Genomic DNA, 140,976 nt, shown 5'->3' with positions numbered 1-140,976 from the left:
AGTGGCAGGGATGCTGATGTCCTGCAAGCTTTGGTTACTAGCCTGTCGCTGGAATCGGACCCGATTGATCTGATTGACTCAAAAGGACCCGATCAATGCAGGGTTCCTGTCCACTACCTCCCAAGCATGTTGTGTTTACAATATCACCAGCTACCAGCTAACACCATGTCAAAATAGGCAGCAAGCAACAGCCAAACGATCCCCCTCAGATACCTCACCTTAGCAGGTAACAAAGCATCCACAGGTGCCTGAATGCATTTTTCAGTGTCCCATGAAGTTTATTTTTTATACCTCTGCTTGTCTGCCACTTTCCCATGAAAGGTCCTACACTTCCTGCGTACTGGCACTTCTTTTCCCAAGGACCGTTGTCACCTAAACACAATGCACACACATGAGACTGTGATTATTTTCTATAACAACAATCAAACTTGTAGTGTAAAAAGAAAGACATAATCCATCCAGCGGTCTCACCAGTGAACCAGATGAGAGTATTGTTTTTGTCTGTGTCATCAGAAGCGCTCTTTACTGCCCCCACCAGGCCGTCCATCTCTCGCAGACTGGCACTGTACACTCTGCCGTCGTTTGGGTGGTGAGCAGCGGCTGGGGCACCTGGAGGGAGCGGGGGCGCCAGGGGAACATGCATGTGAGCCAACGCTATGTAAAGCAGATAGGGCTTTCCTCGCTCCCTGAAAAGACAACGAATAAAGTGTCGGACAGTTTATACAGACAAATGCTTCTTTGAATCAATATTTGCTCATAAGCAGATCTGTGTTAAAGCAAAAGGGCAAGCTCTTGACTAACAAAGTATCTACTCTCACACTAGTCTCCAAACATAGACCACCATTATCCCACAGTGCAGATTTCTTTTAGACATTTTGACTTGTCACAGCAACATGAGGAATAACATTAATAATAACAATCCTTTATATTAATCCTGGAGATAAACACTGTAATGGAAAGCCGCCATTATCAGTGTTATTAGTTACAGCTGTGCTTTTCCTGCTACCATGACATCATCACGTCTGCTCTGACAAAAGGCCTGTTAAACTCATGTCAACTCGCAGTCAAGCTCAGAAAAATAACGCAGAAAGCGTGAAATTCAGCCAATGATTTGAACAACATTGCGTTCCCCAGATGAAAACTTCATATTTGCCAACATGCAACACTGGCATCTAACACATAAAAGTGAAGTATACTGAACTATATTTTGTGTAAACGTGTTGGAAACAATTATATGTGACGTCCGTAGGGTATGAATGTGCACATTGGAGCAGGTTTCCTACATTAAAGGACCAGTGTGTAGGATTTAGTGCCATCTAGCGGTGAGGTTGCAGGTTGCAACCAACTGAATGCTCCTCTCCTCACCCCGCGCTTTCCAAGCATGAACGAGAAGCTACGGTGGCCTTCAATGTAAAAAGACAGCAGGCCCTCTCTAGAGCCAGTGTTTGGTTTGTCTGCTCTGACAGTAGAAACATGGCAGTGCAACAGGACAGGTTTCGTGGAAGAGGACCCCCTCCCTACAGAGACTCTATGCTATCGAAAACACAACAATCTGTAGTTTCAGGTGATTGAACACTGATGAAAACATAATTGACTTCCTGCCAAAATATCCCCTTACATCCTGCACACTGGTCCTTTAAAGTGAACGTTGCCATTTTGTTTTTCTTTGCAGGAATGTAAACTTTCTAGCATATCTGGAAAACAGCATTAGTCACTTTAAATGACCTCACTGAATAAAAGCCTGCATGCTGTTTCGTCTTGACAAACACATGACCGATACCCGCGGCATGAAGGCATGTTGTCTTTCACACACAGCTGCAAACAGCGGGGATCATCCCCTCCCCACCCTCCAGCCGCTCCAACACAAACACAAACACACTCACACACACACACTATCACACACACACACACACACACACACACACACACACACACACACACACACACATATACTTTATGCACTGTACTACTACCAGCATTCTCACCTCCATATAGGCAAATTAAGAAAGCTCCTATCTTCTTTCTGGAATATCAACAAACGGTGCAATTACAGTGAATAAGCCTGGAAGTGTGTATTTAGTTTTTATAATAATTAAAATGTTCTTCATATTAGTTTAACACCACAAAATAAAGCAAGATCAACAACTCGTTGACACATTAAATCGAAACTAATCAACTAAGGCACAAAGGCAGTACTTAGTGTAAGGCTATTATATTGGACTGTATTATACTGTATTGGTAGGTTATCCTGTTATCAATACAACACTAGGAATATAGGGTTGTATTAGCACAGCCCATGAAAACACTGACACCAACATGTGTAGCTTCAGCCTGCTATTCATCAGCTTATCTATACGAGCCACAGAATTTCACTATTTTCATTAAAACGCATAAAAGAATGTGATCACTGGGAATGGGGTGACATATAAACATGGAGGACACACAGATTGGTGGTCATCATTTTCCCAGCCTCTGGTCATATACCAATGCATTTGAAAGGCAATGAACCACAGGTGGGTACAAATGTTATTGCCTGCTGCTGATTTTCCTCCTAATGTTCCCTCCAATGAACCACAGTGAAGTGTCTTTGCTCAGAGCAGCTGAACACTGGCAAAAACAACTAGACTCTAAACAGTGTCAAAATCAGGGAGTTCTGCATGGAAACAGTGACAGACCAGACTATCTTTACTGACCTTGACTTTTACTTGCACTATTATAGCCTCCAAAATAAAGTTCATTGGTCCTGCCGTGATCGGGTTGCAGTGGACATTTTGAAAGATTCCCCAGTGTGTTTGGGTGTCTGCTTCTCTCTCTACAGAGACTTGACAGACCAGGTTTCTCTGGCTGCTGAGTCACTGGACAACACAACTGACAGAGAGAAGCTCAAACAAAGGTTGTACAACTATGCTCTGTTGCTATGTTATGTCTCAATGCTCACAAACTTATTTATACTGCAGCAGCCTGTCAAATATGAAATCCTTTTTATACTTTATGAATCTCTGCAGCTGTATTGTACCTTGCCTTGTGTATAATCCTGGTTGCAGCAGATTTGTATTGTTCTGTTAGTGTCCACAGGTTGAGCGGCTGCTCCACAATACTGCTGTTTTCAATCAGAGGAAGGCCAACTTTGGAGTAACAGCCTTCATGTGCGCTCCTCTTCAACCTTGAACATGAGAATAGCAGAGCATAATAACATACACATAATGGCATGTAAATAAATGATATGAGTGTGGGTGTGTATTTGTGTAAGTAAGGCTGTCGAGTGGTGAAAGGGTTTGGGATTAGTTAGGGAGGTGTAGGGATGTAGAGTGTGGTCTAATCAGAAAGGTAGTAAATTAAACTTCCTAACCTACATGTGCACTCACACTCACTCATCCTCGGTTTTTCCACAGATATGAAACTTTTACATCCTACACTTACGTTTCAATATTTCATGGTCTTGGAAAGTGCAGGGGAAAAAAAACCCCCAACATGGACAGAGGTAAACAGAACTGGTGAATTTGAATGTCAAATTCTAATACTTCTCAGCTACATCCATTTACAGTATTTTCTACCATTACTTATATTCCTATCAAACACACAAACTTTTTTGTGTTTTGCAATTCCCCTGGTAAAAATGTCATGCACTCAGTCTTCATTGTTTGAGAAATGTACATACAGAAACAAGTATGCACTTGAATGTCGAACAGAACAACATTTGTCTATAGAGAAAATTCAAATATGGTGTGAGAGTTTCATATTTGTTTGAGTAGGAGCACAGAGCCACACCTGAATACCTGAGGTCCAGGTGTGTCACACGGAAGACACTGGGGCAGGTTATATCCCGGTATGTCAGTACAGCCCATGTCGTTACTGTATGGAATACCTAAGTAGTAGTCAAAACCTGTCCAGCAAACAAGGACAAATGCAAATTCTGTAAGTGCTGATGAGGTTCAATTAGAAAGGACTAAGATCGATGTCATGGGGCCATACGTTTAGAAAGCGCAGAGATATCACTTTGTGTCACTTAAACATCACGGCTTGGAGTTGTGTCTTTGCAAAAAAAAACAGGAGGAAATGAATTTCACTCGGAAGGCATAATGCGCACGCCGTGAGCTTCACGCTGTCCTTCTACGATCACAGCATTCTCACAAGACACAGCTGCAGGAAGTTGATTATCTGGGCTGTTTTGTCTGTTCCCTGCGGCGAGGCCGATGGGACTCAAAGTGGCTGGAAAAGTCTGGAAAGACTGAATGACACCATAGCTCTGAACCTGAAAGCTGCTGCGCAATAGAAACGTAAGTATAGGTGCATGTGTTTTAGCTCCTATCTCAGTTCAATGTGTCATGTGCATCCTTCAACTGATCAATGGAATTAAATGATTACATGTTGTATTTGAATCAGCAATTCCTCTGTTGCTGATTGAATTTGTTGGTAGTGTATGTACATATAATCCATACATAATCTAATCTTATTTACACCTCACTGGCTGTAGCAGTTTCCTCATCTGGGTTACTGAGGTATAGATAACTTTATTTGTCTCTTATGTTTACAAAGGGTTGTTTGTTTGCACTGTAGGTTTACTAAAGGACACCAGAAGAGGCAACAGAAGCCACAGATCAACAATAAATGGATTTTTTAATTTGTCCATTCTTATACAGGTAAAGAAACATTCATACCTGAAACCAATCTCTATATTTTTGCTTTCGCTTGAAAAGAAGAGAGATTTTTTTCTTTCCTTGTGCAATGTTTGAACGAATTTTAACCAAATTTCACACAAAATCTTTCAGAAATGAGGCTGTGACAGTTCAGTTGGGTCCCGACAGATTCAAGCTCCCGCTTACCTCTGTTAGCTGGACCATATGGTCCGTTGTGGCCCAGATGCCATTTCCCGATCATGGCGGTGTAGTATCCCGCCTTCTGTAGTAGCTGGGGCAATGTCACCTCAGAGACAGGCAGGCCGGCCACAGAGCCCACTGCAAAGTTATGTGTCACCCCGTTTCTTAGGCCGTAGCGGCCTGTCAGGATGGCAGCTCGGGACGGGGAGCAGGTTGAGGCTGGGGAATGGAAATCTGTTAATCTAGAAAAAAAGAACAATGTTTTTATGGAGAAATGACACTCTACCTCGTTGACAGGAGGATATAGCATCTAAAATATATTGTTATTCATATATAACCTTTTCTGTGCCGTCTCACTCGTCATAGACTGAAACACCAACATCTTTCCAAACATAACCAGCTTTCATCACCTTAATGCTTTCACTTAAAAAGCAAAGGTATCACAGATCAAGTCAGTTAATAGGATTTACATCAGACGCTGATGATATGACATGGAAACATGATATGGTATTTAATAAATTCTCTACTTTAGTCCTTGCTCGGCCATCAGGTTGAGGTAAGGTGTGTTGTTTGTCTTCTCTTCAGGCCGGTTGGCATCCAGGTCACCCCAGCCTATATCATCTGCCAGTATGATGATAAAATTGGGCCTCTTACTGCCATTATCACCCCTGGCTCCATGTTGAGACATCGTGTGGAGCAGCAGTCCACACAGCAGCATCCCAGTCAGAAGAAACAGGGTGAAAGCCTCGGCCATTTTGGGTCAAAACCTGCCAAGTATCACATAGGTTTGAAGGGAGACCCGGTCAACTTGTAATACAAACTGACATCTGTGAAACACTTCTGTTTGATTTCTCAGCTCACTTTCGGTATTTAAAGACATTAAAACTATATTCAACCTGCTAAAGGAAGGGGTAGAGGGTGAATGTTGTTTGCACCTGAAACCAAATTGGTTCACATAATGATAAACAGCAACAGCCATTTACATCACCAACTAGCTCTATGTGTAACGTTAACATAAAGAAATGATGAGGTAAAGGTTTGAGGTCAGATTAAACTCCTGAATGCTAAGCTGTACCAGAGCCAGAAGTGCAGCTTTACTGGACGTTTCTATTGGAGAAATGCACAACACAATGAAGAGTTTTTCACAAAGCAACTCCAAACAGAACGAAGTGACCACACAACTCAAAATACATGTTACGGAAATCATTTAGAAACCTTTCATTAGTAAATCAAATTTCTTAAATGCCCCTGTAAACAAGAAACATGGTTCTTGATCGAGTCTAAATATTGATCAAACTAAACAGCATTCATAGTTGGAAGATAAAACAAAAAAGTGAATAATTCATTGGGAGTTGACGGTCCCATTAGATGTGACAGAGGTGACTGTCATTCCACCAGACTGTGGTAGAATATTTAGGTGTGGGGAGGTTGTGGAGTTGGTGAATTGGACAGTAAACGATGGCCGAATAGAAGTATCGCTGCCACATCATGTCAAAGTACAATCACTTGAAAAGGGGAAAGAAAAAAAAAAATCATACTGTACGATCAAAAGTCACTGCACAATGAGGATTGTAATAACAATGGTGGAATAATGAGAAGTGCAATAACCTGTAGAACTGACGCCAAACAGAGCGCAGCCTTTAATTAACATTAAACACACAAATTATATGTAGAAATTGTGTTTTGTTAAATGTTAAGACAATTAATCATTGTTTTTTTTTTTGTTTGTTTGTTTGTTTGTTTTTGCTTCAATGCACAGCAATACTCATCCACAATCTTTCTTTCTCTTTCTCTTTCACACACACACACCAGTCTGTGTCCAAACCCCCCCACACACAGTAAAAGGGAGCAGTCAGGGGTCTGCAGACGGATATGGGGGGAGGACTGGCTGTAACCAGATTCCCTTTATCCTGCTTCTCCCTGTGGGTGTCTGTTGGGAGGAGGGAGGGTGTTCATGAGAGCCAGCTTGTGTCAGGCAGCGCTCGCTTTAACGCGTGTCTGTGGAGTCTCCATGTGAGCGAATGTTTGTGTTCGTATACACGTAAAAAAAAAAAAATTAAATAAAAATGTGTACGGAGAGCTCAACCGTTAATTAACTGAAGTAGCGCGCGACACAAACGGGATTACAGGAGCAACAGTGAGGAGCGAAGGAAAGGAACCGTCTGAAACTAGCTACACACAGGTGAGCGACACTCCTGGAGCATCAACTGTCTCATTATAATCCAGTATCTTTGCTCTAGTTAAAGTCATGTTTTAGCGGGACTTACGTTCAACACGTCTTGAACTAAATATGTAGCTCAAACAGGCGACTTAAGGTACTTACGAGGTATCTGAGCAGTTATTAAAGTGGCATACCGACCACGTGAGCAGCAGTTAGACTAATGGTTGCGTCAGCCGAGGGGACGGAACCATATGGTTCCGAGCTATATGGTTCCGGGCCAAAATATTACCACTCACTCCCTCCACTGTTAATGAAAAAAAAAAATAAAGGTAACACATTGTCAATTTTAAAACAAATTCGTTATTTTAAAATTAACATGAACAAATTAAAACATTTAACATTGACTGACAGTGACTTCCAACCCCAAACATGCGGTTACATCGCGTTTGCGTTTTCCTTATTACACTAAAGGGAATGGTATGATGGAATTTAAAAATACTGTGATAATAGTTGCTTTCAATGAAACCACTTTTTTTGCAAACCGAAACGTTTTAATTATCATTAAGACTTAAAAGTGCTGTGCAAATGTAACTAGTATTCAAATTGCATTAGTACACTAATTACAGTCATTTGTCCACGGCAACTATTTTGCTTGTGCATATAGAAATATAGGTGTGCATGATGACACACTTTTGCCTGGTCAGCACAGCGATTTGCAAAATACAGCTCTATTAGATGCTAAAGTGACACAATACCATACAGAGCAGTTGTATTTTTGTAAACTTTACAGCAGGTTTAAGGAGACAGTAGTGCTTTTGTTGCATTGTATGACATGCAATATGAGAAGTCAGTAGCTGAAATAAAGAGTTTACGCTATGCTTAACATACCAGCACAGCTGCTATGAAGCCACCATCTATTGCGAAATTCGACAAAACTAGGGGGGAATATTACACAACACGTTTCTATCTCTGTATAACTAGGGGGTCAAACAAAATACACTGTAGATAATAAAACCAAACCTAGGTAGGTTGAGCCACTTGGGAAACTCTATACAGAATCCATCATGTATTCAGGTGTAGAAATGATCATTTGTTGATTCAAGCAGTGTTGCACAAGGGAAAAAGGTCAAACTAGATTAAAAAAACCTGTGATTTTAAGTTAACTAGTTTAATGGTGTGAAAGGCACCATGATGAGCACCAGGATTTAAGTGGATGAGGATTTATTTTATACTAAAAGCTGTAAAAGCTATGCACTCTTAACTTCTGTACAACTTGAGTGGCTCAGACTGGAACACCCTGCTGTGATTCAGTAAGCATCAGTTATGCAGAAGAAGAAAAAGTGTAGCTGCAAACGGGATGTGTTACCCTGCTTACTGAAAAGACTCCAAAGCAAAAGAGCTGACGGAGAGAAACTCCGAATAAAACAATTGCTGTAATTATTGATTAGGATCTGCCTTGTCCTCGACTCTGTGTCTGCACATGTCTTAAGAATATATTTTCTGTTTATGTGAGACAGAAATATTGTTTTGATGTGCAGCCACTCACTGTGAGTCCTAGTGAGTCCTTACTTTGCCAATCACTAAAAATACAATTTCTTTTTACAGTCATGGCACTGTGTGGAGCCAAGGGACTGCGTTTCTTGGGGCCCAACGTGTACCCAGAGGCTCCTGATGGAGGCTGGGGATGGGTGGTGGCTGTGGCCTTCTTCTTGGTGGAGGTTTTCACTTATGGCACCATCAAGATCTTTGGCATCTTCCTCCAGGACCTGATGGAGGAATTTGGAGAGACCAACAGTCGAGTCTCGTGGATTGTTTCCATCTGCGTGTTTGTGATGACTTTCAATGGTGAGTACAACAAGGGTGAGCGATCCTGCAAAAACAAAGTAGAGACTATAGACTGAAATGACAATGAAATTGATGGACTTAATGTACCACTGCCTACTCTTAACACCAGTTTGTCCACCATTGTTGCTCAGGGCCTCTCTCCTCTGTGATGACAAACCGCTTTGGGTTCCAACTTGTCGTCATGATTGGAGGATTGCTTATTTCCACGGGTACCATCGCCACCAGCTTTACCAACTCCATCAATCAAATGTACATCACCTATGGATTAGTTGCAGGTATGTAATTGATTTGTTGTTCCTTTGTCTCCCCTTTTGAACACCACATACTGCTATTATGTGCTGTGCTTGTCTATCTGAATTAGATCTTAAAAACTTGCATCTTTTCCGCTGCACAGGTCTGGGCTACTGTCTGACCTTCCTTCCCACTGTGACCATCCTTTCCAAATACTTCAGTCGTCGACGGGCTCTGGTCACAGCCGTGGCTTCCATGGGAGAGTCCCTGTCCATGTTTGCCCTGGCGCCAGGTGTGTGCAAGAGCTATACATTTAGACAAGTGTGAGGTTAGGGTTCAGGAAAACCGTCTATTGCAATGTGCATTCTTCAGATGAAGGATGAGGAGTAAAGTTTGACCCATATTAAAGGATAAATCTGGTTATACTCTATATTAGTTAGTTTTATTGATGAACACTCACTGATTAACTCCTCTTGACTCTTAGCCTTTTCTGCACTGAGGGACCATATTGGCTGGCGAAATACCATGGCAGTGATAGGAGCTTTGCAGAGCTCCATCATCATCTGTGGCGTTCTGCTTCGGCCAATCATTTTAAAACCCAGAGCGTCCCACGAGACAGAGACTGACAGATTGTCCTCAAGGGAACTGGATGTCCTCAGTGCACAGGAGAATGTAGAGGACATAAATCCAGAGGACTCTATGATGAACAAGACCTCACATGCACCAAATACCTCATCCAGTCTGGACAATGAGCCAACCAGAGGCTCTTTGAGCACCGGAGACTCTGGTGTTCAGTCTCTAAAGGACACAGATGACAGCAGCCCAGAGGAGAAGACTTTACTGCACAAAGAAGCAAGTTCAGAGACGGAGCAGAAATTTGCGGAAAGCAGTAAGGCAGAGATTAGAGAACCTGAAACTGAGGAGGGGAAAAAGAAGAAAGACGCAGAGAAACAAGGGATGAAAGATGAGGACAATAAATCGCGGGATGAAAGTCTATCTGCAAAGAATTCAAAACTTCTAGATTTCTCCATCCTCAGAGAGTGCAGCTTCATTTTATATTCTCTGTTTGGGCTGTTTGCCACACTCGGCTTCTTCGCCCCTCAACTCTACATCATTGAGCTGAGTGTGAGTCGCGGCGTGGAGCGGGACAGTGCCACCTACATGCTCTCCACCATGGCTGTGGCTGAAATCTTAGGTCGATTCTCCATTGGATGGATCCTGACACGTAAGCAGTTCAGGAAGAAGAAACTGCTTGTTCTTCTGGCATGTGTAATCATAATGACTGCGGATCTGGTGGGATTTACTTTGGTTACGGAGTTCTATGGCCTGGCTGTGTGCTGCGCTTTGTATGGCTTCTTTATGGGGACACTAGCATGCACCCACATCCCCATGCTGGCTGAGGATGATGTGGTGGGCATAGATAGGATGTCTTCGGCTGCTGGGGTCTACGTGTTCATACATAGCTTTGCTGGGCTGGCTGGACCCCCACTTGGAGGTAAGAGTTTTGTTTTAATCACAAGTTTATCTTCAGATCACACACACAGATGCTTATTTCATGATGACCAAAATATAATTTTGATCATATTAACACCATGTTTCCTACTTGACTGTATCTTGGTACAATGAACATACTGTATAATCAGAGTTTCAGGAGGTTTGTAGGGCTTTGTAATGAAATAGCTGTTGTGCTGTGTACTCCATCATTTTAGTTTTGCACTTCTGTTAATTTGAAGGACTTTCAAGAGACAAGATTCAAACAGAAAAATTGGTGCAGCAGAGAACAAGATACCTTGATTTTTAGTCCTTACTATGGGCCAAGCTCTGATACCACTGGATCCTACATCTCCCATAATGCAACTTGAAAGTGTCTCTCTTTAGACCCTCTCTATGCATATCTTGCCTAGATGACTCTGATGACATCACCATGACATCGTCAGGGTTATTTTCTCATTCCTTTAAAAAGCTCTCTAAAGAGTCAAAGACATTATACAACTGTTGAGTTGAGCAAACTGAACTTGATTTGTAAAGTTGCTAGAGTGCTCCTCTAATGCTTCCTTTTAACCTCTGCTCTGTCCCCAGGTGTGCTGGTGGATGTCACTAAGAACTACGGATCAGCCTTCTACTCGTGCGCAATCGGCATGGCTCTGAGTGCCGTGTTCCTGGGTTTGGTAAAACCTGCTAAGAGAGGATTACTCTGTAGGAAGAGAAACTCAAAACAACCTGAAGACATAGCTGAAAGGAATGAGGACTCAGAGGAACAGAGTGGAGAGCATAAACTGGACAGAACTGACGGTCCTCATGATTGCGCTAAAGCAGAAGTCATCTTGGATCGCAACCATGCAGGTGCCACAAGAGATGTCCAGGAGGTTATACGATTTGCTTGAGTTGATAACGCAGGATAAGGGTAATAAAAGGGTCAAGCCACACAGTGGATAAAAAGCTATTGAAAGACTACTGCTACCAGAGAGCTGAAGTGACACGAATACAATGAAGAAGACCATTATTAAGTGTTTAACATATGCCTCTGTAGATCTGGTTTTCTGAGAGCAATCTTGGGAACCTTTGGATCACAATATGTATGTAGCACTCTTGCCTTACATACCCAATGTACCAAACAGTGTTTTTACCAGAATCAGTACTGTTAAAATTCAAAAGAGTGACTAGCTTTTGATGTCATCCTGTTTTAACAGACAGTGGTATGAAATATTGCTGAAAGGTATGGACCTGTTCAAAATGGACCACGAGTGATGCAGTGTCTTAATGGAGGTGCCTTTAGATGTTCCAGAGAGAAGATGCACCGATTTAACACTGATAAACTAATTACCGACTGGCGATCAATACTGTAATGAAAGCCAGAAAAACTGTGAACCAAATGTAGCTGCACGAACACTAAATTGCACAGATCCTGTAACACCTGTTATAGAGAATGCATAAAGCTCAGGAGTATGTGATTAAAACTTTATTTTTAATCAAACTGTCGCCAAGCTGACAATGCACTGTGATATGAGATGTCAGACTCAAACTATTTTTGTAATGAAAATGTGTTCAATCACAATAAAGAAACAGTGACTTGAGCCTGTGAATTATGACTAATGGTTTCTTTTTGTAAACATTTACCTGGAAGAAACTGTTCACTGCAAAATATAATGAAGAAGAACAGATGCACTACAATAAGTTTCCACATATTAAAATACATGAACTTCAGAACTAATAGAAACTCAAACAGAAAGCTAAAAGGTGAGTTACTTGATTGGAACAAATATTTAAAGAGGATGAAAAGTCCACCAACCCAGCTCACCCCATGTTGATAGAATATTATAAATATATAATATATTAATAAAAGATATGTCATGTACATATAGCATCCTTAATTTGCAATAATAAATATAATTTTATTCATTCATTTTGGAACCACTGGCGCACATAACATTGTTTAACCAGTACATCTCAATATATACTTGATAATGTCAATATGTGGAGTCTCTGCTTCCATATAGTGTACATTACTATGGGTAGCCAATACCTGAGGCAAAATATAAGGAGTGTGGCCTGTGGTCGGGTGTAACAGTCATAAACAACAAGATTCTGTTTTTTATCAAACAGCAGCATGAATCTTCAACACAGGACAATGTGTCATGGTACACATGAAAAGCTGAGCGCTACATGCATTTGGATGTCCCCGTCTTCTCTGTTATCTCCAGATCTTATCCACATATACAGGAAAATACTATAATTCACCTTTTTTCCAGTATGTCAAGGCACCTGCAGAGCCAAAGTTTGGATGCATGAAAGGCTCCGGTGGGTTTGGGAAGGTAGAGTTCAGACTGATGAGCAACCGCCTCCCCTGCTCTGGGTGTTTGTCTCTGATCCTCCTCCATCCAGTGCAATAAGGCCTAATAAACACAGATAAACATTCATTCAGTTCACTCAAAAAATCTGAAGTGCATCTGATTGTGTCTATGCATTTTGTAAAACGGATCTTTTGGTCAGCCGGGATCACAAGGTGCGGAGAAATGTCTTTAAATTTCTCCAGTTCTCAAAGACTTTCTTTGTTATATTCAAGAGCATCTGCGACTAACGAGGTTACATGCTTCCAATTTGAGTAGATTATTCTTAAATTATTGCATTAGTCTGGAATTTGACTTCTATCTCGTGATTCAGAAAAACAAGAAGCTTCTTTGTAAACAAGAGTGCGTGTTGCAACAAGCTACTTCTGGGTATTGATGTTGCCACAGTAACAGGTACCGCTAATGTGCAAAACAAAAAAAAATTCTACGAAAAACAGCTGTTATACTTACTGGAACTGAAATATATACAATAAAGGTTAAAAAGCAATTAGTCATTGTGAAAGGGTCACATTTAGTGTGAGACATCTACAAGCTGAGAACACTCAAGTTAAAACTCAGTCTGCGTTAAAGACTTCATGTGAACTCAGGCATGTCGGCTCCAAGAACACTCTCAGTGTAGAGCATAGATGTTGCTAGAAAGTGGGTTGAGAAAATCAGGATTACTTAGGCATGTGACACAGACTAAAGTCAGTGACCCAGCACCGAGTAAGTGAGCAACCAAATGAACTTGTACTGCTCTTCTAAAGAGTACATCACGAGTATATACTTTTCGATTCTGTACTACAGGATTTACTCTGTATTAGAGTCAGATTAAGCATAATCTCCTGTTGAACTTCTGCCAATTAATGTTATGAAGGTGTTATCTTCACGAGGACATAATTATGCTTTTTTCATCATGAGACCTGAGCAGAACTGTACTCAAAGTTAACATACTGTAAGAAGACTTAAATAGAAAACTCAAGAACAAGGGACTACCATATTATCTTTGTTATATTGTATTGTTTTCTATGAAATCTTTTTTTTACCTTGTATCTTTCACCTATTTTGAAGCCGACTGAAACCTGAAGCTTGCGAAGGCAGATGGGACAAAAATCCAGAGGCCTACGGTCAGACTCCTCTAGATGGTTGGAACCCTGCATGATACAGTTCAGCCACTGGCAATGCCTTATTCCAAACATATGGCCAATCTCATGCGTCATTGTCTGCAAAGAAATATTTCACATTAGGGTTTTCTGATAACAACACAATAAAAACAAGCACAGACATGAAATGGTTTAATCAGCAGTTTTTTGTCTTTTAATCAGCAGTACTGGTAAAAGTGGAGAGTTGGATGACCTTTGGCAAGACCACTCAAAAGTGAGTGCGTGGAAGAGCATGTTTGCTAGAAACCTTGCATGATCGAAGCAGCAGAGTGCTGGAGATGGGGGGAGTGTAATATCTGTCAAACACAGAGTAGTCCCCCTGCTTCAGCTGAAGCCGTTTCCTCAGCCTCCCTGCATAATTTCTGCTGTAGAAGCTGTCATCATACCTGGCGAAGCTGAAAACACCCATTCCTGTGCATAGTTCAAAAAGAATAATGAGGCTATTAGGAACTGAAGTTCTCCTATATGTATTTCACTTTGGCACCATCTAGTGGTGCTACAACCACATTACATCATCAGAGACAGTACTGATGATCATAAATATATGTATGATTCACATTGACAAAATATCCTTAAACTATGAGGCATTGTTTACTTATTCTACTATTTGTGTGCATCCTAGACACATCAGGGTATTTTAGGGTATCAGATTTTCAGTATGTTCAGATACAGTGGAGGATAATTACTAAGTGTTGTCTGGCAGCTTCTATCATTAATAATCACAGAGAAAGTTAGATTTTCTTACATAAAGCTTTGAGGTAAAATCTCACCCATGCTGAGAGAAGCCTGTCCAAAGACAAAGTTCCAGGAGTCCTTGGGGTACAGGTCAATCATTGTGATTCCAACAATACAAAAAGCATCTTTTGGTTTCTTGTTGCCCAGAAATCGTAGCAGGTCACCTAAATTTCAAGAGAAAAGCATAATGACAAAGCAATATCATGGACAGTCGAGTTTGGGATCACTGTATTTTGCCACCAACACTCACATATTTATAAAAAACAAAAGAAAGAAGTGAAACTGCCAAACATACCAGTGAGAATCTGAAGGTTGTGTGTGTTACTGTTAACTCTGAAAGAGCATCCCGTTTCAGCCACAGTAACTGCTGGGAGCAACTTCACAGAAAGTCCATAGAAGAAGGCCTGGCTATATTGTCTGAGCCACTCCACATACTGGTCTGTTTGGACCCCTGCCTCTCCAAAGGAACCTACAAGAAACATAGGGAAGAAATAAGGCCAAGCAACCATGTGACCTGCTGCACATAGAGTCTAAAAAAACCACTGTATACCATACTGTTCATGCCTCATCCATCCGTATAGCCCACAGTATCATTTGAATTTAATTTCTCCCATGTCTTGGTCATTGAGATCATCATCATCTATGCTCAATGGTGCATTATTACTGGCACTGATATATTACTATATATATTATTATTATGTATATTTACAACAGTAAATATACTCATGCTTACATTCCCTTTTATATGTTCAGTGCTAATGGCCATCTATTTTCATTATCTATTTTCCCAAACACACTCCACGTGAGTGAAGAAAACTACTCCAGGTACTAACTCCACTAGACACAAACATACTTACCTATGGTTTGAATATAAATAGTGTTGTGACTCGCATTGGGAGTCTTCCGGTAAGGGTCTCTGTAGAAGCTCTCAAAGTCTTGAGGCTCCTCAGGGTGAGCAGGGATCCAGTCTGAGTCAGAGTGCACTGTGATGGGTTGGAAAAGGGAACCTGGCTCCCCGGGGTGGAATCCTTCCTCTAGAAGACGCCTTTCTTCTTTTGTGTACTCTCTGTAAACTTTAGCCAAGCCCTGATGATCAGAGACCAAAGCTGTTTGCAGTGTCTGTTCAGAGTGCTGGATCACCTTCATCTGCAGCAGAGATATACCCCATTAACATTAGATGAAGTCAAGGTGAAAATTTACAACATGGCTTTGATATCCCGTATTTTTGTTCCATGCTGCAGTTCGAGTACCTTGCCCATATAGCCATCTATTGATGCTTATTATAAACTGTGTTTAAAAATGAAAACTGTTAGAAATAGTAGAATACCAGAGGTACTTGTAGACAAAACATATTTATTATATAGCATTATATTACTAAATCTACATCCAATTACAACCTATGAACCCAAATGATCATACATGTGTACACACGAAGTGCAGGTAGATATAAAGAGTAAAAACCTGCCTGGTCAGACACTGGAGATGTAGTTCACATATAGCTTAATGCTAATGCTACATGAAATTACTAATGAAATTTCTAACATCCGGTTAGCATACAACACGTTGCCTTCCGTTCGACAGTGGAGTAGACTGTCCTTGACATCAAAACCTATCTTTTGTGTCAAATGAATTCGCTTATTCGTAATGGGAAAAAGTAAAAAAAAAAAAAAAGAGAGATTACGGTTCAGTGAAGGTGTACAGTTCACCCCTGGATGTTCACTGTGTTGTTGACGGAAGCCGTTTCCGCTCTGACGTCATGTAAACAGAGAGGCGGAGCTCTTCACTTCAGGCAACACCGACACTGACGACCAGCGAAGAGAAGCCCGCTGCTATGGCACACCTAACCACACTGGGGTATTGGTAAACTTACTTCGGACAACTTTAAAATGTAATACATTCTTAGCCCTACTTATTTACTGTCTTGTATCTGACTGCTATAAAGTACAGGCAACAGTTAACCACAATTAACGGCGAGTGAACGGAATACGAAAGCGGAAGAACTTTCCGTTAGCATACTGCAGCAGTAGTTAGCTAAAGTAGTTAGCTTGACAAGTAGCTGACATAACGTCGCACGGTAGCAGCTAGCAGGCTAGTCTGCTGCCTTTGCTGTCATGCCTGGAGTTCCTCGAGATTTCACTGCGTAAACGAGAATGCCTAGCAGTTAGCTGGTTAGCTTTCAGACGTCCAGAAGCAGTTTGTACTACCGGCTAGGCGTAGGCAGGGCGGACTGGACTCGGAAACAGTGACAGGGCTGAACTAACCCACAGCTGAGATTTGTGCTTTAGCCGGCTGGAGATAGCTCACATACACATACGTCCTGGACTTCCTGATGAGATGAGAGGGGGCTTGCCATACTGAGTTTATCAGCGAAATGGCCGTGGAGCTGTAACCCAGCCAAAGCTTTGAAATAAGACATCTCGACCCGGCCTACAAGGAGTGTCAACCTTTCTCTTTGCCAAAAAAGACCCCATCCGTCAAGACTGCAGACATGCTGACTGACAACAGGTAACACGAAGAACCATTTTCACACATCTTGCTCAGTAATACAGACCCATCATCGTAATGCATCTCCGTAGCTAGATCATTTTACTACAATATCCTTGACAATTCAATGTGACAATGCAGTGTCAATACATACATATTCTGTACGTCAAAGCTCTACATAGACTCCAATCAAGTTGTTTTAATCAGTTTGTTCTCATAATGGGAGTGCCACATGTCTGATCATGTAACTGCCTGTGAGTGTGTGCGTGTTGCTATTTTTGGTTCCTCTTCATGTTCTCTCTTTTTGATAGTCTCCCTCGCCCCCCCCCCCCCCCTCCCTGTATCGCTTATTCCACACTACATCTTTAATTTTTATGTTCCTTTACCGTCGTCTGTGCCTAACAATACCCCCTTCCATTTCTGTTTTGCACAGGAAGCGACATCGTAGTTGTGACAGTGAGGAAGACCAACAGCTGAGTCCTCAGGCCAAGAGGTCAGGAGGGGGTCCCAGCCTGCTTGTGTCAGATTTGGACTCAGAGGTGAGACTGAATTGATCTTTAGACCATCACACATGCAAAAGTTTACCCATAGTTCACCTGACTATGTAATGAAAGTCATCTTTTGGAAGAGGATAAATATTTCTGCTAAGGTTATGTATTCTCTTTCTCCAAGTGTAATGCAGAGTCCATTGACATTTGTGGATAGCGCAAGCAATGTGTAGTTATGCATATGCATATAAATAAATATGCAATGCACCACTGTCAGGAAAAGCTCTGAACGTTTTATTTAAAGCTTCTGCATCCATCCATGAAGCTGCTATTCAGAGCCCATCTCTGTTCCATGTTTACAGTCTTCCAGCAGTGACAGCAGTAATGGGATCAGTAGTCCAGAGAGAGCAATAGTGGTCACTACCAGGCCATGCATACACAGCCAGAACAACTGCATCAGCCAGTACTCCCTCAGTCCAAAGCTTGAAGACTCTGCCAGCTCCTTGCAGCATGGTTTCCATGGCAACGGCAGCAGTGTCTCCTACGACTACATCAACAGAGTCCTGAGGGAGGCGCACTTCAGCAGTCTGCAGACCAGAGGGCGTCCAGGCTCGACATGACTGTGACCTCTGACCCCCTCTCCTGACCTTTTGTCCTTCACCCATCAGTGCAGACACTACTGGCACGGTGGCTCCTCCTTGAAAGGCTCAAGCGACACACTCGGGTCAGGGGGAAAGGGATGATGTGTGGGGAGGTTTACAGATTTTGGGCACAAAGGCTCATCCCCACCTCGCCATGTACCATTTGTCAAGACCATAAGCACATCCGCCTTTCCATGGCCCAGCCACTGTGGTTTTCTGTGCAGTATTGATGTGTATGTGTGTTAGTGTGTGTGTGTGCACGCACCCTGTGCACTTTATAAAGAGGTATCATTCTCTTTACATGCGTGCATTGATGTGTGGACATTTTCATTGGTGCTAATCACAAGAAAAGTGTGATGATGATCCAAAGTGCTTGCAAGACTAAATAAAGCTAAGCACTTTACTCAGTAACTCCTCATTCTGTTTACTCTTGACTGGGGAAGTCAGTCGTGCATTTTTATCAGTGAAGTGGGAGTTGTCGTGATCCCATTCACAAAGTAAGTTGAAGGAAGCCAACAGATTGACTCCCAGGGAGCATTATTAAAACAATCGAGTTAAAAACATTTTTAGACCTTATGTGTTTTCTCTAACCAAAGTAATAAAGTTAGAGTAACTTGTATTTTGCAGTTACTTTCACTATTTAAATGACTGTAGAACATTTAGGTGTGGCAGGTCAGTAGGTTCAAGGTAATGGAACAGAGATTCTTCATGAGCCTCACCACCAAAATGCAACCTCAGATTGGACCCTGGCTAATTATAGAGCTGAGGGCAGGCACTGGAGTCTGCGGCTCTGGCAGCAGTATGCTCAGCACAGTGCGTCTAACAAAAACAAGCTCTTAAGAAAAGGCTCTCGAAAATAATTTAGAACCAGGTGTTTACTTCTTTAACATTTAACACATCATGTGTATGAGTGTGTCATAAGCCTATCAGCCATACTTGTTTATGGATGGTTTAATATGACCAGTACACTGTGTTGCAAATAAAATAAGAGGTGTGAAAGTGATAGTGATTCATATTTTGTGTAATGTTCCAAATCATTTGACATTGAAATAAAGTGTTACTGAAAGTGAAGTCTGCAACTGTCACTGAGAGAATCTAGAGTCTTGTTAAATACAGCACATCAAGGCTCATTTACGTCGATGTTAGTGCTGTAACAAAAATACAGCATGTTTTATTGTCCTTCAGCACGTGCAACAGCATGGCTTGTATTCACTGAAACAAAACACAGTAGTGTTCATTGTCAGTACCAGTAGGTTGGATTAACATGGGCATGTAGTTTGTACTACACTCCACATTACTCAACACCACAGTACAGTATGTAACTAAAATAATAGTGAGATGATATGGTAGTCTGCTTTTTATTTGGTGACATGAGCGACTTGCATTATGTTAATGGCAGATTCCATATTCCACACACATTGGTTGTGCACACAGACTATCTCAGTAATTAATTCCCCCATTAGTTCTCCTTACATTAGCATTTTTAATCATAGACATGCACTCTACAACCAGTCTCATGGGTGTGTTTGAATCAGTACAGGGTAGACATAATAAATAATTTAGTAAACTAACACTCGTAACATTTACACTGATATTATAGCTTAGTACCAAAAAATATGGAAGACAACTCTCCTTTGTAGTTTTTTGAGTTCATAAGAAAAGCAACTGTTGTGCAAATTACAAATCAAGGGATTCTCCCTCAGAGGTTCAGGGCGTGCTGCAGAGGCGTAAGAGTTGTTACCTAAAAGAAATCCTGAGATAAAGCAACCATCACTTAAAACCTGTAATTCAAGACAACCGTATTTGTGAAATACTTTTGAGAAATTCAACCTCAGCCTTAAGGACTACAGTTATGAGTCCTGAATCTCTTTTCTCTCAACCCAATATATTGCTGCTTAAATGCAGCTTCCACGGAGGCACCACACTATACGAACAGACAACCCAAACATAATGGGAATCTCCCGTCTATACAGTATAACCTTACAGGTCTGATCTTGGTTTATAAAATTAAATAGATTTTCTAAGAGGATTTATATGATGACATCATTGGTTCAAGTGGAACAGTTCCAGCTGTAAAAAGTTGGTCAAAATTTGAGAAATGAGAAGGCCGATACTGGTTGGCCGCTCTCAGAAGGAGCGTTCTCACTGGTTTTACTGGTGCCAGGGGGAGTTGAATGCACTGGATTGTCAGAGTTATGCACAGCTGGATTCTCTTTTAAATCATCGTCCATTGTGTCTGTTTCTGCCTGGGATGTTTCTCTTTCCCTGTCACACAACGCTCTCCCCTTGGACACCAGCTCCATCCCGTTGAACAGAGACAATCTGCTCAGACAGGGCTGCTCACTCTGGGACTCAGAGGGAGGAGGGGAACCTCGGTTTCTGACATCTGGATCTTCAACAGCCAGTGTAACCTCAGCAGTCCTGACTGGCTCTGGTTGAATGGGAGCATGTTTCATCTCATCACAGTCATTCACCGGCTCCCCCGAGGAGTCTCTCTGGGCCAAGACCAGACTAGAAGGGGAAGATGTGTGATTTGGTAGTTGGCTGACACCTATGGGGGAAGCGTCAGGCTGATAATGATTGAGGTTGGTGCTGTCAGCAGACTGGGTTGGTAGTAAAGGGTCTGAGTATGTAGATGTGGGAGGCGGATTAGTAGTTGCCTGGTGGCTACTGTTCGCAGTATCCTGCCTGGGAGTGTTCAAAGGTCCGCCCATCAGAGCCTCAAACTGTCGCAAAATCTGTTAGGAGGAGATAAGAGGAAAAGAAGATAAGTTTTCTCTAGTTCTTTCCTATCAGTCTTCACCATGTGCAGTTTTGTTTTTCTGTCTCTTTTACCTTGGTGGCTTTGTTTGCCACAGGTCCTGGGGGCCCCTCACTCAGCTGATGCAGCCGTCTTTGTGTAGCTCCAAACATTTGCTCAAGAGAAAGCAGGTCAGAGGTCATGAGGCATGCGACAGCACATAGTGCTCGCTGCAGGTTTGGAGGAAAACAACATTTGTACATTACAGGATTGCATAATATCATAAAGAAAACTTGGGTTATTAGTGAAGCCTATTTATTATTACCATCTTAACAGTGTTTGAGGGATCTTGAAGCTTGCTTGACAGCAACTCCACCACAACCTCACAGTTAAGAATGGAGCACCTGACAGATTAGAAAACAGATTTTATGTCACTTATTTAAAAGTCAAAGACAACAGAGAAACAAGCGGAGGATTCAGGCAGAACGTCAATCTGATTTTAGATGCACTCACTCTTTGATGAAGTGCTGGCTCTCCTCTCTGGACAGGAAAACTCTGGAGCCCTCTGTCAGTCTGCTGATGAGAGCCATCTCCTGGCCACAGTCCCCCAGCTGCAGGGCTTCAACCCTGAAGATCAGACAGCGTAAAACAGAGAAATCATAATAAATGTGGAAAAATTGAGAATATTTGTTATTTTATAATAACAGTAGCCGTTAAAGAAAAGTGACAATACTGGTAAAAAAGCTATTGTCTGACATATGAAAACTGCATGGGCACCCAAAGATAAAACCACTGCCTATCAAATATCACTACATTGTGATTTAGCTGATAACTCCTGACACAGCTTTAACAGGCTGACCTTGCCACTCACCGTTCTGATAGGTCGCCACTGCTCTCTCTACTGGCCCCCGATTGGCTCCCAGTACCGGCTGACTTGCTGCCCACAGAGGCTCTGCTGTTGGCCGCAATGTCCTGAGAAGAGTTGTGAGAGGAGCTGTTGCCGCTGTCGGTCTCTTCCCAGCCGCCTCCTACCTGCCCCGGGCACCAATGGGTCACTGCTGTGGTGAAGACACATGATAGTCTGGGGTGTCAACTGGAAGTCTCAATGCTGCAGTGCGACCCTGTCAGCGACTCATACACTGCGTTTGTGACATACTGTAAATATTTGAGATCGAAGTCTTATATTCATCCTAACTCCATGTTTCCATCACACCAACAATGTCTGACCTTTTGGTCTGCGAGCAGGCAGGTTATAGGCACACGCTGGCACGGCCACCTCGATGGGTGCAGAAGGCGCCACTACGGCCCTGTAATGGTTGTCATGGAGACGAATGCCCTGGTGTTCAGTTGGCGGAAGGACAGCACTGGCTACTACCTCTGCAGCTTTCTGGATCTTATCCAATATTGAGTCACTACCTGCTGGGAGGCACAGGTACAGACATAAGCTCGATCTGATTCGCGTGCGTGTGTGTGTGTGTGTGTGTGTGTGTGTGTGTGTGTGTGTGTGCGCGCGTGTGCGCGTGTGTGTGTGTGGGTGCGTGCGGTATGGTGTGGTGGTGGTCATAGGCGCATCACTCACCTGTCCCCTGCTTCCCTGGACTGTATCCAAAGCCCTGCATTCCTGACCTGTGGGAAGTTGCTGAGCCCATACCTGAACAGAAAGACACAAAAGACCGATTGTACCATGGCTTTCAGCTCACAAAATACAATGACTGAGTATTGAATGTAGCTAATTAAAGACATCTCTATCTTTCATACATTGCCACTCATGCTTGTTCATTACATGGTAAATGAGGTCACATCTATCAATGGCCAAATGATGTATAATATTATTACATTATTAGAGTAGGAATGGGTTCCAAAATCTCTCATCATTAAATCTATGGTCTCCTAAATATTAAATGTCCAGTTAAACCGGCACAGGACGTTTTCCCTTCTTGTGCTTAATTGGCCCTCTTCTCTGGACTGGAGCTGGACATCACATAATCCCCAGTACAGCTGCATCTAACCATCTAATCTGTATCTAATTAGCCAGAATAAGTGAAAACACCTGTGAGTGTGTGCAGAGCCTTAAGTTAAATACAGGTTTTGTGAGATAAACTAAACCTAAATAGTTTTTTAAAGGAATTCCAGTGCTTTCACATTGAATACAAGTTTAATACCGGTTTTGGATTCAATAAAATGATACATAACTCTACATGATGATGTATGTATTTTAATGATGAGAGTGCTGTATGTCAGTAAGTTTGCATTTTTATTGCTCACCCATTGTTGGGGGGGCTAGGTTAAGCGGGGAGATGCCACTTTTGGTGGAAATTGTATCTGTGAAAAGCAACCTGGCCACTTCCTGCAAACAGAAAAAGTCAAAAATTGAGTGTGTTGTCCTAGGTGACACACATATGTGATTGACATAATGATGAAATACGACCTGCGTCTCACCTGTGCTGTATTCCTCACTTTCTGGTATAATGCTGTGCCATGAATGGGATCAGGTGGACCACTATAAACTTGGAGAGTACAAATGCCCAGCAGCAAACAAAGTGAATATTCAGGTAACAGAGGAGCCACAGAGCAGCTGAGAGTTAAATGGAGCCAAAACCACCAATTTCTAACCTGATGCTTGCTGGATGAAAGTGGAGTTCCTTCTAAGTTCTGTGAGGAAATGGTTTGAACCATGGCCACAGAGATGGACAAAGATCTTGAGCACCTGAGAGACCAGAAGCAGGAGTGCAACAACAATTTACGTGCCACAGCTCTATATTGAAGTTTCAGTTTACAGGCAGAAATTTTGTAATACACTGGTCTCACCTTGAGTTTGACATGACAGGACTCAACTTGCAGCCTCTCCAAAAGGTACTCCAACAAACACTGACCACAACCTGAAGACTCATGGGTAATTTCTAGTGTGAAGGTTAAGGATATCACCATAAGGTAAACAGTCTGTCTGATCTGGGCAACAGATTCCAATCAATTAATTTTGACTTAACAGTTGCAATTGGTTTAGTCAGTTTAACTTGAATTGCCATTCTCCATTAGAGAACTCTACAGTCCCTTATATGAAAAAGGGAGATGTGTCACTGAGGTTTGCTATGTGACATTTCATTGAGAAAAAGGATTTCAACCCTTTGAAGCATAATCTACACGCTTTAACTTTCTCTTAATAAGCCCAAATTTGAGATAATTTTTTTTTTGTGCAGATTCTAGATGATATCTGGACCCATTCAGCAGCTATCAGCTACAGCAATTTATTTGCATGAGTTGTGTGAGCCACATGTCGCATATATACCGCCCTCAGTAGTTACAGAGGCCAGCAGGGGCAGGGCTGCTGACTGAACCACAACATAAGCAGCCAAAGGATACTTCCAATCTCTTGGAAAAGGTAGCCAGGACAGGGGTTTTCATCATCTGCTGTAGCCTTCATCAGAGTCGGCACCTAAAATTGGTGAAAGAGATGATGAACAAATGACGCCTAGATCACACACGTTGTCAAATTTTGTTTCCCATAACATCTGCATAGTTAACAAACCATTTACCAGTTTGTTTGTTTGTTTAACGGTGAGCAAGGATTTAACATGGAAACCACCTCGACATCACAACAGCGCCTCGTTACCAGTTTAGTTTTCATCTATGTTGCATGGCTGTGTGCCGATTTAAAACTTTAACCAAACATCCTGGCATGTGCAGTGAAACATGACAAGCTATTATTACCAAATTTGTTTTCTTCATGTTGTTAGCTAGCATGCTAATAGCAAGCTAAAGGTGGCACAACTTAACAGATTTAAACAGACACGTTAACGCCTCGTGCGACTCGACATGCTCAGTTCAGCTGTTAATTGTCTTCTCAAGTAGCACTGACTGTAAATAACACTTACTTTCTGAAGAAAAGCTAGTCGTTCCATAAATGTTGCCATGATTTAGCAGTCCTGGCTGCGGGTTACTCATCTTCCTCCAGGGGCTACGATGGGAAGGCGGAGCTCGAGGTGACAGCTAGCCAATCACAGAAAAGTAAGTAGCAACCCCAAAGTCTATTGGCGTTCTGGTGACGCCCAAGGTCAAAAATCAGCGAATCAGCTTCAGGGAAGTTAGAGTTGACACTTTGATTGACAGGGCGATGAGCGAATCACATTAATGAATATTCTAGCTGGACGTTTCCTTGATGACAGGGTCAACAATATGGCGCTGTCTATAGTTTACAAGAATGCCGCATCTGCCCATTGATATGTATTTTTCAAGTTTTCCATTAAATTTGACACACTGTGAAGCAGCGTCGGTGCCGGGATTATCGACTCCTGCGTATTGTGCTTTGCAGTTGACGTAAAAGACCTAAAAGGACTTGTGGACGCCCGAAGAGCAACATGTCTGGGACAAACGTGTGGAGTCGCAATCGCGAGAAATTAAGACTTTTCCCCGACCTTCTTGCACAGTGTGCGGTAGAGGTGAGCAGCGTCACAGAGGAGCAAGGGACATTTTAGCACCGTAGCACTTTAAACTCACAAATAGCTAATTTCGCATTTTAATTCAGTCGAGCTACCTGCTTAAGACCCCAAAACATGTCACTTATTAACTTACCGGGCGGCTCCAGTAGTTTAACTGTAAAATTGTTTTTGTTTTTTTTAATTATTCAACATGTATTAGTATATTATGGCGAAGGTTTTGCTTTGGGTGAGTGTGTTCAGCTTTACTGTAGTTACACAATACAGGATTACGCAATGAAATCCCTCTATGATACACAAACAACACTATGAGTAAGTTGAAAAGTTAAATTAACATATGATACAAATTGTAGAAATAAAAATAGCAAACAAAGATACGAAAATAGAATAATAGTAAGAATGTAGTAACAAAAAAATCGACAAAATAAACAAAAACAAGAGCAGAGTGCATGCAGTAGAGAAACGGAGAATCTTTTTATTTTTTTTATTTCATGTGTGAAATTTTCCTGTAAATCAATGTCACTCAGTCTTGGATAGATTTCCGGGTCAGGGGACCTTGTATCTCACTTTGTTTTTCTTTGTCTAATATCAACTCCTGTGTGATTCAGGCAGCAGCATATGGCAAGTGTGTGGCAGCTACCACAACAGGCAGACAAGAGTTGCAGAAGGACCTGTGTGCCAAGGAATTCGAAGCACTGAAGACCTGCTTTACAAACGCAGTAAGTGGCAAAGACAGTAATCCTCCTCCTGGTTTACTGTAGAGATGAATGATGGTCATTATTTAAACTATTATTTTTTAATTACAGGCCAAGAAAAGAGCCAAATGAATGGAAACCGTCCTGGTTGTCTTAGAGGAGCAAATACAGTGGGGCAACCTCCAAACTGACTGTGGCAGAAGAAGTTCTTAGTGGCTTGTGATGCTGAAAGTTATGTGGGATTGTTGAAATGTGTATCATGTGTTGAAAAATCTACTTTTTTTTTTTTTTTTAAATAACTTTGTTGAAATGGAAAATGTACAAAGCCATGTATTTTTGGCAGCACTGCCATTTCCTAGAATATGCGAGCTCCATTTAACTGTAATATAGAAATGTGAATAAAAATTGCTGATGTTATTAGTTTGTTTGAATAAAGACCAACAGCCTTGGTTATACTATATCTTTTATTTATTCTTATCACCAAAATGTCCAGAAATACAATGCACATAGAAAAATAGTCAGAAAAATAGCCTCTTGTACAAAGCTAAGGTCCAACATGTGTTTAAGTGCCAACGGATGGAGGAAATCTAAGAAAAGTTGGATTACTAAAAATCACTACAAACATAATCCAGATTTCCTGAACACAATGTACATGTATATTAAAATTACTGTAGCGTTTACAGTAAGGAGGGTCTTGTGCAAGAGAAAAGACCACAAATTGAGAAACTGCCACATTTTGTTTTGATAAACAATCATTACTGCAGCATATGGATTAGAAGGCACTAATAAATCAACTAGGAATAGATATTGAAGAAGGAATGATCATTAACTACAGTCGTAGATCCAGATGGTCTGGATCAAGCTGCTTCATGGTCCAGTTTATCAAGCAGTAAGGCTACGCTGTACACCTCGCAGCTCCAGCATGAGGTTGAATTCAGTGACTTTCATTTGAAAGTATAAAGAAACCACTTATGAAAGGGCCTGAATCCAAATCACATCCAATATCTAGTAATTGTAGGTTCAAAGAGATCCTACACATTGATCACAATTAGACATATCAGATTTACAATATTTACATCTCAGAGTAAAAGAAACACACAAACTGTCCTGAACTTTTAACAAAAACTCAACACAATAAAGCACAAACATCGATCGTGCAGAAAGGCAGAGTCCGCAGGTGAGTAAAAAAATGAATTAAAGTGACTCGCATACAAACATTATTTTTTGCCCTGTCAAAACACTCCATATAATGCTATTTGCATAGATTTATATACATTTCAACAATAACTATATCCATAATTTTCTGCCACAAGACAAAAATAAGTTAATATTTACATACACTTTGCTCTTTAATAAAGACTTTGGGTTATTTCCAGAGTACACAGTATCAAGAAAGAGAAAACGTTCCTCTTTGTCCTTGAAGGCAAGAGAATGTAAGGCAACAATATCATGATCCATAGTATAAGGAGGTCCTGCAGGTGTACAATGTGTGTGAACTTGCTGTCTGACCATTAAATGAGACTCTGTGTGTGTGTGTGTGTGTATGTGTCTGATGTGTGTTATTTCGCTGGCTCATCCTCTGAGGCCTGTTTAATCTGCCGTGAGTGCACCATAGCCCCGGCCATTAGCTGCTCCTCCAGGGCCACGTGCAGGTCTGAGCCCCCCAGCTCCAGCAGGGGCTCCAGCCCAGGCACTCCCCTGGACCCCCCGGTCTCCTCTGGGGGGCCTCCAGCCTCTTTAGGTCCCACTGCCCTGCGCCTCCGCTTTAGATCCATATCCCCCTGGTCCCTGACCTTCTCGTGGGAGCCCTGGGGGTGAGCATCGGCTTTGACAGCCCTGTCTTCCACACCTTCTCTGGGGTCTGTCTGAGCAGCAACTTTCTCTTTGAGGTCTCGTCCTCCTTTCTTCAAAGCTTCGCCGGCTTCTCTCTCAGCCCCCTGCGCAGCCTTTTCAGCTTTTTGGGCTTCTATAGCTCGCTCCATTTGGGCCAGCCTCTCTCGAGCCTCCTCTGCCTCCTTTTCTTTCCTCGCTCTCTCATGTATTTCATTGCCTACTTTCTGCATCTCCTGCTGGAATCTCTCTTGTTCAGCTTTCTGCTGTGCGAGTTTCTCTCTTTCTACTCTCTCTCTCTCCAACTCCTGTTCTCTGGCCAGCTTATCCTTTCTCTCCCTCTCCAGTCGTTCTTTCTCCACCCTTGCCTGCACTTCTTTCTCTATCCTCTCATTCTCCAACTCCTGCTCTCTGGCCATCTTTTCCTTTAGCTCCTCTTTTTTTAGTATTGCCTGAACCGCTTTCTCTATCTGTTTAACATTTTCCTCATCTTTAACTTGAGCTGCCTGATCATTTTGAGGCACAGGCTGGTGGTCGTTGGGTCTCTTCTTTCCCAGTGGCACCCCCCTCGCCCCCAGCTCATTCTGTTTATGAGATTCTCCTCCAGGTGCAACATGGACATCCTCCTTGTAAGCAGCTGGAACAGCTATTTTAGGTTCCCCGGCTTCAGCAACCTTATCCACAGCCAGAGCTTGTTTCTGGGGCACAGCGGGAGGCCCAACCCCTCCAACCTGTGGAGCTCCAGCTCCAGCTTCGGCTCCGGCTCCTTCTCCAGCTCCAACTCCGGCTCCAGCTGCCTCCTTGTGCTGCTTCTGGTCTGAGGCCAGTCCAGAGTCTTTGGGCTTGGGTGCTCCACCTTCCATCCCCTCCAAGTGCTCCTGGACGCCTTTCTCTGCCTCACCATCAGCAGCGCCTTTAAGACATAAACACGTTGTCTACACTCTATGTCTCATGTCGGCACTAATATCTGAAAAAAAGAATGTGTATACGCACCAGCAGGCTGTTTCTGGTGGATTTCCTTGTGTTGCTCTTCTATGACAGCCAGTAGTTTTTCCTGCTGGTCTAGAAGTCTCTTCTGTTGCTCTTGTTGCTCCTTAATCACCTGTAGTAGCACTGCGTGGTCGAGCTGGCCCTCTACATGGAGACAGAGACGTTGGATTAAAACAAGTCTGAAACTGGTCTGAGAAATATACATTGGTTAGGCGTCTGTAAGAAGCTCAGTTAGGCTGTAGGGCCAAGCTCTATGTAAGAGAGGAGGGGAAACAGACAATAACCCACTATTAACGGATTCATTCCAACACACAACTCTAGCTTCAAACATAAACTGGGATGGGCAGCTGTAGACACACACAAACTATGTTAGAGGGTGAGGTGAGTGGGTGGATTCTACGCTGGTGCATTCATCATTATTATGCAATAAATACACAAATTACCATATTTTTTGTATGAATATGTAAATATCTATTAATAGATAAATGGCCCAGTGACTGAATAACAGAAAATTTGAATGGCAAGCCGAAGTAAACAGAAGTAAAGGCAAGAGGGAATTCATACCTGCAACCAACTTTTTTATCACTGTGATAGGAGTCCAGCAGAGAAGAGAAAGAAAGAAAAAGGGATAAAGATGGAGAAGGAGAGAGAGAGCAAACGTAAACAACAGAAAAAAAAGAGTCAACAACAGCCAAAAAAAGACTGGTAAAAGTATCAAGCCAGGTCAAGAAGTAAAAGAAAGACATCTCTCCTATGTCTTACTCCATGTGTACCTTCAGAAATAGGCGCAGTGAGCAAGAGCAGATTACGCAGATGAGATTACACAAGATAAAACAAGCAAAGTGAGATGAGGAAAAGAGAGGCATAAACAGCATGCAGCAGACCACAGCAAACCTCTCTAAAGTCTATTACAATACCACCTGAATGAGCCAATTAACTGAAGAAAATCAACCAACCCAACCTTCATCAATCAGTTATTATATAATCATAAAAAGTGTTACAATTTAAATCTTTTGTGCACCCTCTCACAACCTGCCACTGTTTCTCATATTTCAATTTAAAGTATATAGTATTATATAATATTAATATTAATATTTTAAATTTAAAGTGCAACTCCATCAGGGCTTTTCTGCACCGGACACACAATAGCAGAAATGCAATAGTGATGCTGTCATGTTTTCCACACTTAGGGCTAACACAGAAAACAGTCATGTGTTGGGCGTTACTGTCAAAGGGCCACTGTACTGCACAGGCTATAAACACTGCCCCCACAAAGCTGGAGCTGCACTGCATTCTGGTCCATGGAGGCAGCTGTTGGTGGAGAGACTGGCATCCCCACCCTCTACTGCATGATTTTTAAAATATTTTTAGATTACCTCACATCCAATCAAAACAGAGATTTAAAAATGTATATCCAAATACCAAAGTTGAGTTTTAAATTTGGATTTGTCAAATTTTTTTTACCAGAATTTTCTGATAAGTGACTAAAGACTTCACTCACATCTACTCCCTTTGATTTAGAGGTTTTCTACTCTTACCCTCCATCTTTTCGTCTCCCGTGTCTTTGCTGTCTGCAGCTGGAGCCTCATCTGCCGCAGGACGATGCTCTCCTTCAGGAAGTTGAACTGAAGAGTCACCAAATATCATAAGGTCAGTGCTGCATTTCTCTAGATCTTTCTTTCGCTCTAGTTCCCTTCCTCTACAAGGACAACGACAAATACTCACGTTTCCCTGCAGAATCTGGAGCTTTGCCCGCTTTTTCGACTTGCACCACCACAGCCGGATTGGCCACCGCGACCGCTTGCACTGCCAGAGGATCTTTCACAGGATCGAGCTTGTCCACTTCCTTTAGCGGGGGAACTCCCTGCTTTTTGCCTGCTTGCGCTGCCTGGTTCTCTAGCACCTCATTGGACAGAACTTCACCTCCACCCAAATCCACTTCCTCTTTCCCCACAACAGCCTCAGCAGGCTTTGGGTTCTCTTCAACCTTATTGTCTTTTCTGTCATCTACCTTCGCATCGTGCCCTAAAACATGCTCTCCATCTCTTTTGGGTTCTTCCTCTCCTCCGTCAACATTTTGTTTCTCTTCCTCCTTTCTTGTGTCTACCTTGACCTCATCATGAGGGATGGGAGGTTCATGGCGATGGGCCTCTCCCTCTGGCACCGCGACACCTGGGAAAACAGACGAAGCCTCGTGAATTCCTACACAGCTCATAAAACATCCAGTGAAGGCTCCAGTTATGGTTCAGTTTCCTTACCAGCATCAGGACGGTCCAACTGCACCTCTTCCTCCTTCTTCCTCTTAGGTAGCTCCACTGGTCCTTTGATCTGGGGGGGCTCGGCCTGGTCCCTCTCTACAGGTTGTACCACCGCCACACCTGGGAGGTCTGGCTTTTCTATTTCCGCTGGCTTCTTGTTCGGAGGATTGTCTGCAGGCAAATGCACAAAACAATCTATTACAACACAGACTGCTGCAGAGAATCACCTCGATGAACATAAGTCTTATAATAACAGATTTATACAACTATAAAAACTGAGTTTTCTAGGATATTTTTTACTCTTGTTTAGTCCCATTACTCATAAACTTTTTATTTGTGTTTGCTGCATTTTCTCACACACACACACACACACACACTGTACAGTCAGTCTGGAAAATATGAGACATATTACTGCGACTAAATTAAGAAACCATAAATGTGACATCTCATTTATTCCAGTATTTTCTCTCGTCTGAGAAAAACAAAATTACTGTATTGTGCTGCATTATATTTATCACTAGATCTGAAATTTACTCTTTTATTTTCTTGTGCAGTAGTGTTTATTGTATACATAAACTGCTGGCATTAAAATAAATTAACACCCAGGAATATCTCACATGGACTGCACACACTGATACACTGAGCTGTAATTGATTATGTGCTGCTGATTTCTGATGAGTAGCTCCACCAGGTGGCAGCAAATACTGACAATGGCAAGACGGACATAGTTGCTGCAGTATAGTAAATGAGCGAGAGAGACAGAGAAGAGAGGGAAAAGGGAGATGAATTATAATTGAAACTGACAGGAAATGGGTGTGTAGGTCAGACCACATGAGTTTCACATCGAGCAAAGATGGGAGGAAGGAATGTAGTAGAATAAAAGACAATCAGAAAGAATAACAAAGATGGACATAGACAGACTTTTGCTGGTGTAAGTGGACAGGTTAAAAAAAGATGCAATAGGAGAACCATGAGGTAAAGAAGAGGAAGTGAAACTGTTTCTGTCTCTTTCTGTTTCACCCTGAAACCGAGAACATTCTCTCACAGATTTCCTTTACATCTCATCTCCATTCGTCTCATCTGTACCCCTCTACCCTCCCCGAACCATATCAACTCCTTCACACAGCCAGCGCTTGCAGGCATTTTATAGCTGCCACAGGAGATATGGGGGGAGATGAGGGCTGTAGACAATGTATTTTTGGGGGAGGGGGTGGCAGGAGAAATGAGCAGAGGTAGAGGAGTGGAGAGAAATTGCTGGAGTTTGAAGGGCATCACTCTTGCTCCATCAATGTCAAGTACTCAGTGCTGCTCTCAGATATTATCAAGAGGTTATCTCCTCACCCTGCCTGTGTGTCTGTCTGTCTGTCTATCAGTCACTCTGTCTGTCTCCATCTTTTCTTCTCACAGAGATAAAAGAAACCCTTTCTTTTGCTGTGGCTTTGTGCTTTTGTTTTAATTTCACTCGCCCTTTGCTACTGGCTCGTATTCTCTTTATGTTGCTGTTTTAGGGCGCTGCATTCAATCCACGACTTTGAAAATAAAACAAAAAATAAACATGTCTCTTGTGCCGCCGGTGCCTTTTGCATGAAATAATTACATGCAGCACTGCTGTCCAATTTCAGACACTGCAGACAACACTGGCTCCAGCCCGTTGAGGTAAATGTTTCCATGGCTCATTAGTAAACCACTTTCATCTACAGTCTGTCAAGTAGATAAGTGATTGCCAGCCATTAGCGCATGTCATGATCTTTACCGTTGAGTTCACGGGGGTCTGGTAGCAGCAGGTTGTTCTTGTCAGCCGCTGCAGGAGAAGGGGGTTGGACCCTGGTGCCAGGGCTACTTGCCGAAATTGAGAGAGTGGTAAAGGTGCTGACCAGCAGGATGCCCAGACCCACCCAAAGCACCAGCTACAGGACAGATAGGAAGAGAAGAATTGTCAAACACAGGGAATCAACTTATATTTTCGGTGATGAAAATGATTGGAAAAGTGCAAATTCTGACTATGTGAACCTGAGCGATGATGCCATTCTTCTGGATTTTCCTGTAGATGAGAGCGGGGCAGATGAAGCAGATGAGGCTGCCCATGGTGGCTCCAGTCAGACCCAGAATGGTTTCCACTAAAAGAAAAACACAGGGATTATCTTGTGGTCCTGTGGAGCAGTGACTCCCAACCAGAGGTAACGTGTACCCCAGGGGGAAGTTCTGCAGGATACATGTGCTCGTAATAAATAAACAGTTGAACTAATGACCAAAAAATGAATGGATAAAAAGTTGTAAGAATTTGTTGAAGGTTATGCATAAATTATTAAAATAATTAGCTAAAAGTAATGGTTAAATGGTTGAAAGATCCAGCCTCTCTCACGCCAAGCTTATCTGATGGGAACATGGGGGTATGTCAAATCAAAAAAGTTGGGAGCCACTGCTGCAGAGACCACGGGGCAAAACATTGGCACCAACAGAACCAGAGCTGAGAGGGTTCTGTTCCATCTCTCTTCTGCCAAATAACTTAAAGCAGTTCTCCAAATCTATGCTCCGAATCGCTAACTCCATTCATACCTGCCTCTGCCATTCATAACCAGCACCCGCCCAGGCTCCCCATCCATGGCACCCTGCTCCTGGCAGCAGCGAACCCTGGCCCCACCCCTGTCTCTGTAGACCAGGCCGGCTGGGCGTCGGGCCCGGAAACCCATCGTTCATCCAGAGGACGGACACCATATTGTCTCCCTCAGATTTAGTGTCCATTCTCCCCAGGGTCCTTACCTCCCTTCTCCTCAGTCTATTAGTCTGATTAGACACACAAAGAGCCATCCAATCCCACTCTGTGTGTATTTGTGTGTATTTGTGTGTATTTGTGCGTGTGTGTGTGTGTGTGTGTGTGTCTACCCAAGTTTAACAAACAGCCACCATATAAAAGTATGAATAAAACATAAAGTAATGCTAACCTTTACATCTCCACCATTTTGGAGCCGTTTGTGAGAGGGACGGAAAGACTCAAAGAACCCGACAGAGAGGCCGTATTGGTGTGTACACGGACTTTGTGAGTGTGTGTTTAAGTGTGTGTGAGAGAGGGGGAGTCTGGGAGAATAATAGCCCTATCTTCCCGTCTGCCCGTCTAAAAGGGGATAAAAGTTAGGGCTCTGATTTAAGGACTGTGTTAGAGTGTGACAGTCACTGACTCGTAAAGTCACATTCACACATGTCGTAAAACTCCCCAGCTACTCCGCCCACATAAAGGAACACATGCACCTTAAAGACCTCCAGCCAATAAGCTGCACACATATGAACACTCATACAGTTTTAATTCATTCAGTTCGTGCCCGATTGTGTACACACACACACACACACACTCACACACACACACACACACACACACACACACACACACACACACACACACACACACACACCGTTGGGAATGAGAATGCCTCCCAGCATGGTGCCAAACACAATGCAGAGGGTGATCATCTTGAAGCGCAGAGGAGGCATGTATCCCCCGGCAGCAAACGTCCCATCCTTCTGCTGCGAGACAGAAACAGAGGAGGGAGGGAGAGAAATGATGGTGAGACAACAAAACATTTTCCAGGGCACAAGTTGATTTTTGTCTCTTGATGATACACACCACACAGCTTGTACTACTTAGCATTTCTGCTACATTTACTCATGTGTTGTGGCCACAACACTGCCAGTACTATCCACACTCCCCATCTGATTTCAACCAAAAACAAAAACTAGACTTCCTGTTTCCTTCTTATGGTGCAATTCTGAACATGAATGACGAACCCCCCCCCCCCCCACAAAAAAAAAAAAGCTTTCAACATTGTAAATGCTAGAAATTCTTCTAAATTACATAAGAAATAGTACATGTCACAGGATTTTAACAAGCCAGATGTGTTTATGTGCTTGCGCTCACATCTGGATATGATAAAAATTTAATAGACGTCACAGTTAAAAACCACAGCAAGTGTCTTCAGCGGGCTGTGTTTACATGGAGCAACACATTTCTGTCCATCTGTCAAACTGCACCACAGAGACGATGAATGCCTGCTACTTCCACAATCAGTTAAAGTGTAAAATGAAAAGATTTAAATGAATACATATAAAGGGGTATACGTGTTAATACACACACTTTGTTTTCAAATTGTTATCTCTCTCTATCAACATTATTTACAAAAAAAAAAAAAGAAATGACATGAAAGGTATTTCTAGTTAGGTATCCAACCACATAAACACTCAAAGATGTCCTGCTCATTTTGCACACCCTATACAGGAAGTATGCGAGTAGTATTTGCCCACCTGCTGCTCAAAAAGCATGGTGTTGATGGCCTGGCGGCAGGGCAAGATCATCATTGGGAACCCGACAGCCACAGACATCATAAAGCCCACACGGATCATTTCTGTCACCAGGTTGGAGGGGAAGTTCATCAGCACGTTGCCTGCAATGTTTTCTGTGAAGCTGACGTAGCCAAAGAACCCCACCTGGTTTAGAGAGAAGTGGAGGGAACATAAATACAAGGTTGAGAGGAGAGGAAAGAAAAAGGAGAAATGATATCAAGAAGTGTTTTTTTCTTTCTAACTGGGGATAAGTTCCTCATGTGTAAGACATCAGCTGTGTTGTCTGAAGGAAATGTCACCTTTCAAGACTCTTGAAAAGCCAGTTTGACCAATTTTAACACCAAAAAAAATGTATTTATTACTAATAAGAAACAGACATTAAAAACAGTCACTGACATCATACACAAACTCTTTAGGTGGTGATTTGAAAATGCCTGAAAAAGGATCAGGACAAGCGGCGCTCTAATAACAAAATAGCAAGGTTTCCATGCAACAGCAGTGACAGAGACAAATGTGACGGGTGTGAATGGCGGTGTCATTTCCACTCACAGTGATGTAGAAGATGGTGACTACGTTGAGGGCAGAGGTGAAGATGGTGCTCATGCGTTTGACGGACGGCTCGTCGAGGCTGTCGTAGGTCGGCAGCACCTGCCTGTGAGAGACAAGCAGCCCAAAAAGAAAAACACGCTCTGCATGCCGCATTACACATCGCCACACTGGTACTGTTGTTGTGCATTCATGTGTCGTCTGAATCATCAGACACACAACTTTTGTTACGGACACTTTACCGTCCAAAAGTCTGGAGGGAGGGCGAGGAAAGTAGACCCATAGAAGTTACATGAATCAACACAGTTGGGTTTTTTGTGTTCAAACAGCTGCTCAGTCATGGTCTATGTAGCTACATGCTTAATATCTGGTACTGGAAACTGCTCTATAGATTTTCTTTAATGAGCAGCCATATGGGGCCCCATTTATGCCACTCAGTAATCAAATGATGCATCACTGTCCTCATGTCTTTGTCAGCATCCTACTCAGACATCTGATTTCTTTTTTGCTTTTTTTTTTAGTCCATTAGAGTTTTGACACTGTGAGGCAGTCATGAGCGACATTAAACTAAGATATCTATCGTCTGCTAAGATGTAGCCAGATTTCCTGTTTGACTGATTCTGAAGTCATACATGCTGTTATGTGGATATCGGCATCGTTTCCTAAGAATGGAGCTCACTTCCAACGTATATAAATTAGCACTAATACGACACATCCATACAGCCAGATATGATTTAGATACAAGACGTGATGAAGCGCATCAAAATACAAGTTGTGTGTATGTATGTTCATCTGACGTGCACATGAATGCAACAAGTTTTTCAGCATGTGGATTTTTTTTCTCTTCATATTATGAATACAATTGACAAAAAAAATTATGTCTCCAATTTTTTTTAATTGCAGTCGTTTCTCAAAAGGGGCAGTGGATGAAATTCATGACATGGCAGTGGGGGGTGAGGTGTGTATGAAGTGTACCCGTGTGTGTGTGTGTGTGTGTGTGTGTGTGTGTGTGTGTGTGTGTGTGTGACACAGAATGGGTGACAGTAGTCAAGGTGGGCTGAGGTTGAACCTGAGACTGTCTGTCTGTGTGTCTGTCTGTGTGTCTGTCTGTGTGTCTGTCTGTCTGCCCAGGTGTCTCTCTCTGTCATTTTCTGCTCTGTGCTATAAAAGACTGTGGCAGTGTGGAGGGGACCATTGGCACATTAACCGGTGAATTTACAGGCTTTATATATAACAGTGAGTGCCTGGCAGGTTTTAGAGCATTATAAACTTTCCTGGCAGACTCTTTGTGCTCGGCTCCTCTTTTTCTCTCTCTCTCTTATATTCAAGTGAAAGGAAGAAACAGGCAGAAGAGCTCTGAGAGAGAGAGAGAGAGAGAGAGAGAGAGAGAGAGAGAGAGAGAGAGAGAAGAGAGAGAGAGAGAGAGAGAGAGAGAGAGAGAGAGAGAGAGAGAGAGAGAGAGAGAGAGAGAGAGAGAGAGAGAGAGAGAGAGAGAGAGACCATAACTTTCTCTGCCTCTCGTTCTCTCTTTGCCTGTCTCTCTTTCACACACTCTGGTTTTATGAGCAAGCACTGTCCCGTGGTGCTATTCCTTGATGCTTGTTTAATCCGCAAACCAGTAAATCTCAGAGCCAAGGTTAAATAAAACGGCATATTGTAAGTGGGGAGCTAAAGCATCTAATGGTCACCCAATAGTCCTGACTCAGAGGGTAATGTGTTTTTATTTGCTTTAACGCTGCCCTTTAAAAATGAGGAAATATGACGGAGAAGCTCTTTAAAGTGAGTGTGTGGAAGTGTGTGTGTGTGTGTGTGTGTGTGTCGGGAGGGCTGGAGTGTGTGCTGAAGATAATATCATTAACTTGAATTGAAAGCATGCTGACAGTAGCATCACAGAGGGACATTTTCACCGCACATGTTTTTCTTATGTCCCTCTATTATGAGCTAACTGCTCCTCGCAATTCAAACATGCAGCCAAAAAACAACAGGGCCAGCTCCCATCCCGTCATAATGGTGATGTTAAGTAATGTTTTAACTGAAAGTAAACACATTTCATGAATGTAATAAAAATCCAATGTGCTGAGAGCTGTTTAATCAGCCTGTGAATACATCAGTGTGTGTCTGTAAGATGGCGGCAGTCCAATGTGTTGATTAGTGGTTTGGCTTAAGCTGCCTGCCGCCTGACGGAGCGCTTGCCTCGCTCGGCCTGACCACAGGCCAAGAAATCACCCTGCCAAATATCACTCAGCACCACTAGTGGGAACCAACACACAAAACACACATGCATAAACACACACAAGCGCACACTTTCTTCTTCTGCTAACATGCACACACCTCACTTGCTAATGAACACGCCCGCTCTGCAATAATGTTATGTTGGCTTTGTGCGATTACATTGATTAAAGTCTCGATTCAGTCTCAAGGCTACAGTCACCCACTCCTGCCACTTACCTCACTCACTCTCACACAAACAAACCCATATACCACCACCCAAACATCTGGCCCCTAATGACCTCATCATAAGACTCCCTGCATTCACATCTGAGACTAGACTTCGTACACCCCCAGATCAGATCTTCACACGTTTCCCACAACCTGCTCAACTCACCGCAATCCCTGAGCAAGCGCTGAAGCGAAGAGGGCAGGACAAAAGAGGCAGTGACAGAGCATGCAGATGGGTGAAAATGAAGAAATAAATGAACATGGTGACTCAGAGAAGCTGAGAGAAGTGACATGCAGCAGTGTGATCTCTGCCGTCACTGTGGGGAAAGTTAATGGAATGGAAAGATTGGCATGAAAACCCTCGTACTATCTGGGAAAATTAAAAAATATCAATATATGTATATGCCACACTGGCTAGGTCTGAATCCATGTATATTTTGAAAATTTAAATTTATTGAAGTTTTTCCAAGTTAAAACTCAAGGTCTTGTTTGTATGTCATCAATTTATGCATTTTTTGATAATTTTTCTAGCAACAAATTTTACTTAGGAGTTTGAGTTCCTCTTAAAAATTAACTTGTCAACTGAATGACACTGTCTTCCAACAGCCGTTTGCTTCCATAACGGCCAAATTGAGTTTTACTCCCATCAGATCGGATAAAAACAAAAAGCAGTAGCATGGACAAAAAGCCGTTTAAATCCCAGGTTAACTGTACAGTGGTCAGACTGAGCGGTGGAGCAGAAACGGATGAGCTGACTGTGAAAAGCACATTAGCAAATAAGCAGCCTCCCTTTGCAACTAGATAAAACTTACCAACCACAAATCTGTGAGTGTCTTTACATGACTCACCCCAAACCCTCCACTGTGGCTCAAAGGAATTACTGAAGAATACATGCACTAATCGTGACATTTGCTCAATTTGTACGTGAAGAACTGAAAGATTCAATTTATTGTATTGCCGAGCGGAAAAGCCCATATTTCAGGGTTTACCTGGCACATAACTTTAGGACTACTGTCATTCTGGGTCAATGAGTTTTCAACTTTAAGATTTCTTTATAGCCTTATTTGACATTAGTGTCAGTACATGGTCCTGTGCGGGTGGAGGGGAGGGAGGAGTACTTACGACTGACAGGCGAAGGCCATCCCACAGATGGGGAGACAGCGAAACACGCCCTCCCAGCGCATCACATAGACCTGCCCTAGCCACCAGCCGCTGAGCAGCCCGTGTTTGAACGAGGACAGCACCATCTGAGGGGAAGGAGGGGGAAGGGGGGGGAGTGGAAGTTACGGCCCGAACCAAATGAAGACAAGAGGGGGGAGAGCACGAGGAAGGGGGGGGGGGGGCTGCACCCATGCTGACGCCTCACAGACAGATTATGAAAGTAATGAATGAGGAGAGAAAATCAGAAGAGAAGGGAAGAGACATGACAGGAAACCCCATACTGAACAAAAAACCTGTCATAGCTGAAAACGTTGAGTAATGAAGGTGATGAGTAACAATGAGATTGTAAATTTGATTTAAAAAAAAAAAAAAAAAAAAAAAAAAAAAAACAACAGCATACGAAGGGTAATCCAGACAAAAAACTACCCCACAGGTTTTCAATCAGCATGTGTTTCCTTCGTCTTGCTCCTTTAATTACCTGCTAAAGTCCCACAGGACAGCAGAACACTCCATAACCCTCCAGCCTTCCACGCCCAGACCCAGGCTGCTCATCCTGGGTTTGGGGCGGTGGTGTGAGCACAGCAAAGATTTAACTTTCACCTCTGCCTTATTACTACTGCCACCAAAAACACACACACACACACACACACACAGACACACTCACAGATCTGAAATGGCTCAGACCAAACCAGAATTAAAAAGGTGAAAAATGGGGACGACTGAGAAGAGTGGGTGGAAGGTTCAGGTGGGAGGGGGGGTTTAAGGAGCGTAAAGTTGCGAGGAACACACTGGGCTTCCTTAACTCTCCACCCCCCCCCACTGCCCTTACGGTGGTGTTATTTTGGGGGTGGTTTCCATGGTTTACTTACGGGTGACAGCAGAAGGTTGTGGCGATAATGGGCAGGCACTGAATGACGCCCTTGAAGCGCCACAGGTGAACCCGCTCCACCCAGGAGCCCGAGATAATGCCGTAGCGGAGAGACGACAACACTATCTACAGCACCAGCAGCAGAAACAGCAGCAGGACAGAGGGGAGCAAACAAAGGGTGTAGAAGAGGAGAGGAGGTAGTAAAGGGGAGTGAGGAGGAACAGAAGGACACAAGGGAAACAGAAGGAGAGAAAGAAGTAAAGTAGTGCAGAGGGGAAAAGGAGAGAGACGAAGGGTAGGATGAAAGGAGGGAGGGAAGGAGATACGTCACTGTTAGAGGGTTAGGGGTCTGGAGTGGGCCGGGCTGGGCCGGGCCTGGATCTAAAGCCAGACACACACCACACCACTGCTCCAGGTTATCGCCATGCTATGGAACTAAAAGTCACACCACACAGAGACACTGTAAACAGTTTGAAGGCTGTGGAAGCAGCACTACGGGTCAGTGGAACAGAGCCACACACACAAACTGTGTGTGCACACATTTAAAGAGTAAATGAGCTGAACCACATGGGGCAGAAAAGTGCTGCTGGACTGGACTATGACTGAACTCCATCTATCAGCTGTGAGGGAGCATTTTCATTTGAATATCTTTGGGATTTGGACTGCAGGTTCGACAAGATGTCACCTCGGTATCAAAGCAATTATGGTGACCATTTTCTGACACTGTATGAACAATACGCTCAATCGATTAATATTTGCAAACACATCTACGAGGTTACAATGTGCAGAGTGGAAAGAAAATGTGTCTTCTGTACTCATTTACAACATGTTTTTTCTGGTCACAGCAGTTTTGTATTAAACTGTCTGGTGCAGGGACATCACTGGTTGTGGTGTAGCCAAAAATGCAGCATGACTAAAACGTTTCAAAGAAAGATGCAGCCACAACATCATGAAAGAGTTGAGGCAGGGCTACACAGCTAAACATGAAATGTTATTCTTTCGAAGTTCCTGAAGGATATATCCGAATAATTATTAAGGCTTGTGTTAACAGAAATATTTAGTGGTGTTGCTGATGAATTCTGATTAGCTGGGGCAGAAAAGTACAAATGTACAAATGGGAATGTTGTGCGTTTGTGGGAAATGCGTTTGATATATAAACAGTATTTCAAATGAATGGACCACAAAAGTCTAGAGGAAGTCTAAAATATATAAAAATGCATTTTAACATATTGACATCTCTCATAGGCAAAGTTTTTTTTTTTGTTTTTTTTTTTATAATAAATGAGCAACTATAGAAAGACAATTCCCTATAGTTGCAAAGGTTTGTGATTAAGTGGAATTGACCATCTGACCACCATTTACTTTGTGCTTACAGTGTTTAAAATGTCCCTAGGGGCCAATTTCCAAGTGGTGTCTCCATCCCAGGGGAAAGTCTTTGTTTCAGCCTATAAAGAGCTGTGCAGCAACTGTTTTCTGCCTGATGTGATTGAGTGTGAATCTGCTCTTTAAAAAAAAAAAAAAAAAAAAAAAAAAAAAAAAAAAAAAAAAAAAAAAAAAAAAAAGAGGAGCAAGACAATATTGTGTTGATAAGGAAGACATACAGTACAATGGAGCAAATAAGAAGGAATTAACGCAAAATACAACAAAATGGCATTCATCCAAACAATATTCACAAAATCAAACAGGTTTCAGTTTAAAACAGAAGGTAACTTGAGAAGGTAAACTCAGGTTAGACATAAGAGACCTCTAATATTCATATGTAGCACACTACATATGAATATTACAGACTACACTACACTACTGCTCATAATACTACAGGGGGAAAAACATGTCAATTCCTGTACTTAAAGTAAATGGGAAAATGCAAGAAAATGCGCATGAGCAAAAAAAGAGAAACTGTCTTCTGTTGCTAGGGTAGATTAGTTTGGTCCAGATATTAATCCACTATGTATTACGACTGCATGACTATAATATTACTGATGAATTTCCTAAATGCTGTTCTAAATCTCTAACCACTTTTAACTTTAGCAGGATCCATTTAATTAAACGTCATCTTTCAGCATTACAGATGTCAGACTGTCGCTACACTTTATAATACTGGGAACGATATACTGCGGTGCAGTGTATAGCTAACATGATAGGTTTTTATCTCAGGCATTTTGACTGTTCAGCTTTGTCAGCATCGCCAAAGTGTTTTCCACTGCAGCCTATTCAGATGCATTGCGTAGAGTGTAGCTGTCTGTGTGACGGCGTGCTCACCGTGAACATGAAGAGGGTGTAGAACATGAGAGCCATAGCGGAGAAGGACTGGATGGAGGACATCATGTTCCTCTGCAGACTCAACGGGAGCACGATGAAGAGAGACACGGCGATCAGCAGCAGCACGCGAAAACTGCCAGTCACCTTTAAACGATAGCATGACACAAGAAAACAACATCATCTCGACTCTTCTCATCCTCTGCTTGTTGCTTCGAACATTTGCTACAGTTGAGTATTTTGTTTAAGAACAGGGCAGAGAAGAGAAAGGAGATGACATGTATCATTTGATCAATCAGTGTTGCAACATGTTCAAAGATTGTGACAAAAATATGTGTAAAAGTCATGATCTCAAACCTGTAAACCCAACAGCTGAGCGAAGAAATTTGATCCCAAATCAGCAATGACAACATAGAAGGCAATACAGGTCCCCAACATCAATCCAATCATACTGCAGGGACAGAGGAGAGAAAACCGAGACAGGTGCAAATTCAAATGTTATCAGTGTCAACGATTTTGGAAATAAATCCATTTTATATTACCTTTGAACTTTTCTATTTATCTTTCTATATACAACTGGTGATCTAAATGAACTGAACCACTTTAAATGTCTCAACATTCAAAGCTCTATAACGATTACTTGCAGAAAATAAAGTCACTGTCTACACTTAAAATACAGCATAATGTGTGGTATGAATAAATAATGAGACTTGCCTCGTCTCCACCAGTGTTTTTCCTGGTTTCCCGTAAGCATGGAAGGCTGCAGAGAAGGGAATGATGTCAGTGTGAACAACGTGAAGACAAACAGATGGCTGTGTCCTAAAATAGCCTGTCATGATAATACCTGAGCTCAAACTATCATTGCTATGCTTATCTAGCATTCCCAACACACTCTTTGTTTCCTGAGTATACTACAGTACAGGAGCTTGAATTTATAATCTGATGAGGCTTTCTGTCAATGAAATTTAAGTTTCTGTAGCTGACACAATTTTATTTCCCTGCTGAGTCATGATGCTAACTACCAACTACCTCCATTTTAAACAAGCAGTGGCTGCTGCAACCACCATCACCGTCCTGGATGACCTCACAAAAACAAACCCTCCACATATAAACTACTGTATTGTTATAAATACAAAGCAGCAAATGTAACATTTATTTACATAAAAATGTAAATTTTTACAACGTAAACTCACCCAGTCCAGCGTAGGTCCTGCGTTTGGTGTTGTTGGCCGTGTGGACCAGGAACATGCAAGATTTGTGGGTCATCCAGGAACAGAAGAACAACAGTATGGTTCCCAGCACGATCCCACACTGTGAGAGCAGAGAGGTAACGTACGTCAGACATACTTTCACAGACCCGTCCTGATCTAGTCTCTTCTATTAAGTCATACCCACAGCATTGTTAGAGTAACCTTGATGTTCTGGCTAACAGTCAAAATGTCATCTAAACTATCCATCTATCTACCAAATTTAGTCTTTAAAACTAATTACAACTCCGGTCCAAGGAAGAAACATATTAGCTAGTTTAATATAAAATATTTCTATGATAAGCATTTGGCTGAAAACATAAAGGTCCACAGAGAGGAAAAGTCTGAGAGAAATTATACTCACACTTGATAATCAAACAAAAGAATGCAGCAAATAACCTAACTTTTATTCGCCCAGAGGAGTTAAGCAAATCAGTTTAATCTATAACAGGAGAAAAATTAGCTTCCACTGAGTATGTGATAAAACATTAACAGAGACCTGTGTGACAACCATAACCACAAAGGAGCTCCAAATGCCAAAGGCTCTGCTAAATGCGGCTAATTTTCTCCATCATTTTCAGTAGAAAAGGAATTATTATAATAATCCTGATCATATTATAGTCAATGCTTTAGTTATGAGTTATGAGTGTTAACAACTTGATGGTGATTGATTATGTGTGAATCACTAAATTAGATTCCCCAAAGAAAACACAAACAAACAAAAACTGTGATTTATTGTTGAAACTTAAAATTAAATCCCATATCAGCAGCTCAATTACCGAAGTAAGATGAAAATTGATGAAAATTGGGGTGGGGACAGTGTGGTGGTTCTTAAAATCTCAGTTGTAGTCACACTATCTTCAGATATTGGAGAGATTTTTTTAAATACAAAGCGATGGCCCAATGAAAATATTCATTCTGGGGTAAACCTGGCTTTTTAAAGTAACTCCTCATCTTCTTATGTTCCTACTGAACAGCATGAACATAGAACTTTGCTTTGAGTTGTGTATTCTTCGTTCAAGGCCACAAACCACAAGCACAGCAAGGCAGTGATGCATGAAGTAGACTGACTTTCCCTCACAACAGTGACATCACATTGTGATGATACTCAATAATATTTAACTCTTTTATTTTCTAAGTCAGAGGCTAGTACCCTTCCCTGCGGTGTTTTTCCAGTATGTACCACAACCTGTAAGACAGGGCGTTTGAATGATAGAACAGGAAGAGCATAAAGACTCTTGATGCAGTCTGCCAACAGACTGGGATGCAACCAAGCATCCATTGACCTAATGAGGAAGTTGCCAGGCTGTAAAATAACTTAACCATTAAGCAAATATCAGTTCACACTCTTGACAACACAAAACACACAGAGGCCAAAATGAAACATACTCCCATTATTAAGCCAAAGGTTATCATTTTCAGTTTTTGTTGAAACTGTTTTAGAAAGGAGTTGATTTAACAATTTCATGGTCATTTTGAGGGCTACGACTTGTGATGTGAACATATTTTCCAGCTCTTTCACATCAATAAAGTTAGAATAAATGTTGTAAAAACCTCTCCGTAAAACAAATACATTACCCAAAACTACAACTGACTGTATACAATATTGTTTTTGACAAGCTGAAACCTCTCATTTTTACTTCATGCATAACAATTTGTGTATGATGTACTGGGGACCAAATCATGCAAAAGTTTTCAGATATAAAGTATGCTCTATCATGTTTTCATAGCACGTGACTGGCTCCCTATGTTGCCTGATGTGTGATATTAATGGACTTAAATAAAAGCTAATATTAACGTTGCAATAACTATTTCCCTTCACCTTCACTAACCTCAGCATTAAGGCACAGCTTAGATATTGAAAAGGCTCATTCTGCATGAGCACTTTTCGTTTTTTGAGTACATTTTCTTGCCTTAACTTCTAAAACTTTAAATGCAGTTTTATTTTTACTTAAATAATCAATCCAGTCAAAATAAAGGTTTCAGAGGAGAGTTTTTTATCGCAGCACCTGCCCATCCGCAGGCGACCCACCTGTTTGAAGCAGAAGGGCATGGTGAGCACGCTGACTCCGACGATGCTGTTCACCACGTTCATGATGAGACCCGAGTTGGACGCCGTCATTTTGAACCGCTATCTGACTGGTCCACCCTCGGCCAGACAAAACAAAACAGCCCGGTGACAGCAGCACACTAAAGGCTAACGGAGAAGTATACCCGTCTTATCTTTCTCGTCCAAAGCGGGGACTCGGACTAAATTCCGGGTGTGTTTTTCTGACTCCTCCGCCGATCAATGACGTGGCGCTCTGGGGAAGAACACAGAAACAACCGAGGGTAACATTTGACATGGTTTAACCTTCATTTGTTTTATAAAACACACAATAACAAAAGACGAACACAAACGCCAACTTTAAACGTATTAAAATGAACACAAACTGATCATTAAGACTGAAGCTTTCAGCTAGCAAGCTAATTTAACCGTTAATAGTTTCGTGAACTAACTCACCTTTCGCTACGACTTCTGCGCCCTCCGCCTCTCTGTACTGTTTTTACGTTATCATCGGTGATTTCGTGATATTAAACGACCATCTATCGCCGGGATGTTTCGTGTTTGATGAGTGTATAAGCCACGGAAACTCGTTGTAAGATGATAATAACAAATCCAACCTGGCTGTTTTTCTGAGCGCGTATCCAGGAAGTAAGGCTGCGAGTCGAGGAGGTGAGAGAAGACGACACAGTCCGCTGGGTTTAATACTGTGGAAATACTTGGGCGCCCACTAGTGGTCACATGACTTTACTGCCATTGGATATTCTTTGGATATACTTTAGGGCCCTTTTTATCTTCCTTTTTACTTTCTTTCCAGCAATTTTAAGTTTTTATAATTAAAAAAAAAAAAAAATTATAAAAAATACTTTTGTTTTACGTTAAGCCACTGCTATGAAAAAATAATGAACCACTTGTAGCCTACTTTATTTGCATTATATTTCTTTTTAATACTGCTTTTCTTCTGCACCACTGCATTTCAAATGTAAATATTGTACTTCTTAATCCACTATATTCATGTTACAACTTTAGTTTTTCTTCTTTCTAAAAGTAACATTTTACATTTAAAAAAAAAAAACATATCGGAATCTTATAAAATATAATACATTTTAGATTTAACCAGTGATTCCCAACGTTTGTTGCCTTTGACCACTTAGAAAAAATAGTGTCCACTTTTAGATGTTTATGAGCTGATAGCAGTTCCAGCAAAGAGTGATTTTTCTTGTCTAAAGTTTTTTATCGCATTTCTGTTATTTCATCTTTCCTTCCCCACTAATCATCCTACGACCCATCAGATTTATCTTGTCACCCTTTTGCTGTTTGGAGGAGGCCTGACTCTTAGGTTGGGAACCACTGGACTAAACTACGGAGTGTAGGTAAAGTAGTTTTAAACTTGCTCCACATTGACCAGCAAAAACAATAACATTTTGCTGCCACATTCAAGCATTAGTATTTACAACCAATTTACAATAATGTAATGCATAATTATATACGAGTCAAAGTTTCCCCAATGTTCTGCATTATGAATTACTTTAGATACTTTAAACACATTTTGCTGCTAATGCTGTACTTTTGCTTGAGCAGGATTTTGAATGCAAGACTTAAATTTGAAATGGAGCATTTTTACATTTTTGTATCACTACTTCTACTTAAGTAAAGAACCTGTATATTTCTTTCACCACTTGCGGACTCTGTAATGATAACAATACCAGCAGACATGCATGAATCCTGTTTTTCCAGATGCCTCAGAGAATACCTTCCGGAAAGGGAAACAGACAACAGAGGGATGTGAGGGCTAAAGGTGCGAGGGGAAACAAAAAGGACTAAAACAGAACAGGGCAATCGTGGCTGACGTCAGAGAGAACGTAGTCAGACTGAGCACCTGAAATGCTGCTGGCAGTGGCCCGGTTTATTTCCATTAGTCAAAGCGCCTGCCTGGTGCCCTCTCTGACTATTGTGTTGTTTGACCAGGAAAGAGAAGACGGAGTGAGGGGTTGGAAGTGGGGGTTGACCTGGGAGCTTTCCCCCAGCCGGTTGTGCTTTCCCCCAGGGACAGAGGATTTGCAGAAGCAGGGATGTGATGAAGCTTTGAGAGGCAGACGGGGGGGGGGGGGGGGGTTTGAATTGTAATAATGTGTGTGTATGTGTGTGTATGTGTGCACAAATGTGTGGAAAGTCCTGTCTGAAGAGTTTGTACATCCAGTATTATCTTTAACGGTCTCCTCTGAAAACTAACTTTTAAAGACTTGAATATTTAACCATTTTAATCTTATGTATATAAAGATTTCTGTTTTACACTCTTATTCAGTCTCATTTTATCTTGTGCTTTCTATTTTTACCTTTCATTGTTTGCTATTCTTGCTTTTTACCCACCCATAAGGCACCTCGCCAGCTCTGCCTTTTACGAATATGATATAAATAAAGTTTTTTGTCATTATGTGTGCATGTGTATGAGTGTGTGTGTGCATATGTGTGTGATCAGAGAGGTTAAGACAGGAAAACCCTGGCCATTGTGCACTAGTGACCCCTCAAAATCAATGTGACAGACCGGTTGATTGGCTGGAGGGTCCTGTCTCTCTGCACCTAATCCCTCAAGGTAGACCCTCAGCCAGGCCTGCCGCACTCTTAAGTGTGTGTGTGTGTATGTGGAAGTGTGTGTGTTTGTGTGTGTGTGTCTTTCTGCACCTAATCCCTCAAGATAGACCAAAGGCCATGGGATGGGGTATTAGTGCAGTTACAGGGGGTCAGATCGGTGTGTGTATATGTATGTATGTGTGTGTGTGTGTGTGTGTCTGTGTGTGCGTGCGTGTGTGTGAGACCGAGAGTAGGAGAGAGCTTGAGCATGAGCACTACTCCACAGTAGTCCAATTAGACTGTAGAGTACCTATGTATTTCTCTGGGACTCAGTCATGTGTGGAGGTAGTAGTGGGTTTTGGGGGGGTGGTGGGGCAAATTTTAGAGCAGATTTGGACGGATAACCCAGTTGGGGTGAAATTAGACGCAGGCATCTGGATCTGACCTCGGGCCCTCACCATGACCCCGGGTCACTCAGGGGTCACGGGGCACAAAGCAGAGCGCTGACCCTGCACAGGTCAAGCATGCGGGCGACTGAAAGGACGCCTTTGTGGGGCCTGGCATGCTCACTATTTCCCATGAGCACCAGGGGACTGTGTCTGCCCAGGAAACTGGACCGGAGAGCAGGCCAGACAAGGTGTGTGTGTGTGTGTGTGTGTGTGTGTGTGTGTGTGTGTGTGTGTATGGAAACCATAATTGATTTTTGTTTATATTTCTTGTTTGCCTTATGATTATCACTGACTGAAGGTCATAGTTTACCCTGATTTTTATTTACTGCTACATTACTTGGTATGTGTTTGTTTGTTTTTGTGCATTTTGGAGAGACTTTGGTAGCCTACAAACTGTCAGGAAAAAACCTTGCATCTCCAATTCATGTTTAATCTCCAGTTGAAGACCTAAAAAAAAAAAATCTACCACCCTTGGGCTTATTCCCTTTCAAATTTAATCCTGCTTTTCTGAGCGCCTGAAAAGTTGACATTTAGGAGATACATGATTTTTTTTTTTTTACTTGTGTTTATGTGTGTGTGTGTGTGTGTGTGTGTGTGCGTGTGTGTGTGTGTGTGTCAGGGAGAGAGATATGGCTCAGATTTTTAGGTATGCCTGTGGTCGTTGCTTGTGTACATCTGTTAGCGCCTCCTTAATGAGCGCATGCACGCTGCCTCCAGTCCTGTGTGTGGCCCTCAGAGAGGGAGAGAGAAGCCCTCTGCTCCAGTAATCACATTTAATTACGCACCAGCATTAGACGGCCTATGAATAGGGTTTTTAGGCAGGCCTCTCACACAGGAATTGGCTGCATCCAGCTGAACATTGCCCACCTTTGTCCTGCCCGTCCCACTATATTCTATTAAGACTTTGTCATTTGACCATCAGCAAAGCACTATGGTCTAGCACTAACAACCGGCGGACTAATGCTACACATTAAAAAACGTGAAGGTAAAGAGAACAATAGGCGTTTTCTTGGCTGAACGGCTTGCGTCTGCCCCATTAATGAAGCAAATGGACCACACATTAGACTCCATCCACAATTACATAGCACCTAGAATCACAGATAAAGGATGTATAGTCTCAAGAAAATCCTCCACGTCTGCTTATCTGAGGTTTAAGCAAAAAATCTGTGGGTGCTTCTTTTGGAGAGTAGAAGTGGAATTTGCTTTGTTAATCTCCAAGGGGGTTCTCGCACTGTGAAATCAATTTGGAGGCAGAGCATTTTCAAGATGACGTGGGATTTTGCGTTACACACACAGAAAAGGGAGCGAGAGAGAGAAAGATGCCAAGTCGCCATCTGCACTGCTCAGCTCTGTATGCATGCGTGTGCAATGTGTGTGTGTGTTAAGTGTTAATATGGACATTAATCACTGTGTTTACATGCAGGATTCTGTTCTTACACAGATAACCTGGTTTTGGGTCAGCACGTGTAAACATCACAACTCAGATAGTTTACATCCCAAACTAAACATGTTAGTCTGAAACATTTTTACTGTCACTGCTTGCACAACCACAGACTCCCAGAGCATTATGGATACATTTTTAATTTCATCCCCTTTTATGAGTTTTTGTGATTTATTTCTTCCGTGTCTGATGTCGTGTAAAAACAGTCGAACTGGCCACAGCTCGCTGCGTCGTCAGATCATTTACTGTTTAATCTGTAGATGAGACAACGCAGATAATCAGAGATCATCTTCTATCTGGTTTATTCCTTGATTGGTTACTTCCTGTATTTATACTCCAAGACAGACGAGAGATTAGTTGAATGTTGCACAGAATGATACAGCGGACATCTCCCTGTGGCACCTTCATTGTTTCTCTCTCTTTTATATCTCCTTACCTCTCTTTCTCTGTAGTGCTGGAGTAACACGCAGCGCTAATAACCCTCTCATCACTTTGAATGTTTATGTGTTTAATTCCTCTTTTGACAGCAAACAAGACTAATTTTCTACACTAGGTTTGGTGTTTTGGGGGAAAACTTTTCTTGACTCAACACTCTCTCTCTCTCTCTCTCTCTCTCTCTCACTTACACACACATACACACCATGTCTGAGATAGCGCCCAAACTGACCATAAATCCAGTGTGTTTTTAAAAGGCTAGACTCATAAAGAGAAGAGGTGACAGAACAGCAGTGATGGGTCAATATGGCCCCCACCAATCCTACTGCTCACACACACACACACACACACACACACACACACACACACACACACACAGATGTCGCTTATACAGTAAGTGTGCATGCATAACCACACATATGGCTCGTACACACACAGCGCATACAGTACACACACGGTATGTCATGTTTGCATGAGAACACACTCAATCACATTCATATTGTATACATATCTAACTATACACACACACACAGTGAACACTGAAGCACATAATGTACAGTATGTAGGAACGTGCATGTGTGTATGAACACACACACACACACACACACACACAACACACACACACAGGGCCAGTGTGTTGTGAATGGTGTGTTTGACTGGAACAGAATGACTGTGGGGATTCATGCTGGCTTTCCTCTATTAAACTCTGCAATAAGGCTCACTGTGTATGGGAGTGCTGACGTCCCTGCCCACCTCAATGATCTACAGCCTGTGCATGTGTGTGTGTGTGTGTGTGTGTATGCTAAACTCTCTACCTGTTCCCAATGATCTATAGCTCCAGGGGATTTTATAAACCATATACGAACATTTGTGTGCATTTGTGTGTGTTTAAATCAATGTTTGCGAGTGAGCGTGTCCACATGAGCGTGCAGCTGCATGCTCCACAGCTCTGGTTTGCAAAGGCTTGGGGTTTGGCACACAGAGGGAGGGAATTCCTTCAGAATCGGACCGAGACAGAGGAGGGTCTCACTGGTGACTCCAAACTGCTGCAAACCTTGGTAGGAGGCGGAGGAGAGAGGGAGGGAGGGAGGGAGGGGGTGATAATTTACAGTCCGAGTGGGCTGCAACTGAAGGGGACTCAGTAAAGTGGTGGAAACGGGCCGGCCCGTATATCTCGCAGTAATTGACGGTGTTTGAGCCCGGTGCAGAGTTCAGAGCCAGGAGAGGTGGTGTTGTCCCAGGTTCTCCTCGGGCTCCTCCACCGCTCCTTCTCTCTGCGGCTGTCTGCGGCCGCTCGGCCAGAAACAGGCCTTCCATTTGAAACGCTGCTTTATGTGGCTCTCTGGTGCCAGCAGCATCATTAGGATTTTAGGAGTGGCACTTATCACATGAACAGCCAGGTCTTTACCCAGCGAATATTAGGATTATTCCTGCTTTTTTTTAAATTTTTTTATAGCTGTACTGATTTATTACAGACAGAGACAGAATAGCCAGCGGCCTGAACACCCCCAACAAACCCAGTAAAAAGCCCTGGATGATGCAGTCCAGACTGAGAAAAACCTTTATAAAATGTGAAAGTGAAATGCTTGTTTCCTGAATTGCACTTAATGTGTGAGAGGAATTTTTTCCAACCACAGAAAGATTACATAGATGGGACATGAAAAGAAACAGGCAGCAGTTTGACAGTGAGCTGAAAGAGTCTGAGGTGGACATTTTGCCACATTTGCTTTCAGCTCTGTTGACCATTTCCAAATCACGCAAAAGAGTTCTCTGTGAGTGAAATGAACATTTTCTCACAGTCTTTTGTGACTTTTCCCACAGACTGCTGGAGGGTCAGCAGAGAAAAGGGGAACGTTGAGGTTTCAAAGTTGATTTAAACGACAAACCAAACCTTTTGTTTGCCTAATTTTGTCGTGTACCTGAGGCCAAGAAGACGAGCGAAAGACTCGCTGTTTGTTTCTGCTCTTTATGTGATTAAGATCTGATCCAATATTTGAAAAGAGTTATGTCTGGAGTTTAAATGGTTGGTTCACCCAAATTACAAGAAAGATTCTCACTAATCTCCAGTGATATCTCGTCTTTAGTATTTCTACTGCTAGACCAAAACAATGGAGGTTAAAATACTGAAATACAAAAACAAAGCAAAACAAGTTTTTTCTTGTTTGGGTGAAATGAGTCTAAAATACAACTAAAGTGCAGTTACACTTTTAGGGTGTTCAGACCAAACAACAGAAACTATGGAATGAAAGAACTGAAGAGCAGAGGTCAAAGGTCACATTCAAGCCCACAACTTTGAATACATGTTAACATCTCACCTCGTAACATCACACCGGGATAGAAAAAAAACATTTAACTTACAGCTGCTGATTTTCTCCTCTCTGTGTGTGTGTGTGTGTGTGTGTGTGTGTGTGTGTGTGTGTGTGTGTGTGTGTGTGTGTGTGTGTTGTGCGCGTTGGTGCAAACGCAGCAGATTCCCCCCCTAATAAACAGGAAATATCTCTTCAGTCCCAGCAAATAACACACAAGCACAGGCATTCACTTGTTAGCACAAATTATGGGCAGATGCTCACAGTTATGGATCTTATCTCAGCTCGGCAACACACACATATACACACACACACACACACACACACACACACACACACACACACCTCAAACTACATTTATGCAGATTTTTTTTTTTAGCATCAACTCTTGCACGGCTCACTCTCACTCATCCAGTCTTCTACATAGTTTTCCACATTCCTCCCATTTCTTTTTTTCCCCCCTTGAAGGATATACTATCCTTCTTCCCTCTCTCCCTTTTCACATGCCTTCTCCGCCTCTACTTGTTCTCCCTTCCTCTTCCTTTCTTCTGTTCTCATCGAAATTCAGCTGTGTAATTCCCTCTCCGAGGACACCACTGATCTCTCCCTTCCTGCATGTTTGAGAAACACTGGGCGGGCAAAGCCGGGGTTTTAACGTCAGAGAGGAGCGGCGGGGAAACAGAGAGAGGAGAGGGACGGAGAGGAGAGGGATGACAGGAGTGAACTGGGAGAGAGAGAGAGAAACAGGAAGCAGAAAGAGAAAGCTGAAAGGGGGAGGGAGAGAGAGAGAGGAGAATAAGGGGGTAAAGAAGAAGAGGAGGAAGGGGGGGCGGTGGAGGAGAGCCAGACCCCCTCTATAGTGGCTGGAGAAGAAAAGACACGGGCTTTCCTCGTGATCGCATCTTCCGCCCCTCTTTTTGAAGCACAGAGAGACAAGAGAGCAGCTATTTACTGGAGCCCACACATAATGGCCACTTTTATTTACTTTTGCCCATTTAGCTTCTGCCAAGGACTCTCTAGTGTGGGGGCCAAAAACAGAAACCCGAGGTGTTTTACAAAGTACCAGAGTCCCCTCCTCCCCCTCCTCTGTATGTGTGTGTGTGTGTGTGTTCTCCATTTATCTGCTGATGTCCAACTCCAAACCTCCCACCAAATAAAACAAAACAAAACAAAACAAAACAAAACAAAAAATAATCCCAATGCAGAGGTGATTTGTTTCCCCTGCTCAACATGTGGCCACATTTATATATGACCTACCTTCAGTCCTCCCCCAGGCCAGGCCACATCCACACACACACACATACACACACACACACACACACACACACACACACACGCACAGAGAACATCCTGCTCTGACACCAGAAAGGTCAGCAGTGGCTGTGACGGAGCTTGACCCTCTGTCCTGAGGCGGACCCGGTGACTGACCGGTCCTCCTCCTCTTCCTCCTCTTCCTCCTCCTCCTCCTCTTCCTCCTCGCCACCACCGCTCCTCTGCCTCTGACTTCACCATTGACCTTTACGTGGAGCTTTGCAGCTTCCAGACCTCGGACACATCAGGCGCCTCCTTCTCTGTTTGTAAATCTGACTTCATGCCTGTGATAATCACATGTGATCTTATTTGTTTATACAGCTTCCTCATTTGTTTCGTTATGTCCAAATAATCCTAGAAGCTACAGGAAGTTCTTTCAGGAGAGGTTTTCAGAAATTCACCAATTTCACAGACGAAATCTGAGAAAAGCCACATTTTAGTTTATTGGTAAAAATTCCAATAAAAGTAATGCAAATATTTTCTTACTAATACTAATATAAAGCTAATATTACATTTGCAGTAATAGAAAGAATTGTATTAATGTAAGTGTAATTTTGCACTTAGACTTGTGTTGCTGTCCTTCAAAAACCATGTGTCAAAAATCTCAACTGAACATCTGTCATTAACTTAAAAACAGCCTTGTTTTGAACCGTGAGAATTATTAATAATTATTAACAATATTTATTAATTGTGGAGACTTGAAATCTTGAGACACATCATTTTCATTGCGTTGGGTTGTGACGTTGTCCGGGCTGCAGCCGGGTTTTAAAAATACTGAGAGCAGCTCTACTCTTTCAGAAATGTTTGACTTCATCAGACAACAAAAAGAAAGTGTTTTAAATTTTCTGTTTAACACAATCATTTATTTCCTCATATTTTGTTTATTCAGTTTACAGCTCTGGTGCGTTTTCTGTCAATTTTATTTCCCTGTGTGAAAATCTGAATTCAAGTTTAAATGTCAACATATAGTGTGCAATAAAATGCTGGTGGGGAAATTTTATTTTAATTTATTTCGGGCTTAAACGTAGCTACTTTTTAATTTTAATAGTTCTAAAATCACTGGAATTACCCAGTAAAATACCGAGAATATTTAAGTTTCATTTACATTATGTAAACTCTGTCCAGGTTCATAAAATTCTAACCTAAGATACAAAACTCTCAGTTTCCTCGAAGCTACAGCTTTAGATGCTTTATTACAAATTTTTCCTTTATTCATAATTTTGTCTGCAAAATTTTTAAACCTGACACAACTGTGTTGTTGATGAACAAAATCTCTTCCTGGAGACAAACACTGACCTGCACTCTGCTTTCTTTCTGTAACATTAGAATTTCTTCAACTTTTCTGACTCTGGATCACATCACTTTCCCACTTCTCACAGACTCACCACTCTTCACCTTGTGAAAGTGCAGCCGCTGTGTGACTGATCATCCTGCTCTTGCACCACGCTTGTTTTTCCTCCACAAAAAGAGAAGCTACTTTCTCTCAAATGAAGCTCACAAGGGGCTGATCACAAGACAGTGCGGCGTGTGCGTCGCTCTCTCTTCCTCTTGCTGTCTCGTTGTGTGTGTGTGTGTGTGTGTGTGTGTGTGTGTGTGTGTGTGTGTCTTCTGTCGGTACAGTGACGGACGTCCCTCTTGCACTGGGTTTGATGCCTTTAGTTAGGGGCCTCTGAGCCTCCCACATTCAAAAACAAATAAGTCGCCACATAAAGATCATCCCTCATTTCTTCTCCAGTCACTCAGAGCCTCACCCCCTACTGACACACACACACACACACACACACACGAAGATGCACCATCACTTAACATGTACTGACTTCCATAACCTCACCAATCACTAACAACCTCCTTTTTAAAAGCACACACTGCACAACACACACACGCCCAGGCATGCACCAGAGGCTAACATCTGTAAGGGATTTGTACAGTGAGATGATACCCAATAATAAATAATGTGAACATTTGAAACTCATTTCAGTCCCCCCTCTCTGTGACCCCAAACAAGGTCAGAGGAAAGTGTGTGTGTGCGTGTGTGTGTGTGTGTGTGTGTGTGTGTGTGCGCGTGTTTGTGTGTGTGTGTGTGAGAACGAGGACCTTGCGTGCACATTTACACTGCATCAGTGTGTTATTCATGCATGTCTATGATGTGACGAATCCCAGAATCCCACAGGTGTTCCCAATTCCCTGTTACCGTGGTGACCTCGCCTCAGTGTCCCCTCTCTCACCCTTCACCATCTCCCCTTTAAAGATTGAAGAAAAGAAAGAGAAAAAAAAACACTCTCCATCAAATCTCACCTCATCTGCTGACTTTTAATCATATGGATCCTTTAATTGGTTCAGTTAATCGGGTTCAGATGATTCATGATCAGGACGTTTTCCATCACGTTGTGGTTTGGTGTGCGTCCAGCAGGGGAGGCTGTGGCCCATCCCTCCCGTCACCGGCTGATCCTGCCGGTCAGAGGTCAGCAGGCGGTCTGCGAGGAGCGCCCGGGCGTTTCCAGTCGAGCTGCTTCACAGTTAAACACACAGAAACCTGGAGGAAGGCGGAGAGGAGGTGTGAAGTCACTGCAGCGTTCGAACGGAGGATGTGACTCCTCCATCTGCACTCCTCCTTCTCCACCCCCAGCCTTTGACCTCCACCTCCTCCTCTTTCTCAGGACGGCCTGTTGCATATTTTGCCGTTGCCATGGCAGCAGAGGTTTGTTTGAGACATGATGGGATCATCTGTTATGTCACCTGACCCTACTCTGAACCCACACACACAATTGTGGTGTGATGTCATCCAAAACAAGACCACCTTTAACTTAACATCTTCTGCTGTGGTGTGTGCGTGTGCACGTGTGTGCGTGCGTGTGTGTGTGTGTGTGTGTGTGTGTGATTGTGTTTTATGTGTGTGTGTTTTGAGCATATCTGTGTGATTTTATGTGCTATAGAGGAATGTAGAGAGGTTTTCGTGTGTGTGTGTGTGTTATCTAATTTTATGTAGGTGAGGGTGGGGGAGAAAAAGGAGGGAGAAGGAGGTGGCATATGACAGGTATGTCAGTTGAAGGGGGGAGGAAGGGGGAGTAAATCTGACCCTGTGTCACACCTCGCCACACACACACACACACACACAGAGACACACGCATAAGCAAAAGCACACACCTTCACATCTGGTTTGGCTATCGGTCTCATTCTCAATTGACATGCCCCTCCTCCAACACACACACACACACACACACATTAATTCTCCCCGTAGTGCTGCTCCTCACCCCTTTCTCTATCACTGGCAAAGTAAACCCACCATGTGAGAATGATGAATGGGCTATCCTGCACCGGAAGCACACGTTAGACCCCCCCCCCGCCACCAAGGCCCTGCTTCATGCACACCTGCACACACACGCACACACACATGCTCCCTCCTTTGCTCTCTCTAGTTCACTATCCTCTTTCCTCCTCTTTCTCCCCTGGTGACCTCATAAGCCTCCTTCCTTCCTCGTCTGCCCTCCCTACACACACACACACACACGCACACACACAGATGTTGTGTGTGTGAGACTAATACAGAGCGTATTGTGTCTTGTCGATGGTGTCCAGTGTCATACACACACCTGCAGGTCATGTGCTTGTGTTTATTGTGTACTTTGTGTGAGTGGATGCCTTTAAATAGGTTTGTGTGTGTGTGCGTGTGCGTGCGTGTGTGTGTGTGTGTGTGTGTGTGTGTGTTTGTTGAGGCAGAGGCTAAAGGATTATGTGTTGAACAAATCAAAAGTTAAAAGACTTCCCTTTCAATTCTTTATTTAAAAAATAAAGCATGACAAAAAACAGTTTTTTAATAAAACATACACACACACACAAAAACAACAACAAAAACAACATACAATTTAAAACACGATCTATACAACATTATATCATTTTAGCATCGCAAACAACATATTTCATCCGTCTTCTCTTCAGCTACACACTTCACGTGTATAGTTGACCTGAGGGAGTCTGAAATCAACCAGGGGAAATGTTGAAACTCCAGGTGGTCCACAACCAATTAAATAAAGCATCACTGTGCTTCTTTTTGAAACACACACACACACACACACACACACACACACACACACACTCAAAAGAAGCTGAGAGAGAAAGTAAAAAGAAAAAAAAGAAAAGAAAAAGAAAAGAACTCTTTTTTTTTTTTTTTTTGCTCCACAAATCCCCGACCTAACGTTGAAAAAAAGGAGAAAGAAAAGAGTTTCATTTGCTGTCAAAACATTTGTAGTGAAATTAAACATATGGATGCCACAGGCAAAGTGAGGGCTGGAATATTTTAGAGCTGCACGATGTTACACTAACCCTCCAGTATCTTACAGCGCTCAGAGAGATTAATGGAATAAAGACAAGGGTGGGGGTGTGGAGGGTGTGGAGGGTGTGGAGGGTGTGGAGGGGGGGTGGGTGGGTGGGTGGGTGGGTGAGTGAGTGAGTGTCTGTCTTACTCAGGCCACTGCAAAATCAATATTTTTCCATGATACAGAGCTCCAGCTTTTGGCTGTTACACGTCCAGAAATCTCCTTTTTAAAAAAAAAAAAAAAAAAAAAAACCTTAAATATTAAATGTCCTGAGCTGCAATCAGACTTCCAAATCAATTAGACACACACGTTTGAAATTGTAGTATTTGATTTGTTTATGAAGCGGCTCCTCTGAGGTTTCTCATTTTTATAATAAAACCAAACAGACGTTGTCTCTGTATCTTTTTCCACACACTCCTGCAACAGTATAAGTGGGTCATCATTCCTCACTTCACAGATAATATTTTACACTCGGTTCCAACATGTTTGGCCCGATCATGTCAACATGCTGGTGTGTCAAAAAAAAAAAAAGAAAAGAAGAAGAAGAAGACTGAGACTGCATTGCTTCTTCTCTTCTATTAAACGAGTGTGTTCCAGCACAGCGAGGTCACTGGGTAAAAGCTTGTATGAGAAAATTTCAGTGTAAAGACGGAGATGGAAAAGAAAAAAGAAAAAAAAAGTGCAGATATGTTCACAAATGAATAGTGGGCTTGTTGTTTTATTCCCATGGTAAGGAGAGAATTGAAGTATGCGTTGAATGCCTCAAAGGGACCAGAGCCTGATGGGAGGGGTAGTTCTCCACTCTAAAACTATAAGTTTGCATGAATGTGGATGTAGCCTCACTGGTCCTTTTAACTTTAAAGCTGCAAAATCTGTTAAAATAAGCAAAAATAAATCACATTTTCACCTCTCTTTCCGGGGCTTATACGAGCTCGTATAACTGGCATCAGTGTGAAACCTCTTGCTGTGATATTTGCTATGAATATGAGTCAGAAAAAGTTTCAGTGGTTTGACCCTCGACGTATTTACACACTCACCAGGTAACTCTGCATGAAGATCTATCAGCTCAAATGAAAGTTTATAAACTTGAGTCTAGACCCATAATGATTTATATTTTTAACATGAAATGATAATTTAATTATCATTATTATTCTTTTGTCCCCGCTGGGGTTTTGTTATGAGCAGAGTGTGAGGGACAATGAAGTGCTGAGATTTTCATTTCAGCTTTTATCTGATGATCAAAACTGCTGATGGAGTGAGACTGACGTTAAAGGTGCTTGGTGCAAAATTTATACACTAAGAGATTTATATAGAATATAGTGCTTTTATTCACCTCTGATAAATTAAATGGTTCTTAAATGTTTTTGAGGCTGTAATTTGTTATTTTGCTCTTTTATAAAACTTTGAAAAGTTCTCTATTCTCACATATGAAAGTTTATAAAATTTGTTTACATTTATTCTGCACTGAATAAAAGAGGTTGTGAGGTTTAGGTATTTTCTTCAAAGCAAGAACCAAAGAACTTAATAAAATTTCTATTAATAGAATTAAAATTCTATTGTCTTTTCTTTTGCTCAAGAAACTTTAAATCTTCATGTCATCGTTGGTACTTTCCTTCCTGCGGTATTTCACCAAATTTGAAACAAAAGGGCGAGTAAACATTCACTGACTTATTTGCAGACCCGCCACATCACCTTCTCTGTTTAACAGCAAATACACGTGATGTGTGTGTTTAAAGGTTTAGAAAATGTTGAAGAGGTCCAGAGGCTGCAGGTAAAGACTACACCCCCCCCCCCACACACACACACACACACACCCTCCTCCCCCATCCCCCACCCCCCACCCCCCTCTCTCTGGCCTCCCTCTCTGTTTGTAATTATTGTTTACACTGTTTACTGCTAAACCATCTTTTGCCATGTACTAATTTCACGCTAGACAGCCACAAAATTATTCAGCACTCTTGCAATATGTGAAAGTCATAGATACATTTTTATTTTGCAGCGGACGTCCTCTCTTTCTCTCTGTTTCTCTCCCTCTCTCTCCCTCTCTCTCTCTCTCTCTCTCTCTCTGGGTAACAATGTGGCAATTTAGCCCATGTAGCAGTTTGACCTTAAACACACGCTTTTAGAGACAAACCTGGTTATTTGCAGGAATTTCCTAACAAAGGCGCAGACACACAGTTGCCCCTCCTGGACTAAATTTGGTAAATGAGTGCCTATGCATATTTTACATAACGATTCTGCCTATTATTGCAATTTCAGAGATCCTACAGTGTGAGAACGACGACCAATTTATCATTCATTGCGGTAAATCGCAGCGGAGACTGCATTTAATTGAGTTTGTATTGTATTTCGTAGCTGGGTGCCTCCTCGCTGTAGGGTGGGGGATTCTCTCTCATTCCATCCCAGTGCAGGGGTGGGGAGGAGTGGGCTGAGGGGGGAGGTGGAGTGGGTGAGGAGAGGAAAGGGACCCCCTCCACCACCTCCTCACCCCTCCTCCTCTCCGCTCCGCCTCTGTCTTGCCAAACAATCAACTGGTAGCGAAAATGGACATCTTTCATGTGAAGTAGAGCAACAAGAGGCTGCAGATTCACACGCTGTGTTCTCAAAGTAGATGGAAAAGTGGATGGATTTTTATGTAAAAGCATTTGCTGCTCAGTTTTCAATGGTATTGACAGGAAATTAAAAAACAAACAAACTAGGTAAACAATTGGAAACCTCCATCCTGGTGGAAACAAACAGCATTAACTTCTTCAAGTGCATATCCTCCTTCAATCAGCCTCATTTATGAGTTCAAATAAATTAAACAGTGAGGTGGAGAAACGAGGTTTACCTCCACGTGAGTTTGATTTATCTGAAGCGGGACTGGGATTGTGTTATTGCCAGCCTGCACTGACGGACGCCCTGATCGCAGTTTGAATTATCGCAGACACTCTGCACATCTGACTCTGTTATATTCCACTTCACGGGCCCAACCACTTTGTTCATTTGCGTCTTAATTGTCTGCGATGCAATTATGGAGATATGTATGTTCTGCTTGACGCCCATGAGTGCTGCGGGAGAGCGGCGCAGGCCGCTAAATCAACTCCGTGACACCTTCAGTCTCCGGTTTGAGTCGAACTAAACTTGCCGTTTGTGGCCTCGGCTGGCTGCTGAAACCAGCACCGAGCAGCTCGGCAGCTCAGCACGGACACAATCCCAGCATGCTCTGCTGCCGTGGCCCATCACAACCCCGTCTGCCCCACGGACAGAGGAGTCTGAGTGCGTTTTTAAAATTAAATCTACCTGTGTTTGCACTTTGGGCTGCTTTCAATAGAGGTCATCAGCAGCCTGCTCTCAGGTTTTGCGTAGACACACACACACACACACAACACACACACACACACAACACACACACACACACACACACACACACACAGCTTGTTTGTCTTGCAAATTTTTAAATAATTCAGGTAGTTCTGAGACAATTACAACCTCATGCACAATGGACACACATGCAAGGATCGTTTCGTAAGCAAATAGGCTCTAACTGAAAGTATGAAAATGAAGAATCTTCAGTTGTTTTAGTTTTTTAATGAATATTCATTATGTCACAAAGATGAAAAAACAAAACAAAACAATCTCTAATAGTTTGTTTTCATTGAATAAATAAGTGCAGAAGGACAGACTGCTCTGAAAGAAATAAGCTGCAAAATATCTGAAATGTTTAATGAAAGTTTGTGTAATTAAAATTGTGTTACATAAATATGAGAATACAAAAGAGACACAAACCTAAACAGCCATGTGATCCGATTCAAATAAAGTGAATATTTGGCCAATGTTTTGGTTTATTTTAACACAAACCATAAACTGAAACACCATGTAAACGAAAAAACAAATTATACAATCAAAATTATCGATCATCTTTTTATTTATTTGTTTGTTTAGTCATTCAAACTGTTTGTGTTTTCATTTGTTTGCAGTAACTCAGGAGCTGATTTTTCATTTTATTTTTTTCAAATTGAAATTTTCAGTAAATATTTTTGAATTTGAAAAAAGAATCTTCACTGGCCCCTTTCTGTTTATTTTCTATATTTTATATTTTATTTTATTACATTTTTTTTAACAGAACATCAAATAATGGAATTAATGACTCACATTTTTTATTTTAATGATTTAAGCATTAAGAATAACGTCTGGTAAATCGATTGTTAACTTTATTTAGAAATGTATTATTTATTACCTATTATTAGGCCTATTATTAATTATTATTATTATTATTACGGGTGTAGTTGTAATTACATTGAGTCTCGGTGCAGCTTTAGGTATCAAACACAAATAAAAAAAATAGGAGCCACGGTTGATGCTCTCGAGCTCACTCGTCGCTCTCCACCTGCTGTAACGTTAATATTCCGCCTGTATTTGCTCCCCTGTGAGTCTGTGTGTTGTTATTGTTATTATTGCCATTATGGCCTCATCGTGCTGCCCCAGAAAAGCTGCTCGTCCTGCTGCAGTCACTCTGAATTAACTTCACCAGCATGGAAACTCCTCACTGACTACAGCAGCACAAAACACACACACACACACACCCACACACACATTTTACATTTTGTTTTCCAGTGTCACGCCACTAAATTTCAGCCAAATACAACTTAATACAAACACGCGTTTACAGCTGTTTTCCATCACCAGAGATCATCCAACAGAACTCCCAGTGATCCGTTGTGTTGACGGTGAAACAAACGAACGGACAGAAGAAAAGAGAAAGTTGCCTTTTGTCAAAAATGTTCAACCTGAATGAGGAAAACTGCGAATAAGATAATAAGAATAATATGTTTGCATTTTAATGAGCCGCTGTAGTACACGCTGTGATGATTAGTAGAACTAAAAGCGTGTTCTTCAAAGTGAGCAGACTCGTCCACTGTGTGTAATTATGTAAAACAGGCCTGCTCCTGCAGTCAGCCTGTAATTTCACATTTTTCTGAAGCCTGCGGACTTTAAAACAAAGACATGAGACCGAATCAGACAACAAGAAACAAGAGGAGAGCTCCTGCAAATGAAATCTTTCAGTGTGAGGAAACAGGAGAGAATCACTCTGAGATTCCTGAAAACAGAAAGGAAGAAAGAAAAAAGCTGTTCTCACACTGGTGTCAGTTTCACCGAACCTTTTCTGTTGAGATCTGATCAGTTTCTTGCAACGAAAATCTGAATATTTTCTTTCTATTTTAACATATTTTATACATGTGATTATATACATCAAATTATTAACTATATTTATATTTTGGGTAAAAATAAAAGGTCATGGTAATAGGATCTCTGGTCACACACACACAGACACACACACACACACACACACACACACACACACACACATACACACACACACACAAAGGATCTCAACATGGCGTATGTGTCTCGCCCACCCCGCCAATGATCGATTTTAGCTTTTATTGGTTTGGGTTTTTAAGCCATGAACGCACCACTGTTTAAAATAACGAGGAAATATCCAGAAAGGTTTCTAATATTTTATATAAGTTAGTATCATATTACATTTAAATTCAATTATATTTACAACTATATTTTCAAAATGCTTAATTAAAAAAACAAAAAATGAAATAAGTCTTTACATTTATCCGCATGTATATAATATTATTTACAAAGTTGTAAAGTGTTGTATACAGGCTGACTGTATTTTTTTTTTTACATTTAATTTTTTTTTTGTAATTACAGACAAATGATAATTTTAACTCGGTAATTTTTTTGTACATTTTCCTCCAATAATAAGATTTTTTTTAATGGATTTTCTGTTTAAATGAAACTCAAGTGCTTATATGAAAAACAATAACACCAACTGCTCTATTAACTCACAGACGCTTGTAGGCTACATGTTAATAAATGTAATCTTAAAATTTCTCACCTTTGTAACAAAAATATTTTTAAAGAAGAACAGATGACACATTGAAGGTTCCGTGCAGTTTTTCCAGCTCGCCTCTTCTTCAGTTCTCAGTCTTCTTGTGCAGATTTGTGTGTAACATGAGACGTCAGGACGGCTGCAGCCCTCCTGCAGCAAAATAAATCTCATATGCAAAAGAAGGCTTTTGAAAATGGCGCCCTGCAGCAAACGCCTCCCTGTCAGTGAGGAGGAGGAGGAGGAGGGGGTGGGGGCGAGTGGCAGAGGGGGGCGTGCCATGTGCGTCGTGTTGCGCGCAATGGGGCTGTAGCCTCTGCTCCCGCGTCGGTTGTAGTGTCTGGATATGAGACCGTCCTCGGTATTCGCCGGTACAGCCTCACACGTTGAGACCCCCCCCCCCTTCCCCCCCCGTAAACAGCACGTCGGTACAACCATCGCAGAGATGCGTCGTGTCATTACGCACCGAATAAAAGCGCACTTCTCGGGCATCCGTGGCTTTTCAAGCTTCCCCATCCCCCTCCTTCCCTCTCACTGTCTCGCTCGCTTCGAAAACACGGAGCCGTTTCCCGTTACTCCCGCGACTTTCACCGGCAAAGTGAGCTGCGCGCGCTCTCTCTTTCTCCCCGGTCTTATGTCTCCGTCCGTTCCTTCGCTCCGCGGCCGCTTTGGTGCAAAACGAACCGTCTCCACATCCACACACGCCGCCATTCCGGTGAGCAGGCAGGCAGGAAGGCAGCCCGTACAACCGCACAGTCTAGCCAGCAGCTGGGGCTTCCAGGGGAGAGTTGTGAAGAGGGGATCTCTCTCTCTCTCTCTCTCACTCTCTCTCTCTCTCTCTCTTTCTCTCCCTCCTTCCCTCCACGGCGGAGCGGCAGCTAGGGAGAGGAGGAGGCGGAGGAGGGAGAAGGAGGGGGAAGCCCACGCTGATAGCTGGAGGGAGCCCCAGTGCGTTGAGCTTGTGTGTGTATGTGTGTGTGTGTGTGCCGTGTGTGTGCCGTGTGCGCGCGCGCATTATAATCGTTGCTAGGAAATCCTTTCTGTGGGTGTGTGAGGGAGGATCTACAATCAGGATGAGAAAGCAGCTGCAGTAAAAAAAAAAAAATCCTCTGCAAAAGGAAATCAACTTTTATCCTCTTTCAAATATAGATTTTGTTTTTCTCTCTTCTTTTTCTGAAAGTATAAGGTGTGGATTTGTTGAGCGGTGAGGAGATGTGTGTGTATTCTGCTCCTGTGTTTTTGTGTACATTAGTGTTTGCATGCATGATGTGTGCAAGTGTGCAGCTGTGAGTTAATCCACACACACACACTGAAGCGAAATAGGCAGCTTCATTCATAGTGGAGGGATTGATTCAGAGCAGTGCTATAGGTGTGTGTGTGTGTGTGTGTGTGTGTGTGTGTGTGTGTGTGTGTGTGTGTGTGTGGTTACTGGTGGTATTTTCAGATAAATCACTCTCGGCTTGCAGAACAGTCAGTCCTCACCTATGTAAACGCACCCCTGAGGGCAGCAGATTTATCTGCAAGAGGACGGTTCACCTCCCTCTCTCTCTCTCTCTCACACACACACACACACACACACACACACACTTACACACACACACACGTACACACAAAATCCCCCTCCCCTTCTCCCTCCCTCTGTTACCCCCTTCCCCTCAGCCTGGAGATGGATGGCCCATGTCCCTTTTGTCTAGATGCAAATGGACTTTAACCCCGAATTAATGGATAACTCCCCAGAAAGGCCTAATAATGCTCTGCTCACATGATGTACACACACATGCACCCACACACACACACACACACACACACACACACACACACACACTTTCACTGGCAGGCACCACCAGCCTCTGATTTGATAAAACATGTTGAGTTTGTCTGCAGAAGACATTGACACTATATGCATCATGTTTGTGCAGGAACACCTAATTATCAGTAACACAGGAGAGAAAAAAATGTAACTTGCTGCAGTTGTACATTAATTATCATTAATCACCTAACTAGTGTTTTTATTTATTTTACTTTCTGTCCTCTTCTCCACGAGGAGTGCTTTCTAAATTAAATCAAGCCCCGCTGGGGGAACCTCACAAACCACACAACCACTGTGACCAACCGTTCCTCCTCAACGAAAGAAGAAAACCTGTGAGCACGCTCACTCACTGTTTCCCCACCTTCCTTTATAACCTCTATAACACAGAAATATCACATTGTTGTAATTCTATTTCCGTTTTATGTGAGGACATTTGAACTTTCGGGCCTGTTGTATCCCTCGCAGAGCGCACAAGATGATGACAGACGCTGGGGTTTAACATGGAGCTGGGTGCAGGAACGGGGATGTAGATATGATCCCCCATTAGCTGTGGCGCCATGCTGCTCTGCAACATTACCACGGCACTAAAATTTTATTTTAGTAGCCTGCTCGCTCAGGTTGATCAAGAGGAGCAAGGGTTGGGGGGAGAGAAAAGTGAGACGGAAAGCCTCAAAGTAGGTGTGTGGTGTATTTAGATGCAAGTGTGTGTGCATGCACTTGTTATATTTTTGTGAACAATAAACCCACTTCCTCCATGTGTACCTGTCACCCCTGAGCACAATCAATGAAACAGCCCCATTCGCTTCATGTCAGGAGGAGACCGCATTACCACGGATGTAAAAATTCATCTGGGGAAGAGGCCACTTGTTGCTGGAGATGACGATAGGCTGGCTGAGAGAGAGAGAGAGAAAGAGAGAGAGAGAGAGAGAGAGAAAGGAGGGGGTAGGAGAAGTGGAATAATTCTGTCCAAGTAAGATGGATGTTTTAATGCATCTGCTTCATGTAAAGTCCTCCACAACATGCCACATAAACATATCCGTCTTTATGGACACAGCTGCCTGGATGATATTGGAGGAGGAAGGTGGTGAAGAGTTGTCAGTTGTGTAGAGGGAGGCTGTGTGTGTGTGTGCGTGCGTGCGTGCGTGCGTGTGTGTGTGTGTGTATTTGTATGTGTATTTGTGTGTGTATGTGTGTGTGTGTGTGTGTCTGCAGTGAGCTGCAGATACATATACAGTACGTTGGAAATAGTTTCTACATATGTTTCTGTTGAATAAGTTGATGATTTTTTTACCTTTTTTTTTATTCCTTAGTATTTTAAAAAACAAATAAATCGATTTGTGTGTTATCTGGCAGATGGATTAGCTCTGGGCTGATGAAACCAAAGAGCAATTAAGAGGTTTCTCATAACCACATTTGGTTGAATTAAAAGCAAACACAGAGCAATCATTATTATAGTAACTATGAAGCCACAAACCATCCCATTTTTCCAAATGGTCTCAGCTCCTCTCTCAGCAGTTCAGTAAATCTTCTGAACCTTTCCCCTCCTTCATCTGCCCCTGGTATCACCACAGTCACTCAGTCCCATGATCAACAGAGGGTGTATACACACTATTGTTGTTGGGGGAGATGGCGGCAGTCATGAAGGAGCTTTGTCAGTGGAAAACAATATGTACATACTTCCTAATACTACACCTGTGACAGCATTGGTTTACAACTGCGTTACAGTAGTGCACCTGGAGAAATACTCAGTTAAATGTTTCTGGTTTTATTTCTGGTGCTTTCTTAGGGATGTTGTTAACATAAACAGTCATAAACATTAATTTAAATAAAAAATAAAGTAAAAAGTCTGTATTTCTCTCAAAACTGGTCAAAGGTAAACTTATTATATTTAATACTCTCCTTAACCCCTCATCATTCCTATGAAATTAGCCTAAAACGCCTATCAACGACTTACCCAAAGTAAATGAAAGGTGTTTGTGAATAATTTGGAGTACATGCATGGTTTTGGTGTCTTTTGAAAGATAACACTCTTAAGTTTTATTTTTAGACAGCCAGAATAACTGTAAGTGACATTGGCAGTAAGATTTCTTATTTCAGCCTGAATTTTTTTTTTAAATAGATGCGCGCAGATGGCTGCAAATGTGAGTTATTAGCTGGAAAACACAATGGGACAACAACATAGAGCCTTACCTCATCCAAGTTCAAATTTGATAACAATGCCACATAAAATTATTATTTTACACCTTTTTCTATTTGGCGACACTGGGGAGAAAGTACCATAATAAAATAAATAAATAAAAATAAATAAATAAAAATAAAAATAAAAATAAAAATAAAAATAAAAATAAAAATAAAAATAAAAATAAAAATAAAAATAAAAATAAAAATAAAAATAAAAATATTATTATTAAATAACTATTGACAACAATTTTCATTTACCACACATTATTTACATTTACAGAAAAAAACACTTGTGACTGTGAATTGATCGTCGTCAATCCAAAGGCCAAAAATGGTTATTATTTATTTTTTATGGAGAACTGATCTGGAAAAAACGGATTTAAAAGCTGTTTGCCAATCACCATTAAACATCGTCATCAAAAGAAGAAGAAAACGGATTTAGTAACGTAACTACTTGGATGCCAGCTGCCATTAAACACCACTGAAGAAGAATAAAAAAAACGGATTTGAAATGAATGGACATTGAGGGAGAGTAAACTCTAGGTGGCAGTAATGCAACATTTCGGGCGCAAAACACCATAGAAGAAGAGCCGAAAGGTCAGAGTGCAGCCGCGATGTTTATATCTATGTGCTAATGTTTACATGCTAACTCAACTGTCTACCGGGGGATTTTGAAATGAAGCAGCAGCGGTCCGTGTGTTTTTATCGATGGAATAATGTGTTTTCGATTAAAATACTCTACTGGACTGAATTAACTGGACCTTTGCCAATATTACAATACCTTTTTGTCGAGTTTTATCGATCGATGTAGGATTGTGATACTTCGTAGGTGAGTTGTATCAAGTTTTTAATTGTTTGTTAGTTGTTGGTCAGACAGAGGCGTTGATTGTAGCTGCTGTTATGAATGTATCTTGAAATGGTTTGCCTCAGTCGAAACACAAGAATCGTAGCTTTCCAAAGATATGCCACATGTGTACAAACTTTACACACTAGAGTTGTGTACACACTGTATGGTTGTGTCATTGTGCTCGTGTATCATCGAGTTGTGTATCATTCCCGCCGGCGGTCCTTCCAAATGTTAATTTAAAGTTTTGTTGTTGATCCACAGCTGGGATTTCTACCACTGCTTCTTATATAGGCCTATATGGTTTATTATTTTTAGTGATTGAGACTTGATTCCAAGTTCTTGTGCATGTTTTTGATGTTTGAATCTGTTCAACCCAAAATCATAGTGATAGGAACAAAGTCCTGTGTTGTCTGAGTACCTTCATCTTTTTCTAATTTCACACTCTTTATGAGGCATGAAGCTTGGTTCTTTTAGCCATTTGAACAATGGCGCTTATTTCCTGGATAGTCAACGTCCAGCTCTGGGCCTTCTTGTGGTGGAGCGCCTGACATTCTGGTGATGTTTAGGTTTACTAACTCCATCTTCACATCTCTAAGTCCATTCAGCCACAGGCTTCAGAAAGAGACATTTGGGTCAAACCAGAGGCCAAAAAGCAAAGAATAAAGGAAAGATAGTATTAGAGAAAAGCAAAAAGAGAAGAAAGAGACAGAGTAAAATTGAGTCGGCCCTTTTGTGGTTTGTACTGATTGGATCAGCGTTGAGTTGACCTCTGACCTCCCAGCTGGGCCAAGAAACGGTTCCGATACACACTTCCCTTTTCTTCTCCCAGGCAGCAGCCACTGTGGAGATCACATGACTCTCCGGGCCGGCCATGCCAGGCCGCGTGATGCTGCTGCAGATGTGGAGGGAAGGGGGGAAAAAATTATAAAAGGAAGAAAAGAAGTTTTTAGTGAAAGATTGGAAGGGGAACAAGGGCTAGGGGGTGACATGGAGAACAAGCAAACGCGTCAGCAGACAGCGAGGAGGGGAGTGGGGGGGTCACAAAGCTAGCTTTGTTTCTGTTCTGGCTGCTGCATTAGCAGCTGCAATAAAAAAAGCTTAGAGAGAAGAGGATGGATGTAGGACGGCGTGGAGGGGTGAATGGCCTGGCATGACGTTTAAGAGATGTCTCTGTTTGTCACTTTAGTACACTGTGTTTTAATGTCGCTTCATAGAATATGCATAAACCCCATAACTCATATGGAGAGATGAAGACCTACATGGCAGATTCAAGATAAAGGCAGCACTGTGTGTCTGGTGATGTAACACTCTTTTATGACTGATATGCATTACAATATGAGAGCCAAGATGAAAGAATTTAGTGCTTTGGCAAGAAGTCATATCCCAGGATGCTTTGCTCTCTTAGCTCACCCTGTTGTGGCTGTCTCAGTTATGCAGCTATGCTCACCTATGGGGTCACTGGGCCTCTATAAACTTGGAGGACTGTGTGTGTCTGTGTGTTTCTTTGCAGTGTTGTGTGTGAAGGCATGTGTGTGTGTGTATGTGCAGTGCACTTGCCTCTGGGGCAAACACCCTCCAAAAATCACATGACCATGTAAACTGTAGAAACCGGCACCATCTTTAGGTCCGGTGGCACCTTGAAGTGTTTTCCATTTGCCAAAGAGGAGCTGGCCTCAAATTGGAACCAGAGACAGGTTTAATGTCTGATTCTTAACCTATCGCAGCTGTGTCAAGCACACACACACACACACACACACACATAGACACACACACACACACACACACGCACACACGCACACATCCACACATGCACACACAGGGGTAAATATCAGGGGTCCACATACACACACATGCAGCAGGCAAGAAGTCTCTGAACAGGGTTAAGAATGAGCAACTGTATTACACCACAGCAAATGAGAAGCATCACGTAAATCTCAAACATTTGTCCTCGTTTATCAATACTGCCATATGTGTACAACATCATGATCGGCTTAAAAGCTTGTCGGAAACACACACGCCAAATGTTGTAAAGGACAAGTATTGTCTTTTCTGCAGCTGCTGTGTTTTGTAATGAACATTACAGATGTTTCCTGCGTAAATGTGTTTACAACGTAATGACATAAAGTGTGACATTTTGCTAAACAACTTAGAATATGATACTTTTTAAAGAATGTGTTCTGCTTAGATGTTTTAAAGCCACACGACATATCTCTGCTGTAACAGGTGCAACATATATCCAGAGTAAGAGAAGGAATCCAGGAGTGAAAGCCAGCTGACACTTCTGATAGCATCTCAGTGAGGTGTGTTTACCCAACACAGGCAGAGGAGCAGAGAGGGCCCGGACTGGTCAGGGGTTTCGCTGTAAACTGGCCTTGTTTGAGATCCCTCTAATGATTTCAGGCTGCAGGTGCTGGTTTGACTGAATGCAACAGAACTGTCCTTCATCAGAGGTGAAATAGATGGATGTGGATGGCATCAATTTAAGAGTGTGATCTCAGGTCAGTTTGCATGCACGTTGCTCAAACAGATGAAGCTTTGGCTGAGAGCAACTGAGTCACTGCAACTATGGCAGGAAGTATAACAAAAAAAAAACAACTGATGTCTTCTTAAAGAATTTAGAGATGTTCAGTGAAATATAAAGCTGAAGAGGCTGTTTGAAAGCGTTTAAAAGTGACAATTATTTGTTGCAAAAGCTGTATATTCCTAAAAAATGAATAAGAGAGAAGAGACATGAACAGAAAAGAGAACAGGCTGAACTCTTGGAAAAGTTCTGATTATGAGGTTTTAGAGAGCGGGACAATAACGCTGGGTTTGTTTGAATGACTTTGATGATATTTAATGGTGGTCGTGGTTGGGTTGAATTCAGTAAAAACCGGAAAGACTTGATTTTCCTTGAAATAAAAATGTAATTTTGTAAAAAATAAAATAAAATAAAAAAATAAATAAAATAAAAAAAAGTCAAAACTGCATGTTGAGGTTTTTTGGAATTTTAATTTAAGCAGGTGGTAACTACAATGAGAACATGATATATAATGAAATAGACCAACTGCCTGACCCACAATGCAACAGTAGGCCATTACAGAGACAGACAAAGGTCACGTTCCTTGGTGGGTGGGGTCTGCTGTGACCCTCCCACTTCCCCTTCCCATAAATCCTTTCAAAGGCAAAGCCAAAACCATACTGAAAGGATTTATGTATGTATTGTTGCTTTTGTTCTTGAGAATAGTTTCTATTTTTCAACACTGCTGGTGAGGAACACAATGGTTTGGAAAAAATCATAACAGAATCATTTAGCTTGAACTTTGTTGAGTGTGTTTAGGTGGGTTTGACTGTTGGGGGCTGGTGGTGAAGAATACTTCTTGTTGTTGGATGGAAATGTCTGATGTCACTCTAAAGTTTTCATGTGTCAGCTCAGTTCATTGACCTCATACCCGAGGATGCCTGTAGGCCATTGCATGCTGTTGTGAGCGTGTTGTTCCATCAGGGCATTTAGGTTATTAGGGAGTTTTTAGTCTTGATTTGGCTGCAAACATTAATAATTTACATTTTGTTTTGCTAGAAAATCGGGAAGACAAATCATAAATGAACACAAACATCTGGAAAAAGCTCAATTTGGTATATATGAAAAAACACTTTAATCATTTTTATAGACTGTACAGATGGAAAAAAGTATATTTAGTGAGATTCAAAACTTCACTTTCCCACTATGCAAAGATTTTGAGTTGCTTTATTTGAAATTTGAAAAAGCAGAGAAATGTTGCTTTCTAAATTTATGACCACAGCTTGTACAGAGTAAATAACAATAAGTGAGCCCAGGAAGACTAATTACAGCAGTTATTCTAATATGAGCTCCAGCAGGCTGAATTTCCAGCGAATTGAAATAAATTGAGAGGAAACCTGTTCCTCATTTTGCCGGAGACCCCCTGGACCCGCCCTTCAGGGCGCCTGGAGGTCCCAGCACCCCAATTTAGGGGATTCTCTCCTCGCTCCCTCCCCCTGCACAACCCCTCAGAGCTCTCGGCCCCGCTTCTGTCCCGGGCGCGGCGATGCAGGGGTTAAAGTGGTGACGTGGTGCTCCTGAAGCGGTGACCCGCGGGGGCAGCCAGTGGGGGCTGCAGGGGGAGAAGAAGAGAAAGCCGGGGCTGAGGTCCTGTTTGGGAAGGAGACTCCAACAACCACCGCAATTATCACTCCGAGTATTTCCAAGCCGCAGACTTCGCTTCTTCCGCATTCATCTCCAACCTGCGGCTGATTTGCTTAAGCATAGGTGTCCGCTTTATCAGTGAACCGCCTTCCCCGAATGGAAACTCTGTTTGTGTTCTTTTTACTGCAGGATTGATTGCAATCATGTCTTTGTGTCTTTAGTGCAGGGCGACACAGCGAAGCAGACCCAGCTCCCTCTCTGTGGACCGAGAACGGGAGATAAATTCACTTTTACGCACAAACTTGTCTGGACCGTTTGGACTTGATCAAAGGCTGCGGGGCAACCTCGCAGAAACGCCGTGGACTCTTTAACGCCTGTGCTAAATGTTTATAGAGCTTTTACAATTGAAGCCGTGTGCGCATGGCAGTATTTGCCTGGGCCGGCCGCTCATCCTCACAACAAAATGCCTCTGAAACTCGGGAGAGCAGCTATATATAGCAGGCATTGATGTAGCCAGTGGTGAATTTTAAAAAAAAAGGTGGGTAAAGTGTGACCTCCAAGCGGTAATTAGGCCTATCATTTGACAAACAACCGCCACTATAAACAAATATCAATTAGATTTCCAGAGCAAAGCTGGTTGCTCCTTTTCGGGCTCGAACTATTCCGTAAATAAAACCTGAGCAGTTTGGCTGGTTGGCCTGCCTCTCCACTCCATCACGGGTGTATGTTTAACACACGGTGCATAGACAGAGCGATGATGGCCCAAAAGCTCGTAGCTCACTTTGATAAAACTTCTGGAGGAAGCGAGGGGCCAGTTTGGTGCAAATCTCATGTAGAAGGAGTTATAGGCCTTCCTCTCCTCTTCCTCCTCTTCTTCCTCATCCTCCTTCACCTTCATGCATAGATCCGGTCCAGCACAATCACAAATGCAAACAAAACAATACTGGTCAGAAAAGGGGGTGTGCGTGCGTGCGTGCGTGCGTGCGTGTGTGTCTTAAGTGTAGGTTACTTGTAAGATATATCTTTGTTGGTGGGGATGGAAGTGGGTGTATTTCTTATGAGTATAACTCACAAGCATGTTTGATGATGTTCCTTTGCCCCCTCCCCCCTTAAAAACAAAAAAACAAAAAAACAAAACTGAAAATGCAAGAAAGCTCACTTCTGCTCTCCGAGACAAGACGAGGGAGTGCATGGGAAGGATAGGAGGGAGAGAGAGAGAGAGAGAGAGAGAGAGAGAGATAGAGAGAAATAGAGAGTTTCTCCATCGATTTTCTGTTTAATGTCAGCTCCATTGTGGGAGAGAGAGGACGCGTCATCCAGACATAAATTTGCTATTATAAAGCCTCACGGAGACTCACATCAACTGGATCCGGCGCTTGTAGTCGGGAAAACCCCTCGGTGGATAAATTCAGCTGAGAGCGACAGTAATGTGTAAGAAGCGCAGCGCTATTTAAGTCCATACATTTGAATGCGCGTTGGTTTGGATACAGCGTGTAGAAGCAGGATTTTTTTTTTTCTTCCTCGAGTTGTCAAGTTTAGCGAAAGGAGAGACTTTTTGTCTGTTTCTTTTTCCATTTATATCCTTAAAAACAAATCTGTGCTTTATGAAGACGGTCCTTTTATAGGTAGGTGTTTTATTTTGTGTGTGTTTTATAGGGGAGGTGTTTTATTTCGTATGTTTAATCATTGATCATTGCCAGTGCGATGTATTCAGAGAGAGCTTTTAAATCTTTTAAATGTATTTATGTATAATTCGCTGTAATTTCACATTGTTTTTATACAATGAAGTTTACAAAGTCTTGATTTTGGGATTAGTCTTAACAGCACTAAAGCTGTTTTGATTCGTGGTTCCAGGCTCCAGAGTGTCCCCAAGAAAAAAAACAACTATTTGTTTATTAAACATATTTATTTGTGTGTGTGGACAGGCAGTCGGGCAGTGGTCGTGCGGTTTAGGATACTTTTCCTTTACGACTAAAACACGAGAAAACTTCGAGAAACTACGTAAGATACAGTATAATATATTGAAGGCTTCCAACACGCGCAGATATTTTTGTCTTGGATCAGTGTGAACCAACTGCTTGATGTCACGGACTGATGTGGATTGATGCGTGTTTTTATGAGTGAAAAATCTTAATCCCGTTCTTGAACACTGAATATACAGTTAATGTAAGAGGGTTTGTCAGTTGGGGCCTCTGGGGGGGGCATGTGCCAATATAGTGGCGCACACGCACGCACAGGCACACACGGTGATTCAGCCATGTAAAGTACATTTCCCTTTAGTCGCTCCGGAATTGGCTGTTACCGTTTGTCAGGGTTACACGTTATATTATGTTACTCGGTAACACTGTGCAAGGATCCTGAGTTGCTGTTTATCTATCTCTCTCTCTTTCTCTATCTCTATCTCTCTCCCACACTCTCTCTATCTCTCTCTCTCCCTCACACACACGCACACACACACTGAAAGCTTTAGGCAGCACCGTTGGACATATGGTCATCCAGGGGAGATTGACACGCGTCTTTTCCAGGTCACATTTCTGATTTCTGACTGATTTTGATAAAGTGACAATAGAGTTGATCGATTCTGGATTCAGATATTGGTGCAGAGTCTTTCACATTTATATCATATATACATACATAATCATTACTTTGCTTTTACAGTAATGGGCCAATGTCCTTATTTATTTATTTATTTATATATAGGCGTTAGTTGTTGCAGACTTGCAGTCACATGTCCACTTTATGAATAGTTGTGGTTTGTGTTCTGCAGGAATCAAGTTAAATAAAAATGTTCACGCTATGAAGTTTCCTGATTTTGCATTTAAACGTCCACATCCGCGCTGCAGAAAAGAAAATAAACTTCTTGGTTTTACTGTTCAGCTTCAGTGTCCAGTGAAGGAAAATTTACATGAAACACCTGCTTTACTTCTTTGTCTCATCGCTCAAACACACAATTATTGTTGGTTTGTATTGTCTTAAAAAAACACATTTATTTTATTTTATTTTATTTCATTTTCAGGGGCAACACATTAAATAAATTACCCTGAATCAGCTAAAAAATAGTAATGGTACAGTCTGGGCAGGCACGTGGAAGATAAATTTAGTAGAAACTGTTAAATATTATAACTTGTTATAATACAAATTTACTATGTACTGATCATTCATGTGATAAAACAGTTATTTTCTGGATCATGCAGTGGTGATTGGACACACTGATGCTTATAGTTCAGCCAAAGTTTAACTTTGTCTGACGCTGCAGGCTGTTCAGTTCCAAGTGTTTCAGTCTGACAAGCAGCGTCAACTATAAATTCAAAATCAACTCGGTTTTCTTTAGAGAGACGACCCAGGCGCAGAGACGAGATGCAATGAGGTGCTTTGGGTCCTTACTCAACAATATGCGCTAAATATGACCAGCGTGCTTGAGCAAACGTCTGCAAGAGGGCAGGATGACTAAATATCAAAATTATTTTTCTCTGTGTTGAAAGTTTTCTGAAATCCATTTTTTTTCCTTCTTCTTCTTCTTCTTCTTCTTGGGAGTCAGTTACTGGAGCTCCACTAAAACACGCTGTGGCTTACTGGGAACGTTATGAGTCATGCAAAGACATTTGTTACAAAATAAGTCTTTGTTTTTGCTTAAAGAATCGATTGCGTTAGTTGAAATATTGAGTGATGATTTGCAGAAGGTGAGGTGACCTGTTGACCCCACGACCCACACTGGAGATGCGCAGTATTACACTATGGCTCAAACACGTCTTCACTTTTTTTTTTTTTTTTTTGGTGTGTGTGTGGATGTTTTGTGTTTTAGACATTTTCCAGTTTCACAATACGTGTTCTATGATCTTCCTGCAATGGTTGGAACAACTAGAAAAACACAAAGATGTCTTTCATTTTCAGCGTTTTCAGCCTGTGTGTGCATTTTGACAGAGCAGGAAGTGCTGTAGAAATCTTGGGAGAGGAATACACAAATTGAGGTGAACTGGTCCGTCACACTTTAAAAACACGTTATATTTAATCCCATTATTTGCGTGTATAATATCAACATTTCGGCGGCTGTTAAGATTCAATTCTCCTCTGTGTCTGAATCAAAACTACACATGAGCTTATACAGTGCAAACACAGGCAGCACGGCACGCTATGGCTGTTTATGTTCCAATGGTAATGATAATTAAAGCCTCCACCTGCGTGTTTTCATGGCCCATAAATAGATGCTGGTGCTTTCATCTCTTCCATACAGGCCTGGTGGTGGTTAGAGCCGGATATATGGCGGTGTGTCAGGTACTAATTTGGTGCCCAAACTATTCCCTCCGTCACTACCACCATCATCATCATCTTCTTCTACTGCACCATCATCCTCTTGATCTAAAGGTGTCTGCAGACATGTGCCTTTAGTAATACATGGCACAACAATTTCTCTCCATAATTCTGGTCTTTTAAAGCGTTTTGATTGAGAAGTGGAGCCTCTTTTTTTTTAACTTGTTTTATTCTTCATGCCAACCATTTCACATTTCCTGACCCGAGCTCCTCTTCAGCCTATCTGTCAGGATGATCAGAAATAGCAGCATCTATCCTGCGCATACAGAGAAGAAAAGGTCATGCTGTTTTTGTGTCCACTCAGCTTCTGCCTTCATCGTGTCTTCTTCTTCTGAGCGGTTATGGATGGCATTGTTGTTTGTTGGGGTTGATATTTACAGTGTGTCTGGCCACCGACACAAAAAAAGGGTTTCTGAACGATGTACCCACATCACCGCTGCTACACGCCCAGAGCGCACAGAACAGCCTTGTTTTTCACAACATAGCCCCAAAGCTTGGCAGCGCTACGTTTCTCATGCTTTTCTACTCTAATATGGCTCTATTGTCTCATGGGGTTGCACCACCTTTAGACAGCCGGGGCGTCTCCCTGGTGAACGACCCTGTTTGGAAATTCTCATCATTAAAGCGCTATCAGAAATATCTGCTGAGAATAGGATGGTTGCCCCGTATGGAGGGCCTCCCGTGGAGACAGCTCTCCATTTGGACCTCATTTAAAACCAGCCTCGCCAATGTGTTTCCCGTTGACTGTGAATTATGCTTTTCTTTAATGTGGTCCTGTTTAGACGTTCAAAAGTTTATTCACTTAATGTAGGGGATGCATTGCATCGTATAGCACTCACTTTGAACACACTCCATCCACTTTTAATGTGCATAAAATAGCTTATGTACCTTTTTTTTTTACGGAGACTTAACTCTTCATGAGGTGAAGTTGCAGCAGAGTTCATATTCACAAAAGCAACACTGAACTTAACCACGTCAGGCTGTGCAAAAATATAGCCTGCAGCCTGTAGGTGGAAACAAAAGCACCAAAATCTGAATTTAACCGCTAAATATTGTTCGTAAGCTTTATTTATATATTCGTTTCATTTTAGATTTATTCAGTTCTGACACAGTGTTGCACAGACGCCACCAGCAAGGAACAAACCGCCTCTGATGGCCGGGCTGGACGGCAGGAAAAGCGGCCGGGATGAGTGGCTCCTCGCCGCGGAGGAAGAGTCACGCACTCGGGTCCAGTGTGAGGGAAGAAATAGGGAGGGAGAGAGAGAGAGAGAGAGAGAGAGAGAGAAAGGGAAGAAGGAAGCGAAGAAGGGAAGGTGGAAAGTGTCAGTCAGGAACGCTTCATTGCTCGAGGACAATCCGCGCGCAGGACCGGTCTGTTTCAAGAGCAATCAGTCAATCCGCATTAATTATCCGCGCGCCCCCCACCCTCCCCTCCCTCACCGTATAGGGTAGCTCGCGCTGGCACACTGACCAGAGGAGGCTGGGGTGCGTGTGTGTTATGCTTTCTCTCACTCTCTCTACCTCTCTCTCTCTACACACACACGCACACACACACACACACGCACACACACATTAATCTGTGCACGCACGCACGCACGCACACCCAACCCCCACCTTTTAAGTGAAAAAGAACCAATAAAAATCAAGCTATAAAAGGCTTTTCCTTGTCACTAAATAAATTAAATGCAGATTTCTGTTATAAGTGGCGGACCCCTTTTGTGAGCTGCGGAACAGCATTCTTTATTGTCCCTCTGTCATTAGTGCTAAGGACAACACTGTTGGGGGAGAGACCAGGGAACCCGAGTCATTTCCAAATAAATATATATCCTACAATAGGCTCTATAGACAGGCTACTGTCTGTATTGCCTGTGTCGACATATCCTGGCTTTGGTTCTCCAAGCTGCTGGAAGCAGCATAAAGCCCGTTAAAAAAAAAAAAAGAAGTTACAAATTTTGTCTTCTTATTGTGGCTGTACAGATAAGTATAGGAGAAAACTTATAGGCCTATATATTTTGATGGACGTCAAACGCCAGCTTATGAGTTCCACAACTCCACAAACGTTTATTTTTCTGTCATTTTAATGGACTCTAACGCATAAATGGTGATTCACGTGTATCTTGTTGGCCGTAGAGCAAGTTTGAGCTCCTAAAATATACATCATCATGGGAATTTTCAAAATACGGCTGCATTTGAGATGTTTCTAGACGTGTGTGTGTGTGTGTGTGTGTGTGTGTGTGTGTGTGTGTGTGTGTGTGTGTGTGTGTGTGTGTGTGTGTGTGTGTGTGTGTGTGTGTGTGTGTGTGCGTGTGTGTGTGGTGGCTGAAGCCCATTGGAGAGCGCAGGGCTTTGGAATGCAGGCTGCTATGTAAATGGGAGAAGAGGGTAACGATTATCTAATTACAGACGTGATAAATCTGCTCGCTTTGGCGTTATTTGATTTGAATTATATATGTATCAATTAATTTCACTGTATAGATGAAAGTCTCGTTTTGCTGCGAACAGACAATTTATAAGCTATCTATCGGCTGAGGACCAGCTTGGATCTCCTTTGTCCACTGTGTTTTGTTTGGGGCTGGACCAAAGCAAGAGAGGGTCTGTTTTAATGTAAAGGGACATCAGTTGGAACAGTCTGCATTTACTTTATGAGGTGCATGTGTTTGGACAAGTTCAGCCCAAAAACATACAGGCTGTAAGGTTTTGCTTACAAGCAGCCACATGCCTGATTTTTTTTTCCTGATGTGTCCATGTACATATAGCCTATTATGGACATATCAGGAAAAAATATGTAGGCTATATATAGACTATATCAGATGATGTAGCCTGTAAGTTTTGTTATTGTTTTGTTATTTTAGTTCTATTTGTACACTGTACATTTTTTTACGTAACAAAACCATCAGTTAGGCATGTTTTCACGTAGGCTTTATATTTTACATTTTTCACAATTTATTATTTTTTGTAAGATAATTTATAAAATTTTCGAAATTCATTTACAATTTTCATGTTTATTTTCAGATTTTCTACTTTTTTTTTGTACTGAAAAATACAAAAAAACTATAATTTACGTCACCAACTTTTTCTTTTACTCCCACTTTCAGAAACAATGAATTACCTAATTTATTATTATAACTGACCTACCGTTTAAGCAGCTGCGTAAAAGCGGAAATGTCCACTTAATTATCAAACAGTTGGCAGTAAAAAGTTTTAGTCTACACTTTAGGCGAAGCAGCACAAAAAGAGCCGAATACTGACGATCTATTATTGTTGCTGTTTTAACAATTATGTGAGAAAGTCTTATATTTTTGTGTCTTAACAGACCTATCGCTCTCTTTCCACCGTCTCCTTTGTCGCCAAAAACTTTTCTCCCTCCGTGTTTGAGAGAAAAGCAGCTCCCTGGCAGCAGAGCAATAGCTGTTTTCCGGTTCGTGTTGCCGTTCTCTCCTCCATTTTCTAAACACAAAGTTGTTATTGCACCATTCCGCGAATCTACCCTCTACATTTGATACAACGTGTAATTTCCCCCCTTTTACCGTATTCCCTTTGATTTAGTCACTCTTGACTCTCCTTTTGCTCTGGGGCCAACGGGGTTCGCCGTGGGGGGCGCCTTGAAACCGCCCCTCCTTATCTCCTTTCATCGTTCAGCGCGGGGCCGCCTTGAAACCGCAGGGGCAGTAATTGCTTTTTTCAGGCAGCCCAGTGCGGACTGGCCAGCAGCCAATCAGAGCCTTGTTTACACTCGGTGATTGACAGCACGCTGGCAGCTTGCCAACCAATCAGGAGCCTCGTAGGGCCAAAGCCCCGAGTTTTAACCCTTTGCATCCACATATAAACAAACCTGGACGTGAATATCAGCCTATAGCAGCTCATATATTTCGACATGGAAGCACACAAGCCCATATCCTTCCACTTTTAATTGGCTAAATTAGTGAACCGTGCGGAAGGCTAACCCCGAGGACAGTAATGCTTTCAAATTACGCAGTGATTCAATTTGCCCGCGCGTGTGTGTGTGTTTGTGTATGTGTGTGACAGAGACAGGCAGGTAAATAGACATAACAGCAATAAAATAGAAAACACAGAATATACTGTGGCCTATGTAATTTAAATTTACGTGTAACTCTTCTCAACTATCCCCCAAAATGCACATAAAATAAAGCACTTTATTAGGCTAACTCTTTTCCCATATTAGCCTATCTGCGTCCAAGTGTCATTTCTAATGTTGTTAAATGACAGACTCCTTTATATGTCGCATATTGATGGATTAAGTGAGATCATACAGATGAAATGCATGTTCATGTCCAGATCAAAACAGGGACTTGCTTTATGGGTGGAGCAGACAATTAAATCTGATAAAATCCTCCTTTAGATTTACTCCCAGTGTCCCAGTGGACACATTTTCTATATCAAACTTAACTTGATACCGATTAAGTATAGGTCCCAAACTTCTTATCTTAATGTGGTTTTGCATGTGTGTGAAAAATGTCTTGTATAGCAAACAAAGCCTACATGTTCAATAAATCAGATATGCCTACCGATTCTTCTAGTAAGGATTTATTTAGCAAAACACATGCAGTGGAGCGAGTGAAAAAAAGCGGATTTCCCTAAAGGAGCATCAATAAAACTATCACATCACCGCTGTCACATGGCAAAATAACGATATAGTCAGCGCACACGCAGCATTTGAACTGAACTGCAGTGGGATCACACAGAATAGGCTAGATGCTGTTTGCTCTCCACCAGTGATCAGAAAGTGCAGGCAGCGCTGCACGGCTCCAGCTCTTCTCCTCTCTGCACACTGAACAGCGCCGAGCTGTGCCGCCTGTCTCCTCGCATTTGCTTGTGCACGCAGTGCGCCGAGGGCTGCAAATCAAACGCCCGCCGTTTCGCTCCGCGGCTCTGGCGGCTTCCTCATTGGCTCCGAGCGGCAGCCAATAGCTGCGTGTGTTTACCGTCGAGGAGGGGTGGGTGGAGGCGGGGGTGGGGTGTGTAGGAAAAGGGTACGGTAGGGTAGGGTGGGGGCGGAGGTGGGGGAGCGCCTCACGGGCACGCTTTCACATTGTCGTTCTCAAACCAATAGGCCTACGCGTTCACCCCTCCCCGCGCGCACACACACACACATACACACACACACACACACCCCTTCATCCTCCTTCTCCTCCTCCTCCTCCTCCTCCTCCTCCCGGCGTGTCTGAGTCTCCGGCTGCATGAACGAGCCTCGATCCACTACAAGCCTGAACTTCTACGATGCGTCTCTCCCATACCTCAACTGACTGCACACCACAGTCTGCAGCAGCATAGGATGTAATCAATCCCACATGTTTCTTCTCTGCGACTCGGGGATTTTCTCTTTGAATATTTTTCTACTTTTTGTTTCATTATAGCCCACTCGCCATGCAATGGATATAACTTACCAGTAAGTAGAAAATTATTTTATCGCTGTGTTTTCTGATCTTTAGTGATGGCACTGGATGTCGATTTTAGTTGAAATGCTGCACAGGAGAGGCTGATCTGAATTTTATATAAATTGGGATGCATCTATTTTTCAAAAAACTTCGCTATTTTTCACTGTCATACCTTTAGAGAAGTCAGCAGTAAAATAAAAGCTGATATAACTGCTACATTACAGGATAAAAATCTAAAGACACCCCTCTTTAGTAATTGTAATATTTGCATTAAAGCAACACAATGCTACGAGGATTTGACAGTATTTTGAAGGATTTATTTAAAGTAATCAGCCTGCTGTGTTTCCTCTCCTGTCCAGTGTGGAGGGCTGAGCTGTGGGCGATATGTGTGTCACTTTTTGATTTGACCTCTCTTCACAGCCAAATTACTTGTGTGTTTCTAATTCATTCAGAGGACCATTCAAAGCCACTCGCTTTTCAGAGCGCCTCCTCACGCCTCTAGTTTCATAGATTATAAATTGTAGATTATTTCTTTGTTAGTTTCCTACTGTGCGTGTGTTCGTGTGTGTGTGTGTGTGTGTGTGTGTGTGTGTGTTTGAGAGGGAGGGAGACAGAGAGGTTTATTGCAAACTGCAGTGCTCCCTGCTTCCTCCCTCGGTGTGAAGGCTGTGCAGACGCCGGGCTGTGCTCGGCTCGGCCGGGCTTGTCTCTCCTGCTTAGCTGGCCTCTGAATGTCCGGATTTAGTGCCTCGGTTATTCCTCGAGACTTTACTTTATTGCAAAATTGTTGAAGGCAATGACTTGGCCTCCGAACCCGAGCCACTTCAAAAGTGAATGCCTTTTAATTCCCTTTTTATCTTTTGTCCAAACCTCCACACATTTCCGATTTAATAGATTTCTGTCCAAAAGGCGCAAAACCTGTATTTTTTTTCTTGTGCAACATCAGCTGCGTTAGATGTGAAAAACACAATTCTTTGCGGATTTGCTGCTTTTGTGCGAAGTTCACGTAATGTCATTTTAACCAGTGGGCTATTGGTTACTTTTGTAGGGGGATTTTCGTCTGGCGATAGTTTGACCCTTTGCAGGGCAGTGATGGTGGTGTGTGTGTACGTGTGTATGTGTGTGTGCGCGCGTGTTTAAGAGGTGTGTGTCTGTGTGTGTCTTTGGGAGGTGTGTATGGGGTTTGAGGGAGTCTGGTTGAAGTGGAAGGAAGTCTGAACGCCTTCCACGTAGATACACACACACACACACACACACACACACACACAATCACACACACACACACAGACAGACACAGTAAAGCAGATCCAAATGATCATTTTCCCAAACTGTTACGCGCGATCTGCTCACGTCGTTGTGTTTGCTTGGCGTACGATAACCCGGGATTTAGATTCAGGTTGTTAAATGTATCCTGAGTGGCTCTCTGTTGACGTGGAATGTAAACACAGAGGACGTGTGTTTACGGCCTAAAAATTGAAAAATGTATAGACAAATGTCAGAAGAGAGTGGTTTATGATTGATGTCCCGTAGAGAAGGGCCATTGTTTCTCACAGCCTAGGGGACAGGAGAGAGTCCATTTTGCCTTCCCAGTGCGCTTCCAGTAGCCTGCCTTCCTCTCCTGTTTTTACCCTCATTTCTCCCTGCTGTCGACTAGATGTGGTCAAAAGTGTTAACGTGGTTCTCACAAACAAAAAGGAAATTAAATTATTTAAATGCACTTGCAGCTTGGGCAAAAAAATATTCTTATGGGAAGCATTTTGACATTTTGCATGCTCTGGATATTTTATGCTTGGGAGTGTTTGGACGCACACACTCACGAACACTTTTGCAGGCTCTATCAGAGCTGCTAAACTTTGGATATTTTTTCAGCCCCCAAACACAATTCCTGAAAGTTGGGAGTCCTTGAGCAGCGCTCAAGTGTGTGTGTGTGTGTCAGAAAGAAAGAGAGAGAGAGAAAGAGAGAGAGAGAGAGTGTGTGTGTGCGTAAAAGGAGACTTGAATATCCGAGCTCATGCAGCCTATATTCTTATGCACTTCATAAGCCTCTGGTCCACCAGAGCATTTGATATTTTCTTTGTTCTTTTATCGTGGATTCCTGGGAGGTGCTATCAGCATCTACAGAGCGCTAGATGGACGTGCCATGCATTGAAAGGCCTGAGAGATGGACTGCTGAGGTGTGTTTGGTGAACGCAGGCACCCAGCTCTCCCTATCTGAGCGTCACAGGGAGTCCTATTTAAGTAAATGACCTGGACTATGAGGCATACATATAAAGTCAATGATTTCCTAGTCTATTTCACTGTTTATTGCCCCGCTCCCTCGCACTGGAGCATAAAGGTGATTTGATTTGTGTTTGTGATTACAGTGTAGCCTATATATACTCTATATGTAGCGGAGATGCATGGTGTTTGCCATTGTCAGGAGGCGAGGGCCACTGCTGCTGACTCCGTAGGAGTTAATAGAAATAGTTTTCATTAATGAGCAACACTACAAATAAGAATCCTGGTCACGATGGTGCAAACTATAAAATGACAAACATTAAAGGCGAATCAAGTTTATAAAATACATTTTTAAAAAACCCAGAGAGCTGTGAAGTCAGATTAGATTTATAAAAGCTATACAACAAACACCATTGATCCAAGACATAAATGTGTGTGTATGGCAACTTGATCTCACATCGATCCCATGTTTCAGTGCATTTTTTTTTAAATCGTGGAAATTTAGACCCTCGTCCACTAAAGTGACACAACCACGTGTTAAAGTAGAGGGGATCACATTTTATGACAGCTGAAAGAAATCAAACTTAATTTACATAAACAACAGCCAGTAATCACAGCAGAGACGTGTGTTTCTTTCTGATTTTGGACACTATGGGGACCGGGCAGGTTGGGGAGTAGATTTTAGTCGCCATGATTTAGGATAAAAACTGCTTTTGCGCATTTCTTGCTTTGTGCAAATGGGTTTCTTCATATTTCAGTGCGAGAGCCTCCGAGGTCCAGCTTGTTTATGACAAGTCCTTGTTCAGTTTAAAGACTTAACAGCCCGTCCTTCATCGAGAAAAGCTTTTTACCACTGTGAACTCTTGTACCTACTGTATATGCATCATTTGTTTGTACCTGAGCCAAATCTCCCCCTCTCCTTTCCATTCTTTTCGCTGATAAAGAAAGCTCCCGTGTGCGTTATTTGCATCGTGTTTGGTCACAGGATGAGGGGGAGGAGGGGGGCAAAGACTCCTCTGTTGGGGCCAAGTATGTAGTGCAGAGTAAATCCACATAAAGTCAGTTCGCCCACCTTTTCATCTGCAGGACTGACTTAACTCACCTTCCTGTGCTGGCAGAAATCGACGTTAAATCTGACGTTAAACGTAACATAAAGTAGCGACGTGGAGTGTAAATTTGGTCTTTTGAAGCGTTTTTTGCGAATTTCAAATTGCTTTTTGTAAATACTGCTTGTTTGTCTAAACATGAGCAGCGACTGTCTTTCAGTTCAGCCTTTTCTTCAGCACTACATCCCTGGTTGGCTCATTATTGTCAGCGCTTTGACGTGTCTCCTGCTCTCTCCTTTGTAGGACATGACGGGGACTCAGTTTCTACCCTGCAAAGCCAAAACTCCGCTCAATGCGAGGGGAGCCCGAAGTTCATAAAAGGGATTATTTGCATCTGGGTGCCTGAGACCTTCGGTGCCTCCGGATTTTACTTTGGATTTGGGATTTATCGGTTCTCGCCGGGATGGAAAGCCGAGATTTCGCTCCTCCGCACCACCTCCTGACGGAGCGGAGCGCGTTGGTTCACAGTGCCGCGTCTCGGATGGCGCCAGGCGGCCACGGCTCCGTGCAGCACCCCGCTCACTTCCAGCCCGGGAAATACTATTCATCCCACCTCTCCATGGCTCCGCACTCAGGTCAGTTTTGAATGTAACTCTTTTCCTGTGTATGAATGACAAGCGTGGGTTAAAAAAAATCACTTACTCTCTTTTGTCTGAAGCATATGTTCTCCATATTGAAAACTTGGGAAACCTTGAAACTGGGACGAACTAGAATTTACTGTGGAAGGAAATTACTCAGACTTTGTGGCCATTTAGAAATTATCAAAAAAAGGCACAGGCGTATTAAAGAGTTTTATGTTTTACTTTATTTAATTAACTGTTTATGACATATAGCTGCTTGCTGTGCCTAATAATAAAAATAAATATAATTTGTCACTTTAGTATTTCAGCCTTGCGTAGAAGCAAAAATGTGAAACAGAGAAGGGGAAATTTGGAAATTAGATTAACTTGAAATTTACGACACAGACTCCCTCCTTTTTGTTTTAGACTTTAAATCTCTCAAGTATTTAAAACTATTCCAGGATTATTCTCCTTTATCACACTGGGATTATTAGGCGTTTCCAGTGGCATAATCTTGTCATACATTTATATGGTTTCATCAATTAGTAAAGTACTAATCATTGCCATTTGATTTAATTAATTAGAACTGGGTAATTCCACTGCTTATATTTCCAATTAAACAATAAATTAAAGCTATTAGCAGAGCTCTACCCTTATTTGTACAGTTTTCTGTGTTTCATGTGTGTGTGGTTGTGTGGTTCCAGGAACATGTAGTGGTTTGGAGGTGCTGGGTTCGGGGGCACATGCTGGTTTGTACTGGTAACAAACTGGGGGTCGCAGTGGAGGGGGGGGGGGGGGTATGGAGGGGGGGTCTGGCTAATAGAGGTGCCGGTAATACCAGAAAATCCGGTTTCTATATTGAGCGGGGACGTGACGGGGTGCGAATGGGTTGACAGTGCATGCATTAGATTTAACAAGTAGCTTTGGTATCCTGTCTCAATAGGGGAGGAGGGGGGATGGGAAGGTGTGTGTGTGTGTGTGTGTGTGTGTGTGGTTGTGTGTGTGTGTGTGTGTGGAGGGAGAGAGGAAGAAAGAAAGAAAGAGGCTCCGTTCGAAAATCATACACTGTCTGTAAAGGTGCTGGACTCACTGGGTGAACGTGAACGTGCCCGATGAGAAATCCCATTAATTATCATTTGCAAATGCAGCGGCTTCTTTAAACACACGCTGAAACTCGGGCCTATGAACGAGACCCTCTGTTGTGTGTGGGATCCACATATCCTCTGTCTCCACTTATTTGCATATTCATTAGTTTTACACAACGGTAAAAGCGACGCAGACGTCCAGTCCGCAATTTTACCTGTTAAAAAACTGAACAGAAATACTTAATTTCCACATTTCAAGTCAACGCATTGAGCTCGATGCACTTTGTTTCTGACCTTTGCCGAGCTTCAGGTTCTGGTTCGGGTGTAAGATTTCTATAAATACCGGGAACCTGATTTAGAAAAACAATAATATTTTTAGCAACTTCAGGAATGTTCACACAGCCTTCATGACTGTTTTCACTTTAGAGCATTTACATTTATAGTTACAAAGCCCATTTTTACCCTAAGTGGAACATGTATCTATGTCTGTATATACATTTCCCATCATTATGTAACAATATATGTAGGACTATCCTAATAGTACAGTAATTCTATTTATTAATTTTAATAATTTAGGAATTGTGGAAATATATTCTGAAATGTAACATATTTAATCATCTGTGTGTCCAATAAAAATGTTATTGTGAATGTAATAAGTACTAAATGTATTATACTATGTATTATTCTGCAGTACATGTGTGCATTATGGTGTGATTCATATTTAATAATTTACATAATTATAGTTCGACATTATACTTTATCTAAATATATTATACACTTATTCATACAGTGTAATTTATTTTATATTGATAAAATATTTGAGATATTTCATGAGACATTTAGCTGCATGTCTCCTTTCAATTTGACATAAATGATTTTACCAAAAAAATAAGACCATGTCATTTTAAAACCTTCAACAAACACACGTCCACCCTGCAGAACCATTTAAACAGATTATTCTCCACTCTGACTGATATTGCTCCTCGCTGACATGTATTATGGTCCCAATTTAAAATGATTCTGTAATGTTGAAAGGAAAAAAAAGCATAGTAATGCATGGTGATAATGCTATTGAAATGTATTCAAGAGGGCCTCTCACTGGGACTCAAGGTGCATGACACTGTATTGAGATTCCAGATATCCAGACTCTCCATGCATGTCCCTGATGGGGTTTTGACTGACATGATGGGCATAGAGGATTGTTGTTTTGGGATGGGGGTTGGGGTACGTGTGTGTGTGTGTGTGTGTGTTTGCTGGGAAGGTTAGGATGGGGGGTTACCTTTGTGCTTGCCCCCCTTAGAGATTCAGAAAGCTGTATTCCTGGCCCTAGGCCTCGGCACAGGGGGTAGATATGATGTGGGGTTGGCCATACCAGGGCAGGAGGGGGGGGGTTACAATGAGGGGGGTTTGTTTCAGATCTTTGGAAAGAGAGACACACATACACACATACACATTTTTTTTTTTTTTTTTTTTACCTTCTCACAAGCCCAAACTGGGTGTATCACTTACAGAAATTCAAAGTAAAAAAAAAAAAAAAAAACTCATTCCCCCCATGTTTCTTCATATCCCGGAAAACCTGCAATCCATCAATTTGCTGAAGCCTCTTATTTAGATCAGCATGGTGTCTGCTTGAATATGGTCGCGCTTGACAAGGTGATGGAATGACAGCCGCATACCAACGCCATAAGACTCAGCCCCCATTTGATAAAACCCCACAATGATATTACACAGACGTTTAGATTACTGATAGGAGCAGTGGGAAAGCCTTTGTCTCTCTCTGTCTGTCTTGCTCTCTCTCCCCTCCCTGTTCCATTGCTTTGCTTTCATTCTACTCTCTCTCTCTCTCTCTCTCTCTCTCTCTTTCTTTCTTCCCTTTTCTGTGATGTTAGCCCCTGGGCAGTAGTTGTGCAAGTGTGTGTGTGTGTGTGTGTGTGTGATTAAGGTTGGGTTTACCCCGCAGTAGCACAGGTGTGCAGTATTATGGAGGGCGTGGCAGAGCTTGTCATTGAACAGGTGTGTTACTTCCCAGACAGCAGACGGTTTTTGTTTACATGACTGTATGTGTGTGTGTGTGTGTGTGTGTGTGTGTTTGTGTGTGAGAGAGAATGTGTGTGTGTGTGACCCAGTAATACAGGCAGAAAGAGCGTACATTCATGTTACATGTGTGTACACATTCACAGCTGCACACACACACACACACACACACACACACACACACACACACACACACACAGCGACAGGGTTTCTACCATAAGCCGCTTGTGTTTTGTGCTTTGAAAAAGTAATAAGCCATAATCATGATGTTTGGGTTAGACTTGATAACCTCCCTGCAACTTCTCTCCGTCTTTTCTCTCAATCCTTCCTCTCTGGCCTCATCTCCTGACCTTTTTCTTCTTCTCCTCTCTGTCCTTCATCATCCCCATCATTTCCTCTTCCTCTTTCACTCTTCTCCCTGTGTTCAGTCTTGTTAGTGAAGCACAAGATCCTGCAGTGAATTTCTGCGTTTCTCTGCTATAAATGTGAGTAGATGTGAGTGAGTGTGTGTGTGTGTGTGTGTGTGTGTGTGTGTGTGTGTGCTACATGTAGCCGCCCTGTCCATTCATCATGTGGCTGTCAGCAATGTCTCTCCTCTCTTGGAAGTTTCTCGGCTTTGGCTTTGAGCGTCAAAGTGGCACTGATGAGACACACCCCTTCGCCCTTCTACATGCACACACAAACTGGCATGACGTGGAAAGAAAGGATGATGGGTTTGTGCGTGTGTACGTGTGTTTGGAAGTTGTGTGCGTAGTGTTGGAGATACAGAAGTCTGCAGTTAGTACGTATATGTATTTGTGTGTGTGTGCAGGATGCTGATTATGTTCAAATGCAAGAGAGGAAAAGCCCTAAAAGAAAGGAAGAAAAATGAAAAATAAAGAGTATGTAAATGATAGATGGATAGAGCAGAGGAAGAGAGGGAGGAGGAGAAGGAGGAGTAGAGGGAGTAGAGAGGCTGAATGTTTCCACCTGGTTGGTAATCCAGTCAGATTACCACCGCCTGACAGCACCCACTGGCCGTCTTCCCCGACTCCTCAGCCTGGCGTCTCCGCTGCCTCTCAAGAGTGAGACTGAGTGAAAGTGAGAGAGAGGAGACGCTTGCCTCTGTGTGTGTATGTGCGTGTGTGTGTGTGTGTGTGTGTGTGTGTGTGTGTGTGTGTGTGTGTGTGAGATGAGTCAGCAGTGGGTGAGCCTCTGACAGACCCGGCCCCCCTCACCTCACCAATGGTACCCAGGGTACAAGGAGCACATCCCGCGTGCAGCGCGCAAGACGACCCCCTGTGTGGAGGAGACAGGTGGTGGAGGCTGCAGCCAGCCGAGCTGTGATTGGACGCAGTGATAAAGGGGCAGAGAGTAAACTGTCAATTCAGTTAACCCAGTTTTTACCAATGTAGCGCCAATTTTACCCAAAGCGTGTGAAAACCACCCAAGACAATGGGCTGTTGTAACCCGTCATTATTATCTTTTCTTTTACTTTTGGGTTATTTAAACAAACTAAAATATAGTAGTTTTTTTTAACAAACTGTTATAATCTATAAGAGCTCAGCACTATTTGTCACTGATTGTTAATAATATGTAATTTTAACATTACATCCACATCATTTTGCACAACTATACTAAATATATTTAAGGTAAAACTTGATCTTATCGTGTTTAATACTGCGTCAAAATAACCATATTTTAGTTTTGGTAAATAATCCAACAGTGATTTAAATAACAAGCTACCACCAGGTCAAAACACCCCATTGAATCTAGATGGAGTTAATCCACTTAACCAGTGATTTTCAGTCTGTGTTAGGGTTAGGGGATTTCATCCACAGGCATACATTATCAGCACACCCGCATTAGCACTTAGCACTTATCTAAACTTCAAATAAAATATTCAGCAAGGCCAAAGAAATGAGTTAAATGAATCTGACTGTTTGAAATTTGTTGACGCATTAAAGGCATTAAGTCATTAAGTAAAACCAGCAAAGTCATTAAAGGCATTTCCATTACAAATTAGACTCTTGTGTATGCTTTGATATTTCAAGCAAACTATGGCACATCATTTAAATGTATTCCTGAATGTTTCACTGTATCTAATCAAATTGACCTCCGAGTAACTGTGACCCAGACTTCAGCTGTCTAAAAGGTCACATCAGTGGAAAGATAAAACATTTGAATATATTAAGTGAAAGTCTTTTTGATGTCGGAGCTTTGAGTGAAGACTGCATTTGTTCTGAAGCACATTTGCTGCAGCGACAGAAAGACTTTTGTCTCATCTCCAACTCTCATCCAACATGTGAACAGCTGCTTATTGTCGGTAGCAGTGATTTGAAGGGAGTGGAGTGCGTTTGGTTGCGACATCTCCGGGGTGTGAACACACACCACCATCTGATGACTTGGCATGTGAATGGCAAGCGCCAGACTTCCTGTGTCCATGTGCTCTCTTTTTTCTCTCTCTCTTCTCCCTCTCCTGTTCCCCGTTTTTCTTCTTCTTCTTCTTCTTCTGGCCCTCACTGGCAAGACCTCCCCTCCACCCGTCCTCCTCGCTCCTCTTTAACCACATGCTCGCCTTCCCCTCCTCCTTGTCCTCCTCTCCTTCTGCTTTCCTCTTTCACTTCCCCTTCACTCCTCTCGGCTTTTCGAGTGGTCCTCCAGCCCTCCTTCCTCCTCGTCCTCACAGCCCTGTTCCTCCCCACTCTTCTCTCTCCTCCCTTCACTCTCTCTCCTCTCCTTTCAATCGATCCCCCCCACCTCTTATATCCAGCTCCCATCTCTGCCGAACTCCCCACACACCCATCGCCTCCTCGCATTGTTAGCAGACCAGCTTCTCTCAGCACTCCTCCTATTTCTGTCTCAATTTCAGCCTGCTTCCTCTCCTTTTCCACATTGCCTCATTTGTTTCTCCCCCATAGCCCCCTCTCTTTCTTGCCCCCCCCCCCCCCCCCCCCTCTCCCCACCACTCGGCCGGTTGTTAACGGGCCCGTCCCGGTGCTACTCGGCCCATGGCCAACTCACTAAATCAGAAACGATTGGAGGATTTGGCAAGAGGGAGTGAGAGCTCAGCGCGGCGCCTTTGAAGTCTGAGAAAGGAGAGAAAAATGACATTTTAAACAGCCCGCAAAACACAAGGCTAAAACAGCTTCTTACTCTATACAGGAGGAGGGGGAGCTGGGCGTGTGTGTGTGCGTGTGTGTGTGTGTGTGTGTTCATTTAAAATGCTCTATAAGGTGTTTTATGTGAATATGTGGCTGCTGTGGCTGGAATTCACGATATGAATGTGTGAAAAACTCACGAGATATGTGAAAAGAAATAGTGTGTGTGCACAAATGTGTGTGTGTGTGTTTGCAGACACTATAATTCCCCGCTATTTTATGGCTTTCCACTTCTTCAGAGGGGTCAAGGCAATCCCCTGTTTACGCGACGTGACAGAGAGGTGACATCACTTAGCGGGGGGACAGACATGATGTCACAGTCTCGCCACATCCACAGGTCTTCTGCCCCCCCCCCCCCCCCCAACCCCCCCTGAAAGTGCACACCGTAAAGCGAGGCGGCGCAACCACGGCAACCCTTATCACGGCGGCAACCGACACCTGAGACGGTCTCTTACCCGTCTCAGGGTCACATTTACGCCTGACTCATCGTCACTCGAGCTGACTTGTTCGACTCAGCCGGGTCCCTTTTCTCGTCTGTTGTGTTTTGGTTTCTCTATTCGATTCATTTCAGCTCTGTTTGGCTCATTCATATTGTAATGGCCTCCATTCAGGCGGGTCTATGTCCAGTTTGTTTTGCTGTCAGGGGCTCAGATGGATGGAGGGGGCCGTAGGTTCATCTGGAGGTGAGGTTAAAGAGTGGCCGCACTGCCTCCTGAAAGTTTTTCTGAGGCGCACTGCTGCTGGCCCACAGATTTAACAGATTGAATATTTGGTCTGAAAGACAGCTAATGTGCTCTTAAATAGGAAATAGGTTCATATCTCTGTGTGTGCGTGCGTGTGTGTGTGTGTGTGTGTGTGTGTGTGTGTGCGTGTGTGAGGGAGGAAGAGAGTAAGAAAAAGAGAGAAGCAGCTGTGTGGAACAGCATGGATCGTTACACAGTGACACACATGAAAGCATTAAGTATATTCAGGAACCTTCGTTGAATATACATGGAGCTGTGTGCAGCTTTGTATGTATCTGTGTGTGTGTGTGTGTGTGTGTGTGCGCGCGTGTGTGTGTGTGTGTGTGTGTGTGTGTGTGTGTGTGAGAATCCCCTCCCATGCTTTTTGCCCGAGCTGAGAGTAGTGAGAAAGAAAACACGAGAAGAGCGCGCGGGCGCGAGAGAGAGCAGGAAAAAAAAAGAAAAGAAAAGAAAAAACAACAAAGATCCGTCATCAGTCATTCATGGCTAATCAGTCTCGTGGGACGTACACACACACACACACACACACACACACACACACACACGGTGCCGAGGTCCTAATCCTACTGGGACTGCTTGTGCCTCTGTGTGTGCCTGTCTAAATTTTGGATCCAGGCTGATTAGAAGCAAACTCTCTTTTTTTGCATGTCTCTCTCTCTCTACCTCTACTTCCCTCTCTCTCTCTCTCTCTCTCTCTCTCTCTCTGTCTCTTCTCCTCTCTGTCTTTGATTGCTGGTAAAGTGTCTCTTCTCCTTCTCTCTATTTTTCTCTCTTGTCTCTTTAATAACCGCCTACTGTCTTTTCCGGGTCGTTTTGATGTGTGTTTTTGTAATGTTTGGAAGCATGTGTGCATGCATAATATAGGAACGTCTTTTGTGTGTGAGTGTGCACTTATCTCTGCTTGTGCACGTGTGTGTTCACCGCTGTGTGTGTGTGTGTGTTCGTATATCTTACTTCATCAGAACCTCTTAGTGTTGGTCTTGTCTGTGTTTTATCAGCTCTTCCATTTGTTTCAGCTTCTTTCTTTCTTTTTTTTAAAAAATCAAATAAGCTTTAGTGGCATGGATATTAATGTTATTACCAAAGCTAAATTACACATTACTGAATATAACATGTTGTCATGATAATAAATAGATAAATAATTACAAACTAGACAAATAACAGAAAACGGCAGAACAAAAGAGTGGTCTGATTTTTCTTCAGTTGTGGTGTAAGCATCACTTTTAAGGATATTTTCTGTGCCATGTCTGTGTATTTTAAGCGTTTTGTGCATCATTTAACACTGTTTTAGTTAAGGTTAGGGGTTCGGGGGTTAGCCCAAAGGGAATTTATGTGGTGTCAAATGACAGCACAGCAAAAAAATGCATAGTGATAACATGGAATGACCTCAGAAGTTGCTGTGTTATTCGCAGGCCGCTCAGCGATCCCAGGCTGGGTATGCAGATACATATTTCTCAGCCCAGAGAGCCGATCTGTCCCTAAATGTCAGGAGGTTTTCTCATAGGAGATCTCTGGATGTGCAGTATGATTGTTAGTTTTGTGTCAAAACGTTCCCTTGTGTTTGTGTAATTGGTGTATTCAGTGAGGAAGTGAAGCTCTGTCTCAACGGCTCACAGTGAGAGCACAGTCTGACTTCTCCTGGTAGCCGGGGATCACTAAGATAATATAAGGATATTTGCTGATATTGATATAATTATTTATATGACAATTTTATGCAAAATGCCACATATAACTAGCAAAACCCCAAAAATTCACTCTTCTTTTTTTTTGCTTACCACGGAGTAGTTGATTTTGTTAGTTTTAAATTTGAATTTGGAAAACAAAATTGTGTAGAATGATCATAATCAAGTCTCATCATGATTCCATGGAAAATCAATAATATTGAGTTAAGGCTGCAATGGTTATTTTTGGTTTCCACTAATCTGCCACTTACTTTCTTGATGAATTGATTCAGTTTGTGGTAAAAAAAAAAAAAAAAAAATGCCAATCACAATTCACAAGTCCTGGTTATGTCTTAATAACATGTCAGTCCAGTGACACAAAACCCAACGATATTTGGTTTTTGATCAGTAAAAGTAAAAAAAAAAAGTTTAAAGAATCTGCAACTATAGGAAACGTTTGGCATTTTCATGTACAACAGAACCTGAGGGATTCATCACAGTAAAGAAAATAGCTGTTGATTCATTCTCTGTCATCCTCTTCTCAATTAATCAATTTATCTTTTCTGCTCTATATTGAATTATTGGCTTCTAGTACATGCGTCAGTGGACAGGCATCATCACGGTTTCTCTCAGCTTTCTTGCTTGGCTGTTGTAAAGGTGTGTTTTACGGCCACATAACCTTGTCCTTGTCTAAAAGATCAGGAACTTTTGTTTTTGGTTGTGTAAAAATTGGGATTTTTTTCGTTCTAATTTGATCTTGTCTTTTATTTTGAAGGTGAAGCTGAAATAACCAGGCAGAAAATAAATTGTTTCTGTTTTGATCATTAATCTTTCATTTCAGTCATTTTAGGCAACGTTTGCATGTTCCAGCCACTCAAATGTTTCCTGTTCTTTCTCTGGTTCATATCATTGTCAGTTTAATATCTTTGAGTTGTGGATTATTAACTGGAATAAGCCAGATGTTTGAAGGGCTCTGAGAAATTCTGATGGGCCTTTTCACAATATTTTTTTTTCTACGTTTCATAGACTAAATGATTAATGGAAAAACTAATTTGCAGACTAATCAATAATGAAAACAATTATTAGTTGTGGCTTTAATTTGAGATTTATTACAATCTGTTTCCCTCCACTCCATCAGCCTCTTTCTCTCCATCCTTTCCTTTGTTTATTTTTCTTTTCTCCCCCATTCCCTCCTCTTTATTTCCTCTCTGTGGATCTCTCCAATAATCTTTTATTCCTGTGTAAATATTACAGCAATGAGGGAATATAAAGAATGGAAAAGCCATGCTGAAATAAGGTCAGACTAGGTTATTCTCACCTGCTTTCTCTCTCTCTCGCTTCACCAGCTCCAGTTCTTCCTCACTCACTCACTCGCTCGCTCGCTCGCGTACCCCATCCCTCTCTCTCTGCCTCCCTCCGTCGTCTTCTCCTTCCCTCCCTCTTCCTCCTCTCGCTCCCACGTTGCCTCTCTCTCGTGTTCGCTTGTCTGCTGATCCCGCTCTTCTCTCTTGTTCAGTCTCTTCCCCCTCACACACACTGGCGCACACTGACTGTCTGGCACCCACACGCACATACAGTACTCATGCAGACACACACACACACACATACACACGCTGACACCTGCATGTCGAGCTGTTGAGGGTCTAATTTAAGTAAAGTGCTTCTCTAGGAACCACAACCCCTCAACTCACGATGATGGAGGGTGATATGGTGCGGCGTGGTTGAACACACACACACAGGCACACATGCACACACAGTTATACATAGTCGCACACACACTTCCTGCTCCAGTGATACTATGGTATGACTCTCCGTGGCGTGGGATTGAAGGAAGCACTGTACATGGCTTGTAAATAGCATACCGTAATAATAATGTGATACTTGATCCCAGCAGCGAAATTCACCTTTTGTCGGCTGCCTGCAGGTCAGACTGCGGGGTCACTTACAGCACTGGCAGAACTGGTAGGGAGTCAGTGTCTTGCTCAAGGACACTTCAGCGAGGTGGTACTTTGTACTTTGATATGGTTGAATCTGGGTCTCCTGGTTTAAAGACGTTGTCGTCTTCGCTGCAGCCGCCCTGCTGCTTCGCTTGTGCTGCGTAGGTGTCTTTGTTTCCACTGGAGCTGGAGCTAACTTTAGCTGAAGCAGGAATTGTGCTGCACCGCTGCTACAAATATGTGGCCACAATCTCAAGCCCCCTTGGAAAAAATAGCGTGAAATGCTTTGGTTTTTTAGTCCAAAAATAAAAATAAAGATAAGACTCATCCAAAAACTTTAATTACTGCAAGGCTTATCTTATATTTCTTTGTATGAAACAACTTTTTAGTTGATATAGTGAACTCCTGCAGATATGTAGCTCGCTAACACTTAGCTTTGTTTCGTTTTCGCTTCGCTCTGTTTTTGGTCTCCACCATATCCTGAACGAAATAATGTGCTCTTTCGCTGCTAAATGCCCCACTATGCTCACCAACTAGTTGCTAACTTTACCTGTCTGCTTTTTGGTGCGGGGGCAGGTTGTGTTCAGTGTGTTTTTACAGCATTTTTGCTGGCAAACAGCTGCTTCTGAGAGCAGTGAGACCAAGGCTAAACAGTGAAGTCGTGGACTAGAAAACTAAAACAATGAGCTGGAAGAAGCTAAAACGCTCCATGGAGCTAAGAAGGGCTTGATTCTGTCACTGGGAGCCAGTGATCCATTGATAAAATAAAACTGAGTATCTGGGCCAAATATTGAGTCGTTGCATCACATACTCTTCTAGTACTATTAATGTCATGGTTTTGAACTGTAATCGTAATCAGGAATAAGTAACAGAGTCACATAATTCAGCACTAAAGAACGTGTTTCATAGTGAGTGTGTGCTAATGTACCTTAGATTGTAGTATGTAACCGATGCGTGGTGAAGCCGTGTTGTTTTAGGTCACATGACTCCTGAAGAAACACATGTGTACCTGTTCATCCTCCGTCTCCACTGTTTTCTGTTAGACTCACTCTGTGCTCCTCCTGGTGTCTTGACCCCCAGGTGTATTTCATCCAGCAGCAGGCACATGCAGCTTCAAATCATTACTGGCAATGCGTGTCTTCATCCTAGTAAAGATGTGTGTGAGTGTGTGTGTGTGTGTGTGTGTGTGTGTGTGTGTGTGTGTGTGTGTGTCTGTGTGTGTGTGTGTCTGTGTGTGTGTCTGTGTGTTTGCCATGGCTGCAGACTGAGTGGACCGCAGGGGCGTGGCACAGGCATGTCAGACGACCAAAACTCCCAGAACAGGCTTCCTCACTGTTTACCAGAGCTGTAAAGCTACTGTGGGGGTGATGGTGGGGGTGGGGGTTGCACGCACACACACACACACACACACACACACACACACACACACACACACATCCCCATGCACACAAGTTAGACGGAATTGCATTATTGGCTCTCACCGCAGGCTTTCCTGAAATATCAGCAACCTTATGCTTTTAATTAGTGTGTGTGTGTGTGTGTGTGTGTGTGTGTGTGTGTGCCCACATGTACCATTTGTGTTTCATTCTGACCGAGGCAGCAGAACCAGTCTCGTATGACCCCTATTCCCCAAATTCCTCTGTTTTCTTTGGTAAAACATGGAAAAGCTTACTCTGACAACCCCCCCCCCCCTTCCCTCCTTCCTGCTTCCTAAGAAACTCTCATATGTTATTAGTTCCTGCTCACCACGACCATATATGGTCCTTCCTCCTGCCGTGGGTGGGTGGGTGGGTGTGTGGCATCCAAAAAGTCTGTGGTCAAAAGCAGGAACATTTTCCTCCTCACTCACAGTTTACTGGCGCAGTTTGTGGGCCACGTTCGCCGACGGAAAACTCTGAACATCACTGGAGTTCTTTTTTTGGGGGGGGGCTTTTTCGAGCTGGGTTGACTCAAGGTGCAATGTTGCACGTTTTCATTTTAATTCCTCCTGCTTTCCTGCTGCTTTTTTATTTCCTGTAGTTTTTCTTGGAGCTGCAGCCAGCAGACGGCGTGTCTTTTAGCGTCCTCAGTGGCTTTTTGATGGTGTAAACGCACACATGTAGGTGCGATGTGAGATCGGGATGTTACTACAGTAGTCTCGTGCATGCAGGGAGATGGTATGAGAGAGAGAGAGAGAGAGAGCGTGTGTCTGCGTGGTTGTGTGTGTGTGTGTGTGTGTGTGTGTGTGGATGGCGAGGCTCTGGTCCGCAGCCTGGGAGTCAGGCTTTGAGCTGTGCTGTTCATAGTCTGCTGATTTATGCGCCTCACAGGGAAATCTCTCATTTGTAGCTCTTTTATCTCAGTTCCCCCTCCACTCTTTCTCTCTCTCTCTCTCTCTCTCTCTCTCTCTCTCTCTCTCTCTCTCTTTCTCTTTCCCTTTCTCTGTCCTCTCCTCTCCTCTTCCCGCCGTAATGTGATTCAGTGCAGCTGCTCGTCCCAGGCGACATGCCATGCTTTGCTTGCACACCCTGCTCTTTCTAACATGAATGAGTCAAGAGGAATCGTTGATGAATAATAAGATAGAGCAGAAGGAAAATGCTATCTGGATCTAGTCGAGCAAAAGAACTCCTTTTCTCCCCTGAACGTAGTCTTTGTAAGCACCGCTCGGGCGCTTAGTCACACATTGAATGTGTTTGTGTCCCCAGTGCCATAATGCTTTTATGGACCTTTGTGTGTGTGTATGTGTGTGTGTGTGTGTGTGTGTGTGTGTGTGTGTGTGTGTGTGTATAAGCGCCTTCCACGACCGCCTTGTTTGAGTAGCCCTGTCACTTGTGCAATTCCGTGGTGTCAAAACAGATCAGAAAGGTCTGGCTTGACTCCTGCCCCCTAAATACACACACAAAACACAGACGTACACACTCACACACACACACACACACACACACACACACACACACACACAGACAGACAGAGAGACACACACACACACACACAGACACATGCACACACAGATTGAAGGCTCGGTGCCAGGGCCCTTGGTGGTTGGAGGCTTATGAAAGGGTCGGACTGACGAGAGGTTGCCAAGTGTACGGCAATAAGCGTAACAGCCAAGCTAACGAGAGTCAGAACCTCTGACACACACACACACACACACACACACACACAACACACACACACAGTGAGACTGTACTGTCAGGCTCTCAAGCTTTCTCAGTAGTCACTACAAATGGCAGAGTAAAAGTGCATGTGTGTATGTGTGTGAGAGACAGAGAGAGAGTTCAGTATATCAGTGTGTGGACAGAGGCTTCTGTTAATTGGCAAATGTGACAATAGAACACGAGAGGATATTGATCTTCAATCGGACAGAGATCGATTTAACTTGTCATCCTTCCAGGTGTGTGTGTGTGTGTGTGTGTGTGAGAGAGAGAGTTTGTTTGTGATTGTGTGTGTGTATTGATCAGCATCAGTGCATTCAGAGAGCTGGAGCGAAGAATACCACTTTGTTTCTTTATCTGTGTTTCTCCTTGTGACATTGGTTGTATCACCTCTATCTACCCTCCATTGGTGTGTTGCTTCTTCTTCCTCCTCTCCCTCCTCTTCCTCCTCCTCCTCCTCCTCTCTTTCTCTCGTTAGAATAGTGAGAAACCTTGGGATGGTCTGTCCTGTTATCTGTGGTTTCGCTGTTTTGTTTCACTGTAGATTTCCTCCTCAGCAGCTGCTGAGACAAACACACAAAAGAGGGTTCAGGGTCATGTTTTTCATACTGACCCTCCCACCACCACCGCCACCACCCCCGGCTCCATACTGCATATACTCTATATAAATTAACAAATGCAAGACCAGCTCTGTTATAATGTAAAGATGAGGGCATAACCATGGCATTTTAAGCTGCTTTTCATTATTTGACACTGTCTTTGCATTTTGCATTGAAAGCATTTACCTGTTAACTGTTTCTAAACGTGACGTTTGAGCAGATCTCATTCGTCCATCCTTATTAAAACTGTCATAGCGTGTCAGCAAGGTGTGAAAAACGTGAGTGCACTCATGGAAAAAATGTGGCATTATTTGCACAATTTGAGCCAACTTTTATCCACTGGAGTTAAATTTAAAAATTCCACCCTAAAATAGTCCCACACCAACACAGGTGTTATTTATATCAACCTCTCGCAGCAGCAAGAGTGTGACCATTTTCAATTTTACAAAGCTACTTTCTGTGAAGTATTTAGTATTTTTATTTATTTATTCTGTAGATAGATTTCTCCCTGTATGACTGTTAACCATCAGTGTAAAATGGCGCCTCTGAAACTCTGGTTGTTAAAGTCTGAAGTGCTGACATCAAATCCTGATGCTTATACTGTTGAAGCTTCAGTTTTGCTGTTATCAAACTCCATTGTGGCTGCACTGGAAATATAACATCTCAAAATTTATGTTTGGCCCCCGTTATACATGAGAATACCAAAAATATGCCAAGCAGCAAAACCTGCCCAGAAAAGCAAGGAACACATCCAATACTTTTTTTTTCTATATACAACCGTGTTACAACAACTATTTTTGAGTGGATTTTCCCCTTAGCAAATCACATTACAGTCAATCATAAATAAACTAAAGCAGATTTTGCTCTCTGTAAGTGCATCCGACTGCATTAGTATGAATAGAAACTCATAATTCTGATTTTTATTACCTTGGATAGTCAACATCGGAGGATTCTCTGCCTGTGTGTTGACACACTTTTCCAATTCATGATGCCAACTGGGAAAAATGGGAGGCATACGAACACATTTCCTACTTTAATTACCACTACAGAGACTGAATGGAGCTGCGTTCTCAGTCAGCAGCTTGTATTTATAGTAAATAACATATGCAGATATAGTAATGTGCTGTGTATAACGATGATGTGACTTTGGTCAGAGCCGGATTTTTTTGATGTAGATAAATATCTGTGGTTGATCAATCAAACTCGCTGAGGCGTAGAGTTTGTGTAATGTTTGCCATGCCTCTGTTTTGTCTCGCTCCCTCTTTGTCTGATATTCCTCATCAGTTGTGGCTAATTTGACGAGCTCGCAGTCATCGCCCGGTGTGTCTCTGCTCAGAGCTGTACGGGAAACTACGAGAGGATGCAGCGGTGACAGATGTGCAGGGAATGTGCAGATCAGGATAAAACAAAGGTGGGAGCAGAGGGCAGGAAGAGAAAAAGGGGAGGAGGAAAAAAAAAAAACAGGGACAGAAATAAGGTTTACGTTAGTGGCTGGCCTCCGAGATGATTTTCCATATCAGCAGGCCAGAGGGAGCGGGCAAATATGATTTTCTCCTCAACTCGCCAACACAAAACAGACAGGGAGGGAGGGAGGGAGGGAGGTGACAGGAAAGAGAGGGAATGGGGGGAAAGAAGAGGAGAAAAAGGAAAGAGATGAGTAAATGGAAAAAGATGGGAAAAGGGGGGGATGGGTGGAGATCTGAGAGGATGAGAGATTAAAGGAGTGCAAAGTATTTACACCACTTAACTTACCAATCAATATTATTTTAGAAATCAGTGTGTGTATTTTTTAAAATGCTTTTTTTAATAGAAGTTAACTTTCGCGGCTGTCGGAGACACTTCAGGATTCTGCCTGTGATTTCAGAAATGCATGGCTGCTCAGCTGAAAACCGCTTTCTTTTCTATTGTCTGCTCTAGTAGATGAGGTACAGTGTGTGTGTGTGTGTATCAGTCTCTATTTGACCTGTGTGTACCTGTGTGTGTGTACCTGTGTGTGTGTGTGTGTGTGTGTGAGCCTGCACTGCCAGGGGGCCTTGTGAAACCAGCCTGAGTCTTATACGAGCTGTGTTTTATTATGACTGGCTGAAAGGCCACTGATCTACAGTTGTACAAGAGGGGATTTGGAGAAAAAAGAAAAAGAAAATGAAAAAAACACTGTGAAAATATCCTGTCTGAGAGAGGGTGAGAGAGAGAGAGAGAGAGAGAGAGAGAGAGAGAGAGAGAGTAAATAAGTGTCTAGGCAGGTTTTGGACAAGTCTTTTTTCAGAAAGTGAAAATATCAAGTGCAAAAGATGGAGGGATTTCTACAATTGTCTTGGTACAATGTGTGGTTTGTCCTTATCTGTGTGTGTGTTTGTGTGTGTTTGTGTGTGTGTGTGTGTGTGTGTGTGTGTGTGTGTGTGTGTAAATGCTTCAGATCCAATTGTATCAATAGACACACGTGTGATTTCTAACGTGTCTCTGAATACACACCGCTGCTCCATCTCTCTCTTGGTTTATCCCATGCCCTCTCTCTAGTGTGTGTGTGTGTGTGTGTGTGTGTGTGTGTGTGTCTGTCTGTGTCTGTGTGTCTGTCTGTGTCTGTGTCTGCGAGAGAGAGAGACAGGCAGACAGTTGGAGGCTCTTGTGGTTGTGGTTGTTAGGGCGTCAGGTCATGGTTGAGGTGAGGGTACTCTGTGTGTGTGTGTGCGTGTGTGTTTGTGTGCGTGTGCGCGTGTGTGTGTGTGTGTGACTCAGATGCGGACTGTTGTGGTTGTGGTAATTGTCTCTGATGCGAGGCAGCATTTATGGGTAACGACCCAACCCACCACCCCTCTCTCTCTCTCTCTCTCTCTCTCTCTCTCTCTCTCTCTCTCTCTCTCTCTCTCTCTCTCTCTCTCTCTCTCTCTCTCTCTGTGTCTCTCTCTCTCTCTCTCTCTCTCCATCCAGTGACTAATTACCTGATTCCCTGTGGATATGTTTCCTCCTTCCCCTACAACTGTTCGGGTTGTTCCACTAAATGAGAGCATGCTGATAAGTGGAGATACATTCAAACGGAGCCAAACTGAACTGAGCCTCTTCGCTCGGTTCGCTGAAACCGTCACAGGATGAAATTGAACAAGTAAAGCTTCCTCTCGTTCCTGTCTACGAGGCGAAACTAGGTTTCTACTCCAATGAATTTTTCAAAATGATTGGTCGAATCTTCAGCAGGATGTAATCAATAGAAGAATCAATGATAAGAGCCATGTTGTTTCAAACGCGTCAGTTTCGAGTTTCAGCTGAACTGAAGATTTCAACTGTCATGTTCGCTGCTTAGCTTCCTGTCCATGGTTCTGTCTCACTGCCATCAAGCTGGTCGTGAACTGTAGAAAACCTGGATGTAACATCTGTTTGGAGTTCAGCTTGCCGACATCTTTGTCAGTAAAATCAGAACCAGGAAAATCTGATTCCGGACCATTTGACCTGTGAGGTGAGCAGACAGATCTGAGCGGGAATTCAGACCCAAAACAGTCCTGAAATCAAACTGAAATTAGCAAAAACCTCAACTTCAAGTTGTGTGACCTCTTCTAAGTTTTCCTCTTTAAGAATTACAGCTAAAACCTTCAGCCATCGTTGTTAGCATCTGAAGCTAACGCTGACTGAGGCACCAAAATAAATCAACTGTCTTAAGTGACAATTATCAACAGTGACAAATTGTTATGTGAGTGTTCAAACACCAGTCAGTCACATGCCTCAGGCCTCAGTTTATATATATATTCAGATCAGAATTGAGGAAAAAAAACTGTCTCCTTGAAGCTTTTTCTGGATCATAAGTTTTAAGAGAAAAAAATCGGATATGTATGTCACATGTGAGGAGAAAAAATGATCAGAATTGGGACACTTCCAGCTGCAGTGTGAATGTAGCTTGGAGGGATTCATTTCTCTAGGGCAGGTCACGAAATTTCATTTTTCACAGCACTACTCAGTAATATTAATACCAGCCAGATCTGCCGTGTCTCACTTCTTTTTTCTTTTTTTTTTTTTTTACTAACATCTAACAGGAGAAAAACTCAAGCCTCAAACTCCTGCTGGGTTCTGAAAATGTTATTTTTTTTGAGTGACATTAAAACAATATTTTGTCTCTTGTTGTAATGTTGAGGGGGAAATATGTTTCACCACTATGTTTTATATTTCAAAGATGATTTTTACCGTGTCCGGTGCCACGTTCGCCATGTTGCTCGCAAGCAACAAGTGACTCATGCACACCTCGTCGAAGCAGACGTGTGCACGGAGCCCCATCAAATAAGCGTGAAACACTGAGGAGTTTCTTTGCAAAGACGCACAGAAGGGAAGAAAGCATGAAACACTTGTCATTTGCACATTTATTTTATTTTAACCGCTCAGGCAGATTCGGTGCACATCTGCTTTTTCTCAGTTTATACTTTGGAGCTTCTCATTTCTTCTTCTGTGGTGTTGCTTGCTCATTGGCACCTCAGCAGACTCATCCCCACCTCCTGCTCACCTGTGGTCAAATTTAATCTCTAACCTCCAGCCTCTCTCTGTGTCGCACAGGTGCTTCCTTCATGGGATCCTTCCTGGCCAGCAGTCTGGGGTCCCCGCCTTCCCACCCTCCTCACCCCTCTGGACCTGCTGCCTCCCCCTCCTCCCCCTCCTATAGGGCTGGACCCCATTCGAGCGCTTCCCCTATTTGGTTCCCCCATTCGCATGAAGGTAAGACAGACACACACACACACACACACACACACACACACACACACACACATAGAAAGAGGAGGCAGCCCAGAGTGCTTGGGTCTCTGGTTAATCCAGGGTCTTGGTTTGGGATTAGATCAAGATGGAGCCATTAAGTGGTTTAACCAACACTGAGCTGAAACCAAACACACGCTGTAGTGACGCCTCAGATGATGCTACTTATAGAAACACACACACACACACACACACACACACACACACACACACACACACACACACATCCTCTGGTGGCTGTGTATGTCAGCGAGCATGTGGCTTTGTGTTTGTGGCTGTTTTCTAGTTGTGAGCTCAAGCACCATGACGCTCTTAAAACTGGTGCAAGACCAAAACCTTCCTCTTCCTCTTGCCCCGACCCATAAATACACAAACAGACACACAAACAAACACACGCCTTGATGCAGTTTAAGAATAACGTCATAATTGGCAGTAATTCGACAGTACACTTCAGGCTCCTGCATTTTCTTCCCTCCTTTCACTCAGTCAACTCTCACCCCCCCCCCCCCCCCCTTACTCTTTTAGGGATGAGTTTTAAGTTTCACAAGCACCTCCCTTCACACAGACACACTGACAACTTACCCCCATTTCCACCATCCTCTCCTGCTTCACAGTCCCCTCCCCCTCTGACCGCAGCCCCACCCTCAGGGCCCCTTCTGGGCTAACCGACCTCCAACGGCCCCCTTCCTGATCAGACACACACACGCTCACAAAAATGTGCGCATCCACATGCATCATGTCCTCTTTCGACTGTTAACCGTTTGTGGTCAAAGACTTGGGCTTGACTTAGTTATCTGTCCCTTTCAGGTATTGATGTGCATGTGTTTCTGTCTGTGTCTGTCTGTGTCTGTCTGTGTCTGTCTGTGTGTGTGTGTGTGTGTGTGTGTGTGTGTGTGTGTGTGTGTGTGTGTGTGTGTGAGAGAGAGGATTTCTCTTTTGACAGTAAGATGGGTCTAGAAAGATAACCTCCTCAACAGAAAGACAGCTTCCGCCACAGGCTGTATTTCTCAACTAACTGAAAACGGTCCGAATTTCACATTTCACCAGTTTTTCACCAAATGTGAGCGAGTCGACAACAACGCCTTGGAAAAAGTATTTTAAGTCCCCAAACGTTGTTGCTGAGGAGTTAAATGGAAACCAGTCAACTTTCGGTGCATTGCATACAACCAGCTGTGTGACCACTGCAATAACAGTCCTCCCTCCTCCGCTGCATTTTGACATGTCATGTCAGGAAAAGCACAGGCGTAATCAATAAGAATAATAACGATTGCATTCCTTTTAGGTGAGCCAGCTCCAGCATCCTGCTGATGTGCATGCTGACTCACAGGCATGACTTAGAGGGACACTTGGACTGAGACATCATTTATGCTTTTCCTGCTATGACATGTTCGAAATGCCTGCTGCAAAAAAAGGGGCTCTTCTGACTTATTTTACAGCATGACTTCAATGTTTGGTGCAAAGTTTTTGGATGCAATCGAAAAAATCCTTCTGATTTTAGAGGTAATTTCTTTTTGTATAAACCTTTAATTGCTTTGTACCAGAAGAGCAAGAGAGGCAAAAAAATGCCGAGTCTATCTTTCGCTGGAGAAAGCTGCTGTTTGCATTTCCGTCCTCTAAGTTTTAATTTGTCACATCCTGCTTGTGAGGAAGCGTACACGCCAGAGTTTAATTTGGGCAAATAAGTCAAACACGCTGCCTCTCACTCATGCAGACAGGATACTTCTCCGCTGCAGCCCGAAGACGAGCTCATGAGAGCTGCGTTCCTACGCCGAAATCTCTCCTGATGCAGCTTTAAAGCTTGAAAGGAGACAAAAGTTTTGTTTGTACAACTGCCCATTTGCAGCTCATCGAGCGATAAATAGCTACAGTTAAGCCCTGAAAATGAGCACTAATGTCGCCCGGGGTGACTCTCTTAAATCAGATTCATAGAAAGAGTCAGAGGCAGGACTTCAACGTGAACACAAGAGAGAGCAGCTGTGGTGAAAAGAGAGCAAGAATGTGTGTGTGTGTGCGTGTGTGTGTGTGTGCGTGCGTGTGTGTGTGGAGGGAGAATGTGTGTGCCTATCAGACAGATTTTGTGTCTGTGTGGCTCAGCTTTGATGTCTGAACACACACGTACGCGTGCGCGCGCACACACTCACATGCACAAACACGCGCCCACACACACTACAAATGATTGTTTTTAAGAATTAAAGCCAGGGAGCTCCGGTAGGCGGTCTGCCAGCTGGCCACGGTCCAGAGAGTGGAGCGTAGCCAGCACAGAGAGAAGAAACCTGGCTAATACACACCACACAGGCGCACACACACACACACACACACACACACACACACACTGTAGACACACACATAGTCAAAAGATGAGACATATTCACGAAGAAATGCACAGTTGTTTGAAAAACAGCACATATTCTCTTTCACACACAAAAATATCTTTTTCTCTCTCTCTCTCTCTCTCACACTCACTCACACACACACACACACACACACACACCTCTCCTCTCACTCGCTCGCCCGCTCTGCCTCTTCCACACCTGTCCTTGTTTTTTGTCTCCTCTCTCATGTGCTCTCGCTCCTCTCCTTACCTCCCTTTCCTCTGTCCTCTCATCTCCGCCATCTCAAAGCTCTTCACTTCCCTTTCACTTCCTCCTTCATCTTCCACCCCAACCCCCCTCCCTCACACACACACACACACACACACACACACTCTCTCTCCCCTCTCCCCTCTTCATACGCCTCACAGCAGCACCAGATTGGGGGCTTTTCATATTGACAGCCCTGTTCTTCTGGTGTCTCCTTTACTTTTTCTCTCTCTCTGCTGTATATTCTAACCTCCTCTATCCCTTCTTCCCTTTCCTCCTTCCCTCCCTTTTTGTCACAGTGTCCCTCTGCTGTCTTTGTTCCCGTCTTCATCCGTCTCATCTCGCCTCCCTCGCTCCCTCCCTCCCTCCCTCCTGAGTTTTATCACTCATCATTACCCAGGGGATTGGCTTTAGATGGCTGATAGAGCCTTTTGGCTAATTGTCGCCATTTAGATTCACTGGTTGTTAACCAGTCAGAGTAATCACACACACTCATACACAGACGCACACACATGCGTTTATGCATTGACATTGCAGCATGAACACGCAGACACACTGAGTCCCACACACACACACACACACACATGCTGGGAGCAGTGAGGGGGTGTTGGTGGTTTTGCAGTGCGACTGTGGAATGCGTAGGATGAGTTTTTATGGAGTGCTGTTTACTTTGGCCACCACCGTTAAACTTTTAACGGCTGCCAATTAACGGGCCGGCAAGGACACTCTGTGGGGCATGAAACCAGCTGCTGGAGAACACACACACTTCCACAAACACACACACACACACACACACACACACACACACACACACACACACACACACTCACACACACGCACACACACACACACACACAATCCAAGCCTTTTGGCTCCGTGATGTGTGTTTGTGTACTGAGCTTGTGTGTGTGTGTGTGTGTGTGTGTGTGCACGGGCCTGTGGTGATTTTGCAGGGTTTTTTTTTTCAATACTACCCACTCTCAACCACCATGACATCCCTGCGCACATACACACCCACACTGACCCTCACCCATCCCTACACCCTTCCGGCCCCCCATCAACATAACCACCAAGACCTCCCCTATCCCACGATGCAGTTCAACGTCCTTGAAGACGAGGAGCAGAGTGGAACGACCGTTTACCTCCCAGTGACCTCCTGGGAGGACTGTGTGTGTGTGTGTGTGATTCTGCATACTATTTGTCTTGGGTTTGGGAAAAATGTGTTTTGTAGAAGAGCAAATTCCATCCAGTTAAATGCTGCAAACACTTGGCAGTAGCTGTCGGCTGTGGTTTTTGTCACCACTTTGTCCACTGTAAATAATGTCAACTCCTGTGGCATGTTTGTGCAAAAGTGCATTTATGGTGAAAGTAGCACTAACCGGCCATATTTTTTCTGTGTTTTCCAAAATGGCCCCATCTCATGATAGATTGTAGAGATAAACTGTTTGTTTAGAGGGCTGCTGAATGTCAGCGTTGCGGAGAAACATCAATTCTTTTTTTCGCTCTCCCTCCCTCTGACAGGGTACCCCAGCTATTCAGGAAGTCTTGCCTCTCCTTTTCTCCCCATGAGTCCCCTGGATCACCATAGCAACGGTCTCTACGGACAGCACCGCTTCTATGAAACTCAAAAAGGTAGGTGTGTGTGTGTGTGTGTGGATGTAACAGAGAAAAATAGCTTTATATATGCTTCTTTAAAATGCTTAATCAGCAGTCACCACAGGAGTAAGAACCGGTAACTTTTTCAAGCTGGCAGCTTTTCGTTTCTTTTTCTGCAGATATCTCTGCAGAAGCACATTTTAATGAAGTAATTTTAATAAAACTTTATGAAAAGAGGTGTTTTTAGCAGCCACTCTGCAGCTAGCGTTCAAATCTCTCTAGATCTCTACAAGCCTTTAACTTTAGTGATTCATTTGAAGTCGTCTCTTCTCCTCCCAGATCACTTCTACCTGAGAGGCCTTCCTCCTCAGCCCCCTCTGCTCTCCACCAATCACAGCCTTCCCCCGTTGTCCAGGACCGCCCCAGGCCACCCACTTGGCTCTTGCAGCCGGGAGACGGACAATGGGGGAGGAGGCGGGAAGAGCACCAAGGATGCGGCTGAGAAAGGCGTTTCATCTTTGTCGAAGGACAAGGAGCGATCGAGCAGCAAGGAGCGGCACCAGGAGAGCAAAGACAAACAGCATCAGCTCCACCATCACCATCCTCATCAGCTGAATCCTGCCACCACTCCATCCAGTTACCACCACCAAGCTTACCCCCACCATCATCACGCCCTCCTTCCTCACCTCACACCCCAGGGCAGGGAGGAGGACCATCGACATTCTCTGGAGCGACACAAGGAGTACAGAGACAGTGACTCGGGCAGTCAGGGGACAAAACATATGACCGCCTGTAAACTGTCCAGTGGTTCGGGGCCAGACACTGGCTCTGGAGGAAAAGGGGGAGCACTGAGCAGCTGCAGCGGTGGTGGGGTGGCCAGACCTCCATCTGGAGGTGGCAGGCGGTGCTCCAAGGATGGACCCATAAACGGGGAGATGAGGATCAGTGAATCCTCAACTTCCTCCTCTGAATGTATGAGACGAGGGACGGCTGCGGCGACGGCCATGCTGGCACCTCCGACCCCCCACTCTGTGGCCTCCTACTCGATGCCGCCTCCCCCTCCCCCTCCGCCACCTCCGCCTCATGCCTTGCACATGGGCTCCACAGTCACAGGAGGGTGGATACACCATGCACATCACCATCCTCATCCAGAGTTTTACTGTTCCCCAGCCCCTCTTACACTGACGCCTTCCAAAGATCCCGCATCCGCCCCTGGAGGGTCTGGCAGGGAGGCGAAAGTCATTGGCCCAACGTATGTGCCCTCAGTCGGGCCACTGGGAGACCTGGCAGCCCCTGACTGTCGTGGAGCAGGAGGAGGTGGGAGAAAGGGAGATGATAAGAGTGGAGAAGGATCGTATGAAAGTCCCTCTCATCATCTCGGCCGACTTAGCAGTTGTCAGAAGAAGGACAAATCGCAACCACACCAGCAGCAGCTGGGATATGGCAAAGCTGACAAACCTCCTGACTGGAGCCACCAGACGCAGAACTTCCACAAACCCAGCTCCAACATGAGCTCTCAGCCTGAGCTGCGGTCCTGCAGCCTGGAAAGATCTTCATCCTTCAGAGATGTTGAGGTTGTGGACGATGTTTACCGGCCCTCACTCCCACTAGATGCCCAGGGGACACACGGCACATCCAAGAATGGCGGCGATACCAGCACTCCTCCCCTCAGGGACTGTTCCCACTCGGGTCCTCATCCTGATGGGAGGGTGGGATCAGGGGCTCAGAGGGAGGGGCAAAAGGTTGCACGGATAAGGCACCAGCAGCACAGCAGCCATGGAGCTAGTACAGAAGAGAGGGGAAGAGATGGAGGTCAGGCAGCACCTTCCTGGGGGGTTCGAGGGGGCCACCAAGAGGACCAGCGAAAAAGTTCCCATCATACATCGGTTGGTAATGATGAAGTAAGAGGGCTCAGCAACAGAGCTCCAAATAGTGACCACAACCAGCCCCATTCTCAACAGCCTCCACCTCTATCCCGCTCCTCATCGCACACCACTGAGGGTGAGGGCAGTGCCATGAAGAACCTCATGAACTACAGCTCCCAGCAGCCACTGATGCTGCCACAGCGGAGCCCCTTTGGGGGTCTGGGCTGTCTCAAGCAGGGTGGAGAGAGATCAGAGAAGGGGGACAGAGGAGGAGCTAAGAGCAACACCTCCCTGCAAGACCCTCAGAAACAGTCGCTCCCTCCTCGCCGAGGATCCACTAACGAGGGAGAGAGGGGCGACAGAGGCGGGAAGGAGGCGGGGGACACAGGAGAGGGGGAGGTGCGACAGCCTCCGGTCGGTATTGCCGTTGCGGTAGCCCGGCCACCCCACCGTTCCCCAGACAACACCCCTGGACACAGCAGACAGGGCAGGGTGCTGCCCAGCATGAAAGGTCAGACCTTTATCCTCCTTGCACTGAAAGTCAATTAATAGTATTTCTGTCCTATAAAGTGCATTATGGGGAAAAATCCACAGTTTAACACCCGAGAACAGCTATTGGTGTTGTACAGTATCTTACATTTCGTGATCCTTATGACATTTTACTGCGGACAGCTTCTGTTGAGTCGTTCAGGAATAGATTCTTTGTACAGAGGCAGAGATGCAGACGCAGGGCAGTGCTTGTCAAAGGACTTCACCTCTAGTCATAGAAATGTATGAGGCACGTTGAGGGGAAGTAGGTATATAAGCAAGAAAAGTACAAGCACAAGAAAAGTGCGATGAACATCAAAACGTGATATTATGTGTACAACCTGTATCTGGGCAGACTTTCACTTTAAAGGAACAGAAAAACAGAAGTCGTTTCAGAAGTAGGGGTGTTTGAAATGTTGTCATCCAATGATATTTTTTTGATTGGCGAATGATAGTAACCAGTAGCACTGTTGTTCTTGCAATTCAGGGGTTTCACGCCCCGTGTATCCTCTTGGCCGGGAGGCAGAGGAGAGGAAGAGGATGACCGAGGAGCAGATCAGCCTCCATCACCTGGACAGAGACAGAGAAATAATCATCAGGTGCACTTGAATTTCACAAACACCAACACATACGAGCATACACTCACAGTCACACGTGTGCACGGCACACGGTAGCATCTATTCATTTTTGCTCTCATCTGATAAGCTGCAGTTCCTTCATTCTCTCTCTCTCCCAGTCTGAGGCTCTGCTTCTCTTTTCTTTCATCCCCTCACTCCATTTACTCCTCTCACTCTTTGATGTGGTATTTCTGTACCCCTTCACTCTCTCTCTTCCCCTCTCTCTCTCTCTCTTTCTCTGAGATGAGATGTGGTGCATTAATGTTACGGGGACTAATATGAATGTCTCTGAAGTATCAGGCTCTTATTATGTAGTCATATTAAGGGAAGAAAACATATAATGAGAAGGCACAAGATGATGGCTGTTCCTGTTGCTGTCACATTTCATTTTCTCCATGATTATAATGGTAGTAGTGGTAATGAAGATGACAAGGATGAAGATAATGATCATAATGATGGTGATGGTGATGATGATGACAATAAGAGGGATAATCATGATAATGACAAAGTTCACCCCGCCTACCGCCACAACAGGGAAAACAAGGATCGGGTGGAGTTCGCCAGGATCCACCCTTCCAGTAGTTGCCACGGTGACCTGACCTCTCACCTCTTGGTCCCCGGAGGCGCAAACCAGCTAGGGGCGGACCCTGCTGCACACGCTCACCCAGCTCACCACCACTGGATGCAGAGGACAGGAAGTCCCTCCCTCTGGATGGGGCACTCGTACAGTGAGTAGACTCCACACGACGTGGTCTCTGTCGTCAATCATCTGCATTTCATGTGTTTTAGTGAAGATCAATGTTTCTGCTGTTTTGTTGAGATCACGTCAATCCGTGCGGGAGCTTCCTTGGATTTCATATTGATGATTCTTTTTTTACTCTTTACTGTGTTTCTTTTGTTCGCCCATGGTGCTATTGTTAATAATACTGAATACAGAAATCTTTTATTTATGTCTCGGTAACATTTTCTTTAGAAAGTGTTTATAACAGTAAATATAAAAACTCTGGGCTGAATGCTGAATAGCAGTTGCTTTACACCCATGAGCGACGGAGCGTAGCAAAATAAATCAAACATGTAGAAAAGAGCAAACTTCAGGTATTCACATGTTGGAGGAGAAGGAATAATGTGGAGTCAAACCCAGATGAAGGTTGAATCTGGTTGTTTTTTTTTGTTTTTTTTTTTTTTATGCACAAGCCTCCACAACAGCTCCACATTATTCTTACTCGTGTTTGATGGGTGTATCACTGGTTTCACCCGGTACGCAGCACACAATTATCTTCTTGGAGTAGTAAAATAAGTATTTAAATGTTGCTCTCATTTGACTGTGTTATCTTTGTTCCAGGTCTGAGCCACGTGGGAATGAGCCCCGGCTTCCCACCAGGTCTGCCCGGCCCTCTGCAGCCCGTCTTGGGGTCGCTCACCCAAGACCCTAACTCCCCGCTGGTGGTTCTTCCCACAGAGCCCGGGCCTCACCATCATCTCGGTACGCTAAGCAACCTTTTACAACAAGAGCACGCACACACACACACGCACGCACACACACACACACAGGCAGACAACCAGCAGAGTCTATATTCACTGCTGTCTACCCGTACTTACTGCCCCCTCCCCCACCCCCCACCTCCCTCCTTCTCTCCGTTTGTACCATCAGAGACCGCTGCCATTTCTCTCCCAGAGTTTTAGTATCATTGACTAATCATAATATAATGCTCAACTAAGTCCCTCTGTCAGTGGGGCCATGTTTTATAGCTTTGTTAATGGGAGCAGCTATTCCATTGCCCCCTCTGCATGTGCCCAGCATTATGCAAACCATTTTAACTGGCATTCATCTCTCTCGTGGTGGCGCACTGGACTGGACTTTGTGTAAGTGTGTGTGTAAGTGTGTGTGTGTGTGTGTGTGTGTGTGTGTGTGTGTGTGTGTGTGTGTGTGTGTGTGTGTGTGTGTGTGCGTGTGTTCGTGTGTGTGTGTGTGTGTGTGTGTGTGCGTGTGTCTGTGTGTGAACATATGAAGTTAGTTGTGTTTGTGTCTGGAACAACATGAGACATTGCTCAGTGTTAAGGGTTGTGTTGTACATGTCAGCCATTGCTAAAAAGAGAGAAGTGTGTGTGTGTGTGTGTTGTGTGTGTGTGTGTGTGTGTGTGTGTGTGTGTCAACGCTGCTTTGCAAACAGGCTGTGAAATTTAATTATCTCCCGCCTCCCTTGCCTCGCTTCGTGGGAGTTCCTGCAGAGAGGGGAAGTGCATCCACTGAACCCTTCCCCTGGGAAACATTAGCCCACTCAGGCTAATCTCACAGAACAAAGGTTCCCAGCGACAAGGCGTCCAAGGAGGGATGTGTGTGTGGGTGTGAGTGTATGTGCATCTGTGTGTATCTGAATTCATTCTGTATGTGCCTAGGGTGGGGCTTTGAAGAAACTGTGTGTTTCCCTGCACAGAAAAACACCATCATAAGAAATAGGAAGAGTTAAAGAAGGATTCATTTATTCAGTCTGTGGCCGACACACGGCTCACAGTTGTTACATCTGCAGTTAAGGTGGCTGAGCTCTCTTGCCAATTCCACATATTCAAATGAGCACTTTCAGAGTTCAATGAGAGTTTCTCTTTATGATGCAACCATGAAAATATTTCTCTGCTGATTATTTTACTGCTTATTTATTCAAAAGGTGAATAATGTGAGTTAACCAACAATTATTTATTTATTCACTTTTCTCTTTCTGTTTCCTCTTCCAGACGTTCTGGAGCAGTCAGGTCTATGGCCTCCCATGTACGGAGGTCGGGGCCCCCCTCCTCACCTGCAGCATCATCCCGTCTACTCCCGCTCCTCATTCCTACGGCAACAGGAGCTGTACGCCTTGCAGCAGCAGCAGCAGCATCAGCACCAACAGCAGCAGCAGCGAGCCATGGAGCACATGCAGCGCCACTCCATAGGACAGGTACTATGTTAATATGTTAATATAGACCAGACATACGTGAGAGAGGGTACAATTTAGTGTAAAGCTTGTGAAATGGTGTTAACATATTATTGTGAAACTGTGGGCAAATGAGAATTAGGAAGTGTGAAAATACTGTGCAAAACTCTTCCTCCTTTGAGTAGTCAGAGTATTACAGAGCCCCGCTAATCATTTGTTTGAAGATCCCTCAGCTCTGATATCCCAATTTCTCAACACTGACAGAAAAAACATATGCAAAATCACGCTCAGCAATATTTACTTAAGCCAATGACTTCCTCTTTCTGTTGGCAAAATGTTTCATTGATAAGGAGGCGTTGGTGTGGTGCCTTCCCACTCTCGCATTGCCAGATCATTTGGCAATCAAACTGTGTGGCCAACACTCTTTTTCGTGGCTTTTCCGTCGGAAGGTTTTCCTTTATCTCTTCAGCAGCGGTGCTTATTTGTGCTCATGTTAAGTGCCGCCTGTCCTGTGTGTTTTAAATAACCTACCGCATCGTTTTCTTGAGAAATAATTTGTCAGGATAGACGAAGTCGTAACTCTCCCTTTCCTTTTTCACAGAGAAAACATGAGGAGCATGCTATCACCATAGAAGACTCTCCTCATGAATCTTCAGCATCCCGAACTCCCCCCTCCTCTTCCTCCTCCACCTCTTCTCACGCAGCCAAACCCTTCTCTCACACTCCTCCTCCACCGAAGACGCCCACACCGTCTCCGGGGATGTGTCCCACCAGCCGTCAGTCACCCTGCTACCACTCACCGTCCAGGCGCCCGCACCCGCCGAACCCTCTGACCCCTGCGCCGAGTCCGGCCGCGGCTGCGCCCCGCTCCCCGGCGCTCAGCCCAGCTCCTTCACACCTCTCCAAAGGGCTGGAGAGGGGCAGCGACAGAGGAGAGGGACAGCCACCTCAGGACTACCCACAGTCCCTAGAGCCAGGTGAATGTGGAGATGTCTAGAGGCTGTTTAATGAGAGAAAAAGCAAAAACAAAGAAATAGAGAGACAGTGTGTGAGAGGAAAAAAGAGGGAGGGAGACAGAGGGAGCTGCTGCAGAAATGTAGCTCTCTTTGAGGCGATTTTGCAGAAAATTGTTTCTGCAAAATCGCAGAAATTGATTTTGCAGAAATTGTTTGAAGCATGACTGATCCCTTGTTCTGTCTGTCCTTGAGCTTGTGTGTGTGTGTGTGTGTGTGTGTGTGTGTGTGTGTGTGTGTGTGTGTGTGTGTGTGTGTGTGTGTGTGTGTGTGTGTGTGTGTGTGTGTGTGTGTGTGTGTGTGTGTGTGTGTGTGTGTGTGTGTGTGTCTGTTCAAGCTAAAGAGGGACAATCGACAGGTCAGCCATTAAGGTCGGAGAAAGCATATGGGCACTCAGTGTGTGTGCGTGCGACCTGCCAACGTGCACGCATGTGTCTGAGCTTACATGGGTGTCATAAGAGGAAGGTCAATGAATTCTTCAGATAGACCCTCCTTATCCTTCAGGGGTCCTTGAGAAGTACAGGCGGAAGGATACGCATTCATCTGGCTGCGCTGTCAGGGGGCGGAGGGATACCATCAATAATAAGAATGCAGGGGTGACAGGGCCAGCGCTGCAATCACAGAAAAACAGCAGGGTGTCATCAATATCCCACATAGATCTATACACTCACTCATACACCTGCACACACACACGCACACACACACACACACACACACACGCAGTAAATATAATATACACAACTTTACGCATACACACTTTCACGCACACACTCCCTGTGTTTTCTGCACCCAGCTGTCAGTGTATTATTCCAACTGTGATCGCTTGCTTCCTGTCTGCCTGAACAGAATGACCATGAATTTAAAAAGCAAAAGATCTCACTGCAGACAGAAGATTTTTCAGTTCATTTTCTGTAGATGCTTGAAAATAAATATATAAATATATACATTGTATATATTAAACCAATGCTCTCTCCTCTTTCTACCAGACTTGCCACCTGTATACACCTACCCTCCAATCACCATGGGTTACAAGGCCGGGCCCTCGCCTGCTGAAGCCCGATTGGCTGAACAAGCCATGGTGGAGGCAGCGCCAGCAGAGCCGGACTCAAAATCCCTCCCTCATCCATGCCACATCCAACCTCTCACCGAAGAAGAACATGAGAGAAGGGTAGAAGACGACGGGGGAGACTGTGAAGTGGTGGAGTCTCAGAGTGGAGTTGAGGAGGAAGAGAAGGAAGAAAGGAGGGCGGAAGCAAAAGGATGCTCTGTCTCCGAGCCTGAGAGCAAGATTTCTGGATTGCCGCCATGCCCTTCCCCAGCTCCAGTCCCAGATCCAGCCTGCCCGGCCACAGCCACAGGCAACACCCTAAAAGTAGAGCTCTCTCTGGGTTATCCAGGCCAGAAGGCCAGCCTGGAGGAGCCCCAGCTATCCAAAGAGCAGGAGGATGAGAGGGAACATGGAAAAGAGGACATGGAGGAGGATGAGGGAGAGAAAATGGAGCCTGACCCAACAGAATGTACTGTGTCTGTGCCTGTAGAGCCTGAAGAGGAGGAGAAGGAGGAGGGAGAGGAGGATGGGGACAAAGAAGGAGAGAATGTAGAGGTGGTTGAAGATGAGGAAGAAGAGGAGGGGAGTGGGATAAGTCCAGGCAAAGACTTGGTGGAAGTAACGCGTAGCTCTCCTTCTCCGTCCCCGACCTCTGACCCCGTCCTCCCTCCTTCGACAAGCACAGCAGCCCAGCTCCAAGGGGCCTACATGTGGAGCCTGGAGCTCCTGATTGCCGCGGCTCTGTGTGCCACCAGAGATGCCTTGTACCCACCTGCACCTGCTGTCCAGGCCCCAAGTCCTCCACCCCACCACGGTATGGAGATACTGGGAGAGCTGGCTGAGCTGGAGATCCAGCAGAGGAGCAGGGAGAGCAAAGAGAAAGTCACTGAAGGTGAGAAGAAAATATATTTGTCCTCACTAATCTGACATTTTCAACCACTTTCAAAACCGCTGAAAGTTTATAAAATACATCTGAAATGAAAAATGACGACGTAAATGATCCCAGTATTTACATGTACCCTTTTCCATTACACCCAGTGTACAGTTGTTATTGTCGTGTCACAGCAAACGGGACTAAAATGCCTGTGAAAATTAGATCAAGGAAAAAAGAAAAGGAGTTACCCTACTTCTTTCTTGTCCAAACAAACACACACACTTACAGTGAACTAAAAGAAAAAAAAAAAAAACGACGTGTGCAACCCAGATGTGGAGTCTATCAACTCACACATTAACAACACACACAGACACACAAATTTCCCACCAACTGTCCTGCTTCCTTCCTCAGCTTGGACTCTCTGTTCTTTCCTATGGACCATATTTTTCCCTCTGGGGAGGGTGTATGTGTGTGTTTGTTTGGGGGGGGGGGGGGGGGGGGGGGGGGGGGGACAGAGATGGACAAACAAGCTGAGCTTCAGACACAAGCCAGGACACACACACACTCACACAGGCACACACACACACACACACACACACACACACACACACACACACACGCTGCCCAGTGTGTCCCCCAGGCTCCGGCGTCTTGCTTTGCTAATTAGACCCTTTCCTTTAAAACACTTCTCCTGTAAGCGCTCCTATTTTCCTCTCGTCCCTCTGAGAGAAAGTGTTTTTATTTATGCCAGCATCTGTGTGAGTATGTTTGCCTGTATTTGTGTGTGTGCGTGCACGGAGGTGTGTGTGTGTGTAAGCTGTTAAGTAATCCCAGATGAATCCCTGCTCTCCTCCATCAGAGTCTATGTGTCTCTCCACCAGGCTGCCTGCTCCCTGCCTGCGCCTCCTCCCTCCTCTCCTCCTCCTCCTCCCTCTTTGTTATTTTTTTCCCCCTCACTCGCTTCTTCTTCTTTCCTTTTTTTTTCTTTTTTTATTATTAAACCAATGTAATCTTGTGTGTAAATCCTGCCTCTGCAAGCCTTGTTGACGGAATTAATAAGTGTAAAAATCATAAGTCGCTCTGCAGCTGTCTTGTGCACGTGTGTGTGCACGCATGTGTGTGTGTGTGTGTCTGTGTGTGTGTGTGTGATGCGGAGCGTGCGAGTTTGCATTTGTTTATGTGTGCGCGCACGTGGTTCGCATGTGTAATAGGTGTGAAATCAATAAGTCCTGTCGTGGCGTGGAAAACGTTCTCCAAATTGCAACACATTTATTTAAAACCCGCTCCGGCCTCGCTGTGTGGAATGTTATTAATACCACTGATGGCGTTTTTGTCATCGTGAATGTGTTTGGGAGATGAAACTGATCCCAGACAGATGCATTTATGCTGCTCCTTGACGCGGAAGGATATCTCAGCTGTTCACTGGAGATCGCAATTACAGATTAAGGAATCAAGAGATACTTTCCCCTGCAGTATAAATTAACACCATTACTTCTATTTACACGTAGACAGAGGAGACGTTTGTGTCACTGTTGCCTTTACTCCTGCACATTTCCTTTATATTGAAATTTCAGCTCAATAAACTTCCTTAATGGACTCTAATGATGACTGGGCCCACATCAACTGTAATAGTTTTTAATTTTCCTCCACTGTTTTTGTTTTTCTCGTTCAAATCCCATGTGCTGCCTCTTATTACACCCTTCACCCCTTTAGAGACACAGTATAGTGTTATTACTGTGCACAGATGAGTGTGTGTGTGTGTGTGTGTGTGTGTGTGTGTGTGTGTGTGGTACACTGTGGGCAGAGGCTGTCTATCGATTGTGGCCATCCTCCAGGATGCTAAACTAGGTGTGGTGATGTCAGCGGTGATGTCATCCTGACAGTGTAATCGGAGCGTGCCATTGGCTCAGAGGTCTGACAGATGAGATGGCACTGACCTCTGCGAGCCAGGACAGGACAAAGCCGCATCTCTCAGCCTCCTCCTCCGCTCTCTCCTGTCGCTCTCCGAGGAGTTACCTGTCGTTCTCACACCCGTTTATTCTTTCCTTCATGCTCTTGTTTTTTTGGGGTTTTTTTTGGTTTTTTTTCTTGGCTTCACAGATGAAGACTCCATCCTTCCTTCCTGCCCTCTTCCCTCTGTTTACCGCATTTCTGTCTCCATCTCCCACTCACACACACACAGGTTTTAATAATGTCAGATGTCAGTGAATACGCCTTGCAGCTCCAGTGCACAGAGTGATCCTCTCCTCTGCTCTCCTCTCCTCTCCTCTCCTCTCCTCTCCTCTCCTCTCCTCTCCTCTCCTCTGCTCTCCTCTCCTCTCCTCTCCTCTGCTCTCCTCTCCTCTCCTCTCCTCTCCTCTCCTCTCCTCTCATCTCATCTCTCTCCTCTGCTCTCGTCTCCTCTCCTCTCCTCTCCTCTGCTCTCCTCTCCTCTGCTCTCCTCTCCTCTCCTCTCATCTCATCTCCTCTCCTCTCCTCTCCTCTCCTCTCCTCTCCTCTCCTCTCCTCTCCTCTCCTCTCCTCTCATCTCGTCTCCTCTCCTCTGCTCTCCTCTCCTCTGCTTTCCTCTCCTCTCATCTCATCTCATCTCCTCTCATCTCCTCTCATCTCATCTCCTCTCCTCTCCTCTCCTCTCCTCTCATCTCCTCTCCTCTCCTCTGCTTTCCTCTCCTCTCCTCTCCTCTCCTCTCCTCTCCTCTCCTCTCCTCGAAGGGGGAAATTGGATTCTGTCCATGTCCATAATGAGGAGATGTAGGAGAATAAATAGATAGCTCAATAAACACTTTGCCTCTTATTGCTTCTCCTCCCCTTTACTCCCCATCCCCTCCCCCCTTCATCTCACTGCATTGCACTCCTCCTCCTCCTCCTCCTCCTCCTCCTGTCTGTTGTTCTCCCTCTCTCCAGTTCTCCCTCACACACACTCATGCTCGTGTCTGTGCAGCTCCGTCAATGTTGTTGCACAATGTGTGTGTTCAGAATGAGTGTGATTTATTTGCATAGGTTTGTGTGTGTGTTTTTACATGCGTGTGTGTGTGTGTGTGCACTGTCTCATGAATATTCTGTTTCATCTGCTGGTGCTGTGACAATGACAGAGTTAATGACGGTGACAGATGTAGAGATCGTTCTCTAGCACTCCCCCACATGTGTGCATGTGTGTGTGTTTGTGTTGTTTGTGTACGATTAGGCATGAACACCAGTATACATCAAATAAACTACCCAGCTAATATCATAAATATCACCACTTTTCAAGGCATGGTTTCATCGCTCCAGAAATAAATCCGCTCAGCGCGCAACATGTTTTATAACACGGTGTCAGCCGCTCTGATGCACCAATCTTAAACCACAACAATCCGTCTCCGTGCAGGTGAGGACATGCTGACCTTTGACCTCCACAGTCTGGCGACGCTGGCGGCCGCCCGTGCCCTGGAGATGGGGGGAGGGGCTGTGGACGTGGGGGTGGACCAGCAGTGTCCAATCAGGAAAAGGCTCAACCTGCGCAGGAAGTGCAGCTGGACGCCTCGCCACGAGCCAGTGAGGTTTTAGCGAATGTGTATTTTTGTTTTATGCATGCAAACATAAATCATTCAGGCTGAAAATGTAGGAGAGTGTTGAACAATGGACACACACCTCATTTGTTTTTTTACTAAGCTTAAACAAAAAAAGAAGAAAAAAAACATGCTACAGAGAGAAGGCTGTCTGACATTTACAAACATTTACAGATTTTTATGTGACAATTTTATTCCAAGTAAGAAATTAGCACAAATCATCCGTTGGTTATCCTCAGTGATGCAAACATGGACATCAAACTCATCCATATGCACCCACTGCAGCGTACATCACTGTGTGCTGAGTAATACTGGACAAATAACATTAGCTTATAAGTGGTCAAATAAAATGTGTAGCGTTTAATTTAAATGAGACTATTTATTTTTATGTGATGTGATTAAATCCGACACTTTTGTGAAAAAAGGCAAATTTCTCACAAAATGTGATTTTTATTAGCAAAGAATATTTTTTTATTTTAACTGGAACTGAAGTTCTTTAAGTTCTAGTCACCTACATATCGTCATGTTTGTAAATATTTTAACACGGAGCACCAGTTCGATCTCCCAGAAACCCTTGCCTTCAAGGGCGGATGTTGTCGGTTAACAAAAAAATGAGCCGCTTCAGGGATCAAACTGGTGAGAACTCCATCTAATCAACAAGCTGCACAAACACAAGCTGGCGACTTCATATGTCCAAAGACTGTTGAACTCAGTTTGTTTTCAGCATTCAAATTCCTCTGTGTGTGTGTGTGTGTGTGTGTCAGGTGTGCCCAGTGAAGGGCTCCATGGAGACGATGGGAGGGGAGGAGCTGGCCATGCGTGTCCAGCTGGCTGAGCTACAGCGCCGCTACAAAGAGAAACAGAGAGAACTGGCCAAGCTACAGAGGAAACACGACCACCAGTGAGCAGAGAGAACACACACACACACACACACACACACACACACACACACACACTCTTCTTTTTGTCTAAATTGAATCGTGCATTCCAACATTCGCAGCTCTGCTGTCATGCTGCATCCTCCTGATTTATCAGGACTTGCTGTCTGCTCATACCTAATGCAGTTTGACCTGTAGCCGATACAAGTTTCCTCCTGATTTCTCTTGCTGTCCTGACTGCGTCTTTGATCTCTCTCTCTCTCTCTCTCTCTCTCTATCTTCCTCCTCCTCCTCCTCCTTGTGTTCCTCTCTGCAGGAAAGAGGAGACGTCTCGTAGCCCTGCCCGCCGGGGGCCCGGTCGCCCCCGCAAGCGCAAGTCCACCCCCGGCCCAGCTGCTGCAGAGAGTTCCAAAAGACTCAGGTCAGTCCTCTGATATTGCGTCAGTATAATCAGCGTGATTGGCAAGCCTCGCTCATTCATCCTGATTTCTGTTTGTGTTTTTAGTGAAAGGCACGGTTGATTTTCAAGAAGTTCTTCTTCAGCTGAATTGATTCGAATGCTCTATAGCTGAGGATTTGCTTGATTGGGCACTGGAAGGAGCTGCTCACACACACACACACACACACACACTTACACGCGGTGGGTTATGTGATGGAAGCTGTAAGCTGGGTGTGATTTTAAATGCGAGAATGTAATGGAGATGAGGCCTTCATTAATCATCATTAATCACTTTTAATCATATTTATCACTTGCATTGATTATGTCCTGATTCAATGTGAACCTCCAGCATACATTAATACAGCTGGACAAAGTCGTGATGTACAGTTATTACAGTGATAAACGACTCAACACCACCCTCACCGGCTGCAACACACAACCACGCATTAGTTAACACTTTACACGCGCACGCATTCCTGCACATACGCACGAAGCTGGAAGACACACACTCACAGAGTCGGTGTTCAGCGTTCATCATGATAAATGTGTTTTCTCATGCTGCCCCACCTCTGTTAGCATGTGCACCCCTCGCCTTGATAAAATGATTAGTGAAACTCGAGGTTTGTCACGGTTACTATGATTAGAAGGCGCTAATGAAAATGACAATGAAAGGCTTTAGTCATACATGCCGTTGCAACACACACACACACACACACACACACACACACACACACAGAACTTGTTTAATTAGTAGAGCTGGACACGATGTGCGTGAGCAGCATTTCTGTTGTTATTAACAAGCGTTGCATCGTCTGTTTATACTTTCATCTTCTCGTGAGAGTTGTGCGGTGAAATGAAACGGTGTGAGAGTGAGAGAGTAACAACCTTTTGAAAGTGAACCAACGATTACTCTCGGTACACACTTGCACTGTATATGGACAACAACCACGCTGCTTTTTCTCTGAGAACCGGGTTCAAGTCCAACCCGTGGCCCTTTGCACCATATCATCCACTCTCCCTGACTTTCCTGTCTCTCTCTCACTCTTGCTATCAGAAATAAGGCAAAAAATAAGTTTAAAAAGTGCTGAAAATGGCTGGAACGCGCTTGTTATTCAGTGGTTTTAACTTCTAAAGTCACATTTGGGCAATAGGGCCACCGTAGGAAAAGGACTTCCAACAAAAGTTGGAGGCAGACTGTTTAAAATATCATTGCATGAGATTTCACTTAACTAGGACAAAGGGCCCCGCAGCCCAAACCATGAGTATGCAAGTAGTGAACACACACTTTTTGGGGAAATATCTAGTATGTATAGAAGTGCACATTCACAGTGACTGTGCAGTAGGTTAGGACGTGACATGGTGTAAACTGAGAGGCTTAGAAGCTCAGAGGGTCAGGCAGGGCGATTGCAACAGACAGAGGTGGTCCAAATCTTTCAGGTTTTTTTAGACAGATAGATCTCTTCCCTTTTTTCCCTCTCCTCTCTCCTCTCTCCTCCCTCCTCTCTCCTCTCTCCTCTCTCCTCCCTCCTCTCTCCTCCCTCCTCTCTCCTCTCCTGGGAGTGGAGATGCTGAGAGTCAAACCTTCCCTCTGTGGGAATATAGGATTCACCTGCCTCAGACATAGCTGCTAACAGAGTGTGTGTGTGTGTGTGTGTGTGTGTGTGTGTGTGTGTGTGTGTGTGTGTGTGTGTGTGTGTGTGTGTGTGTGTGTGTGTGTGTGTGTGTGTGTGTGTGTGTGTGTGTGTGTGTGTGTGTGTGTGTGTGTGCATGCTGGCTGCCTGTGGTGTGAGAGAGCATGCATACAATGAAGAGAGAGAGGAAGAGAGAGAGAGGAAGGGAGGAGTAGTGTTCAATAGAGGTTAGTGTTTATCGATTGAGCCCTGAAGCTCCGGTCAACGGACAGACTCCCCCGAGACTGCTTCATCTCTTTCTCTGTCTCTTTCCCCTCCCCCCTCAACCATTCTCCTCCTCCCTCGGCCTCTCTCTGTCTCTTCTCCTCTCTCCTTCACACCAGATAATTCTTATCCTTTCATGTGGTGATTCAGCAGAGTTTCATATTCACACGGTTGCTGAATATTTCTGTGTTTGCCGTTAAACTGCGCAGACGGCCGACAGAGCCTGTCTCTTACCTCATCAAAGTTATGAGAAAGAGAAGAAGAGTGGGAAGAGAGTGAGACAATGAATGAACCCAACAGAGAGGGAAGTGAAACTAGAGAGAAGAGAGCAGAGAGAGGCAGAGTTAGACAGAATATCATCCTCGAGAGAAAAGAAATGTGTGATCAGATTAATTCTGTAATCCGTTTTATGTATGATAATATCTTATTTAAGTGCGCCTCTGCTGTGCTTTTATGTTTTCCAGGGCTGGGCTGAATTTGCTGGAGGAAAAAGCCAGGAAGAAAATGTCCAATCATGCATTCAACAGCCTGAGTGCTGCACAGGTCAGTCCCTCTGCAGTCTCTCCTGGTTCATCCACACACACACACTGACAACCACTTCCTGCTGCTAATGTTTTTTTTCTCTTCTCTCCTGGATGTTTCAATTAGTGCAAAGAAATGAGTCAATAATTAGCTGTTCTGCTCCCCATCTACAGATGAAAGCTTGCTGTAAGCACAGAGGTCGGCCCAGCACCCTGAGCTCCAGGCTGGCCAGGCGGGTCACCCAGCTGAAGCAGAAGGCTGCGGCCCAGCGTGGTGCACCGTCAGCAGGCACGCTGCACTGCAGAGGGGACCCTGGAGCATCGGAGACGCCCAAGAGTCACTGCAGACAAGGAGGGAAAGGTGGGGGGGGGCAAAGGGAGCATACAAAGTTCACACACTCACTTGTTCTATAGGTTGCACTGCAAAACTAAACTCTACCCCTGCCGTTGATCCATCAGACCCTCGGCAGGATTGGGAAGCCGGTCAGACCATGAAGAGGAAGAGAGGTCGGAAGCCCAAAGTGTTGATGGGTGTGGACCTGAACAGAGCTCATCACAAGGACGGCTGGGCCTCTGAGAAACTGGAAGTTAGGGAAGAGAAGAGTGACAGCGAGAGCTCAGAGCACGGTGAGTTTCTGTGCAGGTCACACACATTTTCTCGATATTTCAAGCCGAACAAGGATCCTCCAGATGAGAACTTGGCTGCAAAGAACAAAGATGAACATTCAAAAGGCCGTTTATTTTTCATTTATTGTGAAAAAGAACGTTTCCAGTGAGTTATGAGTCAAGCAGTGTCGATTTGGCTGAAAGAGCATCGACCAGACATTGTGAGATTTCACTATGAGAGTATGAGAGTATGTCTGTGTGTGTGTGTTTGTGTGCATGTGTGTGTGTGCACATCAAGTGTCTGAGAGTGAGATGTCTGCCGTCATCGGGGGCCTCCTCTCACTTCCCAGCTCGTCTGTCACACCGTTAAAACCGTTAACGACTTGCCACAGGCATGCAACACAGCCACCCCTGCCCTCAACGCCGTACGGTAACGTGAGCCCGCTCTGGCCCCGGTCAGAATGTCACACCCCAGCCCTCCCCTCTCTCCTCCTCACCTCCCCAGCCTCGTGAAAATGCCCTCCTCGGAGGCCTTGGAGTTGAGGAGACACAATGACACTGCTCCTGACTTTTAAACGAATGCCTCACAGGAGAGGAAGGTCGAATATGAAATGAACAAAACTTCAGGAGAACGGTAGAATCTGACAGACCTCACGACCTTGATGGCATGGAGAAGTTGTGATTTAATGTGTGTACGTGTGTACGTGTGTACGTGTGTACGTGTGTACGTGTGTACGTGTGTACGTGTGTACGTGTGTGTGTGCGTGTGCGTGTGCGTGTGTGTGTGTGGCTGGGGCTAAGTGTTGACGAGAACGCCATGTAAGTGACAAGTGTGTCAGAGATGTGTCGACACCCGACACGACCCCCACAGTCAGTGACACACAGCTGCCAATAACACTCTGTGCGTGTGTGCGTGCGTGTGTGCGCGTGCATGCAGCGCTACATCTGTGCATGTGTGCCAACATTTGCTTCCTGTCACTGCAGCTAAGGAACAAGCAGTGCATTATTGTGCAGTCATTAAAGCAGGAATTAATCAGAGTTTGATCAAACATGCAGCCACTGCCAACACTTCTCTGTTTGCTCCTCTGTCTTTGTGTTTACGATTATGTGAGTTCCGCCACAGGCTTTTGAACTGAACTGTAGATGCTGGAGGAATATTGAAGGCTCACTGTCAATACATCCTGTCAAGTGGCTTTAGTTAGCAGTACTTACATTTAGATCACTTGAAGCTTTCTGACGGATCAAACTGATGTTGTGATTCCACAGAGGAGGAGGAGGACGGCAGCTACGACAGCGAAGATGGAGCCGGTGACACCAAGATTGGCTCATCCTCTAAAGAAACTCCTGCAAACCCTGCCGGGATTGCACCTTTTTCTTCACAGTCCTCCAAGCTCCAAACAAACCAGAAAGCCAGGAGTAAGAGACCAGGGCCAACTGGTGAGATTTTTATATGTATTTTTCATGTGTGCTGCTGTCAAATAAAACCTGTAACTGAACTCTACATTTGTTTTACTTTTCGAAATCAAAAGGGGGAAAAACTGTTGGTTTTGCTAAAGATACGGCTGATTTCAGGTTGGACATGCCAGGTTTCACCCAACAGTGACAGTGTTAACTCGTTTATGGGTATTATGGGTGATTTGTGTACAACTATAAGTGCTTTCTAGCAAATCTTGAATTTAAACTATGCGCGGGTGATGTGTTCACGGAGGAACAGACGTGTAGTGTTGATATGACGGCCAAGAAACTAGAGGGAGTCTTTGTTTATTTAACTCATCTAGAGCAATCTAATAAGCTCAGACTATTGTCAGATAACTGTTATGTGGCTTCCAAGAACTGGAAAAGACAAAAAAAAATGAAATTACTTCATTTTCATGTAACATCCCTTCAACCTCAGGCATGGGGGGCGTGCCCAGTATAGATCACAGGAGAGCACCGAGAAGGCCGAGCCTCGCCAGCTCAGAGAGGAGACGTCCAGACCACCAGGGGACTAAAAGAGCATCTCTGCCCAGCTGTGGCGTGTCATCTGTGGGCTGCAGATTTGGGAACGGCCGGGGGAACCACGGAGCTCTGACAGAAGCAAACAGGAGCAGCAAGGAAGCCGTGAAGAAGACCTCAGCAGGACAGGGCATTCTGGGCAAGGTGAGACATTACACTTGCCAGACATTACCGGTGTCGGCTGGTGACGTGTAACATTACGGTGAGACAGCAATATTCTGCTTTTGCCAGCGACAACTGTTTAAGTAAGTAAATTACCCCCTGACAGCAGTGATTTATGGCACTACTCCATCACCTCTCTGTTACACCCTCATCACTGGTATTTGCATCTTGCATTTCCTTCTCAACAGCTTCACCTGTGCACGTCTGTGAATTATCATGGGACCTAGACAGCATTGAAATACAGTGTTTCTTTCACATTTTTTATACTTTTTAAAAAAAAAAACCTTCTACAACTTCCTGAGCGTGATCCCTGTTGATCACGTTCAGGAAGTTGTTTTTCTGCTCTGAAGTTATAAAATCATTCACACATATTCTGCCAATTGGAGCTTAACTTGCGAAGAAAATGGACGATATTTGAAGTGGATGTCACCGTCAGGAAGCTGTGCAACTACATGCTCTTCCAAAGTTCAACATCCTTTTATAGGGGATAGGATCTATTTTCTGTCTCCTGCTCATTCACACAGAAGCACACGGGAACGGGAATTGATTCGGGAAAAGGTGAAATGCAATTGCCAATTTTACAAGTGTAACGGAAAGAGTGTAACAATATATTACTGCTGCCACAGAGTTGTAAGCAAGGTAATTACATTACTTTTGAAATGAGTTAATGAGCAGAGAGGGACACGCTGGTTTCTGTGTAACGAACCCAACAGTGGTCAGGAGAGGTTTTCGGTTCAGACAGCGGGTGACTGGAAATGTGAGAAAAGGAGGGAAGGTGACTCAGAGAAAGGTTACTCCCTTTGGCCTTGTGCTGAGAACGAGAGAAGCAGGGAGGAATTTGGAAAAGCCCTCGCCTCACGTTCACTCCTTCCTCGTTGAAGCGAGCCGCACCCTGACAGGAAGGTTGAAAATCCTGCAGATTAACGCTGACATTACCTACCAATGGCTGTAAATCTGGTACTTTTTCAAATATACCATTTGCTCTTGTTATAGGTGCGTGTTTGCATGCGTGCCTGCTGTGCTAACACACCACTGGGCCCGTTGTATTCATGCAGGCAGCCGTTGGCGAGACACCCGCATTCATTTTAATGAGAAATGCCCCGAGGTTGCTTTAGTCTTTGAGTCATCGTGAGGGAATGTCCAAAAACACATAACTCCAAACCAAACGCAGAAGTATAAAGATAATCATTGGCCATAACCTTACACACACCCATACATTCCTGCACATACACAAACACACACACGCACACACACACACACACACACACACACACACACACACACACACACACACACACACACACACACACAACACCACCACTAAAGGGAAATGATCACCCATGCCCTCTGGTGACGAAACTTCTGTCACTAAAATATATGGTCTCCTGATGTGGAAAACTCCAAGAGACAACACACACACACACACCCACACACACCCACAACACCCACACACACCCACACACAGCCACAACACACACACGCACACACACACACCCAAACACACACACAACATCTCTCTTGCATTGAATATTATGGTCTTTTCTTTAGAAAGCTTAGATACAAGCAGAAACCTGTTGGGTGAGCTGACTTTCCATCCTCTGTCATCAATCATCTTTGGATAGACTAGCTTAAACCGGTCTGGAGATGTGTGTGTGTGTGTGTGTGTGTGTGTGTGTGTGTGTGTGTGTGTGTGTGTGTCTGAACTGAGAATGTAAATTAGGGTTGAGGCTTCCTGCTGAAGTGTCCTTGAGCAAAACGCTAAAGTCTTACCAGGTCAAGAGCTGCAGTTATTACCGACTGCGACCTCTGAACTTCGAGTGAACGATGACAGCTGAGCGGAAAAAAATCCTGCAGACTTAATTGAGGTGTCGCATTACAAGAGGCGTTGGTGCCTGCGGTTGCTTTTCACTGATGGATTTACCACATCAGTCACATCAGACTGGAAAAGACATTCACTCACCTGCAGGTCCCGTTTACCACTGATTCGTTTGGGCGCATAATGAAATGATGCCATGTCCTGCCTTTTTCTGCCCACTGATGTCACATCCTGTTTCCCGCCCAGGCCAAGGGCCACGCGGTGAGCCGACTCCTGCAGAGCTTTGCGGCTGATGACGGCTTTCGCTTGGATGAGGAAAGCAGCTTCTCTGAGGGAGAGGAGGAGGAAGAGGAGGAGGAAGAAGAGGAGGAAGAAGAGGAGGAGGAGGAGGAGGAGGCAAAGGAGAAGAAGTCGATCCACCTTCCTCCCAACATGCCTTGCCGAATACCCGGTAGGCACAAACAGTGACACATCATTTATAATTACACACACACATGCAAGTTTTAAAATCGTGTTGGATCCTTTTCACACACACACACACACACACACACACACACACACACACACACACAGACCTCTGCCTCTTTGTCCCTCCTCATCACTTCACATAGCAATTATTCACCACACTCACAAATTATGTACCCCCCCCCCCCCGCAGCCCTGCCAAACTGTGTGCTGAGCAAAGAGATGCTGGTGGACGGGCTGAAGATCCTGATCTCTAAGGAGGACGAGCTGCTGTACGCCGCCTGCGTCCAAACTCTGGACCTGCCCGACATGTAAGACCCTGCTTCCCTGCTGTCGCTGCTGTCGCTGCTGTCGCTGCTGTCGCTGCACAGATGCAAAACCTATAAAAGAGCGCAGAGATTTCCACTAGGTTTTGTAGCAGAAAATGAGGCACTTCACCCACAGCAAATGTCACGTATGACCATTGTTTAAGCTGTCGATTAATCACAGGACCTGCTGTCTCAAAATCTTTAGTTCCGTACTAAAATGACATATTGCGACAAGACCCAAGTCTGATTTACAAGAGAGTTGAAAACTTAGCTTAGCGCTAGTTAAATGCCTGGCAGCTGTGAGAATCTTGACAAACAAGAAGTCTAGACGACTACAAAGCCAAGACACACAGCAGTGGCAGCCAACACAGCTGCCTGTAGAGTAACTGAGCACTCACGACAAAAACCTTGAAATCTCGCAGCAAGTTTGTGAGAGTAAATATGAAATTATAACTTACAAATTGAAATGGTGGTTTTGGTTTTTGAGCAATTTTTATTTTTTATTAATTTCCTTTTCTTTCCTTTTTCTTTTGGCTTTTCTTCTTTAGATTCAGTGTTGTCATCGAGGGGGAACGAGGGAATCGCCCCAGGATCTACTCGTTGGAGCAACTGCTACAGGAAGCTGTGAGTTTCAGCTTAGTATTTATTACAATCAGCAGTATTGTGGCAGCTGTGGGTCGTTTTAACTCAAACTCCACAAGAGTTACACAGTTTATTTTCTGTTTTTTCCAGGTGTTAGACGTGCGGCCCCAGACTGAGGCCATCCTGACCGCAGGGACGCGAGTTTGTGCCTACTGGAGCGAGCGCTCTCGCTGTCTTTACCCCGGATATGTCCACCGAGGTGCGCGACATGCACCGACCACCTCACTCTTTGCACGCACGCACATTCACACGCACACACAGCTCATATCCTCCTCTCTGTGCTGTGCTTCAGGAGGTCCGGGTGAGGCGGAGAAGGAGGGCAGTGTGATGGTGGAGTTTGATGACGGAGACAGAGGAAGGATCTCCCTCGCAAACATCAGACTCCTGCCCCCCGGATACCAGATCCGCTGTGAGTGTGTAGTAAATGTAGTGCATGCTAAACAAAGGAATGAATGAATAAATGAATGCCACCATTAAACAACTCTTCTCTGTCAGGTGCGGAACCCTCTCCCGCCCTTCTGATCTCACCCGGTCGCCGCGGTCGACGAGGGTCCACGCAGGAGAAGAAAGATACACCTACAGAAAAACCAGCCAATGAGGAGCAAGCAGGGAGGCCCCAGGAGAAACGACCAGGTGAGGGGGAGGACACAACATTTAATCATTTTTTATCAGCTATTACACAGTCTTTGGTTTATGACCTGTCTGAGGAATCCAGTGAACATCACTCCTTTGATGTGTTGTCTGTGTCGCACTGGTCTAACTAGTTAATACATTACATATACGCGCAGACGCAGAACTCTTCAGGCCAAAATTCCCACAAACAACAACTCGCTCACAGTTCCACCTGTCGACCAATTATTATCAGATGCCTCTGAGTCAGAGTTGCATAAACCGAAAGCCTCGTAAATTAAACTTCCTTGTTTGCTGCCTGTCATTTGTTCCCATATGACTACATGATTAATTATGGTTTAATGAAGTGTCAACCGTGTGCTCTTTGAAGTTAAGCAACATACATGTAACTGATCACAAAGTCAGGGTGACAGTTGGGCTTGGGGGGGAGAGACAGGTTTACCAGGTTTGTTGCAGTGTGAGTAATGTATGTGTCGAAATGTACCTGGCCAGGGGAAGATCAAGGAGATAAAGATATTAAGTTTCCCCAAAGCTCTTAGTTCTACAATTAATCTCAGTATGGTCCTGAGACCTGTCACTTCATATTGATTATAACTCCTCTCTGTTGCTGGCTCCTTTTTCAGTTGGCAGACCGAAGAAAATCCACTCAGTGCCTAAGACCGCCAGCGCGCCGACATCAGTAACAGACACTGTAACCAAAAGCACCACTTCCTTGTTGAACTGGTCTGTGCCTAGGAAGAGGCCGCCGGTTGACTTCTTCCTCTTCAACGGGACGTCCCGTAAGACCCAGAGGAGAATACGAGAGCGGGATTTGGGTTTTTTTCATCGGCCCGCCTCCCACCCTCTTGCAACTCCGACCCCCATCAAAGGCATCTTTGGCTCTCCTTTTGTAGTCGACTCATTCAGTAGCATCGCCAACGGCTACTCCACCTTCGGAAGCGGTGGAAGCTCCGGAGCCGGGCGACCCGTCACCTCAGTTGCTTCCATGGGTCTCCGGGACTCCTCGTCCTCCTCTTCCTCCTCAGCTGTCACCATGGCAATGGCAGCTGGGAACAGGAAGCCAGTGAGCGAACGGGACAGGAAACAGTTCCTGGTGAAGCTTGACCATGAAGGAGTGACATCTCCTAAAACAAAGAACAGCAAGGCCTTGCTTCGACTCGGAGGGAGCGGAGGGAGAGTGGGAAAGAGCCTCGCCTCTGCAGGAGCACCACTACGATACATCCACCCGTCCCTCCTGGTGAAGGATGGCAAGAAGGGAGGAGGGGAAAGAGACGGTGCTGGGGCCCGGTCTGAGGCTCTTCTAAAGGGCGCTCCACCTCTAAGAAAGGATCTTCTGTCAGCTGGTCTCGGAGTCCAAGGTGGGGATTACAGTTTGGACTACCCGAGCGACTGCCCCAGCTCCTACTCTGAGCTGGATGAGGATGATGAGGATGAAGGTCAAGATGCTGACGCACGTAGTGCGGGAGTCCCGCCTCACCGCGGTGGTCGTTTTCCCTCTCGTCTCTCCGTCTGCTTCACGTCATCTTCTTCTTCCTCTTCCTCTTCCGGTTCCATCTCGTCCTCGTCCCTCTGCTCCTCCGACAACGATTCCTCCTACTCCTCTGATGAAGAGTCGTCCTCTGTGCTGCTGCGCCGTGCACTGCTCCAGCAGGACAAACACAAGCACAGGCAGAACATGACCTCCGACCTCCTAAACCCTGACCCTACCACCTCCAACTCCTCTCCCTCTGCCTCTGCCTCAGCCCCTGCTCACGGCTACGTGGCTAAAGCCAGCATGGCCGTCTCGGGGTCAAAGGTGAGGGCTGACAGAGCAGAAGACAGGAAGGAGTTCATGTCCAAAGGAAGTATGGTGGCTAACAGTAGCACAGCTAAGACCCAGCTAAAGAGGAAGGACGGGGTTCCTAACAGCCACCATCAGAGCCAAAACAGTCCTGTGAGCCAGCAGCCGAAACCTTCCTCCAAGGACCCGGCAACAGCTAAGAGGCAGAGGATGTCTTCACCTGAGCCTCTGCCCAACATGGCTCCCCTGCTGCCTGGACGCCAGCTGTGGAAATGGTCCGGCAACCCCACACAGGTAAGAACACATTTGGATTGTATTTGTATTTTAATATGTTCTTTCTTTGTTGTTGAATAATCTCTGAATTTGTTGTTTTTCCCAAATCTTTCTTCTTTTTGAGTCTGTGCTGCAGAACAGCTGTAATGTCTCATTACTACATCCCATTACATTACACACAGTTTTTTCTCATGATCACACTTTACGATTGTCTTGGTGTCTGTAACCTACTTAAAGTCACAGCTTCAGTAGGCGGCTGATTGTTGTGGCGGTGTCTGCTGTGTCACACCTTGATTACATACAGTAAATGCAACGACTGCTTATTCTGACTCAGGCTCTGCACACATTGGCACCGCTATCAGCCTTACTCGGTGTGGTTAATCTCAGAGTTTGTTATCCTGATTATTAAGTCACGATCCTGAGATAACAGAACAAAACGGCTTGAGCAACCTCTGCCGCTCTCGGCTTCCATGCAGTTTGCTTTATAAACACGACTGCATCCTTTTTAAGTGTGTACATGCCCCAACAAATCAGAAGGGGAAACACAAATGTAGGTGTGTTATCCAGGTTATGGTTACTGTTATCACAACTCATAGGTGAGTTTCAGTGGTATTGCCTCATCAGGTTAAAAGTGAATTACCGATGTGCTCTTGTAACTCAATCGTAACCCAGTCGGTGTTTGGCACTGAACACTTAAAAAAAGAAGAAGAAGAAAAGAAAAAAAAAAAAATTGAACTACCATATTTTTTGGCGAGAAGCATTTTTTTGGATTCGAAATGGAAAAACATATTAAATCCTCCTATATTGTGGTAGACTGGGTTTAGCAAAACAAACAAAAACCCAAATTAATTTCTGAAATGAGGCTGGTGGTGAAATAAGCCGTCCACACTGAATAAATTGACTGAGGGTGCTGATTTTATTCTCTCTCTCTCTGACAGAGGAGAGGTCTGAAGGGCAAAGCCCGCAAGCTTTTTTACAAGGCCATTGTGCGGGGCAAGGAGACGGTGCGTGTCGGGGACTGTGCTGTGTTCCTGTCACCTGGCCGGCCACAGCTGCCCTACGTGGGCAGAGTGGAGAGCCTCTGGGAGTCGTGGAGCTCCAGCATGGTGGTCAGGGTCAAGTGGTTCTACCACCCGGAGGAGACTCGCCTGGGGAAGCGACACCGCGATGGCAAGGTAAAGCCCGAGGAGTGCGAGTAGAATTTCTAAAACGGGAAAATGGTCAAAGTTAACAGTCTGCGTCATCCTCATATAAATATATTACCAGTGTGCTTCTTTTTACTCTCTATTCTCATCTGATGTGAGTGGTACTTCCGTTTAGATCATCAAACTGGCTCTAAATACTCATTCTAGGGCGGGTCACTCCTTCCTACTTTCTACTTCCTTTTTCCTGCTGCACAGGAAATCATGCATTTTGCATTTCAGGCAATTAGCAATATTTGATTTTGTTTGGAATAAAGAGAAAAAGAGCTGGGTACTTAGCATGAATATTAACATCCAGCAAGGCTGAAAAAACATAAAAAATCAGCAGAAACTCAAACCCACAGTTTGCGTGGGAGTGAAAACAGCACCATAGAAATACCAAACAAAAACTTGCTGCTTGATGCTTTTATTAAGAAAAATTGTAAATGCAACGTTTTGATTGTCGCATACATTATCCTGTTGATTTGTCAACCATTGTTCTCGACTCTACCGTAGAACGCCTTGTACCAGTCGAGCCACGAGGATGAGAATGACGTGCAGACCATCTCCCATCGCTGCCAGGTGGTCAGCAGGGCAGAGTACGATCACCTGATGCGCGAGCGCAAGCTGGGCAACGCGGCAAACGACCTGTTCTACCTGGCCGGAACCTACGAACCAACCACAGGCCAGCTGATCAGCGCAGACGGCTTGGCCATCGTGTCCTAGCACCGGCAGCTAGAGAGAAATCTAAATACTGACCTGAGCTCTGGAGTTGACGGCCTTCAGGATGGTCCTCCAGAGCGGAGCAGGGGGCAGACGGAGACCGAGACAAGAGTTTAGGCTCTGCGTACTGATCTGTCCCCTGTAAGAGGAGGAGCTAGCCCACTGGATAAAGCCCAGCAGTACTGGCACTTAAGAGGAGTCTGGTTCGTTCTGGGGAGAAGTCTGATCCGTGTCAGATTCAACCTGTTTCCCAGATGTGGACTGTGGCTCCTTGTTGCAGCGAGAGTCTGCAGCTCGTCTCCGTGGCTGCAAGAGAAGAGCGTCTCACCACCGCGACAAACGAACAGGACCCGTGGACATGAGCACTTTGGAGTACAGTGGCTTGGATATGCGATGGAGAGGCGGCTGGCAGACTTGGCTTTCTGAGACAAAGACAGAGAGCAGAGAGTACGGAGGGGAGAGACTTACTGTAAACCACACTGGTTTGGATGGTTTTAATGGTCTAATACTGGTAGTTTGACGTTGACGACAGATCCCCAACAGGACCAAAAAACACTGTAGTTCGGACTTGTGTGTAAATGTGTGTGTGTGTGTGTGTGTGTGTGTGTGTGTGTGTTTGCAGAGTGGCTGCGATGACCCTGTTCAGCATTTAATGAGCTCTAAGTAAATAGTGCTTTAGCGTGCGTGTGTTTGTATTGTATGAGTGTGTGTGCGTGTGTGTGGTCATGCACGTGTACGCCTGTGCTCATCAAGCAAAGATGACGTCATGACACACCGTCGGTATGTCTCTAACACTCTGAATATTAATCTATTCAGTACTTAACGTGCGCTTTTTCAGTCCTCGCGACGGAAACACACGACAAATTTTTTTTTTTTCCTCCTGTCAAGCCATACACGTCAATACCTCTCTCGTATCCTCCTATTCAGGTGCGAAGACACATGTACAGGTAGTTGGATTGTTTATTTGAACTGTGCGTGCATGTTGGTGTGCGTGCATAAGTGTGCATGGGCAAGCGTGTGTGCTTTGTACAGCATTATGTATAAAATTACATGTTGTAAATAGTATACATATATATTTGTTCTTTTTTTTGTTGTTTTCTTTTGCAGAGAAGAATATTTTATTTAGATTTTTTTAGGGTGTGTGTGGGTGGGTTGTGGGGGGGCGGGGCGGGGGGGGTCTGGCAGAGGGAGGAGGTTGGGTTAAGTTTCCTCCTCTCTCGATGCACTGAACAGGATTGGAGGCTTGGACTTGTACAACTGTTGTGAAGACTTTGTGGTTGTAAGCCCTGCTTTAGGGATGAATACGTAGAAAGGGTGTTTGGGAAATGTTGTTTTTATAAGGAAATCAGAAAAAGGCTCTTTTTAAATGTGTCAAAAATGTCTTTTTTTTTTTTTTATTTTGCTCTGTTGAGTTAAGAATGTGCATTTCCTGTTGGGAGCTTTTTTTTTTCACAAATACTGGAAAAGAAACTGAGTTTCTGCTGTTCTCTGATCCTTAAAGAATCTAGTTCTTCTTTATCTATTTTAGCCTGTATTCCTATATAAAATGTAGATATTTATCTGGCATCAAAACGAAACATACCAAAGCACCTGTGAGTTTACGCTTCAGCGCATCAGAAGAAAACAATTTTATGAAAAAGACAAAAAAAAAAAGACGTTCAATCAAATCTGAATCCGGGACCCCTGCAATCACCGAGGTATTTGAAGTAGAGTTCCTCTCGTTGTCTGCTCGCGCTCACCCAGCGTTGCTATGACAGCCTCCGAGAAACGTTGCAGCAACATTGTCTGCGCGCTGCCCAGCTGATGCACTTGAGGTCTCTATGGCAACCAGAATGGCATCACGTGACTGTGAAGGACAATCAGAGCCAATCAATGGGACAATGGTGAGAGACAAAAAAAAAAAGAAAAAAGAAAAAACAAGATAAGGATCAAATCACAAATTATGCTTCTTGTCACTTTTATTCCTGCTTTGCCAAAAATGTCTGTGTGTGTGTGTGTGTGTGTGTGTGTGTGTGTGTGTGTGTGTTTTACACGTTTGCTTGTTTTCCTTGTTTACCATTGTCTAACTGTTTATGCAAGCCTGTGATGACTGTTTGTTGTCAGTGTATAGGATGTACAGGGGGGAAGAACATGAATGCCTTTTTCTTTTCTAGGACATTGACTGACTTTTAACAACGATGTTGCTGTTACACTGCAAAGCAAAAGCTTTAAAAGGAATCTAATGTGAAACTCAATTTTTTTGAAATATTACTTTATGGGTCTTTAATTGAATTATTTTTTAAAAGCTGTATTTTCTTTAAGAAACACTGGATTCAGTTCTAACCATCACCTTTTGACAGAAACGACATTGTTTTTTTTTGTTTTGTTTTTTAGACCCACTGGAACCTGCTTTGTACGGTCGAGATAGCCTACTAAAATATATTATGTAATTTCAGTCATTCTTTGGAAATATGACTTAAATATTTCCTCATGTACAAAAAGAAAAAATTATTTATCTTAATTTTATTGCCTTTTTGTGTTTCATTAAAAAAAAAAAAAGATTCTTACAAAATAAAACATGACGATCATGATGTCTTTTTTTTTTTTTTTTTGCCCTTTCCTGCTGGGTGTGAGTCTTCTGAATGCCGCCTTGTGTTCATCAATGCCGATCATTTGTCTGCTGTAAGAAAGTGGACCGCAGAAGAAAGCGTGGAAAGAATGAGAAGGGAGGAAAAACACGAGAGGGGGAAGCAATTTGAAACTGTAGCTGTGGCCGATAGGAGGGGAAGAACAGGGAGAGAATGGGAAACTGTATCTCGCAGAGTTTCATGAGAGACGACGGGCGAGATAAAGTCTCCTCGGGCTGTGCAGGTGACTCAGGTATTCAGAATAATAAAAACGGAACAGCACCATTAAGAGAACAAAGCGAGGGGATCAGCTTTCGGGATGCAAATACCTCAAATCCTCACCTGTGACTGTCTCTGGATACATGCGTGTAATACATAAATGTTCATGTGGCACATGCTCGACCTGTGTGTACACACCGATATAAGCCCACAGTGTGTGAATGCAATCCTGCACTTCTAGGAGTTTACTGTGTGTGTGTGTGTGTGTGTGTGTGTGTGTGTGTGTGTGTGTGTGTGTGTGTGTGTGTGTGTGTGTGTGTGTGTGTGTGTGTGTGTGTGTGTGTGTGTGTGTGTGTGTGTGTGTGTGTGTGTGTGTGTGTGTGTGTGTGTGTGTGGGGTAATGGGAGAGCTGGGAAGAACAGTTGAGATTATCCCCTGCAGGGTGTGGAGTTTCTGGGACAAAGTGCGCAAATTTACTGCATTTTATTTGAGACTTCCTGCGACATATTCACACCTTTTATCGCACGGTAACCGGAGCCTTTGTGATGCAGCTTATTGCAACATTGAAGTCTGGATGAAGGATTTACCTTTGACCTCAAATTACAGTCTGGCTGCCTCGTGGCAGCGCGCGAAGAGAGCTTGAACACAGCGTCGCCTTGAACGTCGGCCATAAACTTTATTTTACTCTGAGCTGT

General features: G+C 43.8%; 8 protein-coding genes across 21 annotated transcripts in view; 4 read left to right on the top strand and 4 right to left on the bottom strand.

Moving 5' to 3' along the window:
- Positions 1–7,281, bottom strand: part of arsg (arylsulfatase G) — a 10,171-nt gene extending 2,890 nt beyond the window's left edge. Inside the window, exons 1-7 of one of the 2 annotated variants that reach the window (XM_056365300.1) lie at positions 7,085–7,281; positions 5,345–5,584; positions 4,824–5,059; positions 3,769–3,883; positions 3,017–3,163; positions 472–686; positions 292–372 (exon numbers count right to left, since the gene is read on the bottom strand). In XM_056365300.1, the coding sequence (XP_056221275.1) occupies positions 292–372; positions 472–686; positions 3,017–3,163; positions 3,769–3,883; positions 4,824–5,059; positions 5,345–5,571 (1,021 nt within the window). In that variant the 5' untranslated portion in view covers positions 5,572–5,584; positions 7,085–7,281. The remainder of the gene's footprint in view (positions 1–291; positions 373–471; positions 687–3,016; positions 3,164–3,768; positions 3,884–4,823; positions 5,060–5,344; positions 5,585–7,084) is intronic. The other variant, XM_056365299.1, reaches the window with a different exon arrangement.
- On the top strand, positions 2,833–12,137 carry LOC130161909 (monocarboxylate transporter 7-like). 4 transcript variants are annotated; one of them, XM_056365291.1, is made up of 8 exons: positions 2,833–2,893; positions 4,123–4,277; positions 4,558–4,640; positions 8,584–8,823; positions 8,955–9,098; positions 9,218–9,346; positions 9,539–10,549; positions 11,134–12,137. In XM_056365291.1, exons 4-8 carry the CDS (start codon positions 8,586–8,588, stop codon positions 11,436–11,438), a joined length of 1,827 nt encoding a protein of 608 aa, XP_056221266.1. In that variant the 5' UTR covers positions 2,833–2,893; positions 4,123–4,277; positions 4,558–4,640; positions 8,584–8,585; the 3' UTR covers positions 11,439–12,137. The 4 variants fall into 4 exon arrangements, with proteins under 4 accessions (XP_056221266.1, XP_056221264.1, XP_056221267.1 ...); XM_056365289.1 differs by lacking the exon at positions 2,833–2,893 and having other exon boundaries at positions 3,907–4,640; XM_056365292.1 differs by lacking the exons at positions 2,833–2,893; positions 4,123–4,277; positions 4,558–4,640 and adding an exon at positions 5,616–6,999 and having other exon boundaries at positions 9,539–10,279.
- Positions 12,138–12,421: 284 nt separating this feature from the next.
- On the bottom strand, positions 12,422–17,570 carry LOC130161923 (archaemetzincin-2). 3 transcript variants are annotated; one of them, XM_056365321.1, is made up of 7 exons: positions 17,418–17,570; positions 15,637–15,925; positions 15,075–15,248; positions 14,815–14,943; positions 14,292–14,455; positions 13,928–14,104; positions 12,422–12,947 (listed from the first exon to the last, which is right to left on the bottom strand). In XM_056365321.1, exons 2-7 carry the CDS (start codon positions 15,923–15,925, stop codon positions 12,789–12,791), a joined length of 1,092 nt encoding a protein of 363 aa, XP_056221296.1. In that variant the 5' UTR covers positions 17,418–17,570; the 3' UTR covers positions 12,422–12,788. The 3 variants fall into 3 exon arrangements, with proteins under 3 accessions (XP_056221296.1, XP_056221295.1, XP_056221294.1); XM_056365320.1 differs by lacking the exon at positions 17,418–17,570 and adding an exon at positions 16,461–16,569; XM_056365319.1 differs by lacking the exon at positions 17,418–17,570 and adding an exon at positions 16,245–16,441.
- si:dkey-21c1.1 (uncharacterized protein LOC100150256 homolog) lies at positions 16,571–19,395 on the top strand. Its single transcript, XM_056365337.1, has 3 exons — positions 16,571–17,284; positions 17,697–17,802; positions 18,114–19,395. The coding sequence occupies exons 1-3, from the start codon at positions 17,268–17,270 to the stop codon at positions 18,369–18,371; spliced, it is 381 nt and encodes a 126-aa protein (XP_056221312.1). The 5' UTR covers positions 16,571–17,267; the 3' UTR covers positions 18,372–19,395.
- A 133-nt stretch (positions 19,396–19,528) lies between these two features.
- On the bottom strand, positions 19,529–25,108 carry tepsin (TEPSIN adaptor related protein complex 4 accessory protein). Of its 4 annotated transcripts, none has more exons than XM_056365286.1 (13): positions 25,005–25,108; positions 24,493–24,565; positions 23,941–24,032; positions 23,746–23,839; positions 23,572–23,639; positions 23,398–23,479; positions 22,712–22,783; positions 22,360–22,551; positions 22,004–22,187; positions 21,646–21,759; positions 21,458–21,536; positions 21,228–21,362; positions 19,529–21,130 (listed from the first exon to the last, which is right to left on the bottom strand). In XM_056365286.1, exons 1-13 carry the CDS (start codon positions 25,041–25,043, stop codon positions 20,477–20,479), a joined length of 1,878 nt encoding a protein of 625 aa, XP_056221261.1. In that variant the 5' UTR covers positions 25,044–25,108; the 3' UTR covers positions 19,529–20,476. The 4 variants fall into 4 exon arrangements, with proteins under 4 accessions (XP_056221261.1, XP_056221262.1, XP_056221259.1 ...); XM_056365287.1 differs by having other exon boundaries at positions 22,360–22,548; XM_056365284.1 differs by having other exon boundaries at positions 22,004–22,190; positions 25,005–25,107.
- A 174-nt stretch (positions 25,109–25,282) lies between these two features.
- On the top strand, positions 25,283–26,718 carry ndufaf8 (NADH:ubiquinone oxidoreductase complex assembly factor 8). Its single transcript, XM_056365340.1, has 3 exons — positions 25,283–25,568; positions 26,174–26,284; positions 26,372–26,718. Exons 1-3 carry the CDS (start codon positions 25,488–25,490, stop codon positions 26,390–26,392), a joined length of 213 nt encoding a protein of 70 aa, XP_056221315.1. The 5' UTR covers positions 25,283–25,487; the 3' UTR covers positions 26,393–26,718.
- On the bottom strand, positions 26,711–46,887 carry slc38a10 (solute carrier family 38 member 10). 3 transcript variants are annotated; one of them, XM_056365269.1, is made up of 18 exons: positions 46,691–46,887; positions 46,220–46,490; positions 44,134–44,251; positions 43,655–43,700; positions 43,298–43,391; positions 42,944–43,087; positions 40,686–40,810; positions 36,220–36,322; positions 35,632–35,814; positions 34,746–34,857; positions 33,349–33,455; positions 33,092–33,245; positions 31,339–31,509; positions 30,806–31,252; positions 30,619–30,705; positions 29,645–29,665; positions 29,084–29,224; positions 26,711–29,003 (listed from the first exon to the last, which is right to left on the bottom strand). In XM_056365269.1, exons 2-18 carry the CDS (start codon positions 46,307–46,309, stop codon positions 27,820–27,822), a joined length of 3,327 nt encoding a protein of 1,108 aa, XP_056221244.1. In that variant the 5' UTR covers positions 46,310–46,490; positions 46,691–46,887; the 3' UTR covers positions 26,711–27,819. The 3 variants fall into 3 exon arrangements, with proteins under 3 accessions (XP_056221244.1, XP_056221245.1, XP_056221246.1); XM_056365270.1 differs by lacking the exon at positions 40,686–40,810 and adding an exon at positions 39,778–39,902; XM_056365271.1 differs by lacking the exons at positions 29,645–29,665; positions 40,686–40,810 and adding an exon at positions 39,778–39,902.
- A 26,620-nt stretch (positions 46,888–73,507) lies between these two features.
- Positions 73,508–140,026, top strand: bahcc1b (BAH domain and coiled-coil containing 1b). 3 transcript variants are annotated; one of them, XM_056365258.1, is made up of 28 exons: positions 73,508–75,354; positions 87,194–87,525; positions 106,374–106,532; positions 110,669–110,779; positions 111,083–113,119; positions 113,624–113,735; positions 114,288–114,481; positions 115,096–115,236; positions 116,484–116,686; positions 117,264–117,639; positions 118,662–119,615; positions 122,962–123,128; positions 123,907–124,043; positions 124,337–124,441; positions 126,819–126,897; positions 127,050–127,236; positions 127,335–127,502; positions 128,748–128,918; positions 129,376–129,620; positions 131,701–131,905; positions 132,113–132,230; positions 132,776–132,851; positions 132,960–133,068; positions 133,162–133,278; positions 133,365–133,502; positions 134,123–135,573; positions 136,491–136,727; positions 137,250–140,026. In XM_056365258.1, exons 2-28 carry the CDS (start codon positions 87,354–87,356, stop codon positions 137,457–137,459), a joined length of 8,379 nt encoding a protein of 2,792 aa, XP_056221233.1. In that variant the 5' UTR covers positions 73,508–75,354; positions 87,194–87,353; the 3' UTR covers positions 137,460–140,026. The 3 variants fall into 3 exon arrangements, with proteins under 3 accessions (XP_056221233.1, XP_056221232.1, XP_056221231.1); XM_056365257.1 differs by having other exon boundaries at positions 73,508–75,548; XM_056365256.1 differs by lacking the exon at positions 73,508–75,354 and adding an exon at positions 83,298–83,638.
- The last annotated feature ends 950 nt before the right edge of the window (positions 140,027–140,976 follow it).

Source organism: Seriola aureovittata, chromosome 21 (assembly GCF_021018895.1).
Source record: "Seriola aureovittata isolate HTS-2021-v1 ecotype China chromosome 21, ASM2101889v1, whole genome shotgun sequence".
Classification (NCBI taxonomy): Eukaryota; Metazoa; Chordata; class Actinopteri; order Carangiformes; family Carangidae; genus Seriola; species Seriola aureovittata.
The sequence above is the reverse complement of the archived record's forward strand: the minus strand, read 5'-3'. Positions and strand labels throughout refer to the sequence as shown.

What these genes read in the sequence shown, in the direction of transcription:
- LOC130161909 (XM_056365291.1), top strand. Translation starts at nt 8,586, where the DNA reads ATGGCACTGTGTGGAGCCAAGGGACTGCGTTTCTTGGGGCCCAACGTG. An exon ending in CATGTTTGCCCTGGCGCCAG is followed by an intron (nt 9,347 to 9,538) that starts GTGTGTGCAAGA and finishes CTTGACTCTTAG; the next exon opens with CCTTTTCTGCACTGAGGGAC. An exon ending in GGCTGGACCCCCACTTGGAG is followed by an intron (nt 10,550 to 11,133) that starts GTAAGAGTTTTG and finishes CTCTGTCCCCAG; the next exon opens with GTGTGCTGGTGGATGTCACT.
- LOC130161923 (XM_056365321.1), bottom strand. Translation starts at nt 15,925, where the DNA reads ATGAAGGTGATCCAGCACTCTGAACAGACACTGCAAACAGCTTTGGTC. An exon ending in TATTTATATTCAAACCATAG is followed by an intron (nt 15,249 to 15,636) that starts GTAAGTATGTTT and finishes TGTTTCTTGTAG; the next exon opens with GTTCCTTTGGAGAGGCAGGG. An exon ending in TGCTGCTTCGATCATGCAAG is followed by an intron (nt 14,105 to 14,291) that starts GTTTCTAGCAAA and finishes ATTTCTTTGCAG; the next exon opens with ACAATGACGCATGAGATTGG.
- si:dkey-21c1.1 (XM_056365337.1), top strand. An exon ending in TGTCAGATTTGGACTCAGAG is followed by an intron (nt 17,803 to 18,113) that starts GTGAGACTGAAT and finishes CCATGTTTACAG; the next exon opens with TCTTCCAGCAGTGACAGCAG.
- tepsin (XM_056365284.1), bottom strand. Translation starts at nt 25,043, where the DNA reads ATGGCAACATTTATGGAACGACTAGCTTTTCTTCAGAAA. An exon ending in CCTTTTCCAAGAGATTGGAA is followed by an intron (nt 24,033 to 24,492) that starts GTATCCTTTGGC and finishes CCTTCACACTAG; the next exon opens with AAATTACCCATGAGTCTTCA. An exon ending in AGCCAGCACTTCATCAAAGA is followed by an intron (nt 21,537 to 21,645) that starts GTGAGTGCATCT and finishes CTAATCTGTCAG; the next exon opens with GTGCTCCATTCTTAACTGTG.
- ndufaf8 (XM_056365340.1), top strand. Translation starts at nt 25,488, where the DNA reads ATGTCTGGGACAAACGTGTGGAGTCGCAATCGCGAGAAATTAAGACTT. An exon ending in TTGCACAGTGTGCGGTAGAG is followed by an intron (nt 25,569 to 26,173) that starts GTGAGCAGCGTC and finishes TGTGTGATTCAG; the next exon opens with GCAGCAGCATATGGCAAGTG. An exon ending in AGACCTGCTTTACAAACGCA is followed by an intron (nt 26,285 to 26,371) that starts GTAAGTGGCAAA and finishes TTTTAATTACAG; the next exon opens with GCCAAGAAAAGAGCCAAATG.
- slc38a10 (XM_056365269.1), bottom strand. Translation starts at nt 46,309, where the DNA reads ATGACGGCGTCCAACTCGGGTCTCATCATGAACGTGGTGAACAGCATC. An exon ending in AGGCATTCTCATTCCCAACG is followed by an intron (nt 33,456 to 34,745) that starts GTGTGTGTGTGT and finishes TTTTTCTTTTAG; the next exon opens with TGGAAACCATTCTGGGTCTG. An exon ending in CCACCAGAAACAGCCTGCTG is followed by an intron (nt 29,004 to 29,083) that starts GTGCGTATACAC and finishes TATGTCTTAAAG; the next exon opens with GCGCTGCTGATGGTGAGGCA.
- bahcc1b (XM_056365258.1), top strand. Translation starts at nt 87,354, where the DNA reads ATGGAAAGCCGAGATTTCGCTCCTCCGCACCACCTCCTGACGGAGCGG. An exon ending in GGTGCTGCCCAGCATGAAAG is followed by an intron (nt 113,120 to 113,623) that starts GTCAGACCTTTA and finishes CTTGCAATTCAG; the next exon opens with GGGTTTCACGCCCCGTGTAT. An exon ending in CAGAGGAAACACGACCACCA is followed by an intron (nt 124,044 to 124,336) that starts GTGAGCAGAGAG and finishes TCCTCTCTGCAG; the next exon opens with GAAAGAGGAGACGTCTCGTA.